Source organism: Pituophis catenifer, unplaced genomic scaffold (genome assembly GCF_029215685.1).
Source record: "Pituophis catenifer annectens isolate HBS135680 unplaced genomic scaffold, rPitCat1.0.hap2 SCAF_1, whole genome shotgun sequence".
NCBI lineage: Eukaryota > Metazoa > Chordata > Lepidosauria > Squamata > Colubridae > Pituophis > Pituophis catenifer.
In genome coordinates, this window is record NW_027256881.1 from 102,505,739 (window position 1) to 102,649,917 (window position 144,179).

At 36.7% G+C, this 144,179-nt stretch overlaps 2 protein-coding genes and 1 non-coding gene across 4 annotated transcripts; 2 read left to right on the forward strand and 1 right to left on the reverse strand.

Annotated features, from left to right (window-relative positions):
* Window positions 1-262: 262 nt before the first annotated feature.
* Window positions 263-40,147, forward strand: ATG5 (autophagy related 5). Of its 2 annotated transcripts, none has more exons than XM_070953692.1 (8): window positions 263-361; window positions 2,961-3,122; window positions 4,671-4,798; window positions 12,678-12,756; window positions 15,383-15,545; window positions 18,676-18,770; window positions 31,686-31,803; window positions 38,553-40,147. In XM_070953692.1, exons 2-8 carry the CDS (start codon window positions 3,015-3,017, stop codon window positions 38,687-38,689), a joined length of 828 nt encoding a protein of 275 aa, XP_070809793.1. In that variant the 5' UTR covers window positions 263-361; window positions 2,961-3,014; the 3' UTR covers window positions 38,690-40,147. The 2 variants fall into 2 exon arrangements, with proteins under 2 accessions (XP_070809793.1, XP_070809785.1); XM_070953684.1 differs by lacking the exon at window positions 263-361 and adding an exon at window positions 405-440.
* A 15,029-nt stretch (window positions 40,148-55,176) lies between these two features.
* Window positions 55,177-55,284, forward strand: LOC139309197 (U6 spliceosomal RNA). The gene has a single exon (XR_011599844.1). It is a non-coding gene; the product is annotated as a U6 spliceosomal RNA (small nuclear RNA).
* Window positions 55,285-69,088: 13,804 nt separating this feature from the next.
* PRDM1 (PR/SET domain 1) lies at window positions 69,089-93,024 on the reverse strand. Its single transcript, XM_070953704.1, has 6 exons — window positions 92,824-93,024; window positions 83,491-83,610; window positions 79,290-79,539; window positions 71,403-72,460; window positions 70,231-70,359; window positions 69,089-69,664 (listed from the first exon to the last, which is right to left on the reverse strand). The coding sequence occupies exons 1-6, from the start codon at window positions 93,007-93,009 to the stop codon at window positions 69,089-69,091; spliced, it is 2,319 nt and encodes a 772-aa protein (XP_070809805.1). The 5' UTR covers window positions 93,010-93,024.
* Window positions 93,025-144,179: the final 51,155 nt, after the last annotated feature.

The window sequence follows — 144,179 nt, forward strand, 5'->3', positions numbered from 1 at the left end:
GGCTCCCATGGCTGCTTGCAAGGAAGGCTTAGTTTTACGGACTGGCGCCGTAGAATCATTTGCCAGGTAAAATGAATCTGGGGAATATGCTGCCCCCTGGAGGGCAGCATCCGCAAAGCCGAACTGCAGCTCGCGAGGATGTCCTCTTTCTGTAGTCTCTATGATTATCCAGCACTTCCGGGTTGCAACAGAAACCAAAACAATCGTACCGCCGAGTGTCTCTCTCTCTCTCTGGTCTGGAGGGTTGGAAGACTCGAGCCGAGTCACGTGATTACCCCCACCCCTACAAGACTCGGTGTCTTTAAAAGGCCTCCTTGGTGGGGCGGGGCGAGGTCGAATGGAGTTTGCGCGTTGTGGAGAGGTGCGAGTGAGAGAGTGGCGAGAGGAAGGGCGGAGAGGTGGGTGGGGGGGCGCGGCTGGAGACGGAAACGAACTGGCAGGTAACGGTTGCGTTGCCTCTTCCCTCTCTTGGTCTCGGGGCGTCCGAGCGGCAGATGCGGCGGCGTGGGGGGGGGGGAGTGTGTGGCGCGTGGAGGAACCTTCGCTCTTCTCCCACTCACCCCCTCCCTCCCCTCTCCGCCGCGAGACGGAGAGTTCTGGTCTGCCTTTTCCTCGCGCCCCTTCCCTCCTCCGCGGGGCTTTCCCTGCAGCGCTGCAGGTTGCGCTTTAATCGTGCAAGGAGATGCATTGCATACGCGCTCTCGGGCATTATCCTCACGGCATAAGAAAGTCGTGCCTTAGAGCTGTCCCCCCCCCCGCCTCCCCGCCCCGAATTAATTTGGGAAACACCTGCATGGGTTTCCAAAGCTCTGTTGCTTCAAGAGTTTGCATTGCATCCGGCTTAACCTTTGCATGGCGTTTCCCCCATGGTGTTCATTGGACAGCTGGTGAATTAACCGGTGCTAACTTTCAATCCTATAAACTACAACTAGCGTGGCTATTTGGTGAATTCCGGGGTTATGAGATCCAAACTGTTGGGGAATGACAGGTGGCCTCTCCCCACGGTCCTAAGTAAGCTTGATTGTATGCCGTAATATAAATCGTCCGTCGCCAGCCACCCTCCAGGTTATTTGGACCAGTTCCCAGCATTCACTACAGTTTCCTGTGGGCAGGAAACTCCATGCAGTACAGGTAGTCCTCGATTTACGACCACAACGGAGCCCCAAACTTGGTTAAGTGAGACGTTGGTTTAAAGGGAGTTTTGTCCCGTTTTATGACCTTTCTTGCCACAGTTGTTAAGTCAATCGCTGCAGTTGATAAGTTAGTAACCCGGTTGTTTAATGAAATCTGGCTTCCGCATTGACTTTGCTTATCCAAAGGTTGCAAAAGGTGATCACATGACCTTGGGACACAGCAGTGGTCATAAGGATGAACCAGTTGCCAAGCATCTAAATGTTGATCACGTGACCATGGGGATGCTGAAAAATGAAAAATGATCATAAGTCACTTTTTTCAGTGCCGTTGTAACTTTGAACAGTCACTAATGAATTGTAAATCAAGGACTGCTTGTACAAGTCCACAGCCAGAGAGTGTTTGAGTTGGGGAAAGCTAGTGCAAATGTTACAAGGGCAAAATTACTTAAGTTAGGCTTGTTTAATGTCTGCTAATCAGTTTGTGGATCCAGCTACTGAGATTTGGAGGTATATTTCATGAACTTCAGCATACTTTGGAGAGTTGAGCTTGAGGAAAGAAACTTCTCAGATGCTTTCTGTTCTCAGTTCCCCTATTAATCTCTCCGCAAAACAAGGAAAAGAGTTGAGACTTTGTCCTGTTTCCAGAATCACAGTGCCACTGGATGACTTGTAGCTGCCTCCAAAAAGTCTAGAACAGTAATAACAATAGCAATTAGACTTATACATGGCTTCACGGTGCTTTACAGCCCTCTCTAGGCAGTTTAAGAGTCAGCATATTTCCCAACAATCTGGGTCCTCATTTTACTGACCTCTGAAGGATGGAAGGCTGGGTCAACCTTGAGAGGTCAGAATCGAACTTCTGGCAGTGGGCAGAGTTAGCCTGCAATACTGCATTCTAAACACTGTACCACCACGGCTTGCTTGCTTGATTGGCAAAGGGTTTGATAAGAAAAGATAAGATAGCCTTTACTGACACTTTTTTCTGGCACACATTAAAAATGAAATTCTGATGCCCACTCTCAAAAGAATATGTGTGAATGTGTGAGTGAGATGGCAAATCTTTTAGGCTCAGCATGTCAAAAATCCAGAAAGTGGCTAAATTGACTCATGCTGGCATGTCACACACCCACACTCCCCTTAAACAACTTCAACCCTAGTGACACTTGCCACTCAAAAAGGCTAACTTACTGCCAGGAGTTAGATTCTGATAGTCTTAAGTTGACTTGGCCTTCTATCCTGAGATTGCCAAAATGAGGATATATTTTAGAGAATTTTGTAAATAAAGCCCTTATATTAGGCAGTTACAGATTTGTGTTAAAGCATGCTGTCATTTTTGTTTGTTTATTTGATGCTGTACTGAGAAGTTAGAATGGACTTGGTAAGTTGCTCATTATTTAAAGCAAATACATATCTCTAGCTTTAAGAGGAATGTACAAATCCGTTCTGATTTTCATGAACATATTTTTCCTGTACAGTTGTTCCCTTCTAGTTGCACCCCTACTAAAATTGCTTTTTGTCTTCAAAGCTACCATTTGCTGAAACAGAAAAATGGGTTAGAAGAAATCTCATCACGACAGTATTTAGACTACATTTGGTTTATTATACAAGTTTATTATTTTTAACTAAAGAAATTCAGAGCATAGGTTATCAATTCATAAAGAGTATCATCACACATTAGGAAGCTATGCAATGTGAAGATAGTAATACTTTTTTCAACTAACCATAATTTGAAGATTCAAGAAGAAAAGAAAATCCTATACTAAAGGGGTAATATGATTCAGATAATCATGTGGGTTTAAAAGCCGAGTCTTTGTTTTTTGTTTGTAGTGGGTTATCTAAGGAATAATTTAGCCTAGATGTGTTTCTGCACTTCCTGGAAGAATGACAGATGACAAAGATGTACTCAGAGATGTGTGGTTTGGAAGAATACCAACCTGTTTTATGTTGTATCAAGATGAGAGTACCGAAAGAGAAGCGGAACCGTACTATGTAAGTCTATAACTTCATGAAAGACTTATAGCTGAAGAATATTGTGGCTGGGTTTACACATCATACAAAGTCATATTGTGGCTTAGTTTTGGCTTAGTGTGATATATCAACCCAGAGAATTACTCAGTAATTTATGGTTCAGGAAACTATAACCTAGAAGGTATAATTTTAGTAACTGTATTGCATATTTGACTTTAACAAATGATTAATGTTTTGTTGGATAAATCTTTTATGTCAATAAACATTGTTGGATTTCTATTTCAGATCAGCATTATTAACATTAAGTTTGATAATAGAATTTCATTTTGTTACAGGACCGATTCTGCTATTCTGTCTGGCACATTGTTCCAAGTTTCTAATATATGTTCAATTTTTTAAAATATATGTTTAAACATATGGCCAGTTCAGTCTCTGTGAAGTTCTATGAAGTAGATTTCATCAAACAGGAAAGGATAAAGTATGTTAGGCAATAAAAAAGTATCTTTGGTAATTTACATTTAACAAAAATCCATGCTGTGTAAGATCATCTTAGACTGATTCAGGTTTCTGACTTCCTAAGAACTGTTCACTTACTATCTTAGCAGGTGAAGCGTTCTGAGAAACAAAACCATATGCACACCATTTTGTAAATTTTGAGTTGGCATGATAAAGTTATTGACTCTGTCTTTTCATTCTGCTCTCTTAAGTCTCTTCTTTTTTGAGATAGTACGATGATGTGGGACGATTTATTTTCTATATTACAAACAATGAAATGCAAATTAACATTTTTTTTTATTGATGTCTTACATTCCTGATTATTGTAAGTAACATCTTCCTGTATGTCCAAATTCCATTTGTAATGGAAATACATTTCTTATGAAGTTTTTATTCTGTCTAGGAAGGTTTGCCTGAATCTGTAACTAGTATGCAAGTAATTGTAGATTGTGTCTTTAACTTTTATGCCCACAATTTTCAATCTAATTGCTTGAATGTCAATCCCATAAAGCTCACTTCTATGGTTTCATCTTATTGTGCAGTATGTTTTTTAAAATCACATATTATATACTGAAATTAATGTTTAATTGGCTGGAATCAGAAGAAATTTTATTGTGTTTTGTAACATAAAAAAGGCATTCCTTTTTCTTGTCCCGTAAAGTGTAACATACTTATTTGTAATTCCTCAGCCTTGTATTTGTGGGCTTGAAACAACAATAATGCTTTATTGTTCCAAAGGCGCTTTTTCAAGAGGCAACTGGACTTTTTGTTTTTTTCTTTGAAGATGTTTCGCTTCTTATTCAAGAAGCTTCTTCAGCTCTGAAAAAGCACCTTTGGGACAACCATGACCTGGATGACTGAGAATCTCCATAGACAATAATGCCTTATTGTTTTAGCAACATAATGGTGGAATAGGAAATACTCCTCTATCTTTCTGGTAATCCCATATAGTGTATATATATTTTATAGTGTTTATTTTAGTTTAAATTACAAATTTTGAATTAAATCCATATATTCTGCTTGAAATCAGTTCACAAAATGGGCAAAATCCATTTTTCAAACTTTGTTTTTCAGCTGCTTTTACCTAGGATAAGCTACCTGACACTTGTAACTGACAAAGTGAAAAAACATTTTCAAAAGGTTATGAGACGAGAGGACATCGGAGAAATATGGTTTGAAAATGAAGGTACCCCTTTGAAATGGTGAGTTAAATTTTTGAATGCATATTTTCTACAAGTCGGCAATCGTAAATAGAGTGAAAAATTCCCACAAACAATTTATAAAGTTAGATTTGCTGGCAGCCATTTAACATTTTCACAATCAAATAAAAGATTGTATCAAACTTTTCTAAAACAAACAAAAAACCTTATTAAGCACAGTCACTATGCCAAAGAAATTTTCTTTTCATGAGGCATGTTCTTAAAAGATTGCCTATATCTAGACATAAGCTCATTCTTTCTGTTAAATAAAATTATAGTTTAGGGATTTAAAGTTTTAACATTTGTCTATTATGTAAGAGTAAAGTTAGTCTTTTGCAGAGATAATTGTCGGCCCTGGAAGCCATCTTTTTCTTTGGATCTTCAGGGCTGACACATTTGGTGCTGTGGGAAACTGGGAAGGGGGATTGCATGGAGTGGTGGAGATAGCTATCTATAATAACATTCCTTTCTCTGAGAGTCAAGGACATTCGGCCTGCACCTAGAGTGGCATGACTGGGAGGCATCTCCAGTTGGGATGGTGCATTGATTGGACCATGTGATGGACATGTGGGTGCAGGGGAAGGGACTTTGGACTTTCTTTTGGGTGGGGAAAACCTGGAAGCTTTCAGATTCGGTTTTTCCCAGATGTGCCAATATGACATTTCTAATAAAATGGAACTTTGAGGAACTTCTAGCCTCAGAGTTTTCTTTTGTTGGGGGTGTTACTTGGAACCCTGACAATAATTTTCCCATTGCTTAATTCAGGAGTGATGAGATTATTTGCATCAATCTCTCTTTTATTTTGGCACACATGGAATCTGCTTAAAGGAGCTGTTGTACTGATGGTGATTTCTGGTTAAATGAATATTTGCTTATTTCAAATTTAGGTTATGCTATTTTAGATATAAATCCTGGTTGGTAAACCACTGGCATAGACTAAAGAAGAAAATGCCTATCAGTATTTCTTCTGCTACTACATACCCTTATTTTCTAGGATATAAATAACTGTAACCATATCAATAACTGAGTAGTAATGATTGTGATTAAGCAAGAATCTTGGCTAATGTCAATTAGAATTTGAAAAGAGCTTGGAATTGTCTAGCTTTAAGCATATTTAAATATGGTACTTAATTATTAATACACATGCCAAGTAATTAGCATTTTAGCAAGGAAGGAGTAGGGCAGAACAGAAATCATGTTCCTATAGTCTCTTCCTGACATAAAATATTTGCATGTACCTTAATTATTGTATTGTACATTTGGCAAGTAAGGGAGTGGATACAGTTGCAAGATATCCTAAAATATTTAATCCCATTAGGTGTAATATGAACAATGCAGTAAGAAACATCATCTACATCTTATTGGTTTTGAACAGTATCACAACTTTTATGGTTTCCATTCCTCTGTTTCTTCCTGGATATTAACTTGGCAGTTATTTCACACGTTTTATTTTTAATTATATTTGTTCTGTTGGAAGTTAATCTATGCTTTTCATGCACTTTCAGTGCAATTTTATATTTCCATCAAAATCACTTTCCAACTTTTCTTCCTGTTTTAATTGTAAACTGTCCTTGCTCCTCTTGCCTCTAATTTTGGGAGCCATATTTTTCTTCTGTGCACATTTTACACAACATTGTTCTCTTATATTCGCTTCTGGAGTTATCATTTTCATATATGCATTGTTCTACTTATTCACACCCTATTTCACATAATGTCATTAAGCATCCTTGTTTGTATTTACTAATAGCCAAACACTATACGCTTTTAAGAGACGGTCCAGTTTTTTTTCCCTCTTCCATTCCAAGCAGTTTCCACATCTTTTTTCTTTATATCAACTTCTGTTCATGCTGTTGGGAGGTGCATACTTGCTTGTTGTGCACTCATTTTATATTCATTTCAATTTCAGTTTTCTTTTTCTTCTTCTCTTCCATATCTTTTTAAAAATCCATTTTGAATACTATTATTTGATTTATTTAAAACCTGTTCTTTATATAGGTTTTATGACCTACCATTAAAAACCTACCTCTGATCTTATAGTTTATTGTACCTTTTACATAAAATAATTTCATTGCATGATTTTCTTCAAAGCTGAGTGATCAAAATCAGATTTTGATACACTTTCCAACAGCTTCTTTGTTGTTTTTATAGCAGATGCAGGGAGAGCAGATGCTGTTGGTATTCTTTATGTGTTAAATCCATAGGGCTTAAGGTCAGGAATATATTACAATTGTTATTATGTATGAAATTTATAGTTCCTAAAATCTGTGTTGATGAAGAAAAGAGGCAGATTCAGCTTTCTTATCTCAGTGTTCTGGGGCTTTACCTACTGTAAAATTATGAGTGGCAGGGCCAACCATACAGGACTCAATGCAGTTCTTGGGAAAACTATTGGAGGACAGCCTGCTATTGGCAATCATACAGTGGGTGTAGAAATCTATATACCCTTTTCAAATGCCAGGTTTTTGAGAAAAAATCAGACCAAGATAATCAGTCCATCCCCGTCCCCCAACCCCCACCCTGCCTTTAACATATACAGTAAGCTATACAACTCAATTGAAAAACAAACAAATCTTTGAGGGGGGAAAACTTACAATAATGTGGTTGCATGAACCTATCCAGTATGTCACATTTTGATTTGGGAATCTTTGCTCTTTCTTGCAAAAACAGTCCAAATCTGTCAGATTGCAAGGGCATTTCCAATGCACAACCCACTTCAGGTCACCCTACAGATTTTCAATTGGAGTAAGGTCTGGGCTCTGATTGGGCCATTCCATTCAATTTGGAGGTATACTTTTGGTCATCGTCATGTTGAAAGTCAAATTCCTCTTATTTCAAGGCCTGAAGGTTTTGTGCCAAAATTGACTGATAATTGATACTGTTTATAATTCTGTCCACCTTGATGAAAGTCCCAGTTTCAGCTGAAGAAAAGCAGTCCCAAAGCATAATGCTGCCACTACCATGCATTACTGTTGGTAGCAATAGTAATAGCACTTAGACTTATATACCGTTTCACAGTGCTTTTACAGCCCTCTCTAAGTGGTTTTACAATGCACAGTGTTGTTTTTGTGCAAAACAAACTTTTTGGAATTATGGCCAAAATGTTCAATGTTGGTCTCATCAGACTATAAGACAATTTTCCCACTTGCTTTTGTCAGACTTGATGTAAGATTTTGCAAAATGTGGCCAGACTTGGATGTTTTTTGTTGTAAAAAAGACTATTGTCTTGCCTTCCTACCCCAGAAATTCCTCCAGCTCTTTTAATGTTGCTGAATGCCTCTTGGCAGCCTCTCAAACCAGTTTTCTTCTTGTTTTTTCATCAGTTTTGGATGGACATACAGTTCTTGGTAATGTCACAGTTGTGCCATATTTTTTCCACTTGTTGATGACAGTGTTCCAATGTATATTCAATATTTTGGAAATATTTTGCCCCTTTCTCTGACTGATACCTTCCAGCAAAGAAATTCCTTTGTTGCTTTGTAAGCTCTTTGAAGACCATGGCCTTTTTCTATAAAATCAACTGAAAAAATGTCAGAAAAATCCTACTAGAACAGTTGAACTTAAATGGCCTTCATCGGAGTCCCTTTAATTGATGGCAGGTGCGTACTGACTACTATTTACCACCAGTTTAAATTTGATTGATTAATTCTGAACACAGCCACATTCCTACATGTCAGAAGATATGACCACTTATGCAATCATGCTATTGTAAGCTTTTTATTTCTTTCCTCTTACACTTTCCAATTTGTTTTCAGTTGAATTGTACAGTTTATATGCTATATTAAAGATGGGAAAATTGTGAAGTGATTTACCTTGCTGTGATTTTTTATATCTCAGAAACCTGGTATTTTAATAGGGTGTGTACAGTCACTGTATATGTTTATTCCCACTTACCTCCAAGATCCCTTCCAACTCTGTTACTGTTACCTACTTCTCCCTTTTTATCTCTTCAGTCTGTTGTAGATCATCTTTTTGGGCTATGCTCCTGTGTACTATTTCACATAGACTTTTGTCTGTGAAGATCATTCTGTTAACTGTTTTTAATAAGTTTTTTGCAATTCTTCAGCTGCATAATATTAAAACGTAATATGTTTCCAGTTGAATGATTTGTTTTTTAAAATTGATTAATAGAGCTGCCCTACAATTTTAGAACATCTATATTAAAAGGCAGGTATGAGTTTGGTTATATTAATCTATAATAATATTGCCTGATATTGTTTAAAAACATGGTGTGTTCCAACATTATATTGAAGCTTAACATATTTTTATGGCAATCCTGGCATAAATGATTTAGTCTTTAAGGAGCTTAAACATTCTTGCAACTAGCTACTGGATATGTGCATTGATATCAGACTTTAGTTTATCACAACCAGCAGATGGTGCTAAATAACTACATATAATACTTCTATCATATATGCCATGTTCAGCTTTTCCTGTGCATGGTAGGTCCATTTGATCTCACACATTAAGCAAGTAAAAAGTATGACCTATTTTACTAGGCTGACGTTATTAAATAATGTGTTTGCTTCATAATGAATATCGTATTCACAAATTAGAATGGAATTCTAGCTTGTGCTTTGTTATGCTAATCTTATGTTTCTTCCATTAATGTTAATGTCCAGTTATTGTTAACATTTATGGATAATTGCAGGTTTTAATGACTATAGTTTTGAGGATATGGCCAGATGTGTAGATCTAGCTTTCAGCCATCTTGTTGTTGAAGTCATTCTTGACTTCAGAGTCTTCTGTTACACGTATATTCATGTTATAGTATATAGTATAACATGAGCATATTCATGTTATAGTATATAGTATAACATGAGTATATCACACACCTTTTGGTGAATAATACAATTTCACTTTTTAAAAAATCCATGATGCATTCCCATTCTGATAATTGGTATTCTGTCTGCATTACAAAAAAATTTTAGTCTCATGTTTGACAAAGGGCTAGATTAATTAAGAACTTCAAAATTCCCGGAAAGTTAGTAGAAAAATATTGCTACAGTTTACAGCTGTGTAATCACATGCAAATATATGACATGAGAAACTCTATCATCACTATAATGTAAAAGTTTCATTGTATAGTACAAAAACATTGTCTTATAGTACAAAAACATACTTATTTTTGGACAGGGTTTTTACACATCTAACATTGTAGCCTTACATGGTATCTTTTGCTAAGAGAAGAATTAAGATTTTTAAATAAGAATAGGATTTCTGTTGAAAATATGTCTAGTAATGTATCTTGCAGCTTTAGAGAATCCATCTGCCTGCTTTATCATTTTAAATATTTATCGCTTTCAGTTTTTGTCAGCATCAACCTTGACACCAGTAAAACCAGTAAAAACTACAGAACATGAGGTTAGACATGGGTTGGAGGTTTTCATTTGATGACTTTCTCAAAAATCTAAAAGACAAACATGACTTTTTGGAATTGGAGATTATTTTAGAAGAACCATTTGATTTACTTTACTTTGCCTCTCTATAGGTAGAGGACTCAAAATCTTCTTTCTACTTTTCTTAACCTGGGTTCGTTTCTTCTATAAAGCTGTTGCAAATTTTCCTGTACTTGCAGAATTTTAGCCAATCTAGTAGCTAAAACTCCCCCGTCCCCCCTTTTTACTGTGGTTGATAGAAACCTAATAAGACACAAATTTATTCTACTTTTGCTTTGCAGAAAAGCAAAACAACCTAAGGAAAGAGTTTGTCTCTGACAAAATGGTGCTGTAAAATAAAGAAGTAGTTATTTTTCCCAATCCAAATCTGGTGCAGAACTCTGGTGCATTGGTGGTAGTTTTCCTATAAAATTATAGAACTTGAATATTTTACTATGACTCCTATCGCTTTCAGACTCTTGATATAAACCCTTGAGATTTCTTAGTAACATAGTGTAGCCATGCTGTTCATGCTGAATCTCGACAAAATCATTTTCCTCAACAAGACAAGTGATAAAAAAGAATTTTCAAGGTGGTACAGTGAGTAGTGAGTACTTTCCTCAGTTTGATGTGGATAGATCTTTGTTTCTGAGGTATTATTAATGTGTCATAGACAAAACTACCTTAGAAGATGAGTGATACGTGACGTGTACAGCTGTAGCTGCTTTTGTGTCAGGTTTATATGTCGCCTCAAATAAAATAAATTGCATTTCCAAACAAATAGTCTTTGAAGAAATCTTTCATTTTATTAAGCACGACAACCTGTCCCTGATCGTGGCGTAGCCAACTCTGACTTCCTGACCACAAACCTTCCCTTTCTGTTCCCCAATTCTCTGCGTCTCATTGGCCCTCTTCCAAATCATTCTCCCCATATCTACTACTTAAGCTCCCAGGAATGTCCCCCCTCCCATCTCATCTCCTAGGGGATATTATCTTCAGGGAAAATAAGTAGGTGAGAAGTCAAGCGTCCTCTTGCCAGCTGCCCCCTCTTCTCCTTCTTATGTCAGCACTAGAGTAAATGCAGGTTGAAGTGCTGACATCTTGCTCTTATTGCTGTTTCCCCTGAAAGATTTCCGCTAAAATAATATGAAAGGGGAATTGCCTCAGTTCTTATTTAAAAATATATTGAAGTGTATTCATGCATATTGTATGTCAAATTTGCTAGCTAAATTTTTATCTGGAGATATTTGTCAGATTCATTTTCTCTCTATCATTCAGCTTAATTCTGTTATGCCTACAATGTTAGTATATTTCTCATTGGAATTGAGAGTTGGAAATGATAGAGTTGGAAACTGCTAAACTTAGCAGTTTATTAATATACCTAATTTTCTGTAAGAGTGATGTCACTTTATCTGATTTAAGCAAATGAATTTTATTGCTAAGTAACAGAAAGTAGGTTATATTGTGAGGATGCATATGGCCCTTCCTTTCTGCTCAAACTGCTTTTGTTTATTAAAAGGATCAAACCAGGAATGTCAAAGTATGTGTAAATATAGAATTTCTGGTGTACCAGAGAAATGCATGCAAATTCTTCTTTTCATTTTTCAGATAGCACACTTTTTCATGATGACCAATTTGGATAAAAAGTGGCTAATTTTAAATGCAAAACTAAGATATACTTTCTGAATCTGAATCCTGTCAGGAGTTTATCAGCTATTACCAGAACTAGTTAGCATGGCTGATGGTTAAATATAGTGTAGATCAAAATCACCGGAGGGACTCAAATCAGAGAAAAACGAGTTTAGGAAACCAGTAAATTTAAATCATGTTTTCTGATTCTGGATTATTGTCCTAAACCATAAAAAAATGAAACACAATTCCAAGTTTGCAAATAATAAACAGTTGAAAATAAGAGCATAAACCTCAAAACTGTGCTAGAAGGCAATTCAGCATTTATTGCTAAAATGAATTTGGCTAATGACCTGGTTAGAATTGTTTTGTCAGAATCATTAGGGTCACTACTGCTGGCAGCAGCCATCATGCCAGATATGTGAGCATTTGATCTTTGGACCACTGTGAAAGTATTTGGTGTAACTAGGATGATATTTGATCTTTTTTCTGTAACTGATTTCCAAAATTATGATTACATTCTGTGCACAATGATTATATACTGGACTGTAAGGAACATTAAATAGCTGATGAACATGGCTGATAATGTAGGCTATTTGTTTTAAAATTTTATGGAAAGTGTTGTACTGTTAATCTATTTAACATGGGATTGCACATTTTAGCAGGGTTTGGGGAACGTGATGACATAATAACTACAAAGGAAATGGAATTTAAGCATTCATCTTTTCAGAATTTTGATTTTTAAAATAAAATGAATGCACTAAATTTGATTTGTTTATCATTTTCAGGGGCTCAAGGCACCACAAAATAACTTGCTTATGTTTTGTTACAATTCTTGCAATGCAATTATTACTATTATCATGCTCTCTGCTTTTTAGGCACTATCCCATTGGTTTACTATTTGATCTTCATGCTTCAAATGCAACCCTTCCATGGAATATCACAGTACATTTTAAGGTATATAAGCAATATATCTCTTTAATATATACTTCAAAAAATGTATTAGAAGGATTTGTGCTTTAATTACTGGAATGAAAAAGAAATGGTAAATATTAACAGATAAGTAAAGGATTTGTATATTATTATTTGTTTTCAGAGTAGTATGTTTTAATATTCTCCAATCTCACTATCAGTTTAAAAAATGTAGTTGTAATAGTATTGGGGGGGACTTAAAAAACCTGAAGAAATATTGATTTTTTTGTTAAAAGTTGCCTACCCTCTTTCATGCATAATAGCAATAAAAGCAATAGCACATATTGCTCCATAGTGCTTTACAGCAGTGGTCCTCAACCTTTCCAGCTCTACGGACCGGTGGGGGTGGTGACAGTGGTTGAGAGAGGGAATGGTTCTGCACAAGCAGGCGCATGTGCACCTGCTGCTTGCACAAATGGAGTTTCACGCGCTCACCCAATGCTTCTGTGACTCCCATTGGGCTGTGACCTGGGGATTAGGGACCCCTTCTTTACAGCACTCTCTGAGCAGTTTACAGTGTCAGCATATTGCCCTCAAAAATCTGGGTTGTCATTTTACCCACCTTGGAAGTATGGAAGGCTGAGTCAACTTTGATCTCATCAGGATTGAACTCCAGGCATTGTATTAACCTGCAATACTCCATTCTAGGCACCAACCACCAGGGCTCTTACTGTGTTTTCCCGAAAATAAGACAGGGTCTTATTTTCTTTGAACCCCGAAATAAGGGCTTGGCCATATTATCGGGTGGATCTTATTATTTTGGAGATGCAGGAGGCTCGGGTGTCCTGCGCACTCACAGCCGGGAGTCCGGCAGAGAGAGGTTCCCTTCATGTGCCGCCATCGAGCCCCTCCCCTCCCGTGGGGTGTGTGTGTAGAATGTGAGCACCAAGCCACGCGAATGCCTGTCCCCACCCCACCCACCCCGCTCGCGCGCCTCCCAGGCCTCACCATGTCGATGTGGGCAAAGCCGGTGAGCACCAGGTCCTTGAGCTTCCCCCCTGCTGGAGGCCTCAGGCCACTGTCACCATAGAGTGGGAAGCACACTCCCAAAGCGGCCGCTGCCCTGACTGCAGCAGAGGCAGAGTTTGGGGGAGAGAAAGAAAGACTTCTGCTGCTTCTGCTTTTGGCTGCATGCAAGGAAAGCAGCAGAAGTCTTTCTTTCTCTCCCCCAAACTCTGCCTCTGAGGCTTCCAAACCATAGCGCAGGCTATTTGGACGTGGTGCCTGGGCGTGGGGGAGAGAGCGGGTGGGTCACTACCATGGAGCAGGTGCTCGGAGTTTACGGTTGGTGGCATGGGCAGCGAAAGGGGCGGGGGGCGCAGGGGTTTGCAGGGATGTGGCTGCCTTGGGAGGGTTGGGGGGGGTGAGGGACCTGTGTGTGTGTGTGCCGGGGGGCTTATTTTTGGGGGAGGGCGTATATTTAGGCCCACCCCAAAAATAAAGCTTGGACTTACTTTTAGGACATGTCTTATTTTTGGGGAAACACAGTACATATAGATACATGTAGTTAATATACTATGAACAATTCATGGCTTTCTCTAATAAGCCATAGTCCTGCATATTGACTTCAATACTAAAAGTTGGCTCACCATTGAATGCATAGATCATTAATCATTCTTCCTTATTGGAAACTAGTTGCTATGAATTAGTGTATTTATTGCTGAATTGTAAGCCTGGTAAAGTACAATGATGATTTCTCCATCATTAAACATACTATGTCAGGGGGATACCACCACCAGAAGAAGCTTTAAGATTTTGGAAGCAGGAATGATCCCGAGGGGTGGGGGAGCACTTGTTGATTGTTTGTATTGTGTATATTATTATATATTATATATTATGATTTATGTATGTTAATAAAATCAAAAAATTAATTTTAATTAAAAAAAACATTTTAAAAAAACATACTATGTCTTGGTATATTACCAAATTTTCCTAATACAGGTAATCCTCGACTTATGACCACAATTTTGGCCAAAATTTTCATTTACAAATAGACACCTATTGTTAAATAGGTTTTGCCCCATTTTACAATATTTCTTGCCACAGTTGTTAAGTGAATCACTGCAGTAGTTAAGTTAGTTGCTTGTCAAGACGGTAAAATGTCTATGGAAATAATAATTCAGGTCATGGTTGTCCCAAAGGTGCTTTTTCCAAAAGGCAACTGAACTTTCTTGCGTTTTTTTCTTTAAAAATGTTTCGCTTCTCATCCAAGAAACATCTTCAGTTCAATTCTTCAGTACTGAAGAGACTTCTTGGAGAAGGGAAAACATTTTCAAAAAACCAACAAGAAAGTCCACTTGCCTTTTGGAAAAAGTACCTTGGACAATTATCAGAAGGTTGTAAAAGATGTTCACTTGCTCTCAGGATATTCAACTTTCATAAAGACATTATCAGTTGCCAAGTGTCCAAATTTTGATTATGTGACCATGGAAATGCTTCAGTAGTGGTCAGTGTGAAAAATGGCCATAAGTCATTTTTTTCAGTGTTATGGTCATTAAACAAAAGGTTGTAAGTCGAAGTTATCTGTAGCAAAGGTTCTTTGCTTTCCTTTGCTCCTCTAAATTACTTTTGAGTATTTTTTTGAATTTTGATTACAATTTTATATTTCTAGAACTTTCCAGAAAAAGATCTTCTGCATTGCTCCTCTAAGGAAGTAATTGAAGCTCATTTCATGGCTTGTATAAAAGAAGCAGATGCCTTAAAGCATAAGAGTCAAGTAATCAATGAAATGCAAAAAAAGGATCATAAGCAACTTTGGATGGGGTTGCAGAATGGTAAGAGCCACTTTTAAGTGAAGTATGTATATTCAATCACTTGAAAAACCTAGGGGCTGAGGTAATATTGTAAGGCATTTCCAGTTTCCAGCTTGTACTTATGGAACTCAAATAATTGGAATGAAAGATACTGTATAAATTTTATAATCAAGGCCCTAATGAGTTATTTGGACATAATTCAGTCTTGTTTGTTAAAATTATTTTATAACAAGTGATCCACAGTTTAACAGTTGCTATCCTTTGTCAACTTTTGATTAAGAAATGGTAGATCATGGCAAACATTGATCTGAACAACACATCTTTTATCTGGAGATGCAGTGGTTTGCAGTAACTTGGTGGTGGGCTGCTGCCATTAGTAAGAACAACTGAGAGTATTGATCACTTGAAGCAACCAGGTTGCAGAAGACAGGAACAATGAAAGCAGGACAAGGAGACAGACTTTATCAATCTGTAGTTCTGTTCTTTTGATAATGGTCTAGGTGCTGTTTCTTATATAAGAGTATCCAACCATACGTTATTTAATTTATTTTCATCTCAGCAAAAATTAGAATAGTCAGAATCACCAATAGCTTAGTATTTGAAATGCTGTGTGGAAAGAGGACATTTGAAAATATTAATAATTAAAAAGTGAGTTGAACTGTTTAGGATTTCACTGCTAGTATTGTTTAATCAGTTTCTCTAAGATTTTTGACATTCAAGATTTGGAGGAGAAATGTTGCTTGGCTTGATTGGGAGAGCTTTGTCGTGATCCAAGAAAAGAAGTTGGCAAGAAATGTTGGTTGTATAGGTTTCAATGTGTGTCACTGGAAACTGCACCTGTAGAACCCAACAGATAATATTTTGAAAACTTTCAAAGGCTAATTTTGTATTTGAACCATTAGTAAAAGAGAAATAAGAAAAAACTTATGAAACCAAGATAACTTTTTAAAATACATGCTGCATCTTTCAGTATGGCTTTCATTATATATGGGATGATGTTAAACTCCTCTGTGAAACAATATTCATGACCACAAAAAAGAAAAGAAAGTAGCAGTTGTTACAACTGCCTGATGGCTAATGCTACATCTGCAAGTTGCTTTTTCTATGAAACATTGTGCATTTGTCTTTCTACCTATAGTGTTCTGGTATAACTCTTTACTTGACACAATGAAGCCCCTATAATTCTTTTTTATTTTATCATTTCCCTCAATTTGTAGAGACATTCATGCAAGTGGTAGAAGTTTATACAACAAAGACTGATGTAAGAGTGAAATAGCACTTCATGATGATCACTTTGTTAATTTACTGTTCTGTTAAAGTGAAATGTGGTTGACATTAAAAACAAAAGGATTAGAGTAATATAGAGAAAGTTTCACCTTTGATAATAGAAATACCTACTACAATTACTTATTCCAAATCTTGTGTTGAATTATATTTCCTTCTGTTGAAACTGCCTGTTTGAGTTTTTATTTATTTAGAAAATATATCTTGAGCAAACTGGGTATATAATAACATAGTGCTTCTATTATTTTTGTATTTCCCTGGCAATAAATTCTATGGAAATTATTTCTGAGTGAAATTTATTGCATTGCATTTCTTCTCATTCAATCGATGAGAAGATATCAATAAATTGAACTGGCACTATTATCAAAACTTTTTCATTTGTAACAAAATGGGTTCTAGATCAGTAGAAAGATCAGCACTTAGTGCTTAGTATTTAAATTTTTAAAAATGTAAATGTTTGCCAAAGTCATAACATTACAGTGCAAAAGGATAAAGGGTGATGAGATGGAGGCTTAGTTCCCGTTACCCATTGCTTCACTCTGCATTTTGTTTCCTGAAATTATTTTTGCTTACCAAAAATATTGTTACTGGAAATCATTCTTGAAAGGGAATGTAACTATCAAGAGAAAAATAAAAACACTATTCAGCACTACCCAATACAGCTTTTTCCTCTATAGTTCTTCTACTTTGGGCAAATTCATGTTTAAAGACACTTATTTACACTTGATGTTTTTAATTTCAATTATAAAACTTTAAAGTGCCTCGAAAAATATGAAGCCAGAATGATAGTAAAGTAACATTAGCTAATGTTTTAAATGACATCATTACACAGAAGGCTAATACTCATGAGCTCTAATCTTTAAATTTTAGCTATACTAGGGAGACAAAGATTGAGATAACTGTCTTGTCTTCCCCTCCATCTGTTGGCAAACTTCCAGGAGCTCTGAGTGACCTTCAAACTTCAAGGTTGTCAATTGTGGAAATTGAAGCAATTTTGTGCTCCCAAACTTTCTTTTTATTTCTCACTTTCCTATTCAAACAGAAAAAAAAAATACATTTTAATTCAAATATGCTATCACAAAATGTGGCATATTAACTAATTATTCAATTAAATAAATTGATCCCAACAACTTGTTTTGAAGTGTGTTTAAAACTTATTTTGAAGTCTATTTAAAATATTAAAATACTTTATCTGCAGCAACAGACTAGGACCACCATGTTATATTTATTTGTGAAAAAGTGTCCAACTGGCTTTTCCAACTGGCCTTAACATACTTTAATATACAGCAGAAGTGTCAAATTCAAGGCTCGGGGGCCGGATCCGGCCCATGGGGTGCTTAGATGTGGCCTGCAGGGCTGCCCTGGAAACAGTAAAGGACTGGCCCATGGTGCATCTGCCAGTGAAAATGGAGCTCAGGAGGGCCGCACACAGCCCTCTCGAGCTCTGTTTTCACTGGCAGAGGGTTGCACAAGGCTGTTACAGCTGAAAACGGAGTTTGGGAGCCTGTTTTCTCTGGTAGAACGCTCAGGCCACCACAGGCGCCCCTGACACAAGTAACATTGAGCTGGCCACGCCCACCCTGGCCACGCCCACCCAGGACACCAAAGTCAACAGAATGTTGATGCGTCCCTCAATGAAATCAAGTTTGACACCCCTGATATGCAGTATTTGATTGCTGAAAAATAATTCATCCTAACAAATTCAATATGACCATTCCATTCATAAGAATATGGATGTAATGTGAAATAAATGAAACTATAACAGTGTAGTCAAGTTGTTTATATCTGTTTCCCTGTGGTTCTTATGTAGGTATTTGCAGTTTTGCAGTTGTTTTTGTTAACCCTAGTAATTGCTGTTTATTTTCAGACAAATTTGAACAGTTTTGGGCTATAAACCGGAAACTCATGGAGTATCCCGCAGAAGATAATGGATTTCGCTACATCCCATTTAGAATATACCAGGTCAGGAAATATATGAATATTGTTTTTAATAGAAATGTTGCTCAGGCTTGCTCTTTGTGACTTACTAAAAATATAGCCATTGAGCAAATTTTTATTCTTTGCTGTAATTTGGAAAGCTTTATAAAAATGCTTGGTGCTAAGAATAGTATGAAAAGATGAAACACTAACTTGCTCCCTTTGGTGTTCTTGAATAGAGTGATATTGATGGGCTTGTACTACAATAAGTCCAATGCAAATTATGCCAAATGTGTTCTGTACTGGCTACAGTGGCTTTTTATAGATGTAAAATATAATCATTTGATTATAAATGATCATTTTTCCCAAAAAAGTTTGCTCTAGCTTTAAAATAGAGATGAGTTACCGTGTTTCCCCGATAGTAAGACTCTGTCTTATATTTTTTTTAACCCCGAAATAAGTGCTTGGCCTTATTTTTGGGGAGGTCTTATTATTTTGGGGTACATGGAGCAAGATGGGGATCCTCTTGCCATCTTACCTGATTTGTGTTTAAATATTTTCAGGGAGGGCTTATTTTCGGGGGGGGAGGAGGCTTATTTTAGCGCATGCACTCAAAAGCCCGATTGGACTTATTATCAAGGGATGTCTTATTTTCAGGGAAACAGGGTAGTTAATTAGTTGTTCGGTATGCTTCCCTTTATTCCTTTTGAGTCTAATTTAGATCACTACCTGAAGTTTCATGAAACATGTTTCTTCTGCAAGATTAGCACATTTTACAACTTCTTTCCTCCAGACCTCTTCTCAGATTTTTATACAAATCTATTTTGAATTGGATTTGAGATCACTTATTTTTTTGTAAAAAGAAACAGTTTTTTGGAAGAACTGCCATTTTAAACAAAGAAACCATTAAAATTAACTGCTTATTTGTAAGAAAAATAACACACATTTAATCATTGTTGTGAAATTGTATTGAAGATTTTGCCTTTTTGGGAAAGCTTGCAGTGATTGAAATTGATTTTTAAAAAAATCTTTGTGTTATAATGCTGCTTTTCCCTTCATCCTTCTACTGTTAACTTTCTTATGAACATATTCTTTTAACTGTATAAAGTACAGTCCCATTTCAAAAACAAAAAAGGCTTGTACCGGGAGCATTTATCCCACTTGGTTATAGGGTTGGCTTACCTTGTACTGTGCCTATGTCTCAGTTTCTTACAGGGAATCCATCAGTGCATGGTAGTACATTCAGACATTTGACTGTTTGGCTGAGAAGAAGTGACTTCCTCTTAGCCTAGACAGCCAGCTGGTTTCCATTTATTTATTTATTTATTTATTTATTTATTTATTTATTTATTTATTTATTTATTTATTTATTATTTATTCATTCATTCATTCATTCATTCATTCATTCATTCATTCATTCAATTTATATGCCACCTTTCTCCGGAGACTCAGGGCGGCTAAGAAAGGACCAGCGTGTGTGTTTCCCTACTCCTAGTCTGGTTACTTTAATTGCTACATTACAGTAGTGGCCAAAATTGTGGAAACCTTTTGGGAAAAGTGTATTTTCTAAAACTAGCTAATAACACCACTTCCTTTTGGAGTAGTACCATAAAATTATATATCAATGGGAAGATAATTTAATCAAGAATGTAATGCAATAACTTTTATGAAGGATTTACTATTAGAATAGCAATTACAGTATAAAGAAGAAAAGTGAAACATGTAGAAAAAATGAGATATACAAAAATTATCACCATAGAAAAAATGAGATATACAAAAACGGTTGGGTAACTGTTAGAATGAATTACAGCCTTAACGTCTTCCCATGGAGTGAACCAAGTCTTTTAGTTCTGCAGCTGTTATAATATGAAACCAAGATTGAATGATTGCTTCTATTAACTGGGTCGCTAACTGGTTTTATTGCTGGGTCGCTTCTGACTAACAAGTTTGTTTAGTCGGCTCCATAGATTTTCAATTGGGTTAGGGTCTGGGCTATTCCCAGGCAGTTCCAGCAGTGGAATATGATTATCTTGAAACTCCCAAAAAAAAGGAGTGTTATTAGTCATCAAACCTCAAAAATACACTTTTCCCAAAAGGTTTCCACACTTTTGGCCACTATTATATATATTCTGGCTCTGAGTTTGAAAATGAAAAATACTGGCTAAATAGAATACTAGTTGTAATAGAAAGATTTCTTCAAAGGATGTTAATATCTTTGTCCATTAGCATTCTCCTGACACTTTCTCTCTCAGTAGATGGTCCATGACTGTACAAATACCCTAGCTTTTATAACCAAATTGATTTTCCTTGGATATAGTGTGGACAGTTGGTTATTGAATTCAGACAGAACATCATCTGAGGAAAGGTTATCTTGACTCTATTTTGATAAGTATGTATACATTTGTTATCTAGAAACTGATGTACTATAAAGGATAAAACCAACCAGCTAGAGGTCAGTGAGTCCGAGAACCTTAGAAGGAGAACCAACATGGCTAGAGCAAAACTACTCTGGACTGCTTCCTATCCCTTCCTACCTATCCTGAATATCTTATTTGCTGTTCAGCCTCTTTTCTTGTAAAGGCTTTCTTGCTAGAAAAGATGATTAACTAACTTGCAGAACATATGGGCTGGATTGCCAGTTTATGAATGGCAGAAAAATTCTCCCTTTTTTAAGATGGAGGGGGGGGGAGAGAGAGAGAAAGGGAGAGGGAGGGGAGAGGAAGACGAGAGATCCAGGTGTTTCCTTGTTTTATTTTAAACAATTCTAGGAAAGAAGTAAGGGGGAAACATAACCCAATTACACACTCTTAAAAATACAGAGAGATATAGATATAGAGGTAGAAATAGAGAAAGAGGAAAAAGAAATAGAATTGTACTGAATTCTAGAATTGAGCTAAGTTGCTTGTCAGTGGAATAGCCTCTAGGGCCGCAGCAGTTACCCATATCTGCATTCAACGTTCATCAGCTCCCAATACAAAATCCACACAGTCAGCTGTGTTTGTTTTTTCTTGCTTTCCTCCCAGTTCCTTTTGGGCAGATAAAAAAGGTAGTGGAGCTTAAAATGTACTATTCCTTACTGAACTTTCAGTTCAAGAATTAACTAGCGTTTAATTGACTGTATAGGTGGGCAACTGTCGGAGGTTCTTTCAGGTTGATTGAAAATATTTCTCTCTGCTGCCCATATCCTGCTCCTCCCTCTTTTCATGTGTGAATTATGGTTTGCTGAAGAGTCAGGTGTGTGTATGTGTGGGGGAGAGTGTGATAGGGAACTGCAAAAACAAAGCAATGTAGATAGTTTAAGGAAGAATCCAAAGCTTTGAACAATTTCCAATGATCATTTGAAGAACTGGGCGCCATCTAAACTATCCCAGGCCTCAAGCTATATTTTAGCTCTCAGTTTATATACTCTCTGATACATGTAGTAATGACTGCTGACTTATGTAAATGCAGTTATTCCAACAATTTTTTTTCCTAGGCTAATGGTAATGTTTTCCTTCAGGAGAAAAAAATAATCCATATTATGCTCATGATTCATCTGCATATTTATTGTAATACTGTGCCTGAGTCATTTATATTGTTTTGTAAACGATGCAAACACTTAGGGAAAGAATCAGACTATTTAAATAAAGTATAGAATGAAATTAGTTTGTTGGATAGTGGGTAGCACCATAAAGGAGGTTTAAGAGATTCACAAGCAGTCTGTGTGGGAGACTCAGTCTAAACAGTTGCCATAATTTCTCCCTCATTCCTGAAATAATGCTGCTCTTGATCATGTAGGAGATTAGGAAAGTTTCATTATTCCTTACGACATATCCTGCCAAATGAAAGGATGTGAGGAAGACATGGGTTGTTGCCCACATATGATTAGGAAAATTGTCCTTAACTATTTGTGACCGAAATCTTTGTCTATTGTCTAGACAAAATTGTAATAATCCTTACTATATAAAAATAAATAAGTCTAGCTTCATTCCAGATGTGTGTGTAATTCTGATGACTGCCCTTAATTTAACCACAGTCTCTGAGACATTCATATTATTTACCTTAAGTATCACTGACATTGCTTTGATACTGTTATAGACATAATGATAACATTTTACTAAATAACAGACCGTGGCAATTGAAGGTTTCCGTTACGGGCGCACTACATGTGTATTTGTTTCAGATTCCTTTAGGACTGTATAATTATTAACTTTCAACAAGTAGTGCTTCAAAGTTCCTTAGAAGTAACTTTAAAGTATGTATATATAAATAATTACATACGTACACAACAAACTGACATAGTGTATATAGCAAAGCCTTTATAAGTTATATGAAGGTTGATAATTTCCAATTACTTGTTGTATTATAGCACAATTAAATTAACCAAGTTGTTAAAATGTAGTGATTACCACCTACTGAGATTTTTTTAAAGCAGGAAATTACCGGTATATAAATTCACAGAGAATAAAACTAATGATCGTGGTACTATATAAATCTATCTGTTTTGAATGAACAATGTCATATTAAATCATTGTTGTGGAATTATAGGATACAAGAGACTTTAACAGTACAATTTTAAATTTAGTTTTACAATTTTATTTGCCAATATTTTTTATGTCAAATAATTGGCAGATGCACTGATAAGAAAAGAAACAGTTGAAAACATAGAATTAGCAGGATATAAATAGTTGCCAAGTTCAATTAGCCATTGCTTGGGAATTTAACTTTTTTATATATCTAAAGAGAGTTTTGTATGTTTCTTTCCTTCCTTGCCTAGTTATTTTTTTCTCCTGACCTTATCTGCCTGTAGTTTCGTTCCACTCTTTCTCTTCCTGATAGTTATACTTCCTTTTCCCCCAACACATCCTTTTGAAATTATTTTGCTGTTTCTGCTGGAATAAAGGAATAAGTGGGAAATATATAGTTTGTGTTAAGGATATTCTTGGCTCACAATCAATGTTGTGGGTTATTGAGCAGAGTACCCTTTGAGTTTATGCACGAAAGCAACTGGGAATGATTGTGGATAATAACAGTTAACATACAAACAAACTGGGTTTTGATAATATTTTACTTTTAGGGAAAAAGCAAAATCATAGTCCAAAAACATTCCAAGTCATACACATATAAAGTGAGATAAAGATCAGTCCAGGGATATTTTTCAAATAAAGTCTTCTTACCAGTTGTAGAAAAATACAATAAAACAGATCATCTTTAGTTTCAATCAGGAATAAAGTTCAATATAAAAACAGTCAATAAATATTAGAAAAGCAATAAATAGCCATGATCAAGCAGTGATCATGCAGAGAGATCAAATATAGAGTTACAGCATATCAGCAGGTAAAATGGTGTATTGTCCACACAAACCATATTTCAGCTTTCCTTAAATACATTGGCTACAGAGCTCAGCCAATCAGGATGCATGATGATGCAACACAGTTTTTTAAAGCTACATAATACTTTTAGCTACAAACACACAATGTTGGTTTATATATTGCCTGACCAACCAGTTGGGTGATAACACTTTCCTAACAGTTTGTACAATGTTTTCTGGGTATGAAGAAGCATGGCATGTTAGAGAATGGTTGCAGATAGGAATGTTGTAAAGGAGATGCTTTGTTTATAGGCAAATAATTTTAAGTAGTAATTCGTTTAACTTGGAGTTTCTTGACTCTGCCGTTTTTGGGAAGTACGGCTTCTGGAAAGTAAACACATACATTATTTTGCAAACACATAATACAGGTGTATCATTTATTTATTTAAATTTATTCTACTAAAATATTGCATGACTAACTGTTATGATGTTACAGTAAAAACAAAAACAAAAAATTAATATAACCCCAAGGTTGAAAAAAAAAGAAGAAGGTAGGAATAAAAAATAGGGTATTCAAAAAAAGAATTGTTTTTAACATCTTACTAAAAGGTACAGGGGGCGGCAGGCAGTCTGATCTTAATGGAGTCCATTTGATAGCATTTATGTTCTACAGAGAAGCAGTGCCTTCTGGCTTCAGCTCTCCTGACATCCCAGAAATATGGGACTACAAAGCCCCTTCCTCCATGAGCCTAAGAGGCCAGGCTGAATCCAGTTGGAGGAGAGAGACCTGCAAGTATCCAGGTGGTAAACTATGATCTTTAAATTGCAGAACTGTAGGTATAATATGTCATCGTATTCCAGAATAAATGTAATTCTGGGATCGTTTTTAAAGACAAGACCTATGTGAAGCTCATTGGAGTACTAAAGGTAGGCCTCGACTTATGACCACAATTTTAGCCCAAAATGTCCATTGCTAAACAAAACAGTTAAGTGAATTTTGTCCCATTTTACAAGCTTTCTTGCTACAATTGCTAAAGCGAATCACTGCAGTTGTTAAGTTAGTAATACTGTTGTTAAGTGAATCTGCCTCCCCCCCGTTGACTTTGCTTGTCAGAAGGTCACAAAAAGTGATCACATGACCCCAGGACACTGCAACTGTCCTAAATACATGCCAGTGACAGGCATCAAAATTTTGGTCATGTTACCAATCGGGAATGCTGCAACAATTATGCTGTATGGAAAATGGTAATAAGCCTTTTAACTTCGAACGGTTACCAAATGAATGGTTGCAAGTCGAGAACTTACAGTCTGCTTTCAGGCCTGGATATGGGATCGAGATGGCATCAGTTTTTCTCTTTCTGATCTATGTCAGGACCTGAATTGGGATAGTGCAGCTTTCCTTGTCCTCAGCCGTTTTCAATATTATTGCACATGACATCATATAGAATTCTCTGGTGAATTGGGGACTGAGGCAGTGGTTTACAGTAGTTCCACTCCTTCCTTTGTCACAGTTTCATTCTGTTTTAGTTGGGGAAGAGAGGCTAGCCTACTATTCCCTCACTTACAAGAATCATTCCTTGGTCCTCTTGCTTTTTAAGCTATACGAAACCTGGGAGGTCATTCAACAGTATACTGATGATATCCAACTGTATGTCGCTATCCTGGTTTGTGGGAGAAATGCTATTGATCAGGGGTGGGTTCTAAAATTTTTTACTACCGGTTCTGTGGTCGTGGCTTATTTTGTGGGCATGGTTTGATGGTCATGTGACAATTCTTTAGGATTTAGCAGTGTACTGGTTTTTAACTGCTTGCAGAGCTGTACCGGTCTACCCATTTGGGGGCACCGGTCTACCCATTTGTTTTTCGAGCGCACTGCTCTACCACCACACTGCCTTTTAACACTGATCAGCTGTAGGCCCTTTGAAGCTCCGCGGCAAGAGTTTAAACAGTTTTTTTCCTTCTAGCCGATCAGCTGGGACTCGGGAGGCAGCGAATAGATTGGGGCTGGGGCCAAGTAAAAGGTAAGAATAACATGGGGGGGCGGGGGGGAGGGCCCAGCTCCTGAACAAAGAGAACTGGTTCAGTGATGTCATATTGTCACTGCTACCGGCTCGGTTGAACCGGGCCGAACCAGGAGGGACCCACCACTGCTATTGATATTGTATCCCAGTGCATGGAAGCTGGGAGGGTCTGGATGGCAGAGAACAGACTCAAAAGAGAACTCAAGCAAAGCAGTTGTATATGTGACTGAGTAGTGTATAGGTGATGAGATACTGTTGCTAGGTCCTCTTGCATTATGTAAGCATGAAATAGGCAATATTCAAGCAGGACCCTGAAGAATCCCCAATCATGAACCTGTTCCTGCATGTACAATGCCTGTTGATAACAGTGGTACCAAAAGAGAACTCCAATGTAAAAACAACCATGTTACCCAAGGAACTGGTCAGGCAGGAAAGGCATGCTACGAATCTCATCAGTTAAAGAATTTTGACTGGTGGGATCTAGGAACAGAACCTTCTCTGCTGTCACTCCCACCCTCATCTCACCCCCAAAGGTGAGGCAAGCCCCCACTAGGTAGTCTTAAGATCTGTCTTTGCCAGTTACCATGGGGATCTGAGAGTGTTTATGCAACCCTAAGAATAGCTGGTAGCTTGAGAGCACTCCCTTCACCTTAATCTCTTAGCCATGTTAATTTTTTAAACTTTGATTTCTCTCCCTTTTAACTTGTAAATTTCAAACTTGTTTTTAATTTTGTTTTGGGAGTACTTTTAGTCATGTTTTTGTATTATCTTATTTTGTTATTTGTGAATCACCCAAAATCACTTAAGTGATATAGGCAGGGTAGAAGTTTGATAGAGAGACTGCTAGCGGTTTTGCATGGGTTTATTCTTGATTCAGGAAAGTAGCTGCCAAAGTGTCAGTATCATATTTTAGGTAGCTGCATTTAAAATTTGAAATGTAAAGTTTATAAAGGTACATTAGGTAAGACAAGTGGACAGATAGTGTCTTCTATAATTGTTTTGAACCCTAGTTTATACCATCAACATCCAATACGTTTGTTTGGCATGAGACAAATTTCCCAAGAAATCAGGTTGGGTTGAAAAATATAACAGCAAGGTTATACAATTGTGTTTAGCACTCTTTGTCATCAATGCAAAGGTAATTATTAATGAGAAATACATTTTAAAGGTACATTTTTCCTGACATTGTTTAAACGACAAAGCTTCTCGTGTTTTAAAAACAGACTTTCCAGGAGTAGTCTTTCCAGGAAATCATTTTCCTTATAATCATTACCCTGTCACTTTGTCTAGAAGTTTCATTGCTTCCACTTCCTCATATAGTCATGGAAATTAATCTGTTTGCTTATTTGGCTTCCCCTACATCCTTATTGTAAATTTCACTATAAAGATTAAAGGCATAGACTGGGTTTAAAATCTTCTCTTTCTATCCTTTCTTTCTCTTCTTCTTCTTTTTTTTTTTAACTTAGCCAACCTTCTTGTTACTATCTATCAGAAATTTGAGAATGCAAAACATACTGTGCTTATAAACGTTATAATTAAAGTTTATTTCCCTGGAGTACTAACAATGAAATTAAATGGTATAATTGAGACTCGATGATTTTATTGTTTGGAATATAGCAATTCAAGGATATAATCTGCTAAAAAAATTAACAGAAACAGAAAAGGCAGAAGAAAAGCACAGTTATTCACATTTGTTCAAAAATGCAAGTGAATATGGTAATGTTCATGAGAGACTTTGGGTTTAAAAAAATAACTGGAGAAAGGAATAAAAGCAATGCAAGCAATCCTTGACATACAACCACTAGTTTAGTGACTGTTCAAAGTTACAATGGCGGTGAAAAAGTGACTTATGATCGTTTTTCATACTTACAACTGTTGCAGCATCCCCATGGTCACATGTTCAAAATTTGGACGCTTGGCAACTGGCATGTATTTATGACGGTTGTAGTGTCCTTGGGTCATGTGATCACCTTGTGTGACCTCCTGACAAGCAAAGTCAAGGGGAAAGCCAGATTCACTTAACAATCATGTTGCTAACGTAATTCACTTAACAACTATGACAAGAAAGGTGGTCAATTGGGGCAAAACTCACTTAACAACTCTCTTGTTAGCAATGAAAATTTTGGTCTGAATTGTGGCCGTACGTCGAGGACTACCTGTACTGTGATCAGTGTTGTGATGAGGAATAAAAGTAAGATGATCTGAAAGAAAGGCTTTGCAGCACCATAGCATAAATGAAGCATCTCTCTTCCAATCGTTAAAGGAGCTATGTTTTTTTTAAGGGATTGTTTTGAAAGCTATTCCCTGTTGTCCCCACATTTAGACGCAGGCACATCTATTTTGGGCTTTTCTCAATACCACAAACATACTAATATATATCGAAAAAGGCCTCTTCCATATGCTTTGCACAGCCCTACTGGACAGTTTAGTTCCTGTTGACAATTCAAACAAGCCTTTTCTAAAATCAAGCTTCTTTCAAGAAGACATGAAATGCTAAAGACATTTTTCCTGACATGGTTTAAGAGACAGACTTTCCAGGAATAGTCTTTCCAGGAATTCCTTTTCCTTAAAATAATTACAGTGTCACTTTCTCTTGAGGTTTCATTGCTTCTACTTCCTCAGCAAAGATAAGGAAAGGAAAAATTTTGACAATCAATGTAGTGCCTAATGATTATTGGAGGGGAAATGTCCCAAAATTTAGAAAGATGGGGAGAATCTGGGAAACGACAGGTTGGTCAGTCTGTCGTTGATATCTGCGAAGAGACTAGAACTTTTCATAATGCAAGAGATCTGTAAGCATTTTGAAAAGATGCAATAATAAGAACCATCAAGAATAGTCTGTAAATACATCTTAATATATCTTTATACTTAAGGTAAAGGTTCCCTTTGCACATATGTGCTAGTTATTCCCGACTTTAGGGGGTGGTGCTCATCTCCGTTTCAAAGCCGAAGAGCCAGCGCTGTCCAAAGATGTCTCCATGGTCATGTGTCCGGCATGACTAAACACCAGAGGCGCACGGAATGCTGTTACCTTCCCACCAAAGGTGGTTCCCTATTTTTCTACTTGCATTTTTTACATGCTTTCGAACTGCTAGGTTGGCAGAAGCTGGGACAAGTAACGGGAGCTCACCCTGTTACGTGGCACTAGGGTTTCGAACCGCTGAACTGCCAACCTTTCGATCAACAAGGTCAGCATCTTAGACACTGAGCCATTGCGTCCTCATAACCTTAATACATCAGATTAAATAGTATTACATAGACCTGTTTTTTAGGGAATTTATAGTTACTCATTTGAAAAGCTTGGAATCAAATTTAAACCAAAGTTGCGATAGTGTATATAATCTGATATTTTGGTACACTGAAGAAGTAATGTAGGAACTTTAAAGATCTTCAGTTTTTGTATGGCTAAAAAATTGACATGTGGAAATCATAAGGGGTATTGTGTGGGTTTAACATTTAAGGCAATTTGCTGTGGTTTAAATATAATTAGGAAATCCATTCTTTTATGTACAGTAGATGTAAAGACTAGTAAGTCTGTTGGCTTTCATTTCTTAAGAATTACAGTTTGTGGTTTATGTTTTTTTATGTTATGATTACATCCTGTATAAATCGTTTTGTTTGTACATATTGCTTAAAAGCCAGTTAGCCAGTGTTCTAGGAAGAAGACAGTAGTATTTGATCAGCTTACCTATGAAAGAAGTTACTATGTAATGGTACGTTACTTTAAAATAACATTAGGATTTTTAAAAATTTACTGTATGTGACTGAAGTCTGAGCTTTATCTCTTTAATACTAGCTTTCAGAATAGATCAAGACTCTTTTAAGGAGGCTTCAAAATGAAACAAACTTGATTAAAATTCAAATAAAACTCAATTCCCAGATTAAATTTGTGAAACTATTTTTATTTGATATTCCACCTTTCCATTTTCAGAACTCTTTAGGTAGCATGGGTCAAAAATAATACATATGTGATTCCCAAAATAATTATCAAGCAACTCAAAATATGTGGACAAGTCCCCTAACTCCTTAAGGGTAAAAGAGTAAAGTTCTAGTAGCAACTACAAGGGAGGCTTTCCACTGTGTCAGCTAAGTCAATTCAAATTTTTTACATGATTTGAAGAGCTGAATTGATATAGCTCATTACTTTTTAATAATAATCTAATCTTTGAATCACTGCAGAATTATGTAGTGCAATTTGATAAATCAGTTTATTGCACATTTGTATTTAGATAGTTTCACAGTGTTGCCTTTCAATCAAAACTTCAAACAGTTGTATTTCCTTTTTTTGTTTTGTCAGATCATCTTAGGGCAGGGGTATCAACCTCAACACCTGTGGGCTGGATCCGGCCGATGGGCTGCTTAGATTTGGCCTGTGTTTTCCTTGGCACAGGGCTGCAGGAGGATCCCCCCCAGCCCCACTCGGGCCACCTCAGATGCCCCCTCACATGAATGATGTCAAGCTGGCCACGCCACACCCACCCCGACCATGCCCATCCAGCCCCCAGAGCACAAACACAACTCTGATGTGGCCCTCAGTGAAATAGAGTTTGACACCACTGCCTTAGGGTCTTTTCTGTCACTGATTAGATGTACCCATATTGTATATTCGGTCCCTTAGGTCAACAGCTTTCAAACGTAATATTTTGTGGGGAGGGTTTTTGTTGTTGTTGTTTCCTTAGTCCCTTGTGGCTACTTGAGACCTCAGAACTCAGTCTGAAATGTCCCACTATAAATAATCAGGTCTTATATCACTTAATGGCTTTAAAAGTTAAAAGAGCATTAAGTTGAAATTGCATTAAAAAATTGATACAGATCTTTCAGCATAGGCATAATGGAATTCTGTATCATGAACCAGTCTGCAGTATAGTTACTGTATTGTATAATTATCAAAAACTTTGGAATGCTCTTCAAATATATTTTTATATCAAGTTTGTTGATTTTTAATTTTTATGTAATTAAGACATGGGTAACTGTTGCCAAACTCAATATTTTGCAGTTGCTAGATTATTTCAGGACCAGAATTAAGTTAATGTTGGAAAATACTTAAAATTCACATCTTCTGTATCTTTGTTCCCCATCCCCCTTTCCACTGTTAAATGAAAAATATGTCATGTTTAAAATGTTCATCTGATCTACAAACAGTTGTTGGCAAAATGTGATTTATATTGATATTGCAGATTTATGATGTGGTTTAACATGTTTAGATCATACAGAATGTTCATGAAGTTGAGGTTTTGAGGTGTTTTCTAATCTGCGATGGTGCTTTTATTACACAGTTGTCACATTTTTATTTAAAACATTATTTCAAATAAAAAGAAAGCATTTTTTTAAAAAAAACGATGGTGGCGCAGTGGTTGGAATGCAGTATTGCACGATAATTCTGCTTACTGCCAGCAGTTTGATCCACACCGGTTCAAGGTTAACTCAGCCTTCCATCCTTCCGAGGTTATTAAAATGACGATCCAGATTGTTTGGGGGCAATATGCTGACTCTGTAAAAACCACTTAGAGAAGCAGAGTGCTGCAACATAGTGTGAAGCGCCATATAAGTCTAAGTGCTATTGCTATGTGCAATGTTTTATTTTACCAGTCATGCTCTTGTGAGATAATTATGTATAACTATATACTAAAGTTAACACTTTATTGCTAGATAACACCAGAACGACCTTTTATACAGAAGCTATTCCGCCCTGTTGCTGTAGATGGACAGCTACATACACTGGGTGATCTCCTAAGAGAAGTTTGTCCTGCTGCAATTAATTCTGAAGGTATTCTGTTAAAAGACATATTGGAATATGTTTTTCTTGCTTTTAGAGTGGGGTGGGGTTTTTTTTAACCATCTCTTGGTCTGGAGAGTTGTAGTGTTAATCTTAAATTTGAAATGAAGCTAAAGCATAGAGGTAATCCTTGATTTATGATCCCATGCTTAGCAATCGTTTAAAGTTACAATAGACCTCCAAAAGCTTCTTACAACATAGTTTTGAAATTCTGATCTCACTTTTCCCCCAGTGGTCATGACATCATATTTTCGGTGCTTAGCAACTGGTCTACATTTATGACTATTTGAAGTGCTCCACAGTCATGTGACCACAATTTATGATATTTCTTCCAGAAACTGGCCTTTACATCTCATTTCCAGTAAAAACCGCCTCACAGTGAACAGTGGTTTTGCTTAATGACCATGTTTTGTTTGCTTAATGACCTTGGTGTTTGCTTAATAACTGCCACAAAAATGGTCATAAAATTGAGTCCAGACACATGGTGACCTGCTTTATGACTGGCACAACTGCTAACTCTACTTTCCAAGCTCAATATGGTCATAACTCAAGGACTATCTGTCATGCAAAATAGATGACAAATAGCAGAAGCAACAGAATCTGATTTTGGATTTTTAATTAGGCAAGGATAGGGCTTTGCCGAGCCTATATAGTTGTTGCTCCTTTTCTATGTTTGGCAAGATCAGAATAAATTGTTTTATAGTTTGCAGCTTTTGAAAACTAAGAGAAGAGAAGACAAATCAGCTTCAGGACAATGTCCAGCAATAACAATTCAGTTGAGAATGTATTATTTACATTATGTTACGTTTCTTTGGAATCAATTGATTCAAACTATTTCACATTTATGTTCAATCATTTCTTGAGTTGACCTCAGGTTTAGAGAGCTTCAGCCTTTATGGACATAGATATGGGGAGAAGAGTGTTTCATTCATTTCCCTTTGTACCCTTGTAAATCTCTTCCTAAAGTTTCAGGGACATTTGGAATAGTATGTATATGTGTTGGATGATTACAGGAGGAATAAAGAGCAATATCATCTATGAATAGAATCATCTATGATCATCTATGAATAGAAAGAACCTAAGACCCAAACATATTTTCTGAAAAAGCATTGAATAATTTTCAGATTAATACCTTATAATACAATTCAGAATTTATCACACCTTCTGCAAGCTCTTATGCATACTTTTGTATCCCTGATTTAAGGATTAATGTGATGAGTCTAACTTTGCTATTACCTGAATTTTATTTTTTTCTTTGCTTTTTATTAATGTATGGAAGCACAACCAAGAAGAAAGAACAGAAATGAAATAGAAAAGAGATTTACAAGATATACAAAGTGAATAAGGATTTTGGAAATAGCACTCAATTAGTGTGTGTACAAAGGCAGTTTATATAATTTAGCACTTTAAAATTATTAAAGTCAAATAAATATTTGGTAGTCAGGGAAGGCAGCCAATCATCAATCAGAACAAACGCACAATAGAAATTTCTATCTTATCTGGGAAAGTTTCATTATTATACAAGTCAGGCAAAATCTAATATTTTTAAAAAAGTTACATTAAGAGAGACTCAAATTTTGGTTGTGCTACAAGTCTGTATGCAGAATTATAATCCATAAATGTTTTCCAGATAAAATGAATTAAATTAATTCAGTATCCAACTTGTTTTTTTTTAATTATTCTTAACACTGATGTGTGCTCACATTGCTTAGTCTGCCATTCTTTTGAGTATACAGCATTGGTTTTTTTATATGATAGAATTTGCTGGGATACTTTTATTTAAGTTACAGATTCCTTCCTTAAAAGTTGACAAACTTTAGTCAACAACTACAGCACTATACTCTGCAGATACCATTAAATCGTTCTATGCCCCAGTTTTCTCTTACAGTGATGTAGGGTTTCCTGCCTAAGTAGGGGGTTGGACTAGAAGACCTCCAAGGTCCCTTCTAACTCTGTTATTCTGTTAGCATGGAGCTTAATATGTGGAGACAGATTTTCATTGTTATACTTTCTGAGTTGTCCAGCAAGATCAACAAGAACTCAAGGGTTCCTCCTAATGTTTTTGCTGGGGAAAACATTTCCTATAATTATGCCATACTGCTGATACTTGCAGAACTCTGAAACACAGTACTGATTATAAGGCCAAACTCTTTCTTCTTATGACCTGTAAAGAGGATGGCGTTTGCTCACGTTGCACTTGCTAGAGGTCTATGGAACACTTCCTGTGAATTGCTTGGATAGTAAAGAGAAAAAAAATCCCTTGCCACAGGCTGTCATGACTTAAAGTAATTACGGTGAGCTTTTCCTGTGGTTTCTGTGCTCATAAGCCAAGATCCTTAGCTGAAATGAAATGAATTCAGCAGCAAAGTATTCTTTACTTCGGTATTGCTGCCACTTCTCTTTCGCTTTCTGAACATAACTCCACTTTTATTCAACAATTACTATGTTTTAAAGCAATGATTAGTATCCATCCAAAATTAGTTGAAACTTGGTATCATTTGCCATGATTTGTGTGCAAGCCTGGGTGGAGGTATTTGAATTTGTATTATTTGTATGAATAATACTTCTGCTTATTATTATTGGATAAAAGCTATCAAGTCTTGTATGCACATTTTTACTGCTACATCATGTCGTGTATTCTTCAGATTTAGATCTCATTCTTTCCTCCACAGGTTGTCTAAGATTAATTGCTGTTTTAAAGTTAGTGTTTGATTTACTCGCTATGGCCAAAGCCGGACTCAGTTAGCCCTCTGTGACCTGACCCCACTGACTGTGTCACTAACATGGCTGTGACTGACGTCTTTTAGAATTTTAGCCCCTTTAAGTCAGGGGCTCTTCATGGAGTGGATTTGATTAGACAAATCTTTACTGGTCCACAGAAAAGAAAAATGCATTTGAACAAACTTACGAAAATATCTAAATGGCTCTTTGCCTAGGCCCCACCCCTCAAAATTTACATTTCACTGTGCATTCCTTTTATTTATGTGAGCTTGTTGAATTATCTAAACTAATATAGGATATCTAGTAAAGTTAAGAATTTATGCTTCAAGTCTTAGTTCAAATATTAGTTATTACTAGTAACAAACTAGTGTCTTTAATGCAGTGTTAAAAATCTTGCTCATATTGTAAGTGTGAACATTTGGAAAACAATGAGCTGTTTAGTTAATGAAAGTAAGGCATTTCTAATACAATAGCATAAAATGACTATTGTATGATGTAGTAGGATTCTGCTTTTATATTTTGTTATAGGACATAAAAATGTGTTGAGGAAAAGATGACTTGACTTGACAAATTATTGCCATTTGAATGAACACACCCTTTCCCTCAGCATGTTTAGGAGAACATTTGAGAGTGGCTAAACTTTTTAGTTTGGTGTAAGATATGGTTGTATGGTTTAAGGTGGAGTAATGCTGAACATGCTTTTCCAACATTTATTCAGGGCAAAGTTACATCCCTTATCTTATTCAGTTTAACAACTAAAATATGTAAATTTAATAGCATGGCACTGTTTAGTACAGCAATTAAGAGATGCCAAAGAAGAAAGAAAATAGCTCTTAAAACAATAGTATATTAAAATAAAGTTTAATAGCTTTTTAGTTAAATGTCATTACATCAGGCCGAATTCTTCACTACTGTATGAATAAACGCTGTTTATCTGGACATATCCACAGAGATAATTTGTGACTTTTCTGAGAACTGAGAATCTCCTTGATTACATCTATTCACTTTATATTGCCTTGCCCCTTTTGTTTCTCTTAGTCTTTCCAGGCATAGTCATTTTTTTCTTTGACAATTGTTTACTTGCTGAATATACCCTAGCCCTAACCCTTACCCTAAATCTAACTCTTATTGTTTCCTGGTCATCACTTCATGTGAGCAGTCTTTATCCAGGATAAATCAGTCCATGGAATTTTTAACAACCTATTCGAGATCTATAACTTGAGATCTATAACCTATCGTATTTCTCTCGCTCTTTGTTAGTGTCAGCTTTTACAAGCATATGTTACAAGAAATCAATGGATTTTGACTATTCTGATCTTCGTTATCATAAAAATATTCTTATCTCCATGATCTTGTCTAAGTTGGTCATTGCCTTTCTAGTAGTATTAATCTCCTGTTTACTGTACTTCTCTAGCGCATTGTCCATCTTCATGTATTGTTGAGCCCAAGAAAATAAATTTATCTCTTAGTTTTTGCTTCATTGCTATTAACTCTGACGTCACTAAGCTTGGTGGTTGGCATTGTCTTAGTTTTCTTAATATTAACCTAGATTTTCCATTTCCCATTTTTTACTTCCATAATGTGCTCTTCCAAGTTTTCTTTAAATTTGCTTATTTTTAATACTTGGTATTTTCACCTCCTATTTTGATTTGGTCCATTATTTTGATAATTTATTTGCTAGACAAGTTAACCAAATATGATGAAATACATTTCTCTCAATCTCATTTCATACTGTGAACTATTCTGTTCCTCCAAATTCTGTTCTTATACAAGCTTCTTATTCATCTAAAATTTCCTTGGAAGAATAATCCTGTTTTCTAGTGTATTGATTACTCTTAATAATTTGTGTGTTCTGGCATGATCTACACAAAGACTTTGCCATATTTAATAAATCAAAGATAAATTTATCTTGTCCTCACTGTTATTATCCTTCATTACATATCAGATCTTGTATGTCTCTGTCTTTTCTGAGAACTGCATTTAATATTTTTCTCCGTAACTTTTCAAAAGTATATAAAAGTGGAGCCAGGAATACCTCCTCTTTAAAGGAATTTTACAAATAAAGCGAAGCACTGTTGAAGTAATTGTTCTGGAAAAGTCCAAGCAGATTTGTGAGATATAGATAGGCTCTTAGCTATCTTCTTACCACTTCTAGGATCTTGACTTTGATGTTTTGAAGAACAAGAAGTATTAACTTTTAAATGTCTAAACTCTTTTTACAAGGTTTTAGAAGATCTTCTAAAATAATGGGGACACTCTTGTTTGCTGGTCTATCATATTAATAATATCAAATTTTTAGTAGCTATTTCTGCCACACTAAAGTGTTTAATACAATTCACTTCAAACTTTTGATGAAAGTGCCCACAATTTATAATCTTTTCCAGAATTTTAGAGCTTCTTCTCTCAAAGACCTCTCTTTGATGTAAAATGCTCATCTAAATTGTTCCAATAAATGAAATCCATCTTGAAACTCCTGAATTGTGAAGGCTCCTCTTGGAAAAACTGTCTCCAATTATCATCTTGAAACTATATGCATTATTTACTCAGGAGTATCTCTACAATATATATGTAAGTGTACAGATTACTCAGTCTCTTTACAGCTTCATCCCAATTAACAAAGGTACTTTCATCCCCTCCATATATCATTCTGAAAACATCAAAAAAAAAAAAAAATCCTTAGAAAGCAGAGCTGAGCAAATCTCATTTTCAAAAGACCCCAAATACTGTAGTAAAAGTCCCTTGCAGCTTTCATATGGAAATTTGGTAGGTTTCATTTTGCCACAAATAAAATTAAGCCTATATATTTTTTCTAGATCAGGGATGTCAAACTTGATTTCATTGAGGGCTGCATCAGGGCTGTGGTTAACCTCAGGGGGCAGGATGGATGTGGCTGAGTGGGTGAGCATGGCCAGCTTGACGCCACTCATTGGGCATGGCAATCTGGGTGGGCATGGCCAGCTTGCTTCCCAAACTGCTGGCATGTTTCCTCTTTGCATTGGGTAGACCGGGCCAAAGCCACTCTGGCCCAATGTTTCCACTTCACATTGGGTAAACTGGGCTGAAGTGATGCGGGCCGGCCCCTTACATTTTCCCAGAGGGCCCCCGTTGGCCGGATCCGACCACATCCAGCCTTGAGTTTGACACCTCTGTTTTAGATTTATATTTAGACATGTTCATTCATTCAACCACCTTAAAACAGTTTTTAAAAGTGAAAGGGGTTTTTTTAGTTGCAATTTGAAGATACTTAGCAGATTGTATTTAGCTGAAATATGACACGGTCATTTTCTCAAAGAAGCAATTTAGCCTGTAAATATCATGCATTTCATTTGGTTGTTTTCTAATGCTAGTCAATGTGGACAATTTGATTTGGATTTTCTGTAATAAAATATAAACCAAAATTAAATTGGCCAATCTTGGTGTCTGCCCAAGCCAAAGCTCTTTTCATAATCTCTGAACCTTGTATTGATATACCCCTGTATTATTTGTACATATTTCATTTCTATGACATGTAAAAGATTGGACCTGTTTTAATTGTATTTTATAGTAGATCCACTGAAATCTTGATGAACTGCTCCAAATGATTTCATTCAGTCTGCTCTAAGCTGTTTAGTCTGGATCCAGTTAATTATTACACAATTATGCAAATACTTTGTCCTTTCGTAAATTACTGCCACTCAAATTTATTTAAAACCTTTGCATTTAATAAATCTTTTGAAGCCCTGTTCTTAAAACTATCGTTTTTCACTTCAACGTGCACAATGACAGAAAGGATGATGTATTAAGATTACAGTGGTTTAAAAAAAAAAACAGCAGCTTCTTGATAATGTTATGAAGCTTCATTTACTAGAATTTTCCATGTGCCTTTACAAATTCTTATGAACAGTGGTAAGATAATAATCAGTAGCAATAAACCAAGGATTCTGTAGAATTTCACTATGAAACTCAGTATCATATACTTAAGATATAGTTGTTTCTTTTTAAATCTGACAAATGCTAGCTTAGCAGTTTCTCTTTCTCAGATGGTGAAAAGAAGACTCAAGTGATGATTCATGGAATAGAACCAATGTTGGAGACACCAATACAATGGCTAAGTGAACATATGAGTTATCCGGATAACTTTCTACACATCAGTGTTATTCCATTATCTGCAGATTGAAGTGTCATCATGTTTGTCTGAGGATCAGCCATTATTGGGGACAGCAAAATGTACAGCTAAGTTCAATCAAGCTTGGTGAGATTGACCTGACCAAAAATCTTTGCTCCTGCAAGCTGAACAGGAAGAAAGATCGTTCATGTGATAACAGCAGTTGAGCTGGCCAATTTTTGCATTAGCCCTTTTTTTCCAATGTCATCATTAACTTTGAATGTGGCGCATGAAGGCTACTGCAAATCTTCTATTTTTCTAATGGTAAATATGAAGTGGAGAGCATGAGGAATAAGTGGAAATATGCACCACTTTGTTTCTTATTAATCAATAAAAGAGGATGTTTTCCAAAGTTGTAATGACTTACCTTTAAAATAAAATTTGATTTATTCTAGAAAATTAGATGAGTATCCTGTAAAAATTAATGTGTAGTAATTAGAAAAAGATGGCATGCTAACGTCCTTTCCCTGGGATTTCATACACAAGGTTTCTTTCCAATTTTATACTTGGCAACTGCATTTTTAAACAGCCACATGTTTTGTATTGCACAAATTACATTAGTGATCTTAAACACATTACTAGCATCATAATCTTACTGGCATTATTATGCCTTAGTTCAAAGTAATACTGGAACATTTCTTGCATAATTTACATGTACTGTGACATTGAATATGCTCAGATAAAAGTCTTCTCGAATGCATTCTGTAAGGTGGTTGAATAACTGGGTTCTCTATCAGCAGAGTAGCACCACCGGTGGAAGGTTTTTTCTTTTTACCCAGCAGTTTCCTATACAAGCCACTACCTGCTCTGGCAAGTCAAAGAACAAGATTTTGGAAGTTTCAAGGGTTGGATTTTTTTCAACTCCCAAAGAAGTAATGGGTAGATGACACTGAACACATCTCAAGTATGCTCAAGCCCCAGTAGGAGTCAAATGGAGGAGTCCTTCTGCTTCCAACAAGACTTTCTGCCAACATAGGACAACTTTAGCACATTAGTTCTGAGCATCTAATGTAAAGCAAGGCAGATAGATCGAATATTATCATAGATACATTAAAAAAGCCTTCCAAGATCAAAGTTGTTCATAATTTTTGATATCAGAAAAGGACATTTTTAAATTATGTCTTGGGTTTCTGGTCCTAGTAGAGTTTGGGATTTATTTTTATAATTCATGATTTAAAATTATATTTGGAAGTATTAGAGATGTCTTCACATTTGTTCCAGAATTTTTCAAAAGAAGCTGAAAGTCTTGCTACTAGAGACATACTTTGATTATAATGAAGACTTACCAACAGTAGGAATTGCCTCCTTTATTCCAGTAGTAAATAAGACAAGTAATGTTTGGGAATATGAATGTATACTGAATTTTTACCTAACTGCCTTGTATTATCTTCTAAATAAGATTTTTTTCATGACCACTAGATATTATAAAATATAGAAAGTTTTCTTGAAATAAAGTTTGCCATTCTCAGACTTGTTTGCTTTTTAAGTATTTCACCTATGTACAAAATTTTGTAATAGTTTAGTCACAATTAAAACTCAACTGTGATGCAAAAATGAATTCATGATGTTGAATACATTGAAAAGTAATACTTAAGTATAGATAGTCCTTCATTTGTGACTACAACTGAGACTAAAATTTCAATTTCTAAGCAATGCGGTAGTTCAGGGTGTCATAACATGACAGGATCTGATTTTATGGCAATTGTTACTGCAGTTGTTAAGTGAATCTAGCTTACACAATTGACTTTGCTTGTTGGAAGCCAGCAATTCTGTTCAGATATCAACCTAATTTGCACACCTACAATTCTTTTGATAACTGAAAGAACAGTGTACCTCTATATTTGGAAATACTTGTCTTCTTAAACCCAGAGTGATGTCCAGCTTTGAGCAAATGTGATTTGCTCAAACATTCTCTCCTTGTACCTACATGTGCAGAACAGAAGAACCAATCCATTTGCTGTTCCAGAGATCACAATAAGAACATTGACTTGTATCTTTCTGATGTTCCTTTGCCTGCAGAAACTTTCATGTTCAGTAGAACCAGAGGGTTCTACTTTGGCAATTCTTCCTTCTTCCTGCAACTTTTCAGATCTGTTGCTGGTTGCATAGCATTATGTGAGATGCCATATGAGATTACAGAGGAAAAGCTGAGCTGGTTTATTCCTTGTGCACCTGATAGTCTCTTATTAAAAGACATTCATATATGCATGAATCATCTAATTCAACATAAGCATAATACAGCTCACGTTTACATGTATGAGCGACATGTACATACAGACATGGTCCAATTTCATCATTATTTATTCCTAGAATTCAATGTATCAATTCAGATCTTGTCCTCTCGTATATCAGTTTACACCAACAGAGCAAGTAGGCATAATGAAGATATTCTTAATTGCATTTTATAACTACATTTTAGAATTTGAATTTGCAGCACCAGCCTCCTGCAGTGTAAAGCTCTTGGAGTTCAAAAATAATGTAGAGGGACATAGGTTACACATTCAAAGTCAGAAATGCTACAATTATCTTTAATTTCTATCTGAATTTTAGCAGCACAATCCTGGGGTTCTAGAGAGAAAAAGTCCATGTAACTATAAGCAAGTCCAATGGTCATTTTTTCAAAATTAGCCAAGGTTGGTTATGTGTTACAAGCAGCTGTGATTTAATACAATAACACACAAAAAAGTTTCATTACAAGAAAATGTAATTCTTATTCTGGTAATTTAACAAAAATATGACATCTGATTTCTTTCCTCTCCGTTCTTTTTATCAACACGAGTACTTTCAAGTGGATGAAATACTCTTGTGATGGTTTCTCACATATGTTAGTAAGAATGACCGATAAAATGGTCAAGTCAGTCCTCTTAACTGAAAATAGTGAAAACAAATTTTCCAATAACTCTTCTTATTCATACAGGGATATCTTCGATTCAAGAACTGAACAATTACAGAGACTTATTCTTGATGAAAGAGATGGGTAGCTTAGGTGGAGCTGCCCTACTCACAGTCAGTTCAAGAAGGTTTTAGTATCGTGGAAGATGTCAAATAATCAGAGGTGGGTTTTTTTAATAGATTTGTACTAAAGGCTAATTAATTTCAAGGTAAGCATGGCCGTATCCCGAAGTGTCGAATCTGCGGAATGTAGTGTATATCTGATAGTTTATGGGAATGATCTTGGGAGACAGGAGGAAAAAGCTGCAGCCTAAACAGTGGTGAACAAAATTTGAGTCTGAAGAAGAGGTAGAATAAGCATTTTAGAAGGGACTCTTCCTAGTTTCAGGAGAGCAGTGGATGGGACGGATACATAATCTTAACAGTTACTCATGTTTGTGCTTCTTGCCTGGATTACCTTAAAAGGGCTAACATGTTCTGGGTTCCAGTGGCTAACAACTTCTGAGAAGCTTTCTCCACTTTTCTTCAGATTCAAATTCAACTATCAGATTATTCTCAGGCAATTCCTGCATATTATTACAGTATCAGAGAAAAATGAGGGCCAATATAAATAAACCTCCCCCCATTGGTTTTTTTTAAAAACAGATTGTAACTGCAAATAAATTTTTGTCAACTGATATGAGTGTTAAAAAAAAGGACTGTAAGAGGATATTTGTTTTTATAATGTTATAAAAGAGGTCGTGAATGGTTCTTAAGTAAACATGAGTTTCGTAGGTAAGGAAAATAAGTTACTAGTCTCTTTAAGGAAAATAGTGTTTCAGTATGTTCTTGTTATTTCTCAGAAGATTGAAGCTATGTAGACAAACGGGCACTAGAGGCTTAGGTTTCTGTTTATATAGAGAGCTTCTTGGAAACATACCTGACCAATTATACTTTCCAGTTTGGCTCATTGGGATTCAGGAACCTAGCAGCCTTTTGTGAATTATATGCCAACCCAGATTGTGCTCGCCTTAGTTTTGATTCATTGTTTGATATTAACCCAAACATTTTGTAAACCACGGTTTATAACTGAGCATATTGGGCAGGCATAACAAATTGGGATTTAAACAATAATGACTATTTAATGCTTAAGTATAGCTCATGCAAAGTGAGAATCTACTCAAGGAGTACAGTCTTTCTCTTACTGTTCAGCCACAGTAAATTGCTATTATCACCTAGGAAAATGTGAAAATTGTACCACTGCAGGAAATGCAAATATTTTATTTATTATAAATTTAGTAGGAAGTGTTAACTTTTCTACAGTATTAGCAAGATATCCAAATGCTATAAATGGAGAAAAAATCCTTAATCTGCAGGATCATAGGTACCCATCACTTCATAATATTGAGTGACATTCTAGACTAAGGTATTCAGAGAAACATTTTAAAAATACTTTGCCAGGTACATAGCAGTTATTGGACAGAAAAATGGAAATATTCCAATGAATCTAAAGACATAGTTAGTTTAACTTTTAAAGAATTTTGCTTGTGATCAAAGTGTGCTTCTAATTTTGAATTCAGTATATATTAGATTTGTGTTCTGGCCACACTACCCATAACTGTCTGAATTAATATCACACACTGGACATCAGCAACAAAGATAGCTGAATGTCTGCAGTTTCTGCACTTGGTGTGGGAATCTGCTTGCTTCTCTGCTTAGGCTGGAACAGACGTCGCTGGCATTGCATGTGAGGGAACATATGTGCCTATCATTTGGAGACAGTTGCATGGGTATTTCTTTTATACATCAGCAATTTTTAACTTTCTATCTAGGGAGGGCCTCAGCAAAGCACAGAAAAGGAAGTGAGATCAACCGATCAGCATGCTCACCTTCGCAAAACACATAGTTGGAATTTGGAAGGTGTTTGCGTCAGCTCATCTTCAGCCATCTGCAACCTCCACTTACCCATCAACCAGGTTGCAGTGACCACTAGGAACAGTTGTAGGCAATTCTACATCAGCCTTTAAATAGATCAATGTCAGAACAGCTGATTATATGGAATAGTCTTGCTCAAATGACTGTGTGTGTGTGTGTGTGTGTGAGGAATTTATTCAGAAATGAAGTGCCAGATGTAAAGACAATGTCATGACTTCATCGACTACTAATTTCCCTTCACAAAAGCAAAACATAATTGTGGTTTTCCTTCCTTCAATTTTTTTTTTTTTTACGTTAGATACTTCATCTTTGAAATAATTGCTATTCAGTTATTGAAAACATTCCACTCCGGCAGCAAAGTATAAATATGAATAAATAGAAAACCCTGCTTTTTTAAACTGCTTGTTTCATCTTCATTTATAGATCATTTTAGTACGCTATAATATACACAGTAGTTCAAAGATTAATGGCATTACATTATATTTTAAACACACATAGATTTCTCTTTTGACATTTATAAGACTATCAGTTTGATCTTATTTTGAATCCCCTTTCATTTTCCGGTTCTCTGAAGCCAAACTTGCTATGCCAGCTGTTGTCCTAAGCAGCAGCTTATTGTCTGACAAAAGCATACAGCCAGTATTTTCACAAGGAAAGGAATTCTCTTCTCTGCATTTTGTGTCTGGCGGGACTACCCAACATGAGGTAACTTTTTCACAGCTTCTAAAACATTTTTGAGAAGACAGAGCTTTTGACACAGAACTCGGTCACCTCACATTTCCAGACAGTCGACCCAGTTCAGATAAAAGCTGAAGCTGAGAGCAGAGGAATAGTTTTCCATAGGGAAACTGCACTACCACTTGCTGAGCTGATGGCTGTGGCAGACAGGTGGTTTTCCTAAGTAAAAGGGCAAGTGAATTATTAATCGTTTTTTAAAGTCAATATAACTGCTCACTCTAGACTCTGGGAAGCCATGCAAATGATTTAATGAACAGAAGGATTCCAGCACTCGCCATGAGAAAACATTGAAGCGCTTCGTCAATATAAGACATGGAAGTGTAGAGCACCCTTTTTGGCAAGATGTGTCAGTGGTATCTATCACTAGACTGAAGGAAGATTTATTTAATAGCTGTCCTTGAAGCAGCTTCTTATAAAATGTCTGCCAAGACATGTTTGCTTTATGGGTTTTGTGGAAGGAGTTAAAATAAAAGTGCAAATAGGAACTTGAGATTAAAAAGGGGTTGAATCATTCTTCTGAAGAACAGATGAAAGGAAAAGAAAACAATGTGCTAGCTGTAGAGGAAATATATGATTCATCAATTTGATACAATAGAAAGTGGACTGATTTTAATGAGGGCAGCACGCAAGTGCAGTACTCTTGCTCAGAAGACTGAAAAATGATGTAACTTTTGGTTAAAATGCCATGGAAAGAATCCACGCGATGCAAATCTTTTATGTGAGGAGGGGGAAAAAAAGTTATTCATGTTGCTCATCGGTTCCAAAATGGTTTGTAGTTTTCCTTACAGATGACATCCATTTTTGTTTTGTTTTTTTAGCACTTGTCAGAAAAGGGTAGAAAACACTCAACTTTTGTTAGGAACACTTGATTCCCTGTATTCCAAACCAGGCTTCAACATCCTCCCATAACAGAGCTATTTTAGGCAAGCTGATGAGATGTTCTTGTTGGTTAATAGCACATATGAATAGGGCTCTTTTGATGCAGTGTAATTCGTATCACTGCTACACTCCGTTGTAGGTTCTAGCTGTACAGGGTTCATGATAATCATCTTGTTTTCTCTTTTTCTTGCTGAGAAAAGTTTTTTTTCTCCTACCTTTATTACTTTACAATTAACAAGGCAGAAAACACACATATTCCTTCCTGTGTTTTCCTACAACAACAAACCTGTGAGGTGGGCTGGCCTGAGACAGTTTGATTGGTCCGAAGCCATCCAGTTTTTATGCCTAAAGCAGGACTAAAACTCGCAATCTTCCGATTTGTAGGCCAGCATCTTAACCACTTCACCAAACTGGCTCTCTTATCTTGGATTTTGAAACTTGCATATTTGCATCAGGTTTCATTTCTTGTTTAATACCGATTTTGACATTACTTTAATTGAACAGAGTCCAATTCTAGTCACACCCTTTACTCACCTCTTCTCTCGAAATGTGAACAGGTATATTTATTATTATTATTATTATTATTATTATTATTATTATTATTATTATTATTATTATTTATTAATTCAATTTATATGCCGCCTTTCTCCAGAGACTCAGGGCAGCTTACCATGCATTAAAAAAAAACACCATTATAAAAACAATTAAAAATTAAAACATTAAAACCCATTCACACCATTCATGGCCGGAACTCACAAGATCGCAACAGCGAGATCAACGGCCCCAGGCCTGCCGGAAAAGCCAGGTCTTCACCGCTTTTCGGAAGGCCAAGAGGGTGGGGGTGGTCCGGACCTCAGGAGGTAACTGGTTCCAGAGAGCTGGGGCAGCCACAGAGAAGGCCATACCCCGCGGGCCCGCCAGCCGGCATTGTTTAGCTGACGGGACCCAGAGGAGACCAACTCTGTGGGATCTTGCCAGTCGCTGGGAGCTATGTGGTAGAAGGTGGTCTCGAAGATAACCTGGCCCTGAGCCATGTAGGGCTTTAAAGGTAATAACCAACACCTTGAATTGTGACCGGAGACCAATAGGGAGCCAGTGCAGCTCGCGGAGAATTGGTGTAATGTGGGTGTATCTAGGTGCACCCACGATAGCTCACGCGGCTACATTCTGGACCAACAGTAGTCTCTGAACACTTTTCAAGAGTAGTAAATGCTGAGTAACCACTTCCTTTACATTATGAGGCTATCTTGTGTCTTTGAGTTTCAGTTAATATGCACAGCTCGGCTACAGCTTTTATGCAACTTGGGACCTGTACTGTCAAGTTCCAGAAAGTGTAGGAGTATAACTAAAAAGGTGGTGGCTTTAACCTAGTAATTGTTTCTGGTGGACACACAAATGTCAAGGTGGGAATATTCAGTGTGTATAAAGTTAAGAATGTGGCTTCGTTCTCATGCATTAGAATGGCATGTAGAGGTAATATTTGCGTTTCCAATTGTTGGATGCACTTACTCAGAAATAATGACTGACTTGGATTTTTCCTCTTCCATCTGTGACTGGATCAAAGACTTTCTGAGGGACCAGCCAGGGTTGGCGGAGTGGTTAAGAGGCTGGCCTACAAATCGGAAGATTGCGAGTTTTAGCAGAGAAAATCCCTTTGGAAAGGGAAGTAATTAAAAAAATCTTAGATTGTGCAGAAATGAACATATTAACTTTGATGATTAAAGAGAGAGTGGATACAGATTATTATAAGATATGGGAGAAATTTTATAATTGGTTAGAAAAGAGATATAGATAAAGATTGTGATAATTAAATAAGGAGAATGTTATATTAAATGTATTGTAATTTGGGGGAAATATTGCAACAGAGAAATGGAAATTATCAAGGAAGAAATGAAGATAGGAGTAATAAAAAAAAAGAAGTCACACCGAAGAAACACCCAGAAGACACACGGAAGGATTGGTGTATTATGTGTTTGTTTGTTTTAAAAAAATAAAAAAAACTTTTTTAAAAAAATAAAATAAATAAATAAATGTTTTTTAAGGAAATAATTCTGTTATGGAACTTCCTAATCCTACAGCGTAAGTATTTATGACTTTAGCTCTTCTTTCTCCCTTTCAGAGAGAAAACAATCTCACAAAAGATAAAAATCAAGTGTTGTTTTTAAAAAAACCCTCAAAATATACATAAACCCAATTTATAATAATATACTCAATGGTCTCTAAGACAGGTTTGTTATAAACAGTGATCTCAGTAGACAGAGGACTTTCAGATTACATCAACTTCTAGGAAATTATTAAGAAAACTACATCATTAACTCAGTCTGAAAGAACACAGAATGACCTATTTGAACACAGAATTATAAATAAGAGACAATGTTTGTAATATATAGAGAAAAAATAAATTTAGCATCTAGTAAGAGCGGTTAACAGACATAACTGAATCTTGAAGCAAAGATTTTTTTTCTTTTCTTCTTTGATCCAGGACCTTCATTGGCTTTGGATAATTCCAGCCATTCATCAGAGCTGTGAGGTGATGGTACATTTGAGTTCAGGCACTGGACCATCCAGTTTTGTGTCTCCAGAGATCTGATGCAAAATGCTTAGAGTTCCAACCCATCTGTTCCTGTTGGATGGAGAGATTGGGAACATCTACCTTAGATGTAAAAGCCCATGCCCAAGAGAGGAGGAGTGTTTGATCTGTCTGAGTCAACCTACCTGAGAGACTGTGAATGTCAGTCAGGCTTGAGGACAATGGCTAGGACAATATCACCAAATTTTAATGCTATTCTTTATTAACCCTACATCAAAAGAAGTGAAATCTGATACCAGTTAGGTAGGTCGCTCATCTATAGATTTCAACAATGAAAAACTTTAAAGAAGGCACATATTTCCACCAATGGTGGACCTGTTAAGAGGCAATGAAATTTTGGAAGAATATTCAGAAGTGGCTTAATGAGATGGTGGGGCAGCGTATACAATTGTGTCCTGAGGTATTTTTATTAGGGATAAGACCCAAAAATGTTAATAGAACAACATGGTACCTGCTGCTACATATAACAACAGCTGCAAGATTGGCATGGGCCCAATACTGGAAGATGGATGTTAGCCCACCCAAACAAGTAGTAATTCAGAAAATAATGAATTGTGCGGAATCAGATCGGCTTACTATGATACTGAAAGGACGAGGGGACACAGATTACTATATATCTTGGAGTCAATGGTATAATTGGATGTCAAATCGAGCTGCAAATAGAGATATTTGATAAGCATGTCACTTGGTATATGTAATAGACTTTTGTAGGTTACACTATATATGCAATGGGATAATTTTATTCCCTTCTCACGTTGTGATGTAGACCGCTATAGATTTAATGTTTGTTGGATGTATAAGATAAAATAAAGAAGAAGAAAAAAATGAAAAACTTTAGTTAGATTTGAGGCTACACTCAATTTTTTTTTTTAATTTGATTTATATGCCGCCCTTCTCCGGAGACTCAGGGCGGCTTACAATGCGTTAAGCAATAGCCTTCATATTTTTGTATATTTATACAAAGTCAGCTTATCGCCCCCAGAAACTGGGTCTTCAATTTAGCCACCTTAGAAAGGATGGAAGGCTGAGTCAACCTTGAGCCTGGGGAGAATTGAACTCGCAGTAATTGCAGGCAGCTGGATGTTAAATGCTGCCTTAGGAGGCATTAGCCTCCTACGCCACTCAGGCTAATATAAATGCAAAATTTCAAAAATAAGCTTGTCTCCTACAGAAACATAAATATGCTGGGGTTTTTTTAGTTGAGATTACCTAGCTAGAGTCACCTATTACGACTTGATTTCAGGGCCACATTCCTGTTGATTACAGACTAGTATGGTCTAGTGGTGTCCCTTTCAATTACTTATCAGATCTTAGTCTTGCTTTACCTTCAATAGCAATAGCGATAGCACTTAGACTTATATACTGCTTCACAGTGTTTTTCAGCCCTCTCTAAGTGGTTTACAGAGTCAGCATATTGTCCCCAACAATCTGGGTCCTCAATCCCAGTCAACTTGGGTGAAATGAGATAATATAAGAAATTTTTAAAAATACACACCCAGCCCCCAAAGGAACAGAATGTAAATGGGTTGAATTACATCTCAGCTGAAAACAAAATTTCAGAATTTACATTGAATTGGGAGATTTACAGTGCAATCTTATATTTGGATTAAGTCACATTAAATTCAATTGGTTTAGACTGATTGATTAGACTATGAGCTATCATTGACATTGACTCCTAGTGACCATATAGATAGATTTTCTCCATGACAATCTGTCCCTAACCTGGTCTTTCAGGTCTTCTGAAAGTGCACTTCATCCATCTTGAAGGCTTATCCATCCATTAACTGAAAGCTTCCCCTGTCTATAATAGTTATCCCTCTATACACCTTCACTCATCTAAATTTTGTCTGAAGGGAATAGATTTATGGGTGCCATGGTCTCCTTATATAATACTGGATGTATGAATCCATTATTAAATTTCTTTCTTGGATTGCAATTTTTTGTGGCTGACACAATAAGAATTAATGTCTCTGTGTGAGAATGTCCACATGTTGAAAAGGATATGATACAAAGAAAAATAGATCATGATCATGACTAAAAGAAACTGGATTATTTAATTACAACCTTTTGTGAGCTATCAGGTTTGTATGTTGATAGAACTGGTGGGAAGGAAATAGCACCTTACTGAATGGTCCCAGAAACGTGATGTGATAGTTTGTCTGGTTTTATTGCTAATATTTCATACTTATGTATATGTCAGCTGTAATTCACAAAAATCAGATGGAGTGTAATTGTTTTCTTAGTGGGGCTTGTTATTTTATTTGGTGCCAAAATGTATGTAGTTCATCTTGAGACTGAGGTGTTCATTTTGTGTATGACAATCTTGTGCGAATCTTATTTTTTGTTGTTTGCAATACAATCGTTGCCATTTCATTCCATTCTTCCCCATTTTTAACTCAACACTTCTTTGCGTGTTTATGTTTCTAAACATGTTTCTAGTACGTTGAAAGTTGGTTGTTAGAAAACTAAAATAGTAAGAACTAGTAACTTGATTACATTAGTGGACAAAGAAGGAATGAAAGAAGGTAGACTTTTCCATGAATAAGAAACAGGGTTATAACTGGATTCCTAACTAATAGATTAAGAAAAATATTCAAGGTGAGGTGTTCTATGTAGGTTGCCACATCTGTGTCATGCTACACAGGGATCATGACTCTAGGTCTACGACAAGGAAGTTGTGGGATGGCTCAAGCATATTAGCCAAGAGAGAGAGAGACTAAATTACAAATATTTACTTCTTTAAAAGTCAGATGGATTTTAATAGCTAACAGTGGTAGAAGTTGATATGGGTCCATGCTGGATAGGTGCCACTATAATCTTCGTAGTCCATCTTCAGTGCAGCCTACTTGCGTTCTAATGTAAAACAAGGCTGTTAGAAAAATCAAGTTCTATGTTTCCGGAATATAGATGAGCCACAGAAGGGTTAAAAGGTTTATACTGGTAACTGTTACTGTTAAATGGGACATATTTGGTGCCAAGGTCTTTATTTGGACTTTTAGTTAACAGATGAGTAAACTATTTGGAGAAAAGCCAGCAGGGCTAGTGTTGAAAAGAAATGCTTCTTAAGAGCATAGACTAGGAAATCAGCCCACCCCATTCCTAAACAGCGAAAAAGTCATCAGGAGTCAAGTTTCCTTTGAGTGAAAAACAGAGCAGCTGAGACATGCTTATGTAATACCTAAAAATTAGATACTAATTAAAATCTTTCTCTGGAAAGACCAAAGAATCTTATATTGAAGGACTTTAAGGCTCAAGCAACAAGACATATACAGCCAGTTCTCTTTTATTTTGATTTATTCTTTGCCCAGCATGGATATAGCTTTCATAATTATTATGCTGAAAATGTTGTAATCTGCAATAAATAAATAAATAAATAAATAAATAAATAAATAAATAAATAAATAAATAAATAAATAAATAAATAAATAGAAGGGTTTTTTTTTTTGTAACTCTAAGCTCTAAATTCCGTATTATGCTAAACCTAAAACAGAGAACCAATTTTGCCAAGTTCTAAAGAAAGAACAAAATAATGGAAGTGTTTTTTGTTCTTTTCCTTCCTTGGCCAGTAAAATCTCAGTGCTTTCATTTTTAATGAGTCATCTTCCATGGAATAAAGGAGAGGTTTCCTTTATTGGCTTGGCAGCCTTAAGCCACAACTTCTTCTTTTTTAAAAAGAAAAGTTAGGAGAAATTATACAATACTGCAGATGAGGGAAAGACAAATAAGCCTGCCAACTTAAATATTAGGGGGCAGACATGCTGCACATGAATCACACCTAACATAAACTACTAGGGAGTGCCCCAACAAACAGACTTTGTGCTGGGATGAGTAGAAGTAGAGATAGACTGTCAGGCTTTGTGATGGTAAATAGAAAAAAGTCCAAGCCAAAGGACATATACCCCTTGCAGTGGTGGGTTTCAAATTTTTTTACTACTGGTTCTATGGGTGTGGCTTGGTGGGCGTGGCATGGCTTGGTGGGTGTGGCTTGGTGGGCGTGGCAGGGGAAGGATACTGTAAAATCTCCATTCCGTCCCCAATCCAGGGGAAAGTTACAGCAAAATCCCCATTTCCTCCCGATCAACTGGGACTCGGGAGGCAGAGACTAGATGGGAGCGGGGCCAGTCAGAATTTTTACTACCGGTTCTCTGAACTACTCAAAATTTCCGCTACCGGTTCTCCAGAACTGGTCAAAACCTGCTGAAGGGGTTCTGACCCCTTGGCCTCTGATGGACATAGCTTAAAAATGTGCAACTTTCCTAGATCTTCCCCCTAAGTTGGTCTCACCATAACTGATCTCTAATCAGCAACTGCTGTAAGGAGAAGAACCTCAATAAGGTTCAGAAAGTAGATACAATCTGGAAAGAATTGATCTCTGCCTGATTCACGCTTGATTTGGAGGCAAGACTTGCCTAGGGAAGCAGGGGAACAATGCCTGCTGCTTTGGCCCACCCGACCATTTCTCTTCTTTCTCCTTTCTCTGGCATTTGGAGTTCTGATGTCAAAAAAGAGCCAGACTTGGAGGTTTCAGGGAGAGCCCCTATCTGCATCTCCCCTGAAACTATACGTTTGCAGTTTAAATGCCTTATGGATATAATTCAGGTTATTTCTTTGTCTTTATACTAACAGCTCTCAGCTTCAAGAGGATTCCACAGGGATAACAAAGATATCTTAGACATGTTCCTATAAATCAGTGGTGAAATCCAAATTTTTTTACTACTGGTTCTGTGGGCGTGGCTTGGTGAGCGTGGTGTGGCTTGGTGGGCATGGCAGGGGAAGGATATTGCAAAATCTCCATTCCCACCCCACTCCAGGGGAAGGATACTGCAAAATCCCTATTCTCTCCCCATTCCTGGTGGGAGGATATTGTAAAATCTCCATTCTCACCCCACTCTGGGGACAGCCAGAGGTGGTATTTGCCAGTTCTCTGAACTGCTCAAAATTTCCGCTACCGGTTCTCCAGAACTTGTCAGAACCTGCTGGATTTCACCCCTGCTATAAATGCATCCATATTCTTTTAAGAGAATATGCACACATTATATTCATATTTTTTTTCTTCTATAGAATGTTCCATTCTTCTCCTGAAGACCTGATGAGATCATTTGCTGGATCCCCATCAAGGACATTTTAAAGTTGGAGTCTGAAGAGCACCATTTTGTATTAAGATAATGGAGCTCTTTTTCTTGTTTTCCTTCTGAAATGTTATATAATTTTGTTATATATACTGAGAAGGAAAAATTACAGAGTAAATATGGAAGATAGGATGCTAACTGTTTTATATTAGTTTTATTTATTCTAGTTTTCTTCTGCCCAATAACAGAAAGTTTTAAGACACTGCAGCAATTTTAGTATGAGATGTCACTTGTTCCTCTGCATTTGTATTGCACAATATGCTTAATTTAGTACATGATCCATTAGGTCAGAATACATATGAAGGATAAACACAATTTAGGAATGCAGTGTTCCAAAATATAAAAATGGGTGTGTAGTTATATAAAAGTTTCCTACCATACCATAATGTTTTTTTAAATGACACATCAGATACTGAAACTTAAAAAAAAAATTAACAACACATCACATACTTCAACATTTACTCATTGAACTGATTGTAATGTAAAATGCATGTCCACAGAATCCCAGCATTTTGAATTTAGTAATGTGTTGTTAGAGATATCCTCCTTCTTCAAATATTTACATGGATTATCCAGAGACTTTTCATTTACACTCTGAGCATTCTATGACATCACTGCAACATCTTCCCAGCCCAGTCATTGAGTTCTGCATCTTAGCCTGTTCCTGTGTCTTAGGAAAAGGCTTGATTCTTATCCAGTACATTGAGTAAGCCATCTCCCTAAGCATCCTGGCCAGATGAGTTCATATCAGTTGGAATAAACTTCAATCAATTATTTATTTATTATTAATTCAATTTGTATGCCGCCCCTCTCTGAAGACTCAGCACGGCTCCTAAAAAGGCTGGGATGTTTTTGATACTTAAGACTTAAACCATCTGAAGAGAGTTTTAATTCAATCATTAATTGGCCTTCTTCATCTCCCTTCATCTTTCCTCAGCAGCTCCTCAAAATTATTAGACAAGTTTGTGGTGCAGAGAAAATAGATGCAGAGATAGATGGGATTGGGAAGTACCTTCTTGCTGCACCATAGCCTATTAAAAGTACAAAGATCACAACGTACAACCTCCTGCATCCAAGGACAGAGATGTGAACCCATTCACCAAAAAACTCCCCACTACTTTACATCAACAACAAAAGGTAAAAATAACACCAGCAACTATTGCAATATACAGATAGTCCTTGACTTATGACCACAATTGAGCCCAAAATTTTTGTTGCTAGGCAAAACATTTGTTAAGTGAATTTTGCCCCATTTTACAACCTTTTATGCTACAGTTAAGTGAATCACTGCAGTTGTCAAGTTAGGAACTTGGTTGTTAAGTGAATACGGCTTCCCCATTGACGTATAAATATGAGTCAGTTGCCAAGCATCCAAATTCTGATCACATGACTACGGGGATACTGCAATGGTTGTAAGCGTGAAAAACAGTCATGTCACTTTTTTGATGCCGTTGCAACTTTGAACAGTTACTAAATGTACTGTCGTAAGTCGAGGACATTGTAGTGTTTCTCCAATCCTGATTTGGCAACCACTCAAATAAACACCATGGTTGCTAGACCGGAAACCACTGAAGAGTCTAAAAGGACCAGGAGTGGGAACTTCCTCATCCATGCCCTGGAAAATATCGTCTCCCAGGGTGATCAGTGTATTTTTCATCCCCAGGTATGAATACTGGTTGAAAGGGATCTAGATAATCAATCTTCCCAGAGTCTTTGTAGTTGTAATCTAACTGTTCTCTGTGGAAACTGGGTGATAGTTGTTTAAATCTGTCAAGTTATCAGAGGGATTTTTCAGGAGGGGTGTACCATTGCCACCTTCAAAATGGTATGAAGAGCCCCCTCCCCAAACTGACACCCCCTCCTTATGCCTTTGTTTTCCAGAGATGCCAAGTGGTGTCTGGGATAAGCACACATATCACAGAACTCTTCCCACAAAACACCTAAAAACCAAGAAGCCAAATCAATCCCAGGTAATGTGACTGCCCTCCTCGCTTCTTCTGATCCTACCCATGCAGAGTTCAGGAAAAAAGTGAATCTGAGTGATTTTTATCAGCAAAATTCTGCCCCCACAACACCCCACAAATAGATTTATTGGCCTCTTATTCATTAAAAGGGAATGAGTCACTTTTTAAAAGGCTGCTTGAGCACATTCTCATGATGCAATAAGGGTGGAGAAATAAGTATAACACACTACTTATCACCAGAGTGTAGGTTCAAACAAAAACCCTTACTGGAGTCTGATTTTCTTTGGTCATCTTTCATTGTTGTGCCAGTTTTGGTAGTTTCTGTTTCCTGAATAAAATTTACAGCATTTACAATCATTTTTAAGATGACTTAACTCCAAACTAGTTAATCGGGTGCTTGCTTCAGCAGCTCATATACTAAAATTGGAACGATACAGAGAAGATTAGCATGGCCCCTGCGCAAGGATGACACGCAAATTCGTGAGAGTGTTCCATATTTTTTATGCCACCAGAAAGATTAGCAAAGATGTTTAAGGATAAATCAGCCAAATGTTGGAAATGTTTGCATTTGCCAGGATCATACTATCATATGTGGTGATCATGTTTAGAAGCAAAAAATTATAGGTCTAGATACCAATACAGAAATGGTTGGAAGAAATATTACATAAATCTATAGAATTAAAACCAGAGGTTTTTTTTATGGGGTATTCTAGAGAGATATAGTAAAGAAGATGTGTATTTAACTATACATATAATAACAGCAGCCAGAATTGTATTTGCACAAAATTGGAAGACAGAAAAAATTCCATCAGAAGGTGAAGTAATAAAAAAGATTTTAGACTGTGCGGAAATGAATAGATTAACTTTAAGAACAAGAGATAAAGAGGAATCGGTGTATTTCAAGACATGGGGAAGATTTTATATATGGCTAGAAAAGAAATATGAAGCTAAGAAGATAGATAAATGATTTAGATAATAGAAAGTTAAACGAGGTAGAGGATAAAAAAGAAATAGAAACCCAGATGACACCAGAGTAAATGAAAAAGGGGGATGGAAGGGGAGAAAAAGAAAGAAGATAATAAGAATAAATGTACAATTATGATGATAATACTGATAGATAGAATAAATCTGAAAAGAAATTGAAAGAAAGTATGTACTATTAGAATACAGGAGTTACTCGGATACCAAACAAGAAGAATATTTCACAACAAAGAAGATAGAAAGGAGATAGGAGTAGAGGGTAGGAAGAGGAGAGGGAGAGAGGGAGAGGAATAGAAGAAAGGGAAAAGGAGAGGAAGGAAGGGTAGGGGACGAGCAGGAGAGAAGGTGAAAAGGTGAGAAGGGGGAAAATAAGAGAGGAGTGGGGGAAAGGAAGGGGAAGTAGGATGAGGTAGGAGAGGAGGAAGGAGAAAGTAGGAGAGGAGAGGAGAGGAGAGAGGGAAGGGAAAGAGAAGAAGAAGAAGGGTTGCGAAATGAGGGAAGAAAGGGTAGAAGAGCACTTAATTAAAATGCCTTATTTTAATGCTTTCTTTAAGGAAAACATGTATATGTAGGATTAATTATGTATAAGAAAATGTATATTTTATGTTATGTGTATAAGAAATAAAGCTGAAAAACTTTTCAAAACAAACAAACAAACTAGTTAGTCGGTAGAAGAATGTTTTTTCATACTTTCTTTGTTTTTAAAATAAAATCAGCGGTGAAGGATTCATATTGGCAAAAGCACCAGAGCGGAACAGTACTGAAGATGCCACTTTGATAAATACTTTTTCTTTCTGCATATTTTCATTCTCTGCCAGTTCAAGAAGAGAGTAATCAACAAGCTATGAAGTTACATTTGGAGACAGTACTATGCCATAGTTTGAGCATTGTGCTATCAGCAAGCCATGGTTACGAGTACTGCTTATGCACCTCAGAATTTACCATTAACAAATTATGAATTTGTATTCATATATTGCACTAGAACCTAACGTCTTGACTGCTCTGTGATCTAATGTGCTGTGTGAACATATATATTGCTTAATTGATGAAGACAGATCTATGAACAATAGCGTTTAGATGCTGGCCTTGTAACAAGAAGCAGTAAATAACAAAAGAAACCTTGAATCTGGAAAAAAAATTAACAAACTTACTTTAGAGTCTTCAAAATACACTTATATCAAAGCTTGTTTATTTTTATTTATTTATTAGTCCAATTTATATGCCGCTCTTCTCCGTAGACTCAGGGAGGCTTACAATGCATTATAGCAATAGCCTGCATACTTTTTTGTATATACCTGCTTAGTAGGGCTTTTGCCCCCCCCCCCAAGCATTGTTGTTCTATACAAAGTTGGCTTATTGCCCCCACAATCCGGGTCCTCAATTTACCTACCTCGAAAGGATGGAAGGCTGAGTCAACCTTGAGCCTGGTGAGATTTGAACTCGCACTAATTGCAGGCAGCTGGCAGCTAAGTGCTAGCACTTAACAGCACTTAGTCCGCTGCACCACCGAGGCTCTTCCATGTATTGCAACTTCAACTGATAAACTGAGTATAACAGGGTGCCCAACCTGGCAATTTTAAGACGTGGACTTCAACTCTGAGAATTGCCCAGCCACCCATGATAAGATTGGACATCCCTGGAGTAAAAGAACGGTCCTTTACAGTGACGCATATTTGATTGATGGACTGCCTTGGTACAACTTAGTCCTTGTTCAGTCAGAACAATTATGGCCTGCATAAGCACTAGAAAGGTTCACAGCAGTCACGGGTTCTGTTTACCACACCAGGGTGGATGAAGTAAAAGTGGAGCAGAGGCATCACTGCGGGGATAGAAAAAAATGAAGGTAGTTGCACAATATCAATGTCGCAGAACGTGGCTGAAGACACGAGGCCAAATACACCTTCAATGTGAAGTTAATGATACCTTGCAGCCTTTCCTGAGCCTGGTCAATTAAACTAATATGGCTTACCTTGTCAGAAGGGTGTGCTATGAAACAGGCTGAACTGGAAGGACCACTCTATTCTACGCAAAGGACAAGTTCAAGAGACTAATTAGGTATGAGGTCTGATCTCTCCTTTGGATCAGTTGTGGAGCATGTTTGCTCCCACATTTAATATCAGTGAGGAAATGTCCACTGACATAACCAGTTTTGTGCTCTGTGTTTGACATGGGCTCTTTAACTAAAGAAAAACAGGATACCCAAACACACATAATTATGGCACATAATTTACCATGTGGCAATGCTTCTTATTGCATGTTGCTTGCTTTAATGTTTTTAGTGCTAATTTATCTATTTGATGCTACACATTTTAATCTGTGGTTGGATTTAGAGGAGTAATCTACCCCCAGGTTTTTTGTCTACATCAGAGAGTGGCCAACTATAGCAACTTTATGACTTGTGGACTTCAATTCCCAGAACTCCATGCTTCCTCCTCCTCCTCCCTCCTTTTTCTCCTTCTTCCCCTTCTCCTTATGTTCGTCTCCTTCTCCTTTTCTTCTTCTTCTTCTCCTCCTTCCCCCTCCCTTCCCCATTGTCTCCCTCTTTTCCTCCACCTTCTCCTCCACTACCTTCTTACCTCTTCTCCTTATTTTCTTCTTTTTTCTCCTCCTCCTCCTCCCTCTCCCTCTTTTCTTCCTCTCCCACTCCTCCTCCCTATTCATCTTCTTTCTTCTTTGCTTCAACTCATTCTTGATTGGCAGTGACTACCTGGACTAGTCTGTTTTCTTGACAAGACTTTCAGAAGTGGTGTGTCCTTATTTTCTTCTTAGGCTAAGAGAGGGACTTATGCCTAAGGCTGAAGTAGAACTTATAGCCTCTCACTTTCTAGTCTGGTGACTTAACCACCATAGTACTCTACACTAAACTGTCTCTCTAGGCATCTTAGTCCATTTTTATTAGTAGCCCACCCCTGCTACATCAATTTGCATCTTCATAATTTGTTAACTTTTATATCTGAGCTAATTTTGCTAAAACCCATAGTTGCAAACAAATGTTTCCAATCAAATTATCTCTCATGCTTCTTTTGCTTGGTTCATCTGGTGAGGTGGAAGTCAGAAGTTGGATAGATGATAGACATATACCGTGGATATAGACAGATGATGATGATAGATAGATAGACACAGGGGCAGGTTTCAAAACCCATCGCTACCGGCTTGTTTGTGGGCGCACGTGCGCACGCACAATGCACAGAAGCATGCAGGCAGGTGGGCGGAGCCTCCCGCCACCACTACCGGTTCGCCCGATCCGGGGTGAACTGATAGCAACCCACCACTGGATAGATAGATAGATAGATAGATAGATAGATAGATAGATAGATAGATAGATAGATAAATAGATAGATAGATAGATAGATAGATAGATAGATAGATAGATAGATAGATAAATAGATAGATAGATAGATAGATAGATAGATAGATAGATAGATAGATAGATAGATAGATAGATAGATAGATAGATGATAGATAGATAGACCGATAATAGAGAAAGTTAGATATAGAGTATATACCCGTATTTTTCGGTGTATAAGATGTACTTCTCCCCCAAAAGTGGGTGGAAATGTCTGTGCATCTTATACAGCAAATGTTGCTGAAGCCCTGCTCACCCCTGAAGCCCTGCTCACCTGCCCGGCCCAACCCTTTGGCATCTGCTTCCCAGCAATTTGCCTCCTTGCAGCAAACAACAAACAGACTGGTCAGCTTCAGCACAGCCTGATTTAGCATGAGCAGCTGATTGGCTGTTGGATCTGCCTCCCGGAATACCACCTATCAGCTGTTCCAAGCTGCGGGGATCACCACCGCCCGTCGCCACTGTCACCGCCCATCGCTGCTGCCGCCTATTGCCGCCTATCGCCACCTATCGCTGCCTATTGCCACCTCTACAAACCCCATTTTTGGCCTTCATACATCTCATTTTTGGCCTCCAGGCATCCCATTTTCAGCCTCTGCAACCTCCATGTGTCCCATTTTTGGCCTGTTCCAGGTGGCAAGGATTGCTGCCGCCACCTATCCCCGCCACCTGGAATGGGCCAAAAATGGGATGCATGGAGGCTGAAAATGGGACATGCAGAGGCAGCGATAAGTGGCAGCGGCAATAGGCGGTGATGGTGGCGATGGGCAGTGGCGATCCCCGCAGCCTGGAACAATTGGTATTCTGGGAGGCAGATCCAACCACCAATCAGCTGTTCATACTAAATCAGGCTGTGCTGAAGCTGACCAGGCTGTGCTGTTTGTTGCAAGGAGGCAAATTGCTGGGAGACAGAGGCAGATTTTTTTTCTTGTTTTCCTTCCCAAAAGCTAAGTGAGTCTTACAGTCCAGAGCATCTTATAGTCCGGAAAAATACAGTATATAATAAAATGGGGTGAAAATTTGAATTGTGCCAGGAATTTTCAAGCAATGCAAGCAGAGGATTTTCTTTCAAGATTTCCTGAAGGAATTTTTCTCTATTCTTTGACACTGCAGAAAATTTAACTAACGTTTTGGCTTCAACATCTGAAGCAAGAGCAAAAAACAGTGTCTAGTCTTGGACATATTTATTCCTAAATGACATGAGATGAGAGGAGCAGTTGGTTTTAGCACCTTTTGAAGATTCTAGCTGCCCAAATTGTGTGGACAACTTCTGGCAAGAGATAAAAGATCATATATTTTACTGGGAAGCACTGTAAGACCAGCTGCAGTTTTGAGGAGTAGATACCATACCTTTTGGGGAGGCAGGTAGAAAAGGGACAATGTCTGGCTTAGCCTAAACTAGAGAGACTATGTGAGAATTGCCATAATTAACATCTGTGAACTTAAAATTTGCTTTAATATCCATTTTGACTGCTTTTTAAAAGATGCATTAAGAGTTTCAAGGTTTCAAGTAGCAGTTATTCATTACTGAACAACATGTCTCATTTTTTTACTTGAGTAGGTAGAATTGGGGTTGTTATTTGCATAACATCTAAGTACTAAATGCTGATTTAGCTTCTTAAAAGGAAATTATACTATTTCGTTCTTTTTTGTTTTGTTTTTGGCTATAAGTAGAAAATATTGTCATTACCAGAAACTCTGTTTAATCTTACTTATTCCATTTTTTAAAATTCTGTTCTGTGATGTCCAATTTTCAAAGACTGCCTGAACAATTTTCTTGGCAAGGTTTTTCAGGAGTTGTTTGCCATTATTTCCTTCCTAGGACTGAGAGAGAGTGACTGGCCCATGGTCACCCAGCTGACTTTGTGCCCAAGGCAGGACTAGAATTCACATCTCCTAGCTTCTAGCCTGATGCCTTAACCACTACACCAAACTGCTCTCACAATTTATTTCATAATTTTAAAAAGTTACATTTTTTTAAGGTATTTTGTATGACAGAGTTAGGTAGAGGGGCTAGTTTTGCCAGAATTACTAATCAGACAACATTTATCCTGAAACAAATAATCAAAATGGATATGGGTGATATACTACCTCTGGAATGGAATTGCAATTCCACTTATCCTCAGTACTAATCATACTGGAATTGCAGTTCAGCCCTATCTCTGCTTCTTCGTTCCTACTCTGGATTTTACAATTCCATCTTTTGGGTTTCTGGATTCAAAAGTATATGCTTTGCCTAATACTTTTGATGAAAGGGTCTGATGAAATGGAGTACCACAAGGCACCCACCCCCACCCCACCTCCTCCATTTCCTTGTAATTACAATAATACCTTTGAGATCCAGGGTACTCTAGAATATTTGGGGCTGGTGAAATTACCATTCTGATTCCTTCTGAGATTCTGATGTTGAGTTTTAAACTTTCATCAATTATATTATTGCTTCATGGGGAATGGCACAACATGGTAATTCATACCAGGAAAAAAACATGGATTTGGAGCTTAATCCTGGCCTGGCCTAAATCATCTCCTCTTTTAAATTCAAATTTTAAATATAAATTTTTAATCTGTTAAATTATGGGGTATTTTAAAATTCAGCCTAAATTATTTAATCTGTTTTAATTTATTTTAGATTTTGTATTTCCTGTGTTTTATCTTCTGGATGTTCACTGCCCTGAGTCCTTCGGGAGAAGGGCGGTATAGAAATTTAATAATAAATAAATTAATTAATTAATTAATCCAGAGCTCTATTTCAGCAACCAGTTTTCTGCTCCAGAATGAAAGATCAAAGTAATTGCAAGTCAGATATTAGTATGAAAGAGCAAATCAGAAGCCAGGGATGAAGGAGAAGCAGCAGGTATTTTAAATTTCTGGGATTTTAATTGGAGCCTAATCATTTAATGATTTTAAATTTTAATCGTTGTTTTGTTTTGTGTTTTTAAATAGGCTGTACACCGCCCTGAGTCCTTCGGGAGAAGGGCGGTATAGAAATAAAATTATTATTATTATTATTATTATTATTATTATTATTATTATTATTATTATTATTATTATTATTATTATTAAGATCAGACATAATTCGAGGAGGAAGCCCTTCTAAGCCTGTCTTGATGGGACCACACATTAACTACTGGCAGGACATGGATGTTCGTGCTGCCTGACGTAATTTGAATTACGTTCTACAGGAGACCCAGCAAACCACTAGATTAAAAAATCCTTTGTTGAAGCCCTAAACTAAAATCAATTTTGAAGAAAAACAATTTCCATCAGTATTAGACTGCTTAGTGCAGAGGTCTTCAAACTTGGCAGCTTTAAGACTTGTGGATTTCAACTCCCAGAATTCTCCAGTCAGCATAGCTTAGAGCAGCGATGGCGAACCTTTTTGCCATCGTGTGCCAAGAACGGGGGAGTGAAAGGGGGGGTAGTGCACACAAGTGCCCACACCCATAATTCTATGCGTCTCACCCCCGCGCATGCACATGCGACCCCCCTCACTTCCCCCCGCTCCTGGCACGCGATGGCCCGGTGGGCCCAGTAGGCCTGTTTTTCTCTCTCCCTAGGCTCCAGAGCCTTTCTAGGAGCTTGGGGAGGGCGAAAACGGCCTTCCTCACCCTCCGGATGCCCTCCGGAGGCCGGAAACGGCCCGTTTGCCAACTTCCGGAAGGCCTCCGGGCGGAGGGGAGGCTGTTTTTGTCCTCCCCAAGCTCCTAGAAAGGCTCTGGAGCCTGGGGAGAGAGAAAAACAGGCCTTCCCCACCACCTCCCAAGGCCCTCAGGAGGCAGGAAACAGTCTGTTTTCCAACTTCTGGTGGGCCCAGAAGACCTGAAAATCAGCTGGCTGGCGCACGTATATGCACCTGAGCTGAGTTTATGTGCCCACCGATATGGCTACGCGTGCCACCTGTGGCACGCGTGCCATAGGTTCGCCATCATGGGCTTAGAGCCTTCCAGAGGAGTAGATACCACTTCTGCCTCTATTATTTCAAAATCTCTGCAGAATATTTTAGCTATCCAATGTCACCTGCTGTGCCCATTAACACAAGTTCTCTGCCAGTTTCAAATCGGTGTTCCTTTCTTGCATGACCTTATTCCTTTTTTGTCCCCACTGCTTCTTTAAAGCAGAGAATGTGGTTGAAGGTACTGTCTGTTTAAGAAAAGAAAAATAATGACTCTCCCTTTGGAACTATTTTTAATTTTGGGTTAGCAACTGTCCTTTCAGAGAAGGAAAGACTGGAGTGTGTTTTAAGACAAGGGTTGAAATCTGGGCCAAAAAATACTAGTAAATAATGCCAAGTTTCCTCCTTTCCCATTTCACAAAGAATCAATTCTGGTCTAAACCATATCTTTAAGTTATATTGGATATGTTTTATAGGTCAGTAAAAGATAATGTCACATTATTTCCAGCAATAAAAGCAACCGAAACAAATAGCCCTCCATGAAATAAAAGCTAGCCTAGCAGGGAGATGATTCATTCATTGAAGATTGAGATTTCTTAGCTTCTATATAATGAAATTGATGGCTTTTGGCTTAGGGCTTCCAGTTTTCTGGAAATTATGATGTGGGGGACTAAGCAGCAGTTGGTTTACAAGCTCCAATGAGTCATATTGCCTACAAACTTCTCATTGTCTAAAACAATATCAGAAGTAATAATGAAGGAAACACACCTTGGTTGAGGCATCAAAAATACATGGATCTCCATCCAACATCTAGCAAATGGATTCCCACTTAAGCAATGAGGCTCCCCCTTGGTCTCCTGTCCTGTGGAGCCCCACATATACTCTTGAATGAACTTGAGCAAATATAGCAGCTTTACAGGCGATAGGAAGAAAGGCATCGATTCTTTGTTTTGAAGAAACGGTTGACTGGCATTTTGCAATTAGAAGCAAAAAAAGGATACAGGAAAATGATAGTTAAAAAGTTGTGCTTCTCTACAAACTTTCTGAGTTGTTGGGGGAGAAAGCATTCTATCTTTATTCTTCCATAACAGGAAAGGAAAGGAAAGGAAAGGAAAGGAAAGGAAAGGAAAGGAAAGGAAAGGAAAGGAAAGGAAAGGAAAGGAAAGGAAAGGAAAGGAAAGGAAAGGAAAGAGAGCCTTGGTAGTACAGTGGTCTAAGGCACCCTGTTATTAAGCTGGTTATTAAGACCAGCTGCCTGCAATTACTGCAGGTTCGAATCTCGCCAAGGCTCAAGGTTGACTCAGCCTTCCATCCTTTCTAAGGTAGGTAAATTGAGGACCCAGTTGTGGGGGCAATAAACTGACTTTGTATAAATATACAAAAGGATGAAGGCTATTGCTGAGCACATTGTAAGCTGCCCTGAGTCTCCGGAGAAGGGCGGCATATAAATAAAAAAAGAAAAAAAATCAAAAATTAATCAAAATTTTAATCAAAAATTAAAAAAAGAAAGGAAGGGAAGGGAAGGGAAGAGAAGGGAGGGAGGGAGGGAGGGAGGGAGTATTTGAAAAACCAATTTATCTTTTGGTTATTTAATATTACTTGTGAAAAGGCTCCATAGATTTTGCCTGATGGGTCCATTATGAAATCATCCCATTAATACTCTGTGGTAGTAAATCAATGGTGGCTTGTCCTACTTAAAGGTAAATAAAAATGAAACTAGTTGGTAGGAGGATAAACAATATTTTACACCCACAAAGACAGCATGTATTCATTTAGGGAGAGAGATTAGAATAACAGCTTTGCAGTTCTTTTAAGATCATGCAAGAGCTCTCCAGATGACTCCTTTGCTCAAAGCGTATTTTCAGATCTCCTAACAACCTAGCATTTCGCCTTCCAGCTTTCCCTTTTTTTAAAAAAAAATGTAGCTGTTTCAAATATGCAGATGATTTAGAAAACAAAACTCTCTTAATTAGGCCAAAGCCTATGCAACATTTGCCAACTTTCTCCAACGTAATCTGAAAAGTAACTTGGCAATGGTGTGAAAGACCTGATAGATTTTGTGATAAGGCTGTCCTGTGCATTGTGTTTATTACTGTACTCGGTTGAATTCAATGGATCCTCTACTTAGAAACTGAATCAGTAAGAATTGCATTCTTATTGGTGTAAGCTTTATTGCTATGCAGTTCCTTTTATTTTGCATCAGTCGCTCATTAGAAACAAATATAGAAAGAAAATTATGAAGCATAATCTTCAAGGGGCCTATAATAAAACTGTGTTAAGGATGTGGTTTTGGAGAAGGTGTCTTTCAAATTATTCTTGACTTTTGGTGACTGCCTGCACAAGTCCTTGCAATTTTTGGCAACAATTTGCAGAAGTGGTTTGCCACTGGCTCCTTCCTAGGCCTGAGAGAGAGTGAATAAGGTAACTCGGCTGGCTTTGTGCCCAAGAGAAGGACATGAACTCAGAGTCTCCTGGCTTTTGGCTTGGTGCCTTAACCACTACACCAAACTGCTTCTCTATCAAAGGTAAATGTGTTCTCATTTTCTTGCGAGCTGTTTCTAATTGTAGTCCTACTAGATGCCAAAGATTGTTGGCTCCTTCTGTGAACTTCCAGCTCATCTGGAACTCTAATTTGCCTAAGTATTGTCAGGGTAATGTGGATGAACACTATACATCTCTTCATGAATGGCAGGGCTTTCCCCCAAATTTCTGCTGTTGTATCATTTGAGGAACAAGGTAGACTGAAGAGAGATAATGAAGGTGCTGGATCTCCTTTTCTTTCTGGGTAGAAATGAAAAAGACTGCACTGCAGCTGATCATTTTGAGTGGCAGCTTACTCCAGAGAAGACCACAGAACATCCAGGCCTTTTCCACATCAACCCTTCCTCCCAAAAGTTGCACTGGTGAAACATGAGTGCATGTACTTCAAATAGGTTGTGTCTGCTGAGATTGCAACAATAAAGATCCTTTATTTTTTAAGAATGGCAGGACAACTTTCGCTATGAAAACTGGATTTGGGTTGAAGCAATTTATACTTGTGCTGTGCTTTCCTAACTCTGTCTGATGAGCCACGGTGGCATAGTGGTTAGAGTGCAGTATTGCAGGCTACTTCTGCTGCCTGCCAGCTGCCTGCAATTTGGCAGTTCAAATCTCATCAGGCTCAAGGTTGACTCAGCCTTCCAAGGTGGGTAAAATGAGGACCCAGATTGTTGGGGTGATATGCTCTGTAAACCGCTTAGAGAGGGCTGTAAAGCACTGTAAAGCGGTATACAAGACTTTGGGCCATAATTCTTCCATGCTGCTGTTTTTCCTTGCATATAAAGGGAAGTAAATTTGTGCACTAAAACACATAGTGTTGGGGGTGGGGGGTGGGGAGAGATATAGTAGACTCACAATGACCTGCCTTTTTTTTATAGGTCCCACCTGTAAACTAGACCTGGCCTCTAAATAAGTATAAAACAGAAGAGCCTTTCCTAGCCTGGCACTTTTCAGAAATATTTAGCCATGCTGTGGCACAACATCCTCAGAAAGGCCAAGTTACAGGAAGTCAATTTAGAACCAGAGATTTCGATAGAAAAAGATCATTGTGAATGTTAAGTGTTTTTGGCCCAGAGAGTAAATGAAAGTTGGAACTAAAGTAACACTGCTTACATTTTAAAAAAAAGAAGCCACCATTGATAAAGCAAGGAACGTTTTATATTTAATTTACATTTTGACATTTTTGCACATAAATAACAATGTAAACCAGTACGTAAACATAAGATATTTTGTTGTAGCAAAGTAAAAAGCCTGTTAACTTTGGTCAGAACCTATTCTTAGGAGGGAGGGGAAACACTGATTGTTGCTACATTCAAAGTTTTTAAACAGGAGAGACAATTAGACAAAGAAGCAATTTTAAAGCTGATGCATATAAATCTTTGTAAAATTCGTATCAAATACAAGAAAGCACTATAGGCAATTAATAAAAGCATGTGTGTGTCCAGTGATTGGAGTAGTGGTACTTTGGTTTATCCAATAGTTAATGGCTATGTTTATGAAGCATTGCTACATTTGAATTATATTTGCATCACAATTTATGGGAACAGAAATGTTATGAACTGTAACTCTTCCTTCAAAAGGCATATATAAAGTTTTTCTTGGGTTACCTGTAGATTATGGATATGTTTGGTGCTTTATATAAGAAGGCATTAGAATAATGTCATACTTGTAACAGCCTAATTCCTTAAGATTATTATGAGATATAAAGATATACATACTGAATGAAAAATAACTCTGCCCTTTTTACCTGTGATCAGGCCACTTTTTAAGAAGTAGGAAAAGCGACAGATCTGCCAGAGCACTTTAAACAACTCATCCTTCTTCTTAATGTTTTGATCTGTATAGCATCCAAAAATGAGTAATAATGGGACCTGTTTGACCTTTAGCAAGCATGATTAGATTATTATTTTTCCATCTCCCAAGGCAGATGTTTGCAATGATAACATGAGGGGATGTAAGAGTAAGCCAGTTATTCTTCAGAGAATACTTTGGAGAATTTAAAAAATACTACGTGGATAAATCTCTTGAAGCAAATAAAAATGTGCACAATCACACTTCATGATGAATAAGAATGTTTACAGTATTATGGCTTTGATGTTAAGAATTTACCCTTTGTGATAGTGAAACAAGCTAATTAAATCAGTATTTTATTATAAGGCTCACAAAAGTATGTGCTTGCGTGCACACAGAGGATAGTGGTATAAGTAATTATAAATACAATTATGTGCTATGCCCTATATCGTGACATGTTATCTTTGGGTTCAGCAAAACAAAAGATTTAGAAAAAAAAAAGAATGTGCATTCCATCTTCTCTATGTTTTGGTTTGTTTACTAGATTAGCAAAGCATTAAGACAAAGCATTAAGACAGACAGCATTTTCTGCATCACTGGACACACTTGATGAGGTAACTGTTGTTCAGCAACTTTGCAATGCCCTTTTAATTTTTCATTAAATTAACCACAAAATGTGCTAATACAAATACTGAGGGAAAACTTGACTCATATGATACAAGGAGGAGAAAAGAAAACCACCTAGTTAGGTATGCCAAGAAGAGAGTTTACCACCCAATTTCTATCCAAGAAAGGGGATGGAGATTGAAGGGATTAGGAAAGTTGTCCTATTTCTCCCAGAATCTCTGGGAGTGTAGCCAGCCAATGCCTCTGCAATACCCCTCTTTGCAGAGAGAATCTTTGGCGTATCCTAAGTTGTCTACTTACATAAACAGTATGCAAGAGAAAGAAAATGTTCTTTTCTAAGAGTACTGCTCATAACCATGAGGTAAAACTAAGGGCTTTGTGGGGAGGACTGTGTTTGATGCATTCTGCCTAATATTTTACCTTTTCACTCATTCTAGACATATCAGTTTCTTCATTCTGCTGTATATATATTTCTATAAACAATTCTATATGTTTATCTATTTTGTTCAGTTATACAGCACTGTTACAACCAAATGACTATTAAGGATTTACCTTTGGCAAAACAAAACATCATGTCTGAAATAGGCATGTTAAAACATTTCCGCCCTTGCAGCCTAGTCAGTCATGGGTTTTGCTATTATTCTGCGGTTATTAAACAGATGTACAGGAATCAACTCTATGGAGAACAGCCACAAGACAAACAAACACACAACAACAACGAAAAGCACTCATATTCCATTTACAATGAATATTCTTATCATTGTAAATATTATTCTAACTATTGCTTTTTGAATGGTAAATTGCATAATAAATTATGAATTACTATTATTATAAATTGATTATGGATATTAGACAGTCTTTTTTGGAAGCAGGAGAGGCAATGGACAGTCTTGGCCTCTTTTCATGCCCTGAGAATGCAACGTGGAAATTCCTTCTTTCAACTGGAGAAGCTACTGTAAGCTGAGGTTGTTTTGCAGCGTTGATACAATATACTGTACAAGCAATTGCTACAGGCACCCTGTCTTGCCAGGTCATAAATTAAAATACAAACAAACATCAGTCCTTTGCCACACATACTAAACCACACGCATACACTCTCACACACAATACACATGTACATCCCACAGCACTTAAGGGTCCATTGGTTCGTCTGTCTCTTGCTTGACCTTGATAGGTAGCTGAGGTAGTGGATGAGCATGAGGCAACTTCACAACCGATATATCTGAGGCTTCGTAAAGGTTACACCCAGAGGAGACCAGTCCATTCCCCAGATTCCTCTGTAATGATGCTTTCAGCGTGGCTCCTTCTATCTCGCTTCTAAGCACAGCGAGTATTTCTTTCCCTACCACCGATGCTACATCAACACTGTCCTCTACTTCATCCAACCTGTCCGCATTGTCACTAATGTCAAATTTCTCAATCTCTTCATTGATCCGGTTGAGGTCCTCTGTAGAAAGGTTGTGCGCATGAATTACAGGGCAGTTTCCCTTCAGGTGGACCTTGAGGCTACAAAGGTGGATGTAACTTTTATGGCAGTGGATACACTTGTGTGGGCGCTCTCTGGTGTGGAGTCGTTTGTGCAGCTTTAGGTGCACAAACTGGGTGAATTTAGCAGTGCACAGCTTACACTGATAAGGTTTTTCTCCTGAATGCAGCCGCAGATGGGTCTTCAGGTTGCTTGTGCTACTGAATCGTTTATGACAGACCTAAAATTTGGAAGAAGTAAATTGGGAGTTAGGTCTACTTTAACAGAAAAGCATAAACAAATAAACTCCAACCTCTCGTATCCCACATTTTCCTATCTAAGATGAATTTTGTGTAATCACTCTTTGCAAAATCATGTCTCCATTCTTCTAGCAAGGATCTGCTCTCTCCAAAGTATGCAACCAGAATGGATATATACTTGATTTGAAACTGGTGCAAAAGAAATCCTAACTATTTTTTAGAAGTGAAAAGCAGTTTTTCTTTTTCACTGGGCTGGATGGGTAGAACAGGCTTATATCAAATAATGTTTTGGTTGTGTCTTCAATGGATCCAATTCAGGGATGGATGGGAGGCTACCAGCACACCGCAGTGCTTTAAGCTAGACTAGGAAGTTGAACCCCCCCCCCAAGAAAATATTTCTGTACTATTGCAAAGCAAATCTGCATTGCCCCCACTCTCAAGTCATATATATATTCATCAAGTAGCCAGCAGTCAAATGTGACTCAAGGATATCTTTACTTTACTTTAGCATCTTTTGCTAAAGTCACTCCTTGCAAACTCTACGCACCTGACACTCATGAGGCTTCTCTCCTGTGTGTACCAGATAGTGCTTCTGGAGGTGAGCCAACTGAGTGAACCCTTTATTGCAAGTAGTACATTTGAATGGTCTTTCTCCACTATGTACTCGAAGATGAACCTTTCAAGAAACAGAATGCTTAGTGAGGTCTCAAGAAACCATTAACATGTTCAGAATGATTTTCTTATTGAATTAATGTTATTGTTTAGCTATTACATTTTCTATAAGCATTATTTATGAAAAGGGAAGAAAATAGAAACAGTTTTGTACATTGCTACTTAAATACTGCTGCCACCCAAGATCTACAACTTAGCAATATTTTAATATGTACTTCGCAATATTTAAAGAGAGAAAACAACTTGTGGAAATTACTAATGTGAGCAGAAGCTTCAGAAATCAAGGAGTTAATCTTTTTTTTATCTATATACTATTTTGACAGGGTTGATTCATGAATTGTTCCTTTCCAGATTGACATTAAATATTGTTGGGTAAGAAAAGAATATGGAACATTAATGGCTAAGAACATATTGCCTCAAATACTATAATGGAAAAAAAATGACTGGACTGCAGAGGTCAGGAACTATATATCTGTTTGTTGAGAAATTCAGCTATCACCTCAGTGCAGCTAGACTCTAGGCAAATGAGTGGCAGCCCAGCATTTGATGAAATCTCCAGATTCTTCCTGCAATGAGTCCTAGTACAATTCATTCTCCTTTGTAGTCTTTCTTAGACTTTTCTTATTAGGTATCACTAGTTTTTACATGGCTCATTATCATCTCTCCCCACACCCAATACTTTATATCTTGGATGCACTCACTTTCTTAGCTCAGTTATCAAAACTTCACAGTTTTGTGAAGCAGGAAAACTTCACAGCAGGAAACCTTCAGAATTAAAGTGACCAAGTCAAATCCACTTTGCATTACAGCCACTTTAATTAATCAATTAAGAAATGATTACTGCATAACTGTTAATCTTTAAAAATGAATTTCAAATATTTAAAAATGTAAAACCACTGCCATAAATATAATATCAGCAAGCATGTATGGACTAATTTCTCTTTAGCATGTTAGCCACTTTAGACCCTCCTAAAAAGTCATTTTTGACTTTTGGTATGGTAATCAGAGAAATCTGCCTAGCCATTATGTCTCTCTTTAAAAGCTTACCTTCAGATTGGAAAGCTGGCCAAAGGTTTTGGAGCAGACATTGCATTCATACTTTATTTTGCCATTCTGTTTTTTCAAGGGATAGGGAAGGGTTTTATAACCAGTCATATTCCGCTTGCTCTTGATGAGATTTATGGCTTCTTCGCTGCTAGTGGCAGCCAATACTGCCGAGGTAGGTTTTGGTTGCATGATGTGTTCAGAAGTGGCTGCAGTGGCTGCAGTGGGTGACCCACTTGTGGGGCTACATGGCTTGTCTTTCATGCTGGCAGCAGCTCCTGTGATGGAGAAGGCACTGTTGTGTGCAGGAATCAGAAGGTCCCTTGGATGATCCGGCTGTAAGAGGTGACGGCTCCCATCGGATGGCAAGGAACTCGGAAGGGTAGATGAGTTCAGGATATGAGGAGAAAGGTTTCCACCGCTGAAGAAGCTGCTATAAAAAGGATACATCCTTGGAAAGAGATTGAAATTGTTGATGCTCATGCCATATGATGGTAATAGAAATTTGGGATAGGGAAAGGTTTGTGAAAGATGGCTTGAGGGGGCATATCCAGAATACGATCCCAATCCTTCTGTGTTATACAGTCCATTCAAATAAGGATAAGGCTCCCTGTGCTCTTGAGTCACAGAAGCTAAGGGTGAAACTGTAACTCCTGGACTGCTGTGAGGGCTTGAACTTTTTAAACTTTGGTCTGGGCTACTTCTTGCTGAAGGACTTGGGGTAGTAGATGGCTGGATAGGTGAGTGAGCAAGGTAACTAGGTCTATCAATCCCATAAGCTAGGGAAACCTTCAGGTAATCTTCTGGAATGTGAGGTCGGATGGGATAGACAGCTCGAGGATAGAAAGGCCTCCTTTCAGGACTACAATTTTTCCTTAGGACCTCTAAGTCTTTTTCTTGAGTATGTGGAGCAACATGACTATAGCATAAATCCCTTCCTCTAGGATGATTGGAGTCAGTTTTTAGGATTTCCTTCACACTATGTTCTCTTCTAGGAAGATTTTTCTGAAAAAGTTCATCTTTGTCACAGGTTTGTTGCTTTGGCCTATTGTGGCTTTGTGCTGAAATACAAGGAAAAAAAAACATAAGCAATGAGTGTGGGATGCTTGGTACTCTCTGAACTTGCTTGTTTTATGAGTATTTCAAGACATTTACAGGCACTTGATGGATTCATTTTACACTCTTATCAAAGTGAGGACAGATAACCTTGTCAACCATACACTTTTTGAAAACACTTTGCGCATTAACTTCTATCTTAAAAAAAGAATCAGTCTTGGGCTTTTGAAAATGAATAGCACTAGGTTCAACTCAAGGAAATAAAACCACTAACTACTTATATTAAATTGTAGAAAATCTGCCAGTACTTTCCTATTATATTCGCTCTCAACTCAAATCATCTCTTTCTTTAATATGGGGCTAAATGCTTTAGTACAGAAATCCTGTATCCTTTAAAAATGATTCAAATATTATTTAAAAGCAAATTTTCAAAAATTCTTTTGACAACAGCATGAGCCTCCGATTCCTGACATCTACATAGCTTCATTCTAATTTTTGATCATCATTCAGACAGTTCAATTGCATGTCAAAATGTAGGAAGGAAGCATTTTCCTCTGCCCCAATATTATAGCTTTCAGGAAATGGCATGACAGTTCTCTCTACAAAGGAAACATTTTCTTTTGAAACTTAAGTACCATAAGTAAGTACCATAACTTACTTATGTACCATCAAGTCAGTGTTGATTTTTAGCAATTGCATAAATAATTTTTCTGCGTGATTCATTTCAGTAGGGATATTATAATTTTTTGGCAATGTGCTACTCTCCTAGAGAGTCCTGAAGCTTTTTCAGCATCCCAGTTAGTTTATGAGACTTGATTATAAAAGGAACACAATTTTCAATAAATTCATCAAAAGAAAATAGCAATTCTCTTTTTTCTCTCCAGTTAGGGTTTGCACAGCAAGATAGCAACCCTACTTCTAACGTCCCTCTATTTTAACTGTGGCTTCAGAAGATATGGGTACACACATGTCGTGTCAGGTAGCTACATAATTTTTTCCTACCACACATATATTGCTGAAACACTGAGGGATGTGATGACTGGTCCCAGCTCCCTTAAGTGTTTCTGTGGTGTGTATGTGGTGAGAAAAGAAGACATGTAGGCCTCTTCATATTCACCATTTTTAATACACACCTGCTTTTGCTATGATGTGTGAAGTGGTTTCTAGTTTTAAGCTTTAAGAAAAGATACACCGAGGATGCGGTATTGTAATTAAAACTAAAAATAAAAGCCTTTTCAATTAGCACAAAATTTTCCCAAATTTTATTAAAATTTATTTAATTATTTATATCTTTATTAAAAAAGGTATAAAATACAAAGTAGCAAAGAAAAAAAAGAGTTAAAAAGAAAGGAAAAGGAGTAAGAAAAAAGCAAGATTCGGAGTTGCAAACAATAGGGAAAAAACTATTTAAAAATTTTATTTCTTTGATGCAGATAAAAATCTAAAAATCAATTATCCTTTGAATAGAGTAAACCATAACAAATAGTACTTCTATCATCATAGACAAATCTAATCATCAAATCCCAAGGTTAAAATTTCATTTCTTTCAGTTTCAAACAAAAAAGAAATCCAAGAATGATTTCAAAGTTTCAAAGTAGAAAGTCTTTTCTTTAATCAAAGCAGTCAATTTCACTATCTATGCCAACTCCATTAATTTCATAATCCATTCTTCCCTTGTGGCTGGCTATATGTGAATTCTTTCATCTCTGAGCCTACATAAGACTTGCTGTTATGGCCACATATAAAAACAAAGTTTCATATTTTTTTTTAAAAAATATTTTTTCATCAAACCCAGGAAAAACACCCCTGGCTTCAATAGTACATTCAATTTAAGAATTCTCTGAATGTCTTGGGATCCAAAATGGATGCTTCATTTATAAGTTTCCTGGTTTTTGTTCCAAAGATTGTTGTCCTTAGAAGTACCTGAACACAGCAAATAGTATGGTGTTTTGTTATGGAAGAACCTGTACCAGTGCATTGTGTCTTGCAACAACATATAAGGGAGTATCTTTTATTTATTTATTTATTTCCTCACTTTTTATACAAGAGCTCAAAGAAACATATAGAGGAGCCTTCCTCCTATTTTTTTTTCTCAAACAGCAATGTTGTGAGCTATGTTAGGCTGGAAGAGAAAGTGACTTGCCCAAAGACTTCCAGTGACCTTCCATGGCTGAGGATAGAGAAGAACCTGTGTCTCTTTATTCCTAGCCTATTACCTCAACTACTTCACCATGCTGATTGTTGGAACTGAAACTGAAGAAACCTGCTCAATGACTGGCATCCCTTTTCTGTTGCCCTTTACATGGTCCCTAAGGCTGCTGTGCTGGACTTGTGTAAGTCTCCCTGGGCAGTTACATATACATGTAACTTTCTATAACTGCTGAAGAAGAAATTTAGGGTTCTTTTTTTTTATCTTGAATGTTTAATTATAGACTTTTTTTGAATGTATCACACACAAGAATTCTAAAGGAATGTGCCATATTTTCCAGTTCAGTAAGAATTTGGGATTGGCTGCCTGGCATGTATTTCTTGGCATATGCAGCTAACTTCTTAGAAAGTTGTAAACTAGCTTCTACCTCTTCTGAACTTGAATTCTCCTATCTATTGGCCATGTTGGTAGAGGCTGGCAGGAACTGTAATTCCTAATATCTTCAAGTCATGAAGCTGCCCTCTCTGCATTAGTCCATTTCTCTAGAGGCTCCTTTCTTTTCATAGTTTCTTTCAGTTGATTGGCACTTCATTCAAAACAAAAAACTAGGAGTGACCAAATGCATGGGGAAAAAAAATAAAGTAGAGAACTACTAAATATTACTTTATTCTACTCTTTTGTTATTTTTGTAGCTCTAATACTAATGGCAAGAGAAAAGATAATGCTATTTGATAAATCATAGGAAGCTGAGGAAAATACAACTGGTCTCAAACTAGCCTAGTCTGCATACTTTTTAGACTGAAATATAGAAGTTTGCTTCATGGATTCCATGTAGAAAAGACTACACATTCAATTTGGCCTCATATGGATTTTTATCTCTCTGAACATAACTTTGACTCACAAAATTTATTTGATCTCCTTTTGACGGTGAGCAGATTGGAAAATCAGATTCATATGCCAGTTCTGATTTTTGTGGGGGAAAATAAGTCTACAATTCATTCAAGCGTCTCCTTGCACATAAACTCTAATACAAGGTATTAGAAATACAGAAACTGAATTAAAATCGTCATATTCATGAATGGCATTTTCTTGGCAAAAATGTACTAAATAAATTCAATCTATATATCCATCAGAAATCAAAGACAACTTCTTGTTCTAACCTACATATATAGTATATAGACATAAATTACTAATAGTATGACAAAAATTGATGCCAGTGTAGCCATGCATTGGTCAGTGAAAAAAGAAATACAAATAAAGAGTAAATTATGTTCTCCTCAAATCTAGTTACAAAAACCTTCTAATTTGTAATGCTATTAGCTGCCTGAAACATTTTAATTCTTTCCCCTGAAACCTCAAAAATAGCTGTGGGTGTATAGTGTCATTTCCAGAGTAAATGCTGATCAACATTTTGAGTGATTAATTTTAATAATGCTGATTCACATTTTTGTTCTAAATAAAATGGCTGTTTTGCCAGAAGAGAACCTCAGAGTTCTACTTCCCCCCCAACAGATGCTAGAATGAAAGCTATTATTTAAAATGTCATTAGTTCAAATTTTATTTCTAAATGTGTTACATATTATTGAGAAGATCTTTATTAGGCCATGAGAATGAAAAGATTTTCTGCTGTTCCTTCCCAGAAAGTGACAGATTCACAAATATGTTGATCCTCCATTAATACATATATTAAATCCTTTTAAAATCAGTCTAAGTTAATGACAACCACATCTTATGCCAGAGATTTCTATAAATTAATTGTATGTTATATAATGAAATGTGCTTTTTTATTCCGAATCTACTGCTAATCAATTTCATCAGTTACACTTTAGTTCTGTTTATAAAAAAAGATTTTAAGTTACAGAATTTAGTGTTGACATCCTTACTATTATAAATCTCTGAAATATTTCGTCTGCTCAAACCTTAGCTGATTCCTCATAACCTAAGCACTCCTTGGTTTGAACTTGGATGACAAATTACCTATTAACCTCAGGGCTGCAAGAAGTCTAAAGAAAAAAAAAGATATCCCAGAAGATAACAAAGAAAACTGCATCTGTATTATCACCAAGAAAACCTATATGTACCTTTTTACTTAGGTGATTATTTTCCTAAATGTCATGTCACTTTAATTTTTTCTCAAAATTAAAATGAAGCAAACTCCTAATCATTTTCTCTAGTTATTTGTGGAATACATGACAAGCTCAACCATGCATCTTTTTTTTTTTACTATAGCAGCCAGAAATCCAGTGTTTTTGACATCAAAAATTTATATAAAAGGCATTATAAGTACAAGGTTTATAATTGCAAGTAACTGAAGAACCTGGGGTTTTCAACATGAATCTGAACTTTTCGTTATTTGGGGACACAATTAATAGGACTGTGTAACATGTCAAGTTGAATCAATTAAAATATTTAGTTGACTTTTACGGATATCTATATATACATTTATAAATTAATTCTTTTCAAAGTAAAATATCAACTCAACCTTTTGCTTTGAATCTCAGACTCAAAAATCAGACTGTGACTGATTCACATCCTCTAGCATTTAAAATTGACTTATTGCATGTGTGGGCCCTGCTATATTATGCATTCCTATGATACTTTATTGAATTTGTAATAATTTAAATCAATATCATGGACAGTTATGTGATTCTTACTTTTTCATAGCTTCAAACAATAAATAGTACATGATGAACAGATGAACTATTTTTATTTGAATGCTTAGGAAACCCCTTTTTCGGCACAAATTATTATAAAACAAAAAGATAGACGTAGTTTTAGAATATACTTGTAATGTATTTATGTTTCTAGGACACAGTAGCTCAGAAATTGAGAATTACAGGAGAAATAATATAAGAAGGGAAAATGATATGAAAACATAAGGTTGGGGATGGATTTTAAGTAACCAGGATTCCAAATGTAGCTTACTTAAATATATACTAATTACCCTATTTGAAAATAGATGCTACCTGGATACCTGGCCCATTTTCCTGCTTTTAAGTAAGGATGCTCTTTTATATGACAGTATGTATGTATGCATGTGTGTATTCCATTTCTATGGATCTTCACTCAAATATAATCCTGGGCAGTTTAAAGTAATTAAAATCAATATAACAAGTTAAAAGGTCTTCACTTCATTAGTTTATACAGCTTCTACACTAGAGACAAAACGTGTGGAGCAAAGGTAATAAGCAACATGATTCAGGAAGAGTCTACTTCAGTGGTGAAATCCAAATTTTTTTACTACTGGTTCTGTGGGCATGGCTTGGTGGGCATGGCAGGGGAAGGATACTACAAAATCTCCATTCCCTCCCTACTCCTGGGGGAAGGATATTGCAAAATCTCCATCCCACCCCACCTCACTCTGGGGCCAGCCAGAGGTGGTATTTGCTGGTTCTCCAAACTACTCAAAATTTCCACTACCGGTTCTCCGAACTACTCAAAATGTCCACTACCGGTTCTCCAGAACCTGTCAGAACCTGCTGGATTTCACCTCTGGTCTACTTGTGTCTAAATCATCTTTCATGCATATTTTAAAATTTCCAAGAATAATGTTTTTCAATCTCAATCATCAATTTCTTTGGTTGTTGGAGCAGCATTATACATATTCATTTATTTACTATACTACATTAAGAAAAAAAGAATGTATTTTTAATTGGTGCCAACTTCCTAAGTAAGCAAGTATTTCCATTTTCCTTGAAGTGAGTTCCACTACACTCTTCTAGGATTATTTTTTATTTCCTAGTTTATTCTATAGCCCCGTATCTCCTTGTACAGGAAGTCCTCACTTAGAGACTATAGTTGGAACTGGCAAATTGGTTGCTAAGTGATATGGTTGCTAAATAATGGAAGTAAAAGTATTTCCATTGAACCAGCACTGAAACCAAATTCTACCTGCACAGTTTGAAAATATTAACAAACCAATCCTATACATATCTACTCAGCAGTAAGTCCTACCACATTCAGTGAAATTCATTTCGCTTCAGATTGTGGTGAATATTTTTTTTTGTTAATACTTGAAAATATTTGGTGTTTTTTTGTTAAGACAGCAATTTATAAAATTTTGTGATATAAAGCAATAATAACATAAAAATATAAATGGATGTGAATTCAGGAGATTACAAAAAAATTATGTGAAGTGAAAGCACTGTTTTTTTTTCATAAAAGAATTATATCAGCTCCTTCAAACATTAGGTGAATTATCTGAGCAAATAAATCAACCATGAAAATTATGAAACACTACCAGTCTTGTAATGATATGCATATAAGTCTCCCCAGAAACTTGAATTCTTACCATTAAGATTTTGGAATGGCATTCTTTTCTTTCTCATTTTTCACCTGTGGCTTTATCATGAAGTTGGGTTTTCCTCTTCCCACTTGGTAGGTCAGGGTTATTAGTATAAACATAATCTCAACAACAGTACGTGAACGTTCAGATTAAGCTTTGAAACAGCCTCATAACAGGATGTTCAGCCTACAATATAACTACATTTTTGTCTCCTAAAATGGGGTTATGCTGAGTTGTGTTGTTTTTAATTAAGAAAAGAACGTTTCCTGTTTAAGATGTCTTCTCCTGCAATCATATTTGAACCCCGAGGTTCATCATTCATATGATGATTCATACCTATGATCAACATTCCAGTGACAAAAGATATTTCTTTACAAGGGAGTAAATCTAAATTACTTACTATTCAACATCACCAAGTCTCCAGTGGAAGGATAATGCAATCTATCTGCAAAGTCCTGACAATACCAGACAAGCAACTCCTGGCCAGGAGGAATAGGCTTGATGGTATAGAAATAGATGTTCATGCCGTTCTGACATGCAGCCAAGTTCTGCTCCTGAACGGAGTGGGCCGGATTCACATAACGCATCCAATTGCTTTTTTCTTCATTAAACCCATCAATGAAATGGAGAAATTCACCACCAGAATAGATCTACAGGAAAGGAAGGATATATATTTATGGAATATAGAAACGACAAAGCCCTAATGATAGTTTAAAAAATTATTTATTTAAAAAAATCCTCTTCCCATATATATAAGATTATCACAAATATAGGAAACAAAATACCCTGAACAGTATTTGGTCCAAATTAAATGCTTTTTTACCCTTTTGTAATTATTGCTTAGTTTTGTTGTGGAGTTTTCAATTAAACTCTGTAATCATTCAATGTTTCCAATTTAAAATGCTACCTAAATCTGGTCAAAAAAGTATTCACTTAAAGTTGATATCTCTGTAGAGATGCTACGAGTCACTGTTGCAAAGGCATATTTTTCTTATCTTTTCTGCCTTTTTCTTTGTGACTTCCCATCACCACAGATTTAAGAAACACCAAATTTATTCAGATACACCCTCCCCTCAACAAGTCCTAAAATAGCACCAGATCATATTTAGAAGGCAACCCTTTTGTACAAAAACTGGGTGGGGTAAACTGAATTATAATACGGTGGTAGGTGTATAACTGAAAGGAAATCTGGAGGCAAGTCTGATCTAATTGTTAAGTGAAATGTTTTCTTCTTTAAATAAGAATGTTTAGGAAAATTTAATTCTACAGCAGGTGGCAGAACAAATAATGGGACTTGAGGCATGCTTCTTTTCAAAGTGTCTCTGAGATTACAAAAATGAGCAAAGAAAGCTCCTGTTGAAACTTAAGACATACAATGAATAACTGTTGCTCTCTGAAGTAATTATTTGAAAGTTACAGCTGGGTGGGGGGGAAGGTTGTTAACTGGAACCAAAAAGGGTTTTATGTATTTCCATTGAGAAATACTTCACTTTTTTTTGTTTTGTTCCCATGGGCTTTGGGCAAATGGCAAGTATATACTTCTGGTTTCATTTTTACCTCAACTGTTAGATCTGAGGTAAATTAATCAGGTGATTTCCAGAAGGACACTCAGTTGAAATGTCATGGCTAAGAAAGGATTTGAGTTTGGGTTTGTACATGTCAAAATGTCAAAACTGCTCTAAATCTTTGTGTGCTTCTTTTACAGGCATTTTGTTTGAATGCTATTTGATGTAAGAATATACTGATAAGTCATTAAAAAAAAAACCAAAGTAGCAACAAAGCCGGCCTTTTAACACACACAGTAAACACCAGAATCACTTTCTTACTTCCTGTCATTTGAGGCTGAGGAAATACATGTGGCCTCATCAAAGAAGCCTGAGAGATTTTGCGGTGTTTTTGTTATGAGAAAGATGGAACAAAGACTCAAGAATTATGCTCTCTCTCGCTCTCTCTCTCTCTCTCTCTCTCTCTCAAAAAAAAAGCTTGTTAGCTCCGATTTGCAAACTTCCAGGAACTCAGGAGTTCCAGTGATATGCACCAACGTTACAGGGAAGACCTCATTTTTCAAATTTAAAAGAAAGGTCTTCCAGTCACATTCCAAAGCTAACATAATTTATTGTATGCTTCATCACTACACACATGCTGTGCAGTGAGACTGCTGTAAAACTTTATTCTGCTGCCTCATCTAATCGTCATGAATCAAACAAGGTTAAAATGTGCTGAGTCATACTGCCACAATTACAAGAAATGACATCATCTTGGTGCTTGCACAACATATTCGTTCTTTTTCTTTCTAAAAGGTATCAATTTTAGGGAACCCAAATGAGATATTTCTGTTCCTGCCAGACATGCCTTTTCACATGACATGCTGGAAATTATCTTCCAGTTTCCTTTGCATCTACAGGGCTGTTTTCAGGCACCGAGGAAAGAACCTTTTCTAAGAATCCCAGGCACTGTGAATCAGAAGATTCAACCCCAGTACTTATCAAGATTTTTCAAAATGCAAGTACTGTAATGTGTGTAACGTGTGTGATGTTAGCTGTGTCACATCCTGTTAGGTAGTCAGAATTCTTTTCCATGAGTTGCTGAATAATTGCAAAACTCAACTGCAAGTTTTCCTAATCTGTTTCCCTGCAGATGTGTCAGACTAATTGTCCATTGTTGCCAGCCAAAATGGATCAAAGAAATTGGAATCTGATATATATAGACCCAGGTTGTCCTCTTCCCTAACAATTAATCTGAAGAGGAACATGTTTATTTTTCTTCCATGATGAGAATTTGAAAAATAATCAATATAAAGATTCGACTAAGAAAATCAATTATATCTAGACTGATGACACATTTGCCTTATTGAACAACTAAAAGTGAATGAGAACAAATGGCCAAAACAGATGTTTCTACTCTGTCTTCCAAATGGATAACTTACATAGGAAAGCAAAGACATGGCCTTAAGTTGCAAGCTTCCATCTCTGTTATTCTGTTTTTGTAATGCAATATTGCAATGAAGATAGCAGTCACTGAGGCACACCCACAGTTGATCATTTTTTGCTGAATCCTGAGTTAGATATCTTATGCATACCTGTACCATAATAAAACTTAGGCAAGATGAAATCTCACAGCTTCAATTCTTCATTTGAGAAACAAAATTGATTCTTCCCATATGGTTGCTGTAAGAGAACACACAATTAATATCATAAAGGATTTTTTTCCCCTAGTGCTATGCTAATTAGATATCCAGTTTGGTCTAGTGGTTAAGGTACTAGGCTAGAAACTAGGAGGTGTATTAGATATGTTCCCTGCCTTGATTTATCAAAAATTAATAAAGGCAGGGTGTAAATAAATAATGAACACAGTATTCCTCTCTATATAAGGGATTAAGATATAATTGAAATTGGGGAAGAAAAAGTCAATGATACAATGTATCATGTCCAAGTAACAAAGTCTTCTTCCTTCCAAATCTCATACTTTATGACAAAATTAGTTCATTTTATCTCATCCAATATTGATACTTCAGGATTAGGGTGCAAGAAATTTATTTAGCTTAAATTATTGGATGGTGGTAAGGTGGGAGTAGGATGCATGGTCTCTTAGTTTCTAGCCTGGTGCCTTGACCACTAGACCAAACTGGATCTCTAATTAGCATAGCATTAGAAAAAAACAAAATCCTATATCATATTAATTGTGTATTCTCTTACAGCAACCATATGGGAAGAATCACTTTTGTTTCTCAAATGAAGAATTGAAGCTGTGAGATTTCATCTTGCCTAAGTTTTATTATGGTACAAGGTATGCATAAGACATACAGGATTCAGCAAAAAACGATCAACTAGCAAAAATACTCATAATATCAACAACCTAGTTTTTTTTTTTAAATCTTTTTCACATACTTGCCTTATAAAATAACTAATCAAAAAGATTTGTTCTCTTCATTTTGTTAGTTAACACTGTAGTAACTCAGTTACTATAAGTGCTAATTTAAGTATTTATCTTAAATTCCCTCCATCCTGTGAGCAAAAGGAATAGTATCACATTTGTGAAATTAATATCCTGATTTTGGCAGCAACCATCACATTTTAGAGGAGGATGTCTGAGAGAAACTGCTCTATAATATGTATCCCAATTTTAATCTTTCCTCCTGAAAGTTGGTGGATCGGAGTAACCAAGATGCAAATGTTCTATTCTCCTAAGAATGGGACTATAGCCACATGATTAATAAATAGGACTATACTAATTCATCAATTTAGCTCATGCAGTTCAAATAATGACAATGTTTGTTTCACCTATACAGGGGTGAAATCTACTTACCTTTCCAACTGGTTCAGAAGGGCACATGCCGTACGGACTCTCTCCGCATGCGCAATCCCTTCTGCGCATGCGCAGAGGGTAAAAAACTGGTTACTTCCTGGTTAAAACCAGGAAGTAATGATGACCGGGAGGGTGGGTGGAGCCTCGCATCACCATCGCTACCAGTTCTCCAAACTACCAGCCGCCATCGCTACTGGTTCGGCTGAACCAATCCGAACCGGGATCATTTCACCCCTGCACCTATAACACCGTTAATATTTTGTAATACTTTATATAAAGTTATTTTCCTTGCTTACCCTCCAGAAATATTTTCTGTTTGCATCCTTAGGAACGCTGTCACTGGTATAGATTTCACCAACCAATGGTCCAAAGCGTGTTCCTTTGGGGATAATATCTTTGCTAATAACTCCAATAACCTGAAAGAAAGGAGTTGGATTATGTTAAGAATAAATGCATTGAAAAATGCATGGTTTAAAACAATACACTGGTATAAAATACTGTGATTCAAAAAGCAATTATACATATTGTTTGCCTATTCACTGTCTTACTATGAGCCACATATGTTCCCTTCTTCTGTATTTAGAATAACACATTTCAGCAATGACTTGACACTTACTGTTGTAGAACGAAGTACTTAAAATATGAATAATATTCATAAAGTTTAACTTGCTCTGTTTTTGTGGAAATATTTAGATATAGCTGTATAGGATTCAATTTAGTAGTAATTCATATCACATTACAATAAATTCACTTTGAAAAATGCACCATAAAGCCAGTTTGGTCCAGCAGCTTAGAACAGTGATGGCGAACTCTTTAGGCACTGAGTGCCCAAACTGCGCACGTGTATGCCCAAACTGAAAGGTGAGTGCACACATGCGAATGTGTGGACATGCATGGACATGCACGCGCACATGCGCAGCAGAGACCCGAAGACCAGCTGGCCAGCGGGAGGCGGGCCATCCCAACACTGGCAGCACAGCAAGAGGTGAGATCTTTTTCTTTTGTGAGCTTCTGTTTTGTCATTTGCAGGGAAACAGAAGCTCACAAAAGAAACGCCACGGAGATCTGACCTGGGGCGACGGCGCACATGCCAGCAGAGAGGGCTCTGAGTGCCATCATAGGTTCGCTTGCCACAGGTTCGCTATCACGGGGCTAGAAACTGAGAAACCGTGAGTTCTAGTTCTTGCTTAATGACTGCTTGGAATTACGATGTTGTGTCCTGACTTCAGGGAGGGGGAGAACCTTCATGCAATTGGCCAGATAAATGTGGACAGCACATGGCATTTGGAAAGGGGCTTCCAGGGGTGTTGGGCAGGAATACACATATCATGAAAGCCACATTTTGGGAACAATAAATTTACAGTGAGGCTTGTAGAGGTTGTCCTCAACTTACAACCATCCATTTAGTGATTGCTCAAAGTAACAGTAGCACTGAAAAAAATGACTTATGAATGTTTTTCACACTTACAACTGTTGCAGCATCCCCACAGTCATCTGGTCAAAATTCAGTTGTTAAGTGAAGCATGCAGTCATTAAATGAATCCTGCTCCCCCCATTGACTTTACTTGCTGGGTTGCAAAGGGTGTTCGCATGACCCCATGTTGCTGCAGCTGTCATAAATACATGCCAAGCATCCAAATTCTGATCATGTGACTGTGGGGATGCGGTGATAGTCTTGAATGTGTAAGTCACTTTTTTTCAGTGCTGTGGTGACTTTGAATGGTTGCTAAATGGATGCTTGTAAGTTGAGACTATTTGTTCCTTACTAGCTTACTTTAGAATCATTGTATTTTATTATCCTACTCAGGGAGACAGATGTATGTTATAATCTGAAACAGTACTTATTAAGGGACAACCACTTATAAAATCTGTCATATGCTTCTTGTGGATTTAACCAAGGACCCACAGCTTTACAGTGTAAAATATATTGGCTGTACAAGTTCCTCTTTGCCACTAATTATATCATGGACTATTTGAGTATCTCGTTACATACTGGGGATTTCCTCCCTTCCTCTTGCCTCCTCCACTAAGTCCGCTAAATTTTAATTTGCTTTGAATATTATATAAACAGAAGAGTAACTTTGTAAACCAGGAACCATGAATAAGGACTTTTTGAAACTGATGTCTGTAACTTAAATGGAAAGTGGGGGATGAAAAGAAATCGTTTGTTCCACAGACTTAGTAAACATTCATGTTCAAGTTAATGAGTCATGTTATTCTCACACTATTGACTAGTTTCATTATACCTAATAAAATAATAAAAGGATATAAATGCATTATGGATCCATTACACTTAACTTTGAAAATAAGGGTAATCATTAAATCAAAACATCACAGTACCTTCTTCCTTTTTTCGAGTTTATATACAGTATATTGTAGAACTTCATTAATATCTAGTATAATATTACTTGCGTTTAAGAGGGGAAGGATTATTGATTCAAGTTAGGGTATGAGTGAGATTTAACTTTTATTCCCATCATTATAAGTAAGCTGTTGGACAGCATTACTTGGTCTGTTCTGTGGCTGTTTGGATGCTTTAGGGGTGGGGAATTTGTGGTGGGTGGGGGTGTGTTGGGGATTATTATGTGTGTTGGACCTGGTCTTTGGGTGTTAAGTGAATTTTGTTGTATGGGTATACTGTGTGTACACGTACAATAACAATAAAGTTATTATTATATTATAAACATCTGATTTTTGCTGTCCATCTTTTAGAAGAAACGCATATTAGCATTCCATCTATGTACCATCCAGATCTTTAAAAATGTACCCTGTTTCCCCCAAAATAAGACATCCCCTGATAATAAGCCCAATCGGGCTTTTGAGCACATGGCAATAAGGCCAAGCACTTATTTCAGGGTTCAAAAAAATATAAGACAAGGTCTTATTTTTGGGAAAACACGGTATCTGCTAGTGGGATCTACAATGAACACTTCTGATTCGATCAAATTTTGTCAGTCCTGAATAGAGCAGTTTGTCAGTACTGAAATAATGAAAATTAAATGCTCTATCTAGTATAAGATTCTAGAGACTAAGAGAGAAAAAAGGTTGAACACAGCCAATTTTCTCATCGCTACAGCTTCATCTCTTGACCAGTTTGCAGGATTTTTTTTTTTTTTTTTTTTTTTTAGAAAACAGTAGGTTCCACAGTGTGAAAAAGTTTGAAACCCCATACTATACCAAATAAAGCTTTCCATGACTACTCTCAAAGATTTCTAGGAGTTGCAGTTTTCTAATGTGTTGAAACTTCACAGAAAACTACAATTTCCAGTATTATTTGTAGCATAGAGGAATGGATGCTAAACTAGGTTAAATCTGCAAGAGGAAGAAAAAAATACTGACAAAGTAGTAGCACAAATACCTAAGATTTGGCTTGGTATGAATTTTTTTGATGACTCTGAAGCAATTCTTGACATTTACCCCTAAACTTTAACAAATTCAAACCAGTTGTGTATCTTTTAAAAACAAGTAGAAACAAATAGGGACATGCCTAATGGCAGTGTTTATTTTTACCACTCTTAAGCATTTTTCATAGAGGTGAAAAAGGCAGATGTTCTTCTGGCTTTCCCCCATCTGACTTAATTTACATTCTGTTACAGTTTCAAGAGAAGTTTATAGCCAGTATCTGAATTATACTGAAGTTTGGCTGTTTTTGCTTTTCATAGTTATAAGAGATGCACTCTCCCTTACATTTTAATTTAAACATATGTTGAAGTTTTCAAAGAGTCTAAGAATCATTATGATTTGGCATTTGTCAAATGAAAACAATTGGGGCATTTTTGTACAATAATTCAAAGCATGCCCAAACAATATTTTGAGCAAGGTCTTTAGAAAGAATTTAGTATGATATATTAGATATCCTCATTAAGTGTGTGTGTGTGTGTGTGTGTGTGTGTGTGTGTGTGTGTGTGTGTATGGATGGGCTGGGTAAATGTGGGAGGGGAGTGAAATGGGTTTGTTTAATGGTATGAGGGATGCAAACAACAGAGGGGAATGTTTGCAATATTTAACCAAGCTGTAGCATAATATTTGTTAATTCCTGTGATTTCATTCGGCTAAGTTTCATATTCAGATAATGGTTAAGAAAAATTACACAGAGTTCCCAGGTATTTTTTAAACACTGCATGAAAGTTTTACAATTTGCAAGTTACTATTAGAAGAGAAAAGGGGAGAATGAGAGCAAAACTGGCACATGCTGCTTGCTATTGTCCATCATAATTAACAACTTTCAAGTCTTCGTTGGAACATTAAATTTCTGTAAAAACTGCCATGTTAGTCTGTATCAGAAAAACAAAACATAGCCTTCTGGCACCTTAAAAAATAAATGGATGCCAAAGTTTTCATATACACCTCATTAGATGCATGAAGTATCATCCTGAATAAATTACAGCTATTATCAAGCATTGGATACACTGGAAGAATCACATTCTTTGAGGAGGAAAAGATAAGTGCAATCAGGGTTGAGAATATATGCACCGGAATTGCAGTTGTTTAGGCTTCCCCATACATATAACTAGCCTTTGTTGAATTAATATCTTCCATAGAAAGGATCTTAGTGGCTATTTTCTTAGTGTTAGTTACGTTTACATTTATTCTAAAGAGCATATTAATTTTCTGAATGTGTGAATGAGATACTAAGCTAAGTTACCAATAATTATTTATTGTAGAATGGTTGCACAAAAGTTATATTTTCAGGATTTAACTCTAATGTCCCCAGATAATGTGATATATTATGGAGAAACTCTATAGAAATCCAGCTTTGAGCCACAAACAAAGAAATAGAGTTTCATTATACTTTCATAAAGAAGATGTATCATTATGAACTGGTAACATAGCATTTTTTAAAAATGACCATAATATTAAAATATACACAACTTTAAAAAATACAACTACAAATCAAAAAGGAATGTAAATTAAGCCTTGTTGAATTTTGAAAGACACAAAGTGATGTTTCAGATTTGTCCACTAGGTGTCCTTAAGCACATCTGCTTTGGAATAATGCTGTCCCAATACTACAAATTCTCCACTAACTAATGGGAATGGCAGCAGAACTTCTGAATAGTAAAAAAACATCCTTGACAAAGGAACTGTGATGACAAAGGAATGTAATGCCTGTGCTTTAAAACTGAATAGGAAAGGTGCTATGATAAGTACAATTGTTAGACAGACTCCCCCCACTTAAGTTGTAACAATTATAGAAAGTATTTAATTCACAACATTACTAGTTCTGCTATTAGTATATGGATATTACTTATGAAATATAAAGTATAGTCATGTGCCACTGAAGGATAAGACCCTTCTACTTCTTGTTCATATAAAATCCTGAAATTGGCCTACTGAAAACGAACTGTTGGAAAACAAGACACAGGAAAGTGTCTCTTTCTACATTATTAAAAAAAAAAAAGCAAGATTACAAGTATTACAATACATTCTTATTCATTAAAATACAATTGCAATGTGTTACTAGTGCTTTAGGTATAAAGTTACAGAATTGTTTCTATATTATGCTACTCTGGTGTGTTCCTTAAACTTCAGATTTTGGGCTGAACCCTGTTAATTGTTTTACAGTCAGCTGCTTCTGATGGAAGCAACTTTGTTTTTCTTCATAGGAATGCACGCTAGAATTTGACAGTGGGAACTTAGTCCTATTACCCTGTTTTCCCCAAAATAAGACTTCCCCTGATAATAAGCCCAATTGGGCTTTTGAGCACATGGCAATAAGGCCAAGCGCTTATTTCAGGGTTCAAAAAAATATAAGACAAGGTCTTATTTTCGGGGAAACACGGCAATTCTCCTGAACATTAGTAATATCCTGAACAGGCTGATAGCTTTCCTGAATTAAATAAAAATAAATTAAAAGGAAACTCTTTTTTTTAAAAAAGCTCACCAATTGTTGGAACTGAGCCACTGGATCACTTATATAAACATTTTTATTGAAATATATTTCCCCTTTCATGTTTTATCTGTATATAGAAGCCACTTCTTTTGATTCTTTCTGGGCATCAGCACCTTTTCCGTGTAACATTCTATTTGTCACTTGATACAGCCCATGCAGATTTTATGTAAGTACCAGTACTCTATATCTATTTCTAATCTTTATTATTAACTTATTAAAGTGACCCTTCATAAGGCACAGGCTTAATGTAGATAAAAGATACAAGCTATTATTTATTTTAATGGGCACTGATATCACTAGCACATATAATTTAATCAAATAATAACAACAACCGAATAACAGAGTTGGAAGGGACCTTGGAGGTCTTCTAGGTTAACCTCTGTTGAAGCAGGAGACCTGTGCCATTCCAGACAAGTGGCTGACCAGTCTCTTCTTAAAAGCCTTCAGTGATGGAGCACCCACAACTTTTGAAGTAATAATGAATAAAAAACAAACTGAACCTGGATTGATGTCCATGGGAAATAATTATTAGAAATGCTTAAGTTAGCTTAACCTCCACTTCCCTACTTCCTTGATGTCTTGTTCACTTAAGCTTTTGTCTGGAACAATATCCAATTTCTTTTGTTTTCAACAACACTGGGAGAATAGTGCACTGAAGAGGGTTTACATCCTATAATTTATTCTTTTTTAAAAGGGTGGAGTGAGAGATAATGTTTGCCTGTTGCTTCCTTCTTACATGAACATAGCAACAATGTTTGCAAGATATTTAAGTGATAAATATCTATTTACTGGGTTAGTATACAATTTGGTTAAATGTTTAGTTTGATTTTTCTTTGAACTACCATAATCTTCTTATTGGCTGGAGAGGTGGCTTAATTCTAAAAGAGCAAACCAATAAATGTCAAAGTATAATTCTCTTCAAGCGCAGCTAATAAAGAGCAGTATCTTTTGTGGGTCTAAGTACCAGTCAGTATAAAAATACAGCATCTAGATTACTTCCTGGAATCAGTCCTATAGAACACAACCACCCTTTTAAAAATATTATTTTCCGAAATCAAAAGTTTTTGATCTGTAATCTCTAAAAAAGCGGAGACTAGGCTATCATAAAAGTACATTTTCCTTCCCACAAGCCTATATAGAAATTAAAGTCTGCAGTGGAGATTCTTCTGTAGATCTCTACCAAAGGAGCTTGACATGGCCTCCTCTGCTGTGATTGGCTTCACTAGAAAGGACACTTCCTGGTATTAACCTTTCTATCTGGCCAGTGTGTATTCTAGTGCCAATTTATATGTGGATATTTGAGGGGTTTTAAAAAATAATCTGATGGGTTTTTAAAAATTATTGCCTATTATTTTAAAGGAGCCTAATTTGAGAATTTTAATTAAAAGGAATGTCCATCAAAAAAAAAATCTACTTGTCCACACCGAAAAAAATAGAAAATACTACATCACGAATGTCCAGATAAATAATATTGTGAAGTTTCCGAAAGATGCCCTAATTAATTCATGAGCCTTTGAACATTAAAAATTAAAGTTGCTTTAAGATGCTCATATGCTTACTAATGGAAACCATACAATGAAAAACAGCTCCATAAAGTAATCCCCAACAAAGGTCAACCATATGACATGTCTTTCCATTTCAATAAAAGGTGGAGTTCCAGGATTAGTAAAGCAATGAGAAATAAACAAAAACAAGACACACACAGGTGCACGTACAAAACACAGGAGTATCTGTAGGCTCTAGGAATATTACCCTAAATACAGTTCCTTAATGACAGCATTAACATTTCATAAGCATATTTTTCTCCATAAAAACAGCTCACTTCTTGCATCATTGTATGTGATCATGTCTGAGTAATCCATCCCTGAAAAATAGCAAGGCCGTTGTCTGCCAAAAGCTACAACCAAAAGCCTATATATATATATAAGATGCAGTTCCTTTAGATTATTTTTTTGCATACAATATTTTGCAGAATGCCCTAAAACCAAGTTTATCAATGAACATAATATGCTATGATAATAAATACATTTTCATTGCATTTGTGTTTGTGAATGGGTGTAAATGGTTCAAGATCTAGAACACGAAGATATTTGGGTTCTGCACTCTGGTTCTCTCTCCTCTGCCACCAAATTATTCATAAACTCTAATAACAATTAACCTGATATTCTGCCAAATTGACCACAGAGCTGATATAATAATTACAAAGCCAGCTAAATCTGAGTCAGCATATTATGAACAACATACAGATATTGTATCTTAAATGGTACGTGGGACTGAGTACAGTAGTGCAATTTCTCTCTATTTTTTAGATAGCTAAGGAAACTAGAATGAAAAAAAGTTAAAGATATTGTCTAGCACTAACCTCCTCTGTAAAGACCCATGGAATTACATTTTATGAAAAACAATTACAAATTTTGTAGTTTCCTAAACTATTATTCAATATAATGGTTTAAAAATGACCCACAAATGTATGAATGTTTGCCAGCCTAACGCAAACATTGCTTAGCGCATTGTTAGCCGCCCTGAGTCTCCGGAGAAGGGCGGCATATAAATCAAATTAAAAAAAAAAAAAAGCAAGGCAGTATTTTTTTTAAAAAAAACTGCCTGCAATGAAACAAGAAGATTAAGACAACAAAATGGGTTTTACAATGGATTTGATTTTCAGGCCACTCAGCTAAATTCTGAATATATTAGTCAAAGAATTACCATTTTATTACCTAACTCAAGGGCCTAATATATAAAGGGAATACTAAAAACTTCAGTTGTTCCAGCTCATCATTCAGTTCAGAGAAGAGAAGAGAAGAGCAGCACCAAGAATTAAACCACAGAGATATTAGGGTGCCGCCCAATTTCTGAATAATGTTAATAAATTACAATTTATATCAGTTCAGGTTCTGATCCTGTTTTTGAATACGAGAGTTTCCATGCTGTTTGTTTTAAGAAGAATCTTTTTAATAACTAGAAAGGAATGAATGTACACCCTTCCCTGAGCTCTGTGGTCAGTTTATTTAGCCACAGTAGCAACACAGGTTATAGCTGTTCCACCACAAGTCACAGGAGAGGGACAAAAAAAATGATGGGCTGGCCCTTCCATTATTAGCCAGCTGAACATCACGCCTAACTATAATAGCTACTCTATATGAAAGAATAAACAGGCAGCCAATTGCTCATCTAGGCTGATTTTTTTTCTCTGCCCTTCTGAAACAACAACAAAGAATGCACCCACTCCAGAGACATGGACTAAAATATACCTGTATGTCCAGCTACCAAAAAAGTTCCTGTCCTAGATAAACAAGTCATTTAAACACAGGGTATTTAAATGATTTCACTGATCTGACATAATTTTATTGTTTCAGAACAAAAGGGTCACTTATAAGCAATGTATATCCTGTGTTTTACAGATGTATGTGTTTTACGACTATGCAAAACAACTCATTCTAAACTGGTCAGGGATACAAGTCTGGAATTGTCGCTAGTCTGCTAAACCACATCTTACACGCAAATTCCATATATACATCAGCACATGTAGGATACATAGAAATACAGGTCAGGAAGTGTTTGTTCTTTTTGATGCAGTAAAATAGGAATGATACAATGATATTAAAAGGGAGACATTTCTTCAAGCCTTTTCTGTGCTTCAAGAAAAGAAAAATTGATAATGCCTATTTCAAAAACAAACAGAAATCAAAAGGGCATTTCGGGTTGTTGTGATCATTCCTGGTAAACTTGTTCTTACCTCTTTGCAATTTCCTGCATATTTGAAAATCAAGTTCCTTGGCAAAGATGATTCGGCCTGAGTTATGGTGCAACCTTCTGCAGAGCTGGGTTCTGTTGGATGATCATTTACAATGTAGGTACACTTGTCTTCAAATTCAGCTTCTGTCCATAGAGTCATATCAGCATCCTTCATGTCCATTTTCATTATCAATATTGTCCCTTTGCTCTGTCTCTTGGAATTCACAATATATGGGCTACACTGTGCGGCAGCCTGGAAAAAATATATATATATACACATTTGTCATTCTCTTTTTAGTACTGCTGGCAAATAGATCTAAATGGTTATCTGGGAAAACACTGAGGACATGAGCAGGACAGCTAAAAGTTGCACTTTGGGGCTGACTTCCTTGACACACTATGTTCAATAGCTAAAGCTAGTGGAGGGAAAAGAGAAACCATCCACATCTCTTTCAGACTTGTTTCTTTATTATCAGAAAGCCAAAAATCTGTGCACAACACAGCTTGTTGGAAAACTGCACTAAGAAAGTGTCATAAACAAGGAAAGGAAAAGGAAGGAACTGCTGTCTGCGTCTAAAAGAGCTAAAAATGGAAAGTGCAGGAACCTGGCTTGCTTTTTCCGAATGAGGAAGACTGAACTTTCCCACAACTTCCAACATATGAACAACTTTTAAAAACAACATCCCCCCTCCCTACCCTGTATTGACTTCCTCTTATCCTCTGGTGTAGAAAGCTGAAGAAGGCTGCATCCTGTCGCTATCACTCCAGAAACAATCCAAAGTAACTAGAAATACTACTCGATTAGCATATTCTTACATATTCTAAAAAGTCTGTAAAACAAAACTGAACTATGCTGAAAATAATTCATGGCTTAAAAGATGGACCAAAATGCTTCTATTTCAAATAGTGGCTACACAGTCACAAAATTCAGAGGCAAGATATTGCCCTTCATCTTAGTTCCACATCTATGGTACAGGTACAATATAAAAGGCTATCTTACAATGTTTGAATATTATTATTGCACAAAGTATTATTTGTCTGTTATTCTTTTAAAAAGTATCACACTTTAAACACAGGAGAGTAGCACTATTATAGAATATATCATTACAGGTTTATAATAATTCAATTGTAACATTTAGCTTTACAACTATCCCTATAGTAGAAGTAGCAAACTAATTTGCATAGTAAAAGCAAGTTAACTTACCATTCTGTTTCCCCCAAGTAAAAAGACAATGGATTAGACTATAGCTTTTCCATAAGAAAAACGTGAAGCTCCAGAATTATACTACTAATCCTCTGGACTGAGATTAAGTAGGTCATATTCCCAATTCAAAGAAATATTTTGAAAAAGGCAAAAAAACCCAAAACCTGCTTCATTCTGTATTTTCTCACAGAATTCAACTCTGGCAAGTTTAATAGTTCTTCAGATAAATGCTGATAGGACCGATTCCAGAGACTCTAGCACCGTATTTAAAAAAGCTTCACACTTTACACGCTAGGAGAGCGAAGTAATAGTGAAACTCAACTGACAGTTGCTAGTAGCAGTGAAATAATTAATCATCATAAAAACAAAGATCCCTTGAACTTTAAGGCACCTTAGAAAGAGCACTTTCAAGAAAAAAAAACACTTGCCATTGTCACCGTGCTTCTCGCTAGGTATCATTCAAAAAACCCTCTCAAGCGATCTGAAAAAAAGTTGCTTACCAAGGTACAGTCCACAAATACTTCCAGCTGGCAGCCTGGCGTTTCAGGTAAGTCTCACACATATCTAAAGAGTAAACATTTTCTCTGCCTTCCACTTGGCCCGTGGAAGTAAGACTGACTCATGCCTCGAGATTTAACTCTTGTTGCTTGGGCTGGCCTCTTGCTCACGAGTTTTCTCTCCCTGTCACAGGTGCTGCTGTTTTTAGGCTTTAACTTCTTTGAAAGACTGGAGGGCTGACTGTTTCAGTCTCTACCAGCGAAACAGACTCTTCCTTTCTCCTCCCTGCTACAAGTTTCCAATGAGCCAGTCATTTCTGATTTACACTCAGAGCTGTCAAGAGAAGGGGGTGGGGCTACACCTGATTATCCAAGTCAGTCAGAAGGAATTTTTCCTTTCTGAAAATCACAGCAATGCAGATTTTCCAATTAACACGTAAGCTGATTAATAGGCTGGTGGCACTGGAATTATCTTCCAAGGGAAGGGGAAATGTTTGATGGTGAAAAATAATATACGGTGGTTATACATTGTGTAGGAACCCAGTATGAAGAATTAGATGTAAAACAGAACATTATTTCTCTGTTCCTTACTTCTATCTCTAAACTTAAACTTTCCAGGAACATCAAAAACCCAATTAAATTTCTGTCGAAGTTTTTATAACAGATGTACAAAAGAGCAAATTTTTTTTGCTGTTATGCAATTTGATCTGTTACAAGCTTTTAAATTAAAAACAACACCCAAATTTTCTATACAACATACATAGCCCCCTCTTCTTTTTTAACATCCCTTATTAAGATTAATAGAACTTTTACTCAGGGGAAAGTGAGCACAGGGCTGCAGCCTTACCTTTGTACGATTTTAAAATAGCATCAGTTAAAGAAGAAACAACACAGCATTGCCCTGCAGGTGTTTTTGTAGAGAGTAGTTCAAATGCTAACGTAGTCCAGAAAGAAAATCTGCATTATTAAAATTTGTAATAGACACAATCACTTAAAGAGCGTGTCACTAATGAAATAAGTGTTTGTGTGTAATAATTACACAGGCATGTGTTCTTGCCATTTCTTTTCCTTCTTTCCATATTAATGTGCTGCCTTGAAGGAAGGACATCCTGTGATGATGGCATACAATGTCCTGTTTGTCTATTATGAAGTACATTAAACCTCGCATTCCTATTTCTCATTACCAAACAAACCAGATGCATAACTTCCTTTAGTGGTCCTGGCCCTTCAATGTGGAATCCTTCAGCTCACAACAATTGTGAGGTCGCATAGCTCTATGCACAGTCACACATAGTATCAAAAATACCAAGCCGGTTCAACAAAGGACAAGTCTCCTACTTTTCCTTTTTACCTCGCATCTTCAGACATGTTTATTTTTCTCTGCCTTTCCTCTTGCGTAGGAAGGAACCTGTTTTGACTTGTTTTAAAAATACAAGCGAGTGTATATGTGAGGATTTTTATTATTCAGGGAACCAATCTCTGATTTTGTTCTAGCATACAGGCCATACAGCAGATTTCTTGAAGTCCTTGAAGTTCTGAAGATGGGCGGGATTATTTGTTTGTCTAGATCAGGGGTCTCCAACCTTGGCAACTTTAAGCCTGGCGGACTTCAACTCCCAGAATATCCCAGCCAGAGAGTAGCATTTATTTGTGTAAAGACCTCTGACCTATTCTAATCAAATATTCACAGATCACTGGGCATTACTAAGACATAGTATCAGACAAGTACTTGATAAGTCAACAAAAGAATTTACAGAAGTTATGCAAATTATAGAATATGCAATCGAAACAAACATTCAAAATAAAAGAATATAGCCGCTTGATTTTGATAATTGATGATATATCAGAAGATTGCTACTAACTCAGTGTTTTGTATCGAAATATAAAACTGTGGCTTCTATATATAAGATAACTTGTGCCTTACTACCTTCCTGTAACTACAAGTAGTCGTCATATCAACACTTCAACAGTTCATTTAGTGACCGTTCAAAGTTATAACAGCACTGAAAAGTGACTCATGATTATTTTTCACACTTTTGACCATTGCAGCATCCCCATGGTCATGTGATTTATATTTGGATGTTTGACAACTGATTCATATTTATGATAGTTGCCGTGGTATCATGTGATGACCTTTTGCAAACTTCTGACAAGCAAAGTCAACCAGATTTAAGTGAAACCAGATTCACTTAACAAACGTATTACTAACTTCACAACTTCAGTGATTCAGTTAACACATGTGGCAAGAAAAGTCATAAAGTGGGGCAAAACCCACGTAACAAATCTCTCACTTAGCAACATAAATTTGGGGCTCAATTGTGGTCGTAAGTCGAGGACTACTATACTCCAAACTCTGTGGATGTGTGAAAACTGGATAAACCAAACAGAAGCTACAGATAATCTTTTTTCCATATTACCATAATAAATATAATGGTCGATGTGGTTATTTGATTCTGGAATAGCAAGAGGGCTATTTCTGCATACTGCTCTCTAACAGGTATGGATCATGTGTGGCCAATACGATTTCCCATGGAAGCATTACAGATCCCAATGGAACAGTATAATCTGAAACTGCTTTGGTGTAGGAAATAGCTATGCTTCCCAACCCACACATGTTCCTTTTAACATGAATAACCTGACTCACTTTATTATACAGAATATATTAAAGAGTATACAGATATTCTTCATTCAGCAACCACAAATGGTTCTGGCAATTTGGTTGTTAAATAAAGCAGTCACTTAGTGAAAATCATGGAACTGCAACTGTGCTTGTAATTTTACTTCAGCTTTTCTTTGCCTCTTACTACTTCCTTCAGCTGAACTGGGTTCTTCCTCTTTCTCTTTGGTGTAGGGTAAATAAGCAAGTAAAAATAAGAATGGGTTGCCATTAATCTGTGTGTCGATGCTTAATTTAGAATTTGCAGGATGGATTCCAAAAAAATGAGATCAGTAAAAGATGTGTCAGGATTGTAATGAAACTTGAAAAAGATTAAGAAATTGCTTCTGAATATACTTATAATGTCAGAAGGATATGATCTCAAACAGCTGGGTAAGCCCAAATGGCAGGGAAGGTTTCAAATCATGACAAATACAGGGAAAAGAGCAAATCTTACAAGGCCTTTTCCTGAAAAAAAGAACATGGTGGCTTTAAGAACTGCATGACACATTGCAGAGACAATTAAGTATTCTAATCAGGGCTAGCTTTCCCTTAGCAATATTGGATACTATGAAAAACAGCATAATTAAATAAAAATTATTCCATTTGCCTACTGCCTTAATTGAGAAAGCAACTCCAAGTAAGGTACATAAAAAGGTTAAAAAACAGTAATACAATAATAATCAATTGTAAACTGTCTGCACATTGAAAAAGTAAAACAAGACCTAGTAACTCAAATTTTTCCCCTAACAATACCTATTTGCTACATTTTGGCAGCAGCCAGGCCCTCAATGCCTCTCCTCAATTAGAGACTGCCATCTACATGGGACATGGAAACAAATCTTTTCAGCTGCAGCTCTCCTCTTGTAGAATAGGAGGATATTCAAATGGCTTCTTTCTAGTTTTGAAAAAAAAATAGTGAAAACTTAGTTATTCCATCAAGCCTTGATGGTTGGGACTACTCTTTCAGATAATGCATTAGTTTGATGGAGCAAGACATAAGCCCTCTAAATAAATGAAATTAATCAGTCCATGGAATAGATCACAATCTACTCTGCCTGAGGGCTTGTTTAAAGAGCCAAGTAACAGGGGCAGAGCCACATGGGCTTGGAGAGGGGGTGGGGGAATGCTGGCGCATGAGGCAGGTATAGTAATAGAGAAGTTTATTTCCTAATTTCCACAAAATGACATTGCTTTACAGAAAACAAATCAATTTTGCCAGATCTTACTGAATAGACAGAAGTAGCTGGGGAGATGGTTTCATCAGTACCCAGGTCCTAATTCATGAAAGTCTTTATATGGAACAATTAAATATCTTCAATATTTGAATTGTTTCCAGAAGTAACTCAATAAAAATAGTCCTCATTTAACAACACTAACAAGAAACTTCATCATTGAGCAATATGGTGGTAAGCCAAAAAAACATGTGACTACACTAGGTAGTGACAATAGTTCTGGCAGTCCTGGTTGCTGTTGTTAAACAAGGAACACCAGGTTTGTTAAGCAAGAATTTCACATGACAACTTCCTGTTGGTTTCTCCATTGACTTTGCTTGTGAAAAGCTGGCAAGGAAGGCCCCAAATTGTGATCAGGTGACTATGGGATGTTACAACAGCCATAAATTCAAGATCCAGTTGTAACTCCTGTTCAGCCTATCCTAAATTTTAAAAGTTGCTGAACAAGTGGTCATTAAATGAGGACCATTTTTACTTTGAACTATGTCCATAACTGGTAACCAGTGCAACTTGCAGAATAGAGAATAGCAACTCGCAGAACCAGTGCAACATATGCAAAACGTAGTAGTATCCATAACTACTCACACTATTGCATTTTAGACCAGCTACAAATTCTGATCAGCCAAGTGTAGTCCAATGTAGAGCACACTGCAGTATTGGGAGGAGGTGGGAGGAGGTATCTAGAGCACGAATGATTGCAAGAATGGCTAACCGATCCAGGAAGCGTCATAGATGGCGCACAAATATATGTGGGAAAGGCCTGCCTGGCTATGGTTGATACTTCTCACAGGACAGGAGCCAAGAATCAGGAGGACCTTCAAAATATATGCTATTTTTATTCGGGGGAGTGCACTCCTACTCGAATTAAAGATGGTAAATCCAAAAAAGCAGAAAGTATTTAAATACAGAGCCATTCAGTGTTGCTAGGGTTGAACCTAGCCCTCTGCAAACCTTACTTAATGAATTAATGGATTACTGGATTAATTAATTAATCCATAATTGTTCTATTTTGTATGAGGGATTTTATGCCTCAAGTCCCAAAATGATTTGAGTGCCTACTACACATTTTGACTTCTATTGGTAGTAAACTGCTTTGTGTTTGACAGCAAATTATGTTGATCTGGGCCTGGCTCTGATAATATTTATAGAAAACATGTTACTGATATTGATAAAGTCTTATTCAGCATGGCATATAATATAGAGTATATTACAGTGTATTACTTATGTACAAAGCCATAATACTGAATTATAAAAAGAAATAAGACTTACTTATATTGTTTATATATTAAGGTATCTTTTGACTTCTTGGGTGTTCCACACAATTTGTCATTCCTGTTTCCCCCATATTAATATTTAGAAATATATTATTTGACTGGCAGTTTGTTGTTTTTACATAGAGTTCACTCATACCATCTGGAATTTGCAAACACAGTGGTGTTCATTTCAGAAAACGCACTTTTTAATCATACTTTTATTGTTCCTTTTCTGTTCAGAGAAAACCTCAATTACCTTATTAGTCAGCATTTCTCAGACAAGAGCTTCTCTCTCTCTTTCTCTTTGCAGTAGCTTCTAGCCCAACAGCAAATCATCAATGGCTCAAAACTATGCTGACGTCAGAAACTCTGTCTTCACCTTCACCACTTCACTTCCTTTGATGCTGTCATCTCATGCTACTGAAGCTCAGCAGTAAGCAAATGTTACTCAAGCCTCAAAAGTCACTGAAACTGTCTTTCCTCTCCTGCATGCCACTGCTTGAAGGCTATTTTCCCCCACCCCAAAGAGTGATCAGGCAGAACAGCACAATGACTGTGTGAGAAACTGACTTCAACAGATGATCTTGAAGATGCTGTAGGAGCATTAATATAGATCAGAAACTAAAGCAGATTTTTTTTTTTCATATTCTCTCTTCTTTATACAAACAAAGCTAGGAACAAATTGACCACATCAATAGAAAGAAGAAAACCTTTTGTTTTCCCGTTCTTCTGTGTAGACCTGGTTCCAGCTCTATACTGTACGTTCAGAGAACAGTTCTGATCTGACTGAAGTCACCTTTTATAGTTAAAGAAACAAATCTTATGAAGGGAAAATCTTTTATTAATTACTAAAAGTCTGAGAAGGCTTTTATCAGTATAAGGCTTTTTATCAATATAAAATCGGCAGAGAAAAGGAGTATATAAGAGAAGATGCAGTTATTTGAATTTTTCTTATGCAATATTGTCTCTGAAAAATTCTACAAATTTTGGAAAAATTACCCTGTGGATTCCAAAGTAAATCTTGTGTTATCAATGATCTTGATAACATCAATACTCCAAAATGTGTTAAATTCTCTCTAGAATAAAAATAAACAAATTTAAAATTGGTTCCAAATTCATGTTTTAAAAGCTCTAATACTTTGGTAAGCTTCCTAGCTAGAAGGCTTCTCAATTAATTTTCTAAACGTTTATTAAAAATAGATGCCGTTCAGTGTAGCTGGACTCCCATGTTTACATGGATCAATCTACATAGTTTTCTTGGCAGCAATTTAGTTTGCTATTAAATTCTTCCAGGATATTTTTTCAACTTTCCAGTTTAACATGGAGTTCTGGATTTCTTAATGATCTCCCCTCCAAGTATTAATTAGATCTGAGCCTTCTATGCTTTTTTAAATTGGCCAAGATTTTCTAGGTGCTTCTATCTTTATTTATAGAGCATACTAGATTATTAGATTGGCTACCCTTAAAATTGGAGCAATAATTGCAAATGTATCAGCAACACTTCTAGATCTTATGGTATTCATGCCATGCTTGCTGCTTTTAAATGTACATTAATTAATCAATCCAATAAGGTCTTTATGTCATATTTAATTATGCCATTGCTATGTGCTGAAGTTTGAGCATTGATTCTATATGTGTAAATTGTCTTCCATCCATACTCTTATTGGTTTTTTTAAACATCTGATGTTAAAGATATTAGAGAAACATTAGCTAGAAATGCCAGCATGTACACATCTATTCAGAAATTTTGCGGAGTTCAATATTTCCCGATATACCAATGGGTATAACATTCCAGTCTAACCAAAAAGACAAATAATTCATTACTTTAGGTGGCTCTGGTTGGTGATCACTTGCTCTTAAAGCAATTATGTTACCTAACAAAAGCATGTGAGCATTTTTTTATTACACCAAGATATAACTCTCTTTAGTGTAGTGGTAATAGTTGGTTCTTTTAAATTATCAGCTTTACATGAAAGTTCAGACCTTTTTAATGGATCTGAAGATGTACTACTAGCTGTCTTCTCTGTTCTAAATTATGTATAAGTCCCTCTTTGAGGGAGATTGGTGGTCCAGAAATGGGAAAAATGAACAAACAAATAAAATATATGAAGAATGTTTTGAGGAACTATATTTCTGCAAAGCAAGCTAAAATGTTCTTCATTAACATCATTAATGACAAATTCTGCTTCTAATAGTCCACAGCACAAGGCAAGCAACTTTCTAACCGAACGATAACTCAGTTGCACTTCTAATTCATTGATTTTCATATATTTTCTGGGTTTTGCATTAAATTTAGAATGTGTGAAACAGAAGTTAAAACTTCTCAGACCTAGAAATAAACTCGTGGTTGAAGAGGAGTGGCTGCATTCTATTTCAAGAAAAATAGGAGGTAATCTTGAGAGAAAAATAAAAGGTGACCTTGACAGGAAGGTTTATTGCAGTCCCTTTTCTTGTTTTCAAAGTGCAGGCATGCCTCTTGAAAATTATCAAAACAGTTTCCAAACTGAATTCCAAACAGTATCCAAATTGAATTCTACTTGTACATATTGCTTAGTCTAAAATGTGATCATTAACTTGAAACCAAATGAAACTTATCTAGGCTACACCGAAAATCCTTCACTTTACATTTACATTATAGGTAAATAATCTGCCATTTTGGAGGTATCACTTGTAAACCTATCAGTGATGGCCATACCCTTTTCCAATTACAGAAACTGCAAGTCTAAAGAGTCCTCTAGTCTCCTTAAATAGCTCACACCTTCTCCTCTTTCCTGAACCCTATAAAATGTTAGCTCCATGAAACCTTTACAAAACAATGCGAGCCAAGAGATTCCTCCTCCGCATTCTTACAACTATACGCCCTGACTTTATCAACAGGCTGTATCAACAAGCTATTGTTTCCCAACAGGGTTTATGGAAGAAGGTGGTTAATGTTCAAATAGGTTTTTCTCGGTTCCACTCAAGGGATACCAGCTGCTGACAGAAAGTGCCCTAGAGGTTTTTTTTTTTTAACTGCTTCCTTAGGAAGACAATAAATCAAAGAGTAGCATGGACCGTTTTGGAAACACCTGAAGCTGAAACTGGTTTGTTCTTTTTTATTTCCAGAATCAATAACTTTTGAAGAAAGACCAAGCTTCATGAAAGTGATAATCCACAATGGAGAGTCCATTAAAGGTATTAAAGCATTGGCAGCAGCCTGATCGACAAGAGAAGCTCTGTCCTGACAATAGACAATTAAAGCTGATAAAACTGAACTACTTGTTGCTGTTCTAATTCCATGTAATTATGTGCTCCTTGTCTCTGCCTCCTGTACACAGGGATGAGCCATGCTTCTTTAATCTCCAAAGTACCTGACCTAGTTCCTCTTGTGGTCTTTCAGGACCTGTTTTATTCCCATCTGGATCTATGTTTTCCCCTTCTCTTTCTCTGAACCATTATGGAAAATTAGAAGAAAGGAAAAAGAGAAAGCATCAAAATGCATTTTGTTGATCAACATTTCTTGAGCGCCAAACAATAAATAATGATCAACAAGCTGCAGGTTATCAAATTCAATTATCCTTTTTTTTATTGTTAAATTACTCAATACTCAAAAAGTGAAGTGATACTCTGTGAGAAGTCAAATTATTATATGAAAAGAGGATGCTAAAATGGCATGGTATGCCTTACTTGACATACAGACGCATTCATTTGAGCAATCTCATTCTTCTTCACAGTCTCACTGCATTTCAAAGAAAGCTACATAAGTTTTGAGTACATGATTTTTTCCCCCTCATAAGCTATATACACTGGAATACCAAACACATTCATGTTAATTATTTTACATCATACTTTTCCTTTAAAAATAATTCAATTGGAGTAGTTCTTGAGTTGTGTTATGTGCAAGTCAGCAAATCAAAACCTGTGCAACTACTTACATATAAGCTTTCACAACAGTAGTAACTATTTACCTCTGTTAATATACGGAGGGAGGAGAATAACCTATCTGTGTATTCTAGATGCAGAACAGAATTTTTAATTCTTGATTAATAATTTCAGAATATTTGGGTTGGCGGCAGAGAAAAACAGAAAAGATTATTGTAGCAATGCTTTCTGCTAGGAAAAAACTATTAAATTATGTGTGTAAGCATCTTACTACTGCAAATTTCACACGAGTGCCATTTTCCTACTTATTATAATTGCAATATGGCTTTTATACTCTATTATGACAGTATGACAAACCAGTAAGATAATCCTTTATTTTCAGACATGTGTAATTTCATTTCACATATTTGTGATATTTTCATTTTTTTAAAATCAGGAACTGCAAGAGTCATGGACTTCTTTATTTAGAACATAGTCACTAAATTGAGCAGACTAAATGATTTATTTGATCTCCAGTTAATTTTTCCCTAGCTTTGTTTGCTTGTTTCCTGAGTCAGACTGCCTGTCTGATAGGAACCAACACTTCTAATGTTCTACTGATTTCCCATTTGTTTCAAGTGCTGCTTTTTAAAACAGCTTACTAGAATCTCATTTGAGATCCTACATTTTTACAGTTCCAATTTTTCTTGTATAGTATAGCCTTTCAAGTTCCTTCCCAACTAGGCACTATGATGCAACACATACAAAGCATTTTTTTTAAAAAAAGGAGACTGCCAATAAGGATTCTGTAAATGACAACTCATCCTGTATTTCAGCATATTGAGCTGCCACGTGCTTTTCAATGAGCAGAGAGAACAGCTTGCTATAAAGAATGCCCCCAATCTGTTGTTTTCATTTAGGATAACAATTGGGCTTTGCAAAGAAAAGACTACAAGGCAATTTATACTAAATTGGACCTGCCAACTGCAAGTTGGAATATTGCAAATAATTTACTTTCCATGATAAAAGCCAAAACAAACAGCACCCAGCAGGGGCCCAGCTGATAAAACTGTGTCAAAACTCAAACCATTTGTCAAAGGGGAAGGAAAGGAGTGAGCTAAAAGATGGACTCAGGAAGCAGAATTATCTGGTGCAAGACATTAACTAATATAAATACTGATAATGTGGAGGGTGGAGTAAACACATTTACTCAGCAATATCTTGAACTACCCTAGGAAAAACCATTCATGAAACTGTCTTGGCTGTGCCACCCATACATTCATTTGTCACAGCACTGTAGTATTTTCAGCACAGTAGTATTTTCTCCACTGCATATAATCGTATCCCTTTAAAGCATTGTGAGCTACACACGACACAGAAAAAAAACGATTAAGCAAAGATAAAAATGCTTTTCATTTTTATCTCTGGATAACAAAATCTTCCAATCATAAACATACAATGGAACTCTTACAAGTTTCCACCTCTGTTGCGCAATTTTAACCTAATAATCACATCAGAGGAAAATATTGTAATACTATCTTAAATAATGCAAAACTACCTGGTCTTGTATAATGATGGACTATGAATTTATCAGTGTAAAATCAAATTGAAAATAAGTGGTTTTTTTTGAAGTTTTTATGTTTGCAAACATATCCATTTTAGTAAGTTACCTAAACTATCTACAATAAACAGTGCCACAAAATACATGGCAAATAAGGGCTGTCAAAATAATTGAAAGACATAAGCAAAGTATTTTAGCTCTTTAAACTAAGTGACAGCGAAATATGTCAGACTCATGCTTAAAGTGCATATGCAAAGACAATTATTTAATGCATAAAATGTAAAAGTAATGTTTGAGATGTTTAGCAGTACCTTAGATTAGCCATAGAGGATAGGCTTCCAGTCTTCATTCACAGACCACTAGTTTTTAGTCCATAGGTGTATCTTCCATAAGTCTCCATGCACCTTGAGCCTGCCCCCAACACACACTTGGGCATACAAGAGCACACAACACACATGCTTTCTACTTCTCACTCCAACTCTCATCTAACTCTGCCTACAATGTGACTTGGATTTTAGCATTTCTCCCAGGGAGACTTCCCTCCTCCCTCCCCTTTCCTTCCACTCCTCCCCATTCTGTAATTAGGCTTAACAGGAGCAATTAACAAAATCAACTCTGCTTAGGTTGGTGGTGGGTGATAATTCTGACTGACCTTTGAAAAATAAGCAAAAAAAAAAAAAACAGAGGAAAATTAAGACATTACCCACCACCACCATCTGATTTAATCTTTTATTATCTAAACAAGGTAACATTTAAACACAGGGGTGTGTTCGTTTGTTTTTAAATCTTTCATCATTAAAAAGATGTCTGATTTTTAGTTAATATAAAAAGATATTTTAAAAAGTTAAACACCATTTCTCAGATCAATAGTATTCTAAAATACGTCTAATGGAAAAAGAAAGAGAAATAAATTGATGGAATCAAATTTGGACTACAGTTTTGCTACTCAATAAATCAGTTGTAATATTAAATGGCAATTGCATTTAAAAATGTAATGGCAAGTACATTTAATTTAAAAAGACCAAAGAAAATATTCACACTGGTTCATACTTGCAAATATTACTTTTAGACTAATTTATATAGCTAAATATGTTGGAACTACTCTCTCAGAGACAGTTCCATAGCTGGAGTTGTGACAGCACTTCATCATTTTAGACTGATTTTGCAATTTGAGGGTCTTTCTTGATTTGATCTGTCTTCTAATGTGTGGGTGGCAGCTCTGGCCTGGAGAGCCTTTGCACACGATCATCTTGTGCACTGGTTGCACCTCTTCCTCAACCAGGAAACCCTTCAGACAGTTACTCATGCCCTGGTCACCTCACAACTGGATTACTACAGTGCACTCTATAGCGGGCTTGCTTTGAAGACAACCCAGAAACTACAGGTGATACAAAATGCAGCAGTGCAAGCAGTAAAGGGCACCTCATGGAATGCCATGTATCAGCATTGTACAAATTTTATTAGCTAGTGAGACTCCAGGTACATTTAAAGGTACTGGTCATTACATGTAAATCCCTTTATGGCATAGGGCCTGGATAGCTGATGGACTGCCCATCTCCAATTGTTTCTGCCTGGCAGAATGGGTACTCACCAGGTTCTTTCTATTAAATGTTGTTATGTTATGGGACTAAGAAAGCATACCTTCTCTGTAGTGGCCCCAACCCTCTGGAATGGCATCCCTCCAGAAATATGGATGGCAACCGTCCTTCTTAGGTTCTGGAAAGAACTTAAGACCTGACCTTGATTGGTAATGGAGCTGTGGTTGATGTGTTAGGTTTGATTTGTTTTTATTTGTTATTGTTTGTTTTAGTTGAGGGTGCCTGTAGGGCTGTATGGTTCAAAGTATTCTTTTTATCATGTTGCATTTCTATTTGTAAGCTGCCCAGAGTCTGTAGGAGTGAACAGTTAAAATAAATTTAAATAAATAATGATGATAATGTATTTCAGCCAAATGCCCTTTCTCGAGAATTTATTACAACAGCAGAAACTGATGTCTCTGCATCAGCTCATGGATAGTATCAAACTGATCAGAGGAAATATATTTGGATTCAAAAAAAAACCAATATGGAACCTATTGCTTGTGTTTGCACAATACAATAAATAGTTCCTTTTTGTTTAGTTTTACAGGCAAAAATTATTTTCATTTATACTAATGAAAATAAGTGTTATTTGTTCATGGGCTTGACACAAACCCTCTCAAAAGATAGTCAGCACTTTTTTCGGACTTTCCTGAAAATAATTTGTTGGGAAAAAGGGCATCTAAACAAATAAAACAAGCCCTCTTCTACCCTGAATGCCCAGCAGATGGTAATAGAAAGGGCATCCATCCTGCTTCTGCTTTATTAAGCACATTTGGCACTGAGCTCAAGAATAGAGTGGAAATATCTCATATTATAATCATAATTGTTTGAAGTATACACACATTTTTTTACAAAATAAAAAACAATATGTTGTAGTCAAGGGTGTTTATGTTCTTAGGAAAAACAAGCTTGAATAAAAAGCAAAGGTAAACTGGAAAGGTAGGTAAAGTGAGGTAGGTAAAATGAGGTAGGTAGGTACCTTCTAAGGTAGGTAAAATGAGGATCCAGATTATGGGGGCAATAAGCTGACTTTGTATAAAAATATACAAAAGTATGAAGGCTATTGCTTAACACATTGTAAGACGCCCTGAGTCTCCGGAGAAGGGCGGCATATAAATTAAATTTAAAAAAAAAAAAGCAGAAAAGAAATCCTAAAGAGAAAATAATAGGAAACTTCCTCCCTAATTTGTGTTCTGGACAATGGTCACAGTCATTACTGTAGCTATTTTATGAATGGATTAGCTGCTCCCATACTAAGACAACCATACTTGGTGATGCACACACAGAATACTTTAAAAATTCCAGGACTTTTGCTGACACCCCCCCCCCCAAATAAATCTCATTATTTTTAAATTGAATTTTATCATCTAAAAGATAGGCCATACAACCAGCTTTTATTTATAGAAGCACCAGACCCCCAAATAGTATTCTGCAGGGTTAAATCATCTTCCACCAATTTCTATTGATAAAAGTCTTTATAAAAATAGCCAATTTAATAATGAGTATCCTGTTGTTTACCTGCTGGCTGTAATGGAAACAATATTTTCTTGCCCCAAAGCCAACATATGATCCATGACTTAATTTCATAACAATGGTTTGCTCTGGGTTGATTTTGTGATGCCCAAAAGCACACTCTCCTTGAGAGACATTGACTCTACCAGTTGGACTTCATCTATCTATCATAGTAAACCAGTATTTGATCCTTCCTAGGTGGAGATATGCACAATTTCAAATTTTCTAATATTGAACTAGTACAGTAGTAAGCAACTGTCATCCAACAAAAAGGGGAAGAATTCTTTTTCACAAGGAGTAATAATGTTAAAAATACAAGTGCAAGCAAATCTATATAAGCCTTCCAGAGTTGCCTTGTGATAAGGTGGGAGGGCAATAAATTTTATAAATAAATAAATAAATAAATAAATAGGCAACTGAACTTTTTTAAAAGAAAGAACCAAAGAATAATGCCAACATAACTCAAAGCAAATTACCAATGAGATTTTAAAGGCAACAATTTATGTGTTACCTGCCTCAATAAAAAGAGATCTATTTATGGCATAAAATCAGTAGCATTTGCTATTCTGATAGGGCTACAACATTAATATTATGCATAGTAATTGGTGCTCTGCAAATCCACGTTGATAGTCTAGTTATTGCAAAAAAAAAAATTGAAAAAATGCTACATTTGTATATATGAAAATATGGACTGTAAATAAGTGGCATTGGTTTGATTTAAGCTTTTGCGCATAACGTAAGATGTTTACAAGTCTATGATACAGCTTCCAAGATATCTATGACTGGTTCATACAAAATGCTTAGAAGACTGAAATAGAGTATTGTATGGAGGAGGAAGGCAAGCCAGAGATATCTATCTTAGGGTGTATCTGTATCATCTCTGTTTTTTGTGTGCAAACATTATTATATTATTATAATATTCAAGAACTACTGATATATCAGGAACAGATTCAAGAACAACATCTGCCTTGTTGATGGATGTCACCCCTTCAGAACATAGCATATAATAGCTGTGCACAAAACACGACAGTTCAGTTTCCTACAAATTTTCACAATTCTAAATTAGAAACTTTGATATTAAGGTTGGAATATAAAACTTTTTTTTCCAGAATTGGTAGGATGTAGCTCATAGGATGGCTGTTGCAGATAAAAAAAAAAATAGAAGGAATTTTATGAACTCTAAGTTGAGTCCTTGAGCAGTTTTTGAAACTTGAGTATACTTACATTTGCATAGTCCAGAATCCAGTCCACAGTGAGAAGTCTAAAAAAGGCTATTTCTCAAAAACAACTGGTCAAATGTTTAGCTGGTCAAGTAATCATGCCTATATACTTCTCTGGATTTTGTGCTTGTGAACCATGAAGTAATTAATTATTAAATTTATATGCCACCCATCTCACTATTGAGTGACTCTGGAAGGCTTACAATACCATAAAAAGAAGAAGAAGAAGAAAACCATCAAAACATTAAAATTAAAAGAAGTTGGGTAAAACTAAGAACCAGTACACAAGTCGGATGAGAGTGGGATCTTCCACTTAGTTCACTAGCCACCTCCAGTATGAAGCACACCCATCGAGGCCCCAAGTCAATTAGCAGAGCCAATATGTATATGTTCAAACAGCACTTGCTTAGATCAGCTGATATTCTACATTAAGGTTTTATTTATTTATTTATTTTATGTGATTTGTATGCCGCCCTATCTCCGTAGACTCAGGGCAGCTCACAACAATAAAAACAAACCCAATAAAACATAAAATACATACAAAATACATAAATGTATAAATATAAATTTAAAACATATATTAAAACCCATTAAAATAATCAAACCCTCTTAGTCCAGGTTGGGCGATGTAAACAGCCATGTTTTTAATTCACAGCAGAAGGTGCGAAGGTCAGGAGCCAACTGAAGCTCCAGGGGAAGTTGATTCCAGAGAGTGGGCGCATCCACAGAGAAAGCTCTGCCCCTGGGGGTCGCCAGCCGGCATTGTCTAGCCGACGGCACCCGGAGAAGGCCCTCCCTGTGAGAACGTACCAGGCGATGGGAAGCTGTTGCTGGCTGCAGATGGTTCGACAAATATCCTGGGCCTAAGCCATATAGGGTTTAGCTATAGGTTAGCTAAACATATCTGGTTGCTTCTAGTACTCTTATTCCTTTTCATGTATAGAAGAAAACTGGTGATAGAATTTTACTTCAACACAGGTAAAAGTATTCACTATCATAGTAGAAACCATAGGCTATGGGAAGGGATTGGAGGGAACAGGAGAGTGTGAATGATTTATACAACTTTCTCCTCTACTAGCCAGAGAGCAACTGATTCCCTGCCACGACTGGTCCCCAGCACTTGCTACTTGAAGTAATAGCCTCACTGGCAATATTAGTAGATCTGGGTTGGAGAACACCAGGAGAATTAAGTATTATCTTGGTTCCCTGAAGGTTTGAAAGAAGCCTAGTAAATTTCTCAAAAAGACAAGATGCCAATCTACCCATTCAGCTGTTAGAAAGTAATGCAATAGTGGTGGTTACCAAGTCTCAAGCTTAGTTACCAGTTGGTATAGAAATCTCAGTATTATGAATGCAGGTTGTCCTGGAGTTACAACAGTTCACTTAGTGACCATCTGAAGTTACAATGGACTGAACGTTGCAGCATCCCTATGGTCACGTGATCAAAATCCCAACACTTGGAAATGGACTCATATTTATGACAGTTGCAGTGTTCCAGGATTATGCGATCCATCTTTTATGACTTCCTAACAAGCAAAGTCAATGCGGAAGCCAGATTCACTTAACAACCATGTTACTAACTTATTACAACTCCAGTGATTCACTTAACAAATGTTGTAAAATGGGGCAAAACTCACTTAACAAATGTCTCAGCAATGGAAATGTTGGGCTCAATTGTGGTCGCAAGTCGAGGACTACTTGTATTAAGTGCTGTAATATAAATAGACCACAGACATGTTTATGAAGTTCATTAAAATATCCTATCTATACAATGTTACTCACTACTTTCAGTTATTTTAAAAACCTATTTTGGGTATTTTAGGTAAACAAGATTGATTATTCTACATTAATTTTCAAGGCTTCTGTCATACATTAATTTTAGGAAATGGTTACTTAAATATGCAAAGATCAAGAAGGATTACACCATGTTAAAATAAAAGCCGACTCTGCTTTCAATTATAGTTTTGTCAATTAGTAATAACACCTCTATTAATCATTTTAATTAACTATGAATGTTACACGATACTAGCATCATGGTCCATATGTTGTGCTCCAGTCGCCCAAATATTAAAACCCTTTTAATTGATTTACCTAAAGAACATTCAATAGACTGAAGGTGGCATCCAGCCAGGAAATCCCAAAAGAAGATGAAAAAAGGAGGAATGGTGATGCTAAACGTGTTTCTCGGTTTGTTTTTTCTCTTTCTCCTGGACTCACTGTTAATCTAATCATGTCCTGTAAAGCTCCTTTTCAATAATATAAATAAATAGATAAGACAACACATACTTTGGCTCCTGTTCTTCTTGGGAAAGCCCCTCTGCTATAGCCAGTGCTCCTCTGAGAGGACTGTGTACATCAGTACATTTTTATCCTGCAGAAATATTTAGCTTGGCTACCAGCCAAGGAATTCTGGAAGAATAGAACGTATTAGAGGATTTGCCTTCCACGTGTTTGGCACGCGTCACAGAAAAGTCTGGGTTTTTTTTTTTTTTTGCTTTGCTTTGCTTTCCTTTTCTCTTTCTTTCTCTCTCCCTATCTCTCCTCCCTCCCTTCTTTATCAAATAATAGCTTTGTCAGAAAAAACATAGAATTCATAAGAGCTGGGAATTCTCTGTTTTGGCATGGCAATACTATTCCATATAAGGAAAATTTAAATAATCTATTTACAATATGTTCATGATACTTTTTAATTTAAAAAGCACTCCAGGCAATGTTTTAATTTCTTTTGAAAAAAACAGTAAAAATCTTTACAACTAGAAAAGCACAGGATAGTTTAACTGCACTTTATTTTATGGGGACATATTTTAAAGAGATTTTTTTAACATCTGTAAAATCTCTTGACCCAGACTTAAGAACACTGTCACCAAATAAACTTAACTCTATACAATTAGTGATTTTTCCCCTGCTGTTGACTTAAGTGTGTGTTCTGCTTCTTATGCCATTTCCAATTTCTTGACTATTTCTATTGCCAAGTTACAAAAAGAAAATAGCTTAAGAAATACTATTAGGTTTTGCAGCACTCTGGACTGCCAATGACAGCTTAATTTGAGAAGCCAGGGTGATGTTTGGTTCAACAGATGGTGTTACAATAGAAATCTACAAAGATAAAGGAAAGCTTCAATAGCATTAAAAAGGGGAGCTCTTAACCAGCTACATTTAATTCAGTTCAGTGTATGGATCCTTTTTATGTTTATTCTGACTTCTAGGAGTCCCTAAAAGAAATAAGATACGAAGTAAGGAATAAGAATGGTTATGCTAAAGCATAACCATTATAACAAGTATAGTAAGATATTTATAGAACTGGTTGCATTTGTCATTAAATTGTAAAATCCAGTTCAGAAAGCACATTTAAGATTGGTGATAGCAATGAGAGAAAGAGAGATCTGTAATGCAGTCTTAAAGTGTTTGGATAACTAATTCTAGAACTCAAAGAATCTAGTGAGCAACAGCAATTAAATTGCCTCTGATGTTTTTATGCTCTATAGGATGACCAGAATGATTTGTAGTATTATTAAACTATCCAATAAGACAAATCAAAATGCTTAACGGAGGTTTCTCAATAACTTCTACTTTGTTCTTAGGTATAACTCATTTTGCTTACAAAAAGGCCATACCATGGAAGCTTGCCATATTCTTCACTAACTCATTTCCTCCAGATATGTTGTATTTCAATTTCCATCAGCCACAAACACTACTGTGGAGTTAAAAATCTGACAAGTTGGTAAATTATGGCAGAGGTCTAGTATTCTCAGAATGTTAGAGGATGGGCATATCCCATTGTAACTCTTGGAATACTGGGCAGAAAAAAGGGATGTTAGAATGGTTAAAATAGCTTCTATTACTAGTAAACATTATTTAAATTATCACATATAGATGTGCCAACGCTGCTGCTGGACATTTGTCTGCATGTGGTCCAAAACTGTTAACACTATTATGCCAATTTGGTTTAAGTACATATTATAAAATCACAGCCAACAGTTGTGCATTGACTCAACATAGTGTGCGACATGCAGAATGGTAATGTATCAATCAACAATTCTTATGCTGTATAACAAGGATGTCAAAGCAGTATGCCAGATTTAATTTTTGAAATGAATATTATTGCATTAATGTATGTTACATCATATTATATTATACGAGCTGTGGTGGTGCAGTGGTTAGAATGCAGTATTGCAACTGTGGGCAATATGCTGACTCTGTAAACCGCTTAGAGAGTGCTGTAAAGCACCATGAAGCTGTATTTAAGTCTAAGTGCTATTGCTATTGCCATTATATGTCATTATTCTAAACCTATTTTATGTCTACATTACAAGAAAAAATATCAGTAATCAGGGAAGTGCTTACAGAAGTCTTGCTAGGGATTTCAGAATGGACTTAGTGTTTGAAACATTTCAGCAGCACTGCATGCAATAGTGATTTGTATGTGATTTATGGTAAGGAAAAATTATTAATGAGAATGAGCAGATTTTCTATACTTCTAATAACACTGATATACATGATTCTGCATTTTAAAAAATCCTTTAGAATAAGGCTATTTAAAACATTCGACACAGTTATAAGTCAACAGTACTGGTATTTAGAAAAACCTGATTCATAGCTTTAGGTGATTTTAAATTATGACTGTAGTGTATCAGAATCTAAAATTGTTATTTCATATTAATTCTGCTTTATTTTCACTCAGTCTCAGCCCTACTCATCTCACAGGATGGTGGTTATGGAGAAAATAGGAGAAGGAAGATGTGCTGGTTATATTTACGGCCTTGAGTTATTTGTAAAAATAATAAAGGCAGGATGCAAAAACATAATTAAATAAAACATTATTCTCTTTTAATGCAAAATAAGTGCTAACTTCAATTTGCTGTCTTTTCAACAATCAAGTAATTGAATCACTCATTGTTCTTACCAAAATCATATTTCTTAGATAAAAAACTATACAGTACTTCTGCTGACAAATCCATCAGCAAGAGAATAGTAATATTAATAATTGTTGAATATCAGATTATGTTGTTTAATACATTTACAGTTAATTGAGGTTTTTTGTTTAATACATTTACAGTTAATTGAGGTTTTTTATTTAAATTTGTATAGCTATGCAACTTTAATGGACTCTTGTTAAGTTTTTAAGGACTGGCTTAGAACATTCAGATCTACATCTCCAGCATCTGTTGCTAATAGTCCATGTTTAAACTGTTAAATGAAGAAAAAAAGAAAATATCAGTCTATGCATCAGATATGCAATAGATTTTTAAATGCAGTTGAAGATTAAATTGATGCGGTAACTCGAGTTAAGTAATTAACTTGCTAAAGATTTATAGAAGATGTGTGGCATTGAATTGTGGGCTTGCATTGTAGAATATATCAAGCTCTATAATAACAAAATCTAAACATGAAGATATGTCAACTTTGCACCAAAAACAGCTAAATATTCACTAGCTTACTAAATCCATATTCAGTAGTTATGTAGTGCAAGCCTTAATTTATTTCAAACCAGGATTTGAAATGTGTTTTTAACAGTAAACAAAACCCACATAACTCCCTTAAGCAACTGTCAGGTATAAAAGGAACAAACACTTCACTTCTAAAAGTTCAACAAAAAAGGCTTTATTTTACATTAGGGATGCAAGTGGAGAGTTTAAAAATATGGACATTACTGAATCACAATGCTGTAAATTATCTTTCTAAAAACCTGCTTCTTCATTAAAATCTTATTTGCTTGGTAATCTCCTTTGATCGCTAAAGTTATAAGAACCCCCTCCTTTCCCTTTGATACTATCAGTGTAGCTTTTGACCAGGGAGCGTGATGAATTAAATGTATGACAGATATGACAGGTGAGGAGTGCTTGGAGGAGGCTTAAACAGCAGGGATAAGACAAAGCCCCCATTTAAGAACAACCCCCCACCCGATGACGAAGCCATTAATGACCAACTAGAGAATCCCTCTATTTGCTCTACTGGATGAGGAGCAAGCTGATACTACAGACAAAGCTTTGTTAGCCACAGGGCAGTTTTCAATCAGGCCACACAGCCTATTAATTGAAAGGTCTCTTCTCCATCCTTGTCCCCTTGGCATTTGATACACTGAACTTTCTTAAGTAAACAGCTCCCTTCCTATAATGTTGTATTAAGCCACCAATTGGAAGTTTACTGTGAGACGCAGGATATTGTAGTTTATAAACCTGAAAGTCTACTTGCAGGAATCCAGCCAAGCTCCAGTGTTTTCCAGTGAAAAACAAAATGTAGAAATTACAAATCCAAGGAATTTTGGAAGTCAAATCTTATTAGGATTATTTGGACAAGCATTTGATTGTTGAAGACACCAGCTCAAAAATGCGGAATCAAGAGATTCTTTTTTCAGCTTCTTGCATTAAGGTTTAATAACTCATTTTATTATAACAAATATAACATACATGATATTATAATCATTCATAATAACCTTCACCAATGTAGAGAATATATCTATTTGGTTGCTAGGAGTCAAAAACAGCTTGCTGGTACATCTACATCATCATCATCATCATCATCATCATCATCATCATCATCATCATCATCAATATATTGCCAGTTGATCATATTGAGTAATAGCCCAGAATATAAAAAAATCACTTATTTTAAACAATTGAGAGTATCATTTTGCCTTATTTTAATGTTTTAGTTAATCTGGTATGTATAAACAGGAGAGAGATAAAAGGAAGGGAAAAATTAAATAACGGTAGAAATAGGAGTTGAAGTATAATTGTTAATACGAGGAAACAAAAATTATAGAAATGAAAGTAGTTACACAAGTATTGTTATACATAATAAACAAAGATTAGAAGTATATGTATAAGAGAGGAAAAAAAATGTATAACTATGGAATTTTTGTCGGATGTGAAACTGTAAACAGAAAAAGTGTTAAAGCTTTCCTTTTGTTTGTTTGTTTAAAAAATGTTTAATATTTTTTTTTAAAAAAAAGCAAAAATAAAAGATAATTTATATAATGATGGAACCACTGAACCACCTATAAAAGCTTTCACAGATGAAAGAGAATCTGAGATACTTTCAATACAGACCTTAAACAATTATCAAATGTGCAAATGGATAGCAAGTCACTAAAATTGGAACTCTTTCTTAAAGCTATTTCTACCATTAGGCAGATACCTAGCTCTTGTGGTTGATACTAGAAGCTAACTGAGAATGGGAATTCAATTCTTTCTAATGTTTTCCTGAGATATTAACCCTTCTTTATTCTATCACAGAGGTGTGTGTATACGTCACTCAGTCTGCCTCTGAGTAATATGGAAAGCAGTATCTACCAAGCTCTAGGTGGAAAGAAAATTATCTTGGGCAGCATTTAAACTGATATTAAGCTTAAAAGAATTGTTCCAGGGTTATAAAGAAGCTAATTTTTTACTGGGCCTGGAACTGGTGTAGCTGTACAAAAATTCTCTATGGTTGCAGGTGAATATATTCTTGTGTTCTTTTCAATTTCAAAATAACCAAATTTGTATTATTATTTAGGATCTAAAGAAGATGGTGTTAGGGAACGTTTATTTGAGCAAGATAATTCTTCACATGAAAGTCACTAAAAGAAAATAGTAATGGTGGAAAAGGCATTTTTGTACGTTAGTGCTGAATCAGCGAGATATGTGATGATTTGTACTAAAACCCAAGACTATGTGACATTTTTCCATTACATATTATTCATAGCTCATACAGAGATTAGACTGAAAGAAATTCAAGGGTACCACATCATTTCACATACACTACAAAACAGTTGTGCTGTTGCAATTCCTTATTCATGCCACTTCTGGCCACTGTATAGTGAGTTACAGCTTCTGCTGAAAGATGTGAAATGACTTGTATCTAAAACACGAACTCAAGTCCTATAATTCCATCTCTAACGCTGTCAATAGGCCTGCACTATGTCTGTCCGCAGGTCTGCATTCATACAGATCATTTAACAGAAGGGCAAAGACGACATTCAGGAAAATGCTTTCAGACCTTATCTGAACAACAATACTTAACTTTCACCACCTGGGCATGGCTTCCGGAGGGAAAACAATCACAGACTTTTTCTTTTTGGACAAGTCCCCGGCAGAGGTTAAATGCTGTTTTTAAAGTCCTTTCAACTCTGTTCAACCCAACACACTGAACATTTATCATGCATAGTTAGAGTACAATTTTTAATTTCATGCCTCCGATATCATATGGGGGAGAGGGGAGATAACTAAGAGTAAATGAGACAAGGCACACAAAATCTGTTCCATAATGCTTGCTAAAGCTTTTGGTTCAGATAAAAGACACATTGTAACAAATATTGCTAAAGGTAATTCATTACATTATTATAATGGAACTGTCAAAGGGCCATTCTGAGGCATCAAAATGTTCCATTTTGCATATAATGATACAAATCCATATTTATAATGTACAGATAAGCAATTACCAAGCTTGTTCAGAACAAAAAGAAACACTGGGAAAGCCATAGTAATTTTATACATCTAAATCAGAACCTTGATGTACGTTCATTATATGAAATGAATGTATATCTTAGTGAAAAGTGTAATTTACTTCTCAGTAAATATGTTTACAATAGAAGTGTTAACACGAAACAGATGTTTCTATTTAGGAAGATTTCAAGTAACAGAGAGCTTGTCTCGAGAAACCTTAGTGACTCCTAGATGCATTGGGAGAACCATTTGTCAAAGTCCTGGGTGAACATGGCTCAGTGCCACACTGCCCTAAGTTTCTGAGAGTTACAGATGGAAAAGGAAATCCTAGAGTTTTGATCTCCCCTCCAGCAATAATTTCGCCCCATAATGCCATCTTCTTACTGCATGTAGTGTAATTAATAATCATAAATACTGTATTCTACCACAATTGCAGAAAATAAGATTGTAGCTACGCTTCTTTTAATTGATCTAAGTGGTACAGTTTCCTTTAATCCTTGGAGTCAAACCCTTGGAGATAATTATCTACCCATTAAAGGCTTTTCAATCGTATCCTGACTAATTTTACAAAACAGCATGATTCATAATAAACACATTCCCGAATGCTTTCTGCCTCCCACTGCAAATCAAAAATGGTGAGTTCAATTTACATTGACCTCTAAATAACCTACAAGCTAAGTTTTAAAGGTCTTCAAGGCCTCAATCTCCATCAGGAAGTGGTGTTCTCTGAAAATGTTCTTTGAAAGACAGCAGCATCTAAGTGACCCAGGAGTCAAAATTCCATCCTGTCTCTATTCAGGAGAACCCCAGTCACCCTTTTAGGGTTCCATCCATCTTCATTTGCTGTCATTTCCTCTAACTTTCCAATTCCAGGACAGAAGGATGTTATTATTTCTTCTCCACTTTCCTTCATTTTAGAACATTTACAAGCTTTCCTTTAGCAGTACAAACGCTTTTTTATTATAAGTTGTTCTATACTGTATTTTATATTATAAAATTCAGAAATTTGTAGTAATAGAATCATAGGGCTGGAGATTCATGTTTATCCTTTTCTGATACAGAAATCTCAGAGTTTAAGATGCAACCAATGAATAAGTAGCCAGCCAACATGGGCAAATCTTGCCAATTCAAATAGCATCAAAGAAGTCCAGACCAGAGATAGAAGCTTAAAAATGTGTATGTTTGTCTGCAGTATTATTATTCATTATTGGTTTCCTTGGCAACTGCTATGTGTATTATAAAGCTGTTTTTAATACTTATTCTAACCCACTTCATAGGATTAAGTACACAGAGAACCATGTATTCCTGCTCTTCTTGGAGAAAGAATGGAATACAAATTTAATTAATTCATAGCAATAACTTGACCCAGAAACATTTTAGGATTTGCAAATAAGAAAGCACCTGAAGAATGAGTGGGTTGACAGTAAAGAATGGCTTAGTGCCTTAAAAATGGGCCTGAGTATTGTTTTTTATTAATGGCTCCAAACAAGAATGGTTGTAATTATTGAGATATAATTCTATTTCAGTTAAATATGTTAGGAAATTATTATTAGCTAATTTAGCTAATTTATTAACCATGTTCTTAGAAAGGGTTAGGTTTAAATTTCTATGCTTATCTTAATGCCTTGTATTGTAACATCAACATGTTTCTTTCAAGTCTATTTGACTTTGAAAAAATACAAATGTTGTTTGTTATTTTTTGGTTCACTAGTCCAGTTTATAAATCTGCTATTTCCTGCCAAATTCCATCTATTCATTAATGTAATAATGTCCAATTCAATTTGGTTTTTTGATAAAACTCAACTAGTTACCTGTTTAATTCCAATTATTGAGTTCACTGACTTGATTCCGGTCCTTTGTGACTTGTAGCCTTTCTTACCTATCTATATAATTTAGCTTCTATTGGATAGTTAGGTATTCTGAACAAATGAATAATAACAGACATACATAAGTATAACAGGTATATTACAATGTCCTGAGCTATTTGATTACCACACTTTCATGATATAACTAGTGTAATAAATCAGACCAGTGGTGAAATGCTACTGGTTCACACCGGTTCAGGCGAAGCGATAGTGATAAAAACTACTGATTTGGGCGAACCGGTAGTATAAAAAAGCTACTGGTTTGTCCAAACCGGTATTTCTGACAATCAGCTGTGTCTCGCGATTTAAAATTGCTAGAAAGCAGGAAATCCTGCTTTTTAGTGAATCTAAATTGCGCAGCACAGCTGTTTCGCCCCCTCGCTGTTCTACTTACCTTCCCAAGCCTTTTTCTGCGCAAAGCATGCATTTGGTGCATACTGTGCATGCGTGTGCAGCATGCATTTGGCATGCACTGTGCATGCGTGCATCATGCATTTGCCATGCACTGTGCTTGCACAGCATGTGTTTGGCACACACTGCACATGCATGCACAGCATGTTTGGCACGCACTGTGCATGTGGATGCACAGTGTGCCTTTGACACACAGCATACATGAGCGGGCAGCGAACTGGTGGCAAACCGGGGAGGATTTCACCACTGAGTCAGATATGTTGTCTGATCCCAGCAGTATTATTGGGTCTGTGTTCATACTGGTTTTTCCCCCACAAAAGTGATGATATGAGGGTATTATACATTAAGCACTGAAAATAAACTAAGCACTTCATATAAACTGAAAACTATGCCTATTTCTGAATGCTAACACTCATATTACTGAGAGAACCCAAGAAGGAAAAAAAGCAGGAAAATCAGAAGAGAAAGAAGACAATCAAAATATATTATATATAAAACAGGGAGAGTGAACAAAAATGCATAATAACATTTTTATTTGGCAATGGAGCAGCCCATTGGTTAGTGATGGTACTTGCCAAGGAATCAGACCTCAGCAATTGTTCAAGAATGTCAAGCGTTGATATTGACTTTGTATTGAACAATGGTGGAAAAAAAGACACAGTTTGGTGTAGTAGTTAACGCATCAGGCTACAAGTCATGAGACTATGAGTTCTAGTCTGCCTTAGGCGCAAAGGCAGCTGGCTGACCTTGGGCTTGTCACTTTTTCCGCAGCCATAGGAAGGCTTTAAAAAAAAACCCACTTCTGGAAAAACTTTCCAAGAAAACTGCAGGCAGTCTCCAAAATCAGACATGATTGAAGAAATGGAAAAAAATGCTGGAAACTAAGGATCATTTAATGCAGAGGTTATGATCAGTCTTAAAATTCTGTGGTGTGTTAAAGCAGTGTTTCAAAGAGTTACCATGATCTAGTTAGAGAGCTAAAAACAATACAACATTGACATGTCAACTGAGTTGTAAATTAAAAAATAAAATCTGCTATGTGGGAGACCGCAATTAAATAACTGTTGTACAGATGTTACCTTGTGAGAAAACTCTCTATCACTAATGTTAATGTGTTTCGATCTGGTAATAACATAGTGTAAAAATATGCAAAGGCAAGGGAAGGGAGCAGAGTATGTACAGATGAGAATCCAGAGGCATGGATAGAGGACACCATGAAATTTCTCAAGCAATTTCTTATGTCTAAATACTTGTAATTAAAAAATTGAATGCAAGTACACTAAAGACATCAGAGCTAACAGTTGACAAGCATGCAGATGATTTAGGAAATATAAACATAATAAGAAATATTTCTCCTTTTGAAATTGTGAGTTGATTTACCCTGCTATGATTTTATTAACTTGAAAAATAATGATAACATTTTGATGGTAAAGCTAGTAAAAAACAAACTGTGTACTTCTAACATTATTCACATGGAACACTTTCTGATGTTGCCTAAGCAAGTAGGTCAGGCAAATCAAAAGCAGCCAAATTGGAAGCCAGTTAATTATAATTTTTAATGTGAAATAAGAGATAAAGCACATATAAGGCAAATAATATTAACTACACGTAACTGAATGCAGTTTACTAGAATTACTAATCTTGTATCACAGTTTGGTCTCTCTCACGCTTACAAAATTTGTTGTTCCTAATCCTAACTTGATGTTCAGAGAATGCCCTCTGCAAACCCCTGAATCAAATAAAGAAGACTTTGAAATTAGGCTCTGTAGTGAACTTTTATTTCCATATTTAGAAGAGCTTCAATCCAGGGCCTGAATGTGGACATGAAGTTAATTTTTCTGATAAAATTATTGGAGAAAGGCCAGGGGTGAGAAATGATGGGAAACAATAGGATTTACTAGAGTGTCTTTGGGTAAATGGAAATTTGTAGTTCCTAGAAGTCTCAGGACACCCATTTTGGGAATATTTCCCTGGCCTTGTCTCAAAATTTCACATTGGACAAGTTGGCTATTCCAGTTTACAACTTTGAGTTTTATGGACTATTTATTTGTTTTTTAAAAATGTGAAAATCTGGAATTGGAATTAGATTGTTCAAACCCTCATCTCAGTTAAAATTTTTAATTTATTTATTTCTCTAATTTCTAAGGCCACCCATCCAAGTGAGTAGCTCTGGGTGGCAATCAGAATTAAAATAGAATGAAAACAATGACAAACATTATAAAAACAAGCACCCAAATCATTAATGCTACCAAGAAATGGGTCCCTGCACAAATTCGGGGTCCCGTGCTTGGGCACAGAACCACATCTTCAGGGCCTTACAAAGATCAGGATCATTCTGATCTCTGGAGGTAGAATGTTCCTCAAGCTGAACTGTATGGGAGAAAAGGGATATCTTCTAGCCGCCCTCCCCCCCCCCGCCCAGCAGCATCCATTAGCTGATGGGACCAAAAGTATGCCCATCCTGCCTGACAGACAGGTCAGTAACTTAGTCCTAAGCCACAAAGATCTTTAAAGATGACAACCGGCACCTTTGAGTTGCATCTGGAAGAATACTGGAAATCAATGTAGCTCATGGAGTAGTGGTGTTACATGCACTGAGTAACCAACATCATTTAGCACCAGTGGTACAACCCAAAGATATGCAAAGACCCTCCTAACTGTGGCTGCCATCTGTTCTTCAAGCAGGACTCATGAGTCCAGGAGGATCTACAGATTATCCCCATAATCTATCTGAGGCAGTGCCACTCATTCAAGACCGGTTCCTAGCACCGGAAGGTCTAAACACCAAAACGTCCTAATTTATTTCCCTAGCAATATGTAGCAAAAGACTACATAGAAAGTTTTTTGTTTTTTTTTACTTAATTTGCAAAGGGAGATGAATACTTTATTGGAAGGTGGTAGGATACACGTAAATATACATAAACAAATATACAGATACGTACAAGGTATATCTTCCTCCACAAAATAGAAGTTGAATTAAGGAAGAACAAAAATACCATTTTTATTACCTTTACTTTCCTGGTGGATACGTTATTTCCTCAGCATAGTTTCAGTATAAAACACAATGCCAGTACAAAAGACATGCAGCAATGATCTCAATTGCTTTTCAGATGTATTATGGTAGTGACTAAAGGGACACATTCATCCATTTTCTTGGCAACACCTGGCACTATTCTCAAGATCTTTTTCATAGTTTTCAGTTTAGCCTAGAATTAGCCTGGCTTAAGTTTTTTTCAAAATTGGTAATAAAAAAAAGTTCCTCGTCACCTTTTTTTTTTTTGTATATGGGGGCACCAGGAGATTCTAAGGATGTCTCATGAAATTCAAAGAAGCCTTTTACTATAATGATCTTATGAATAAACAATCCAGACCAGTATTGGCTGTACAGCTTTGAATTACATGTGAGTTTAAAAGGGTAAATTTCATGGATTTCTCCCTTATTGTTCAGATTTGTAGTCCAGACCTATTGAATGGACTACAAATAAACAATTTTCACATCTGGCAAGGATATATTAATTTTCCTGAAAAATGTACTTTAAAAATGGCCAATTAGTTCTAGTTAAACAATTTTCATTTGGAAGGGGGAAAATAACAGTATTATTACCAGCACTCATTGTGTGAATGAATAGATTTGTGTTAGAAGTAATGCACGTCTGAGACATTTCACTGGACTCCTGTTGTGCAGAGAACAAAATGCCATTATCCTGATATCAATTGTACTGTGAGAGATTATAGTTTATACTACTTGTCAAAGGGCTCTTGGTCAAGAGGAAGGTGTCTTTCTTGAATTGTACATGTATGTTATTATATTTATATATTTGTCTTGATTGGAAAAAAGAGGTCATCAGTTATACTGAATTTGAAAAACAGGATTAAATAAAGTCATGACCTTGGCTACTAACAACTGAAGTATCACTACCATTCATGGAAAATGTAAAAACTAAAAGTCAGGGCCCAAGGGTTATTCTTATGACAGGTTAATAAACACAGCTAAAATGATAGTTAATAAACACCAACTAAGCCCTTCAATTACAGCAATAAACTGTTCAATTGGTTAAATGTCCACAGTTTTTCTCCAAATCCTGGAGTGAACTGTTTAATCAATAAACTATTGCCTCACTTGGCAAACAAATATCGGCAGCAGTCTCTGGCTGACATGAAGCGGCCCCTTAAGAATCGGTTGGCTGGCCAATAGTTTCCTTAGGACTTGAAAGTGGAAAAAAAATGAACTTTTAACCAAAACTAAAAGCAAAAGTGCACTAGAATATCATTCTCAATATCAAAACAGAATGATTCTTTTCTGAAAAAAACCCCAACCCACATGGGTTTTCCGCTTTAAAGTAACTTTTCATGTGGGCTATCTCACAAATACTTTTGCCACAGAAACCCGTCACTCTGTAGCCAGTTGTGAGAAAGTGGGATACATATATAATAATGCAGCATATAAAATTAGACGAGCAAATATCTTCATAATAGATTATTTTTTAAAAAAATCATTTTTTGGCAAGGAAAAAAAATCACTCTCCCAGCACAACCTGTTACACTGGGAACTAATATCCTCTTCTATGTAAATTATAATATAATTTACAACATAGTATCTATATATAAATTATCAATATTGGTATAATAGTTTTATGCTACAGTGAATCTGACAACTTTGTATTAAACCCATCTGGCCTTCTATTTTGCAGACTTTTAAATACATAGTTCATAACCTTTGTACTCCAGACAGTCTTTACCATTAATTCTATGGCTATACAAGTTTGAGATTTCAAGTGTACTTTCCACCTAGGCAAACCATTGCAAATATTTGGATATACACTGAAACTGATAAAGTTCTCATAAAAGTGTCAGTAAAGAAACTTCTTTTCACCTGAAACAGTTTTCAAAGTCATTCTAAACTTTGCTCTTTGCAATCAAAAGATGATTCTTACACAAGGCGGTATTGAAAGCAAAAAGGTAGTATTTTGAAATTCCAATGGCCTTAAAGGAGATCTTTGGATAGTGATATGTACTGACCAATGCACTGGAGTGCCTTGGATCCAGAGATGTCTTGCCCAAGAGAAAAAACACTTCAGCTGCCTTCCTCTGAGTCTGCTTACTTAGAATCCTGGGAATACAGAATCTGACCAAGGAATGGTGGGGCTACCCTTTCATTGGAACAGTTTTTCATTAGTCTGTCTCTAGATCCAACTCATTCACTTACTGAATTTGGGCCATGTTTTTTTGGTTCTCCTTATTTTATACTCTTCTTTTCTGCGAATGTTTCATGTCTGAGGGAATGTACAAGACACAGTAGAAACAAACAACAATTAATAAAAAAGCCTAATTAACAATCTCCCTTAATTTAAAATCTACAGCAATATTAGACTGGGATAAACTTAATAAATTTTATTTATTGTAATTTTAATACACCAAATAAATACGTTGGCTGAATTAAAATATTAAGCAAATAAAAAATAAATATGATGAAATATAAAAAGAGGAAAACTTTTCAGTGGGCAGCATGAAAAATACCATAAAATATAAATATGAAAACATCAATACAAACTTTAGTAATGTGCACATGACATAAAAATATGTTATTAAAAATGCTTGAGAAAAGAAGAATGCCACAGCACCTCTGGGAGCTAGGGTGACCAGAAGAATTTGTACTGGCTTGCTTTATGATAAATTGATAGTGATAGTGGTGACTCACAATGCTCACACTGGAAGCCACTCCAGAAATGAGCAATCTTCTGATCCACATCATCATCATCATCATCATCAAGCAAAGACAGATCAAGAGCTAACCATTTTGTAAGTGCATACTATTGACCATGTCCTCAAAATTATAAATATGTCATTCCCTCCAAAGTTGTGAACTTCAGTACTAAAAGATGCACTCCAAATTCCATGTTAAGTTTCATTCCACTTTAAATTCTTGATTTTTGTTCTACTCACTATACCTGAATGTTTATTGAAAAAAGTCCTCTGAGGCAAATATCTTAAGGTACCTCTATAACTTAAGTTAGTATATAGCATGGATGTCCAACCTTTTGACTTGCCTGGGCCACACTGAGTGAAGAGGAATTGTTTTATGTAATATAAAAAATATAGTTAATGTACATAAATCCCATAATAATGTTAAAAATTTACAATCTTGTAAGGCTGCATTACTAACTGTCCAGGGCTGTATGCTGCCTATGGATCATGGGTTGGACACGCCTGGTATATATGGAACAAACTGATTTCTGAACTATTGTGCATTCAATTGTTTGTTGCAGTCTTTAAACTCAGAAACACAATTGGAATAGCATATTTCAAGTCATAGATTTCAGGCAACATGGTGAAATCATTTCATTCCCTTAAAAGAGCAGTGCTGTAATCCGTGCTAGAAACAAGAGTGTGAATGGCCAAAGCCATCCAATTTCATATCATTAATCTAGTTCATCTTGTAATGATTGGTGACTATACTAGAGAAGAAATGGCAAGGAGTCAGTGGAATCTAAGTTTTCTAGAGTAATCCAATCATTCTATCATTTTATCTTTTTTCAAGATAAAAATGATCTGGATAATTGGAACTGTGATGTTCACAACTCCAAAGATTCAGGGTATTTTTTAAAGCACCACATGGGAGGAATATATCAGTTTTTATAAAACACAGTACTTGTTCTTCTAAAAAAAGATATTGTCTCTATTTTTTTCTTACCAGACATTAGACTACAAAGCTGAAATGCTGCTTAATTTTATCTATTGTAGATAAAAAGAATGGAGAATTTTTATAAACTAGAGGGGCAAACACCTACCGCAAAAGCTTTGCTCCTACGTTTTCTCTCAACAGAAATAGTTTCTACTAAAGGTAGGAGAGATTGTGTTAAAAGAGCCCTTTTAGTATCCAATAAAATCTTTGACATTAAAGGAGCTCTGCTTCTTTTTGCAGACTGAACCAAACACAAATCCTATGATTGCAAAGAAATCTTTACTCTATTTTATTGTACTTAATCAAATAATTTAATTTTAAGACTAGGCTGATTGAATTCATCATAAATATTTTATATTGTCTTTCTGAAAACCAAACCAAACCAAACCAAACCCACACATATGCCAAAGAAATGTACAAGTACAATGTACAAAAATTCCCTACCCCATCCAAAGAAGCATCCTAAAACATTGCAAAGAGTAGTAAGGAAATAATAATAATAATAATAATAATAATAATAATAATAATAATAATAATAATAATAAGAAGAAGAAGAAGAAGAAGAAGAAGAAGAAGAAGAAGAAGAAGAAGAAGAAGAAATAATTTATGCAGGCTGAACCGTCGCCCGGATTAACAAGGGTTCTGTTGGATGCTATGGCTCCTGGGCATTCTATGCAAAATGAGTTACAGGGCTCAGCTCCCTCTGCTAGGCAACCAGGGCATGGAGCTGACAAGCTACTGGAAGAAAAACCCAAAAAGCAAAAAATCTGGACTAGGGAAGAAAACACCTCTATTATGGAAGCTTACTATCAGTCTGAGCCAGCAAAACGTGGATTTCAAAAACGAATGTATCAGATTTGGAAGATGAACCATACAGACTGTGACACGAGTGAACAAAGGTTAATGGATCAACGATGTGTAATACTAAACCTCAATTTTTAGGAATTAATAGCAATAGAAGAGAAAGCAATTAATGGTCTGAATACATCAACAAAGAAGAGTAACATCAAGAATGATTTGCAGACTCAAAAGCAAATTGAGGAAGAAAGGGAGGAAGAGGATACTGAAATGGATGAAGATAAAGAACAAGGAAGCATTAAAGAACAAACACCAACAGATAGTGCTCAATTAGCTGGAAAAATAAAGCATCAAATGGAAGATGATGAAAGAACACGTTTGCCAAAGCTGAACCAAGTGAACTGGAAAGAATTGAGAAATGTACTAAAAAAGGTCAATGAGGCTGTGCAAACTATTCGAACCACTACACTAGCTGAAACAAACCAACTGATGTATGCAGCAGCCGTCATAACCACCACAGAACTGGGGTTGAAAATACAAAAGAACCAAAGAGGCAAGAAGGGGAAGCCTAAGTGAAAAATTCGGTTAGAATTGAAGATCAAAAAAGTACGTGGAGATTTGAGCAACTTGAAGATCCTAAGGCAAGGTCAGCTAAAGAACAAGCAGGTCAAAAGCAGCCTGGAAGCAAGATACGATCTGAGGAAAAAGGAGATTGCGGTAGTAATTGAAGAGCTGAAGCAGAGGGTTGTTGCCATCGCTGAAAAGATTCAAAGGTATGAAAACCGAATAACTCAGTTCAAGGAAAACTCACAGTTCAGAGCAAATCAGCACCAGTTTTATAAGAGCTTAGAAAATGGAGACGGAGTAACAACAAATGAAAAGCCTGATAAAGAGAAAGCTCTGACATTCTGGAAGAATTTGTGGGAAAACAACAAGAAGCACAACAGAAATGCAAAATGGATCAAACAGGTTGAGGACTCTATTAAAGTGCATAAAATGGAAGACGTGAAAATAACAAAAGCAATGGTGCAAAGACAGTCAAGAAAAGTGAAGAACTGGAGTGCACCTGGACTGGATGAGCTGCATGGCTTCTTGTTAAAGGCACTTACAAGTGTGCACAAAAGATTGGCAACCCAGATGAACCAGATCCTAAAAACACCTGAAAATGATGAATGGATGACAACTGGAAGGACATTTTTGATCCAAAAAGATAAAGAAAAAGGAAAGGACCCTGGAAACTATAGGCCAATCACCTGTTTGCCAACAACATACAAGCTTCTTACTGGTATCATTGCAAACCAAATCTATGGATACCTGAAAAGAAATAACTTGCTTCCTGTAGAACAGAAAGGATGCTGCAAAAACTCAAGAGGAACAAAGGATTAATTGCTGATTGACAAGATAATCCTAAAGAACTCAAAGAAAAGATGAAGCAACCTGTTCATGGCTTGGATAGACTATAAGAAAGAAATTCAGTTCCCCATAGCTCAGTGGTTCTCAACCTGTGGGTCGGGACCCCTTTGGGGGTCGAATGACCCTTTCACAGGGGTCGCCTAAGACCATCGGAAAACACATATTTTCAATGGTTTTAGGAATAATTTTATGGTTGGGGGTCACCACAACATGAGGAACTGTATTAAAGGGTCGCAGCATTAGGAAGGTTGAGAACCACTGCCATAGCTGGATCAAGAAATGCCTGGAAATCTTAGGCATCAGCAGCAACATACAAAAATTCATGGAATCTTTAATGAACCTCTGGCAAACGAAACTTATGGCTAATGAAGAAGAACTGGGTGAAGTTGAAATTAAATGAGGCATTTTCCAGGGCGATTCCTTTTCACCCCTACTTTTTATACTCTCAATGATACCACTGATAATCATTTTGAAGAAGATGAACTATGGATACGAACTTGCAAAGAAAGGACTGAAAATCTCGCACTTGATGTACATGGATGATTTGAAGTTGTTTGGTAAAACAAAAGCTGAACTGAATTTATTAATTGAAAACACAAAAGAATTCAGCCAAGACATCGGTATGCAGTTTGGAATTGACAAATGTACAACAATAGCAACCAAAGCAGGCAAGATCATAGAAGAGAACTAGAGAATGAAGAAATGATAAAGGCAGTAAAATCTGAAGAAGGCTACAAGTACTTGGGGATTTTAGAAGCCTCTGACTTAATGCATAATAAAGTCAAGGAATCAACTTCAGCCAAGTACATTCGGCGAATTCGTAAGATATTAATGTCCAAATTGAGTGGAGGAAACATCATAAAAGCCATAAATACCTGGGCTATACCTGTGATTAGATACTCTGCAGGAATAATTGACTGGACCCAGATGGAGTTAGATAATTTAGACAGAAAAACAAGGAAGCTTATGACAATGAATCATGCCTTGCACCCTATAAGTGATGTTGACCGACTATATTTACCAAGAGCAGAGGGTGGTCGAGGACTCCTACAAGTAAAGCAGACTGTGGAAGAAGAAAAAGCAGCTTGAATGATTACATCCAGAAAAGTGAAGAACCAATGATTAAGGAAGTAAATAAAGAAGGCTTTTTAAAGACAACTAAAACAAAAGCAGAATATAAGAAAGAAGTAATTGAGCAGTGAGCTGAAAATTGGAAAAGCAAAGCCCTGCATGGCCAATACTTGAAAAGTATTGAAGGCAAAGCTGACCAGAAACTAACTTGGAACTGGTTAAGATCAGGAGTACTGAAAAAAGAAACAGAAAGCTTTATTTTGGCAGCTCAAGAACAAGCCTTAGCCACAAACTGCATGAAGGCAAAAATTCAACATGTTACCACCAACAGCAAATGCCACCTCTGCAATGAGAAAGATGAGACAGTTGACCACCTGATCAGTGGATGCAACAAAATTTCACAAACTGACTACCTACAACGCCATGACCGTGTTGCTAAGATCATTCACTGGAAATTGTGCCAGAAGTTTGGATTTGAGTACAGCAAAAACCACTGGGAACATCAGGTTGAGAAAGTTTTAGAGAATGAGAAACTCAAGATATTGTGGGACTTTAGGATTCAGACTGACAGGCACTTGGTCCACAACACGCCTGACATAACAATACTTGAAAAGAAAAAAGTATGGTTCATTGACATTGCAATAACTGGTGATGCACGGATTGAAGATAAGCAGCAAGAAAAAATCACAAAGTACCGGGACTTGCAAATTGAAGTTGAGTGACTGTGGAAAAAGAAATCATGTGTTGTCCCGATTGTAATTGGAGCCCTTGGAGCAATATCCAAAGGGCTACCCTGCTATTTAGAAATTCTAAATTTGCCAGACTTGAACATTTTGACTCTACAAAAAAACCACCTTACTTGGAACAGCTTACATCCTCCGATGATACCTTAACAATTCCTAGGCCCTTGGTTAGGACTCGAGCTGCTGAGCTATTAACCAGCCTCAAATGCTGTGAATCTCACTAAAGATTAACTACTACTACTACTACTACTACTACTAATAATAATAATAATAATAATAATAATAATAATAATAATAGGCATGGTTTAAGATGAGAACCATGAAGAAATGGAAGGTTTAATACTCACTGCTCAAGAACAAGCACTACAAGCTAATGCCATGAAAGCAAAGATACAAAAATCCACCGACAATCTAAACTGCCGACTTTGCAACAACGAAGTTGAAACTGTTTCACATTTAATATGTGAATACAGCAAAATCACACAAACTGATTACAAAGCTAGACACGCCCAAGTTGCTAAATTAATCCACTGGTCATTATGTAAAAAATATGACTTACCTGTATCCAAAAAGTCATGGGAACATAAAGTGGAAAAAATTATAGAAAATGAGAAGGTAAAGATCTTGTGGGACTTTCAAATACAGACAGATCGTTACTTGGAACACAACACACCAGATATCACAGTTGTCGAAAACCGAAACGTACACTTTATTGACATTGCGGTACCAGGAGATGCCAGAGTCGAAGAAACAGAACTGGAAAAAATCATGAAATATCGCGACCTGGCCATTGAAACTACATAGCTATGGATGAAACATGTAACAGTGATGCCCATTGTCATCAGGGCACTTGGTACCATGTCCAAGAATTTTATAAGTTACATCAACAAATTGCAGCTTCCTGCAATAACACCACAGGAACTGCAAAAAACTGTGCTACTTGAAACATCGTATATCTTAAGAAGGTACTTGGTTGATACCTAGGATGCTGGCAGCAACCTGTATCAACCATTAGCACCAGTCAATGGTATGACTGGTGATGCATTTTTGAATGTTCAGTTGACTGAATTTCATGTTTAATGAATAAAGTAAATAATAATAATAATAGGTGTCAACACATTTCCTAAAAGCAGACAAAGATTCTGATGGGGTTATTTTCCAGCTAAAGAACAGCATCAAAGAAAAATGTTTTTTTTTCCTGTACCTAAGAAACAGAGCTATTCATGACATTTTCAGAAGTGTATTTCCTGCAGATATGAAGCCTTGGGTTGATTCATAACAAGACCCAGACATTTTCAGTTTTTAAGCTTAAAATGAACAATTACCAACCAGTGTAAATCTGTCAATGTAGGAGTAAAGTGACTTTTCATCAGATGAAGATTCTGACACTTGATGGAATAAGTGTACACATAGCAAATAGTACACAGCAGTAGTCTTAAGTGTGATCTGACAAAGCTATAAACATTACCAAACCTGTTAGATTCAGAAAGTATTGTACTGACAGACAAAATACATTTATGTAAACATAAATACTTACTGGGACTATCACCTGAACTTCCTGGAAATGGATTAGAACTAAGGAGCTTTACAGTATTACAAACCAGATTTGCTGACCGCAAGTATTTCTCAAGACAGTCAGTTTGGGATAATGGTTAAGGCACCAGGTTAGAAACCAGGAGATTGTGAGTTCCAGTTCCACCTTAGACACATAACCAGCTCTGTGACATTGGACCACTCATACTCTCTCAACCCTTGCAGGCAAAGGCAAACTGTAAAAGCTCCCCCCCCCAGAAACAACCCCAAAACAACATCTGCTGTAACAACAAAAACATCTTTTTTTTAGAGCCAATAATTTTAGCCCAGAGAAGGCAGATTTCATGGTGACCAAACAGAAGCTCATCTTGTTTATTTTCATCCAACCCTTTAGTGAAGCTAGATAATATCAGAATAACCTTTATGTTAAAAAGTGAAAATGAATGAAATGAGCTTTATTTCTAGAAAGACTCAATATTTGTTTGAAGTGTTGTTTTGGGAAAGAGGAAAGGGAAGGAACTGGACTGAGTCTTTTTATGCTATTTTCTTTCTTTCACTAAGAATTCCATATGGCAACTTTAATGCTATTGTTATTTAGCCCCACCAAAACTACTCCTGTGTACTGGTTTGAAGCACTGATAATTTTAATATTTCTAATATATTAATTTTTTTTGAATATCGGTTAGTTTGTATATCTCAGATCTGGGACTCTGACTGGGCAGGGTCAGACGGGGGGGGGGGAGACCACAGGTCTTGTCATCTGGGAGAAAGTGACCCCTGAGGAAGTGGACCCCTGAGGAAGTGGACAGGATCATGGGGAAGCTGAGTGCTACCACATGTTTGCTGGACCCGTGTCCCTCCTGGCTTGTTTATGCAGCCCAAGAGGTTACGTGTGACTGGATCCGGGCAGTGATTACTGCATCCTTGGGTGAGGATAGTTCCCCGCCGCCTTGAAGGAGGCAGTGGTGAGGCGCCTCCTCAAGAAACCTGCCTTGGATTCAGCAATTTTGAACAACTTTCGTCCTGTCTCCAACCTTCGCTTTATTGCAAAGGTTGTTGAGAGCGTGGTGGCACGGCAGTTCCCATTTGCCCTGGAGGAAACAGAATACTTTGATCCGTACCAGTCGGGTTTCAGGCCCGGATACAGCACAGAGATGGCATTCGTCGCGCTGGTGGATGATCTCTGGAGGGCCCTGGACAAGGGATATTCCTCTGTCTTGGTCCTATTAGATCTCTCGGCGGCCTTTGATACCATTGACCATGGTATCCTGCTGCGACGCCTCGAGGGGTTGGGGGTGGGGGACACTGTTCTATGGTGGTTCTCCTCCTACCTCTCGGGGCGCTCGCAGGTGGTGTTGGAGGGGGGCAGAGGTCAAACCCGAGGCCCCTCACTTGTGGGGTGCCCCAAGGGTTGGTGCTCTTTCCTCTTCTGTTCAACATCTATATGAAGCCGCTCGGGGAGGTCATCCGTGGTTTCGGGATGAGGTATCATCAGTATGCTGATGATACCCAGCTTTTCATATCCACCCCGAACCAGCCCAGTGATGCCCTCGACATGATGTCCCGGTGCCTGGAAGCAGTACAGACCTGGATGGGGAGAAACAGGCTTTGGCTCAACCCTGCCAAAACCGAGTGGCTGTGGGTACCAGCATCTCGGCTCGAACAAGATATTCCATCTCTGGTTATAGGGGGTGAAGTGTTACCCCCTGTAGACAGGGTATGTAACCTGGGCATCCTCCTGGATTCATGGTTAAATTTGGAAGATCATCTTATGACCGTGACCAGGGGGGCATTTTCTCAGGTTCACCTGGTGTGCCAGTTGCGCCCTTATTTGGACCGAGATGCCCTATGCATGGTCACTCATGTGCTCACCACCTCCCGTATTGACTACTGCAATGCTCTCTACATAGGGCTGCCCTTGAAGACTACTCAGAGGCTTCAGCTGGTGCAGAATGCGGCAGTAAGGGGAGTGATGGGAGTGTCCCGACACTCCCATGTTACACCTTTCCTGCGCGACTTGCACTGGTTGCCGGTTGCCCTCCGGGTGAGATTCAAGGTGCTGGTGATCACCTATAAAGCCCTACATGGCTTAGGCCCATGAACTTGGTGACCATCTGCAGCCAGCAACAGCTTCCCATCGCCCAGTGCACTCTCACAGGGAGGGCCTACTCAGGGTGCTGTTGGCCAGATAATGTCGGCTGGCGACCCCCAGGGAGAGAGCTTTCTCTGTAGGCGCACCCACCCTTTTGAATCAACTCCCTCTGGAGCTCAGGGTGGCCACCGACCTTCGCTCCTTCTGCCATGGGCTGAAATATGGCTATTTCATCTAGCCGCCCTAGGCTAATGGGATTTTTAATAGAATTTAATGGGGTTTTATTGGATTTTTGTCAATTTTATCATGGACTTTGTTTTTAACGGTTTGTTTTGTTTATTGTTGTGAGCCACCCTGAGTCTTATGGAGATAGGGCGGCATATAAGTCCAATTAAATAAATAAATAAATAAATAAATAAATAAATAAATAAATAAATAAATAAATATCTTCCATTATTGATTTAATTTTTAACATTCCTATTATATCTCCCTACTTTATTAGCCATTCTTCTGATGTTCATTTATGTACCAGGCAATATATTCAAAAATGTAATTATTTTAAAATGGACATTCTTGGTTATCACCTTAGTGTGTACATTTAGAAATATTAGTCTATGGAGATTCTCAATCATCCAAGTCATGGTTGTCCCAATGTTGCTTTTCCAAAAAGTAACTGGACTTGGGTTTCTTTTTTTCTTTGAAAACATTTTGTTTCTCATCCAAGAAGCTTCTTCAATTCATCTTCATTTAGAAATATTAGCGGCAAATATGCCAGATAAACAGCAGTTTTCACAATGACAATGTAGTAGTGGCTTTTAATCATGTTCTGGAAATTTGCAAAGTTGTCAAACTTTTGTAAAAAGTGTAGCATTCCAACAGCCTGCTGCCCCTTCACTCCTGACATCTACAGTGACTGCCTACAGAAAATATGTACCTAACATTTCCCCCTTTTTTGCTCCTTGAACTGTGAAAAAAAAGTATGTAAGTTATCTCAAACAGCCTCATTCTGCATCAGCACCTGCTCGGGCAGCAGTCAATTAAACAAGCAAAACAACAGCTGGATAAGTCAGGTCAGCTCCCCTTATGAACTTCAAGACTTATGCACAGGGGACCCCAGCACACTGTCTCTTTTTCGTTACTTGAAAATAGCAAGTCTTAGTAACTTGATGCCTCCTGTAATGTGTTTGAAGAGTCAGTGAAAGACTCCCTGAATCATTGCTGCTGTTTCCCTTTCTTCCTTAAAATATGACAGCCTTTCTTTCAACTTGCATTGTCTGCAAGGGGCAGTAAGACTCACTTCAAATAGCTACATTTGCTTTAGGAATGCAGGTTCAAAGAAAGGAATTATTGTTAACTCAAACTCAGGGTGGTCAAAATTCTCTTATGATATATGTCATCATGTTTTTAAGCTCTGTGCAGATTCACTGTACAATTTCACTTTTGTTACTTTTTTAGCCTTTAGACAGAATGCATGAAATAAGATAAAATGAAAATTAAACTGAGCTGTTTAATTTAGATTAAATTTAGATTAAATTAATGTTTCAGATTAAATTATATTCATACAATACTGTCAATTTATTAATGTGCAGACTATAATTTCCATAAACAGTTCTATCAACAGCAAATCTGTCACCAGTTTAGCTAGTTTTGTCATTTTTGATGCAGTATTTTACAAAGCTTAAACAAATGAAAGAGATCAGGGAAAGTAAAATACATTTTCCTGTACATTAATGGATCAGTTAAGCTAATGAGTGGTGAGATGGTAACTTTTCTTCTCAGTGAGAAGGCAAATAGAATAAAGCATCTATTTTTGTCACTTCAGATTTTTTAAATAAATATTGTGCAGGACACATGGATATTGTGAAGAAACAATTTTACAGACAACAGTAAAATAAAACAGAGAGAAAATTGCCTGAGCCAAAAAAGGATTGTACACTGTCCTTTCAGCTTAAGGTTGTGTAAAAGGCATGTTGTTTTATAAAAGCATTGAAATGTGGGCAAATAATATGAAAGATATACCTTCCCCAAATGAACCGCTTTTAGATGTGCTTGTCTTCACCTTCCAGATTTCTCATTTATTGCAACTATGAACATTGAAACCTGGAAAGTTCCATGAAATGAGAACTACTTTTGTATGGTGATTAAGGCACCAATCTGAAAAACAGGAGCCTGTGAGTTCTAGTTCTTTCTTAGGCACAAAGCCATCAGGGTAACCTCGGGCCAGTCCCTCTGTCTTAATTTAAGGAAGAAGCCAATGGCAAACCATTTCCCAAAAAGGTTGCTGAAATAACTGTATGGTCTGGAGTAGGAGTCAAGAATGACCTGAAAACACATACCAGGGGTGGGTTCTACTTACCTTTACTACCGGTTCGCAATGGGAGCGTGCATGTGTGCTTGCTTCGCTTGCACACACGTGCTTCTACACATGCACAGATCATCCATGATGATGTCGTGGCAGGTGGGCGGAGCCTCCCGCCAGTTTTACTACCGGTTCTATAGAACCAGACCAAACCGGGAGCAACCCACCACTGACACATATACATTATACTCTATTAAGCTCAGGATATCTGTCAAGAATCAATCATTTCATACCACATTACCTGGGCTAGCAGTGCTGAAGATGGCATTTGGTTCTTTAATCAATTGTATAATATAAATAGTATTGTGCTCTCTCTCTCTCTCTCCCTCTCTCTCTCTCTCACCATATCTACCTATCCCACCTTTATTATTTTTACAAATAACTCAAGACGGCGAACATATCCAACACACCTACCTCTTCCTTTTTTTCTCATAACAACCCTGTGAGTGAAGGTGGGCTGAGAGAGTTTGTGTGTCTGGCCCAATGTCACCCAGCTGGCTTTCATGGGTAAGGCAGGACTTGAATTCAGGGTCTCCTGCTTTCTACCTTGGTGCTTAACCACTAGACCAAACCAAACTGGCTCCTCTTTTTTACAGGATGTCCTTGTTTAACAACCACAGTTGCGACTGCCAACTTGATCATTAAGTGAAACAGTCACTAAGTGAAACTATGATTATGCTTAAGATTTTACTTCAAGCTTTTCTTTGCTTTATAGATCTGTGGAAGTCAAATATGAGAAGACTGGTTGCAAAGTTACTTTTTCATCACCATCATAACTTATATTGACCATGGTATCTTACTGCACCGGCTGGAGGGGTTAGGAATAGGGGGCACCGTACTTCGGTGGTTCTCCTCCTTCCTCTCTGACCATTCGCAGTTTGTGTTGGCAGGGGGGCAGAGGTCGACCTCGAGGCACCTTATTTGTGGGGTGCTGCAAGGGTCAGTCCTCTCACCCCTTCTGTTCAACATTTATGTAAAACTGCTAGGCGAGATCATCCGTGGTTTCGGGGTGAGTGTTCATCAGTATGCTGATGACACACAGCTATACATCTCCACCCCAGACCACCCCAATGATGCCCTTGCTGTGATGTCCCGTTGCCTGGAGGCCGTGCGGATCTGGATGGGGAGAAACAAGCTCAGACTCAACCCCTCCAAGACCGAGTGGCTGTGGCTTCTGGCGTCCCGGTATAGTCAGCTGGTACCATCACTGACAATAGGGGATGAGATCTTGCTCCCCACAGAGAGAGCCCGCAACTTGGGTGTCCTCCTGGATTCACGGCTATCTTTAGAAGATCATTTGACGGCCGTGGCCAGGGGTGCCTTTTATCAGGTTCGCCTGATCCGCGAGTTGCATCCCTTTCTGGATCGGGACGCCTTGCGCACAGTCACTCATGCCCTAGTTACCTCCCGTATGGACTACTGTAATGCTCTCTACATTACATGGGGCTCCCCTTGAAAAGCACCCGGAGGCTCCAACTGGTCCAGAACGTAGCCGTGCAGGTGATTATGGGCGCAGCTCGTTACGCCCATGTAACACCTCTCCTATGCGAGCTGCACTGGCTCCCGGTGGTCTTCCGGGTGCGATTCAAGGTGTTATTTATCACCTTTAAAGCGCTCCATGGCTTAGGACCTGGGTACCTACGAGACCGTCTTTTGCCACCAATAGCCTCCCACCGACCAGTTCGTTCTCACAGGGAGGGACTACTCAGGGTACCGTCAGTCAAATTATGTCGACTGGCGACTCCCAGGGGGAGGGCCTTCTCTGTGAGGGCTCCAACCCATTGGAATGAACTGCCCCCGGAGATACAGAATATCCCTGATCCCTGTGCTTTCCGCCGTGCCCTCAAGACCCTGATGTTCCAACAGGCGGGGCTAAACATATGAACATGTGAATGATTTTTTAAATGTGATCTAATTCTGGGTTTTATTTAATTGAACAAACTAAGTAATAATTTTAATTAGCAATTTTATGATGTTTGTGTGTCTATATTTTTCTTGACTGTACACCGCCTTGAGTCCTACGGGAGAAAGGTGGTATAGAAATATAATAAATAAATAAATAAATAAATAAATAAATAAATAAATAAATAAATAAATTTCAAATGGTTCCTGCCTGAGGTGGTTGCTAAATGAGGACTACCTCAATGGGCAAAATCAAAATCATTATCATACACATCTGTTAGTAAGTTTATGCTATCAGCTGAATGCTGCTGTATCAGCTAGCATACAAACCAGTTTGTTATCTGGCTTTGCCTCTGGAGAAAAAAAAGAGGGAAAGAGCTTGAGATATTGCCTTAGAACAGTGATGGCTAACCTTTTCTGGACTGAGTGCCCAAAGCACACATGCGCACGCAAAAATGCGCAAAAGCGTGTCCAAACCCCCCAAATGCAATGTGTGCATTTCCCTCCACACCCCATGCATGTGCACGAGCCCTCCACACACGCCCCGCCTCCCATGCATGTGTGGCAGAGACCCGAAGACCAGTTGGCCAGTGGGAGGCATGCGCGCATGCACAGCAGAGCTCAACTGGGGCAACAGCTTGTGTGCCAACAGAGAGGGCGCTGCATGCCACCTCTGGCACACGTTCCATAGGTTCGCCATCACAGCCTTAGAAGTTCTGTACCAAAGCCAAAAATGGGATCCCAATTATTCATCCTTTCCTTAACTTCATTAGGTACCTTTGGTATATTGATGAGTGATCCTATTTCAGTGTATGCCAAAGGAACAAAATTAGTAAGAAGGAATTATATACTATTAATGCCAGCAACAAAAATTTTAATATAGTTTGACTTACTCTTGTGAGCATTACTTTGTCTGCAAAGTTAAAGTGGGCCTAATTTTAATGTAATTAACAAGGATTAAATACATGGGAAATATGACATTCCACTGATTTCCAGAGAGTTTCCCTTTTCAAGGGCTTCTTATGGATTGCACTAAGCATGTTTGGAATAGTCAAGAAGATCTGGGTGTGTATATATACTTCAGCAAGATTTTACCCAAAAAAGTGAAAGCGCCTTTTGTGCATTCACAAATAAACTCAAGACAATGGTCTTTGAAGTGGTCATATCTAGCTTTCAAGAAACAGTGGTGCATCAAATTGAGATGAACACTTAAGCGCCTCATAAATGATTCACACCATTCCAGTAGCTTTAGATGTGAGAAAGGGCACAATAGTGCCTAACAAATGAAAATCTGATCATTTCAAACTTGGTTGTTCATATGCAGAAATCAAATTACTCAAGAGAGAAAAATTCCCAAGTATTCAAAATAAATCTTTATATAATAGATTTATTATACCTATTGCCTCAGAATCTCTCCTAAACCTAGTCGTTATTAGTTTTAAGGGATTTTTTTTTTGCAGACCCTACCCTTCTAAGCCTTTATTAAAACATGTTTCTCTACTGATAAAATTCCCTGTTGACCAAACACACCACTTTACAGCTGAGTTCACTGTTCCAATAAGAAAACACACCTTGTCTACTTCAAGGATGTTTCTGTCAGCTTAGCTGAAACCACCATAAAATTGGTAAACCAGGATGAAGATAGGAACCCTGAGTATGAAATATAGAAATATTCTTCTTTTGCCAACAGTACCTTACAATTGGATATTGAGATCAAGGGAACTGAAACTTAATTTGTTACTCACATGTTCGTTATTTTCATGTATCAAATGCTTTTACATTCTATGGTTACAATTAGAAAACATGGTAGCATACATAATTACAAAATTTGCAAAATTAATATACAGGTTTATGTCCTTTGGCGAACATAATTGTGTTTCTTTCAAAAGAAGTCATTTAGTATATTAGATTTCCCATAGAAGAACAGATATGAACTTTATTTAATGTATTATTCATTTCTTGCTTTTAAAGGCCACTTCAATTGCAAGTAATACTGCAATTATTCATATAATAATTGCAACTATACTTTCAATGACTGAAATCAGGGTATTTGTAAAAATACCCTGGTACATCTAAATATAAGCATTTTGTGTAAAACATTTCTATAGCACCTAAAATTCCATATTAACACACATTTTTTAAAATTTCCTTTGAGTTAGTCTTGATTCCTGGCAATTGTTTTGACAAGTCACTGCAATTTTCTTGGCAAATTCTTCAGATGGGGCTTGCCTTTGCCTGCTTCCTAAGGCTGAGAGTGATTGACTCAAGGTCACTCAGCTGGCTTTGTGCCTCCTGCGTGACTAGAACTCATGGTCTCTTGGGTTTCTAACCAATTGCCATAATCACTACATCAAACTGACTCTATAAAATTAGATAGATAGATAGATAGATAGATAGATAGATAGATAGATAGATAGATAGATAGATTTTCCTTACAATATCAAAAATTAATATCAAAAAAAAAAATTAACCTATTATTTGCTGCTATTTTACATGAAATCGGTACAATTATTTGGCTATCACATAATGAAAGAAAACTTGGTTAACTTGGGTGGAAATATTATAGCCTATTATCAATCCTCATACTAAAATACCTAGTTTTCTTGTCTTTAGTGTCAATGAAAATATAATTTTTCAAAAGCATGTTGAAAATCTAAACGAAGTGAAAAAAAAATCTCCCAGAACCCACCACCCCTCAAGATTGCTCAAGTACAGGTACAGATATCTGGACAGATTGATTCATTCAACTAAAACAGATCGCATATGAGAATGATTAATTTAACTCAAACAGATCGCATATGAATAAAGCAACCTTTCCCGGAGTTAAATTTCCTGAGAATTCCAATCCAACACTCATGAAGATTTGGGAGGTTAAATACAACAACACAAATGAGGAAGTGTCTTCTTTTTCTTTTATCATAATGCTGAAAACATTACCTCACATACAAAAAAATAATTTCTTCTAAGTTGCAGAGTCTATTCAGTTTTTAAAACACTTTCCCCCCAAAATGTATTGCCTGACAAGAGTTTAAAGCTTTTATTGACAGTTTTTTGTTTAAGTTATCAAAAGCGGTTTAAGTCAATTTAAGTAGTTGATTAAATCTCACAACCCTAATAGCTTCTGCTTTATATGAAATGTATTAGGAAGTATCAAAATCTATCCACTGCAAACACACACACACACACACACACACACACACACACACACTGTAATGCAATGTAATACTTGGTTCTCACAGGCAACCAGAAATTTTATGCATGCAATTAAATGATTTTCTGTGCGGAACTTTTTTATTTTTTAATTTTCAATAGTCTGTCAAGATGATAAAAGCTGGTATTTGCACATAGAACACAGAAGGTGTGGTTTTGATAAGCAAGCACAGAAATGCAAGTTATCGGTTATCTTCTATTGGAGTTATTAGTGAATTTTTCTGCAGGTTAGTAACTTCAGTTGGTAAGGCTATCATGTAAGGCTACGATGTGCATTGAATTACCAGGTATCAGTCAATCTGTGTAATTTATTCAAACCGTTCCACAGGAAAAATAGACTTATTGTTGAAATGAATATATCTGTACTGACAATATATTTCAATATCTTAGTTGCAATAAAGTTGCTTAGTCCCTCCCCTCCCAAAATAATGTAATGGGTACATTTGTATGTAGGAGTTATTTGTAAATACAAAACAAAAACCAAAAAAGCTTTATAATAAATACCAAGGCTATGTTCTGAACATTTGTGACTTGGCTGGCTCAGTTTTATACTTTAAATATATTCACAAAACAGTAATTTCCTAATAAAAATGTAACTTCAAGTGACATGTGCACTGCTCAAAATTAAAATGGAAAAAAACTTAAAACTGCTCAAACTCTTAGCATGTTATTTGTATCTTTCTGTAGCAAATACCAATTGTATTACTGATTTTTTTTGTCATCAACAGCAAGAAAACGATACTTTAAATAGATGATTTCTTTTAAATGATTCTAAGTATTAAAGGAAAATAAAATATTTTAATATTAAAGTATTAAAATAAAATTGAAATAAAACATATTCTTTCAATTTACTGCAGAAAACCACACATTATCTTTTGAGTATGTATTTACTGATTTAATGTTATTTGCTGTCTTTCAAAAATATCTGATAGCACAATTTCATTCTCTTTATATCCCACTGTATTCGATGGCCTTTTATTATCGTGTTGGGATGCCGAACATTGCAATCTGGGAGAATAAAATATTCAAGTGCTGTATTGGATAAACCCTGGACAATAAGAAGAGATTTTCTACAAGCTTTATCAAACATTACAGAAAAATCACATTTCTTTCTCCTTTCTTCCTTTCCCCCGATGGATAAGTTTTAAATAAATACACATATACTTACTTTTTCTCCCTACAAAATGCTTCAAAACAATATTTGAGCTCCAGTTCATTGAGAACTGCACAGCTGAGAAATGTTTTCTCTCTTCACAGCACAGGGGCCACTCTCTCTCCAGACACTCTAAAATACGGGTCCTGAAGTCTCCTGTGTCAATAGCAATATAAGAAAGGGTCACATGACATGGCCCTTTATCCCTTTATCCTTCTCTCTCTCTCTCTCTCTCTCTCTCTCTCTCTCTCTCTCTCTCTCTCTCTCTCTCTCTCTCTCTTGACAGTGTGTCAGTGGTCATGGCCAATGATTAAGGCAGGGAAGTTGCAAACTGATGAAAAATGTTGATCTCTATCCCAGCTATCTATGCTCTGAGAAAGTTTATCCAGCACACCCTCCCTCTCTTTAACAGCACAGCAGTTTGAACTGATGATTCAGTAGGACAGGACAATCTCAAAGCTCAATAAAAAAGAAACCATTATATCTATTTGCCTATCTATCCTTCTGTGAATGCATGTTTGTTCTTAAATGATCTCCTAAAAGTCAGAGCAACTGCTTAGCATATCTGTTAAGGATTTAATAATTTAGCAGGGTCAGCCCTGGATCATATTCGGATGACTGATCAGCTGTAGGCTACACTAGTTGAAACTATATCTGAAAAAGCAGTATTACCAAGAAAATTATATTGATGAATTGTCTAATGGCAAGCGTGGTTAATTTAAGGAAGTGTAAAATTAAGCATGTTGGGATAAAATCAAGGATTTGACATATGCAGAAATGAAGTCTTGAGTTTTCCATAAAATGGAAATTGAATTGCTAACAACTAATCAAGAGAAGATCCGAAAAATCATGGGTTTTACCTTTTCTCAAAGTATTAGGACCAAGTGTCATTCCACAAAACTGAATGGAATGATAACCAGAATACTCCTCTTTACATAAGTATATGCTTGCTTCTTCACACAGTACATAACCAACCTGTAGTATTCATTATCACAGTACATGGTATCTGTCACTCATGTGAATGACCTTAGCAGGGGACAGGACAAATTCAAAGAATGCTGGTTTAATCTAGTGCTGCTAGTCTTGACAGTCAATGTTTCCACCAGATAGATGGGCCTTGTACAGAAGGACTATTTTATGT

Excerpts from the sequence above, each read along its gene's own strand:
- ATG5 (XM_070953692.1), top strand. The coding sequence starts at position 3,015 with ATGACAGATGACAAAGATGTACTCAGAGATGTGTGGTTTGGAAGAATA. Across the intron at positions 4,799-12,677 it reads GAAGGTACCCCTTTGAAATG|GCACTATCCCATTGGTTTAC; the intron begins GTGAGTTAAATT and ends TCTGCTTTTTAG. Across the intron at positions 31,804-38,552 it reads TGCTGCAATTAATTCTGAAG|ATGGTGAAAAGAAGACTCAA; the intron begins GTATTCTGTTAA and ends TCTCTTTCTCAG.
- PRDM1 (XM_070953704.1), bottom strand. The coding sequence starts at position 93,009 with ATGAAAATGGACATGAAGGATGCTGATATGACTCTATGGACAGAAGCT. Across the intron at positions 72,461-79,289 it reads AGACTTGGTGATGTTGAATA|CACAAAGCCACAATAGGCCA; the intron begins GTAAGTAATTTA and ends CTTGTATTTCAG. Across the intron at positions 70,360-71,402 it reads GCCAGCTTTCCAATCTGAAG|GTTCATCTTCGAGTACATAG; the intron begins GTAAGCTTTTAA and ends GTTTCTTGAAAG.